The 133,771-nt window shown below is 40.2% G+C and overlaps 3 protein-coding genes across 3 annotated transcripts; 1 reads left to right on the top strand and 2 right to left on the bottom strand.

The window, feature by feature from the left end:
• Positions 1-15,919: 15,919 nt before the first annotated feature.
• Positions 15,920-17,190, bottom strand: DPH3 (diphthamide biosynthesis 3; the record flags this gene model as incomplete). The annotated part of the gene is made up of 3 exons (XM_079538547.1): positions 15,920-15,985; positions 16,921-16,995; positions 17,083-17,190. 3 exons carry the CDS (start codon positions 17,188-17,190, stop codon positions 15,920-15,922), a joined length of 249 nt encoding a protein of 82 aa, XP_079394673.1.
• A 4,761-nt stretch (positions 17,191-21,951) lies between these two features.
• Positions 21,952-35,668, top strand: OXNAD1 (oxidoreductase NAD binding domain containing 1; the record flags this gene model as incomplete). The annotated part of the gene is made up of 7 exons (XM_079538100.1): positions 21,952-22,082; positions 22,348-22,411; positions 25,240-25,346; positions 29,412-29,553; positions 32,004-32,246; positions 34,664-34,772; positions 35,436-35,668. 7 exons carry the CDS (start codon positions 21,952-21,954, stop codon positions 35,588-35,590), a joined length of 951 nt encoding a protein of 316 aa, XP_079394226.1. The 3' UTR covers positions 35,591-35,668.
• Positions 35,669-42,036: 6,368 nt separating this feature from the next.
• On the bottom strand, positions 42,037-125,801 carry RFTN1 (raftlin, lipid raft linker 1; the record flags this gene model as incomplete). The annotated part of the gene is made up of 9 exons (XM_079537945.1): positions 42,037-42,480; positions 45,568-45,649; positions 46,978-47,081; positions 57,717-57,832; positions 66,502-66,705; positions 69,968-70,385; positions 83,738-83,846; positions 97,276-97,462; positions 125,657-125,801. The coding sequence occupies 9 exons, from the start codon at positions 125,799-125,801 to the stop codon at positions 42,037-42,039; spliced, it is 1,809 nt and encodes a 602-aa protein (XP_079394071.1).
• Between the last annotated feature and the right edge of the window lie 7,970 nt (positions 125,802-133,771).

Here is a 133,771-nt window from a genome sequence, read left to right as displayed (position 1 = left end):
TTCTTATAAAATGTGCAGCATATTGTGTGAGCTTCAGACAAAGGAAGGAACAATACTCAGCTCAGAGTATTCCAGTCCCCGGCTCTTGGTTAACCATAACACATTTGTTTCAAGCGTACAAAACTGACTACAACAGAAGACATGAGCAGCATCCTGTGTTACGTTGTCCAAAAAATTCCCCACTGAGGTCCCTCCTTGGTTTGAATACTGCAGTTGCCACATCATGTTCAGGCACCACTCCAACCACTCTAATTACCACTCATGCTTTCTTTGCTAGCATCAGAACCCAATGCCATTTGCTGCTATGTCATTTAAAATTCCCCGTGACACTCTTGAAGATGCTTCAGATTTTAACTGAAAGGATGGTAACAGAACAAGCGACATATGATCACTGCCAGATCTACAGTGAGAAAAGACACTCTCTAAAATCACAGAAAAGTTGAGTGAAATGCTGTTTTAATGAAATGTGATTCCTTTTTTTTTTTTAATTATGACAGATTTTTTAATTATGTATTATTTATTCTATTTTGGACTCTACACTGGGAATGCCATTCCTTCAGCATTTTGTTTTGTGTTTCAAAAGTGTACAAATATAACTGATCACAAGTGGAATTTATCATCATGAGAATGAAAATACTTTTGTTTAGAGAGGAAAAGTTTGGCATAAAATTTAAAAGCTGTGGAGATCCTCATCTAATACTACTTTTTAACAGAATTATAAAAGCCTAGAAAATAACGTTTGCTGTAGATATGTGTACAATAGAAAAATGTCACATCATATCTCTTCCAACAATAAAATTAAAACATATTGTGCCAAATGATTTAATGAATAATTACTACTGTACTTTCTGTGTTCAGTAACATAGTACATGTATGTTTGGTTTCCAAGGAGACTGCACTTCAGAGCACATGACAGAAAGGAGCTACTGCATGGTCCAAGAGGTCTCTGTATGGAGACAGCAAAGGGAGAAGGCTTGTGGGCCATATAACACAGAACACTTCCCTCTAATATAAACATAACCTGTTATGACACACCCACACACACAAACCAACAAAACAAAGAGAAAACACCTATCTCCTGTTTTGCCTTGTTTCCTTCCTGTATGCTTTTTAGATTGGTTGGTTGGTTGTACCAACACCATTTTCCCATGGTGGCAATTTACTTTGCCTCTTTTGTCACATCGATGAACTAGATCCTTCTCCTCAAGTAGGTTTCACAGAGAGTTCAATAAAAGGTCTCTGTTCTGGGTGCCAGTTTATTTTCTTCACTACTGCACATTTTTCATACCACACAGACAGAAAGAGATGCTTTGAGCATCACAAAACACGGAATTACTTTTAGCTCTTTATTTAGACAGGGACAACATTTCGGGTTCCTCTAATTCCCACTGACAGGAGAGAAATGTAATAACAAAATGTTTCAGGCAAAATGGCATAGAAGCGTTAACTCCCAAGACCTCTGCAGCAGAGCCTCAGGCAAGAGCAAAGGAATTCCAGCACAACAGGAACAAACGCCTTGTATTCTAACTATTCTAACCCCATCTTTTCTTTGAATTTGGCAGCCCAGGAATAATGAATGCTTTGAGCCAAACCCACCCATGAAGATGAGTTAAAAGGTCAGATTAAAGAACAGGTCACCTGCCTGGTGATGCTTACTAAGTAGCCAGGTTTATGCCTCTTCCAGCTAATTGGAAATAGAATACAAAGGTCTGAAGTATTACTTCACTTACTTTAAAATGTAGACCCAGTGATGCAGTCAGTACCAGCAGGTGCCTGGGGTTCATCCTGGTAGCTGAGGTGTCACCACTAGCATGGAGAAATGGAACCGCAGCATTTTAATACACACATTAACCTCAAGTTTGAACAAGGGGATGAACAGAGCAGCCTCCACACCAAATCCATTAGTACAGAACTGATCAGGGCATCTCTCAGTCCATGTGCAAGTGCCTCCAGGTCCTTTGTGACTACAGATTTCTCCAGGATGGAACAGGGCTATGCTGAGGCAATCAAGGCAGCAGCCCAGATTTCTTTTCATGACATCTGGACAGCGAAGTGAGTGAGAGCTTTCAGTTTCCTTTTTTGCACCTTGTATCTCTTTTTATCTCCAGCAGTTTGATTCAGATTATAAAGATATCGGAGACTCTTACACAAGAGAGTCAAAAAAGAGCATGTGCAAATATTCTCAACTTCTCAGCTTACACTTTTAATCTATGCAAACTGCATTGTTTCTGCCCTCAATAGAGCATACCAGTCACAGTGAAATGTTTTGTTTCTATTCCTTTTCATTATGATATAATTGATGAATGCCTCTTTTTCCTTCTGCAGCACAGTGGCTGGTCTGCAGACAAGCCTCGAGTGACAATGCTTTCAGTTAGGCACCACTTAATGGTCTTAAAGAACCCTACCAACACCTTAGAGGGGGCCGATTTTATAGTCCTTTGCCTCATTTCTGTCAGTTGCAGGGGAAGAATTGGAATAGGACTACAGGGAAGTAGAATCTCTGCAAAGCGCAATCTCTGGCACACCATCCGCACAGCTTACAGGTGCTTTGTCACCAGGTGCTTTGGAATGGAGTACTGCTGAAACAACCTGCTTATGTGATAGGAGGCACAGTACTTTTGCTACCTTTCTAGCTACAAATGGTGGATTTTGTAAAACAGCAGCTCGCTTGCAGATTATTATGCACAAGACACAGCAGAATTCTGACGACAGAGAACAGACACAGGTGTCAGGATTGTTAGTGAAGTTCTCTCTTTTGACTTGAACCTAAATGATGCACAGATCAACCTAAAAGCTGAATGCATCATTCAGTTTCTAAGGAGCTACACTGTGAACTTTGTTGACGTCTGTGACATTTGATAATACCATCATGATGCTTATTTTCACTGAAGCTAAGTTTGTGTTACAAATTCAGATGATGAAAATAATCATTCTTTTAAAATGTGTATTATATAAAACTACTGTAACCTAATTTGTATACTTTTTCATAAGATTGTTAACATAATCTCCATTCTTTGCCATTTATTTACGACTTTCTCAGTCTTACAGACTGATAAGAATTAATCTAATAATGTCCTTTATGTTGCTATAGGCACAAATGAGTTTTAAGGGATTCTACCCTTTGGTTTTGAGTTTTTCAAAGCATTTATTTCTCAGCTTCTTAATATCCAATCCTATTAAGGTTTAAACTGTTTTTTAGAGCCTTTTTCTCATCATTTTGATTTGACATTGACATGAAAAATTTCACCATGGATATGAAAGAAAATCAAACAGTAATTTGATGCATCAGTTCAGTTCTAAAGATTCCGAACATCAGATATAAAAACCTATGTACCAACCACTGGGAAGCTGCTTCAAGCACAATCTATCTTGTCAATCACTCTTTGCACATATGATTTGGAATTACTGAACAAACCAAAAGCTGTAGATAAATCAAAATGTTTAACGTGATATATTGCATTAATGCCTTCCTCTTTTTCTGTCCTTTTTATTAGCCTACGTTGCATGGAAATCAAAAGCCAAGCAGCACACAGAGAGCCATTTTCATAATCAGAGTATTTCAAGTGGGCAGATGCATCACGTCGATTAAAAATAAGGCTCACAGAAAAAGCCTCATTGACCAAGTTGTCTATCTCATACACAAGCTTTTTGTCTCCTTCTCTCATTGGCATGTGTGTCATACCCCTGGAAAACTTCTCATCTGGGGAGCTGAGAGCTCCTTTAATCTACAAATCAGTCAACAGAATCTGAAACATCACTTATCTGACTGAGCAATGAGTGCTTGTGCTTACGGAGCCTACAGAGCTTCGCTCATCACATGCTGCCTCAACAAGCCCACAGACTGTAGCAAAAGTCCCTCTTCAAGGCAGTTTTCCATTGATTCCTTTCCACACAGAAGCAAAGCAAGCACCAATTTCTTAGTGGAACAAGCCTTGATCAGTCAGTAATGCCTGTGTAGATAGGCACACACACAGCCTTAAGAACAGAGGCTGGTGCTGATGCTATGGAAATAACTTCTGAGTTTCACTTAAACAATGGAGTGCCTGAGCGCCAGCTCCTGCTCCTGGAACTGCCTCGTGCGTGCGGCCAGAACTGTACTCTGAAGGTTCCTGGTGCCAAGAACAACTCTCATATTGGTGATGAGAGGGAAGGGTGAAATAAAATAGGTCTTGAACCTGAAAAATAACTTGATAAGCAAAATGAGTACAACGAGAGCATAACTTGCTAATTACAAGAAAATAGCATCTTTATGAAAGACATTTTCAACATTTTCATCCAACATGAGACATCGTAACACAATGCTGAGGCTTGGCAGAGGATGGCAGTTCCTTTTGCAGAGCTTCCAATGTCTCTGAGTTCAGTTTGGTTTCAGTACAAGGAACAAGAACCAGCTTCCTTTGCAAAGAGGAGCAGAGCTGGGATTCTAATTGGAGGTGCAATGAGAGGTGGCCACATTGCCTACAGCCTGCTGTCAGGCTCTGTCTCCTCCTCGGCCCATCACAGTGAAGAACATTTGCCTCTGGGATGTTTTACTTTCAACAAGCAGGCAAATCTTGATAAAACTTGGTTTGCTTGAGTTTTCTTAGCTATCCCAATTGAAATTGTTAGTAACAATTGCGTGCCAGCAAAGACTGCAGGCTCAGCAGAAAGAGGAAAATCAATATTCATTTTATAAGAGGGAGAAATAACTGAGGGAAATAGAAAATGAGAAAAGCTGAATTCAATTTCAGCTTCCAAGTACATCCATCTATTGATTTTACAGCACTGGAGGACAGCAGAAGAGCCTAACAAGGCCTCAACTATAAGAGCAACCCTAGGTTTGTGTTGCAAATGCTGGCTCCTGCTGCAGCATCTGGCAGGGAAAGCTTTTCTCTACGTTTTCATGTGTTCAGGCCATATGTACTCTCCTTTGTTCTCCCTGGCACCTGGAGTGATTTTCATTCTCCCTGTTTGCAAAAGCAAGCTCTGGAAGGGAAAGGACAAAGAAGGAGGTGGGGGATTAAGGACCCAGAACCAAGTCCTCAAAGCTGTTTCAGCTGATGGCAGCAGCCCAGCTGTTTTAATACCTTGGCATCTGACTCCCTCCCTGTTTTCCATATCACTTCACTGATCAGGAAAACTTGGGTAGCCCCAGAGCCTGCCTCTGCAGCTCCTACACGGAGTGTTATGTCATGCATACGGGCGGCACTACAAATTGTCAGTGCTCTGCTGAGATGCGAGAAGAGCCCACCTCACCTCCTCTGGATGTGGCAGGAAGGCATGAAAACTACTCACTGGAAGCTGAGATGATCCTGCACCCCACAGGCTGGGTGCTGCTCCTCCAGTCTGCCCTGTGCTACTCTATGACTCACTGCAGGTTTGGAGAGCTGGCACGCGGGGTCACTTTGTGAGAACACTCTAGTGTCAAATACGTGTGTGTTGTGCCTGTCATCATTATTTTCAGGACCTCTAGTGGCAGAAATAACTGTTTGTAGAAAAAATCATATTGGAAAGCTCTTTACATGAGAACAAGACATGAAATATCAGGATGGCTGTGAACTCCATCCAGCCAAGAATGAATGTCAAAATGCCATTTCTTTAATTAACATTCTGGGTTTTCTCCAGGAAATTATCTCATCTTCCCCTTTCTTATGCAGAGTACTGCAAAATAACAAACCCATTTATGGAAGGATGCTTTTCGGTTAGCCAAGGAAAACTATTGTCACTGATTTAGAAAAGGCTTCCTTCCTCCCCTGTGCCACCCCAAAAACATCCTACTGTTCTTCTGGGCACAAGTCCTCCGAATTCAGGGCTGCTACTGCATAATTCAAAGAAAGACTAAAGTCTGACAGGAAAACGTCCAAGACCTAAAACACATTTATAGCTATCAGCAATCATTATTTCATACCTGACAGTAATCCCTTTAGCAAACAGCTATCCTCAATTATTGATCTTTCAATACGGGCTTTGAAGGTGAGTTGTAGATGACAGCTTTGAATTTTCTGTTTTCCAACAGGAATACTCTTGGCATGATTATGCTGGAAGTGCAGTGCAGATCACAAAACCTTTCCCCTCCAGACAGCCCTTGACAACACAGCCTGTGCTCCCCTGCCTGCAGCCCTTGGCCAGATCACTCCAACTGGGCCAGTGCCAAAAAAGCCCCCTGCATGCAGACCATTCTGCCAGGCCTGCACCTATATTAGGTCTCATCAGTGCAATTATGTTATTAAAGATGTTTAAAACACACCTGCAAAATAAATGGTAAAAAGAATGAAAGAAAAGATGCAAAGACTACATCCAGCAAGAACACAGGAGAGCCATATCCCTTTTTACTAATTTATTTTTGGCAGTAGAGAGATGAACCTAATGGAGAACACAGGATTGGGAGGAGAAGCAGAAGGGGCGAGATGGAAGGGGCTATTTCTCAGGATGAGAGTGTGCAGGTGGCCATTTGTTCTGAGACAAGAACTCTCTTTTTCTGTACTCCAGGAAATGACTGGACGTTTAAAAAATATGCAAAAATCCCTCTTCAAGGTTTCCATCCCTCATCAAGGTTCCCTCCCTACCCTATTTGAGAAGCTCGTCTCTCACAGCTCTCTGGTTGCTTTCCACTGAACTCACCATAATGAAAAAACAACACAATTTCCACCAGCAAAATATCTATTCCGTGAACTGCGGACGCTCTTGGAATTGTCATTTTCTGGCAGTCACAAGCAACGGACTGCAATACACTACATCTGGGGGAAATGACAGAAAGAGTCTGCGCCATAAAGATCTGGATAGTGCAAGAATGTGCAAAAGTAAACAGAATTTCACAGAGATAAAACACACTTGACAGGTTTAAAGTACGGTAGTCAGCTCAGTAAGAAAAGAGAATATTAAAACGGAGTGGTTTCAGACGTTCTGAGCAGGACGTCTCTTAGCAGCCGCTGTGCCTCTGGGCATGGCTGCAGCTCCAGCACATCTTGGGAAGGCATCCTGCTGCCAGTTGGTGGTGTGCAGCTGGTCGGAAGCTCCAGGCATGCTTAACACAGCAGCGGTGTGCTGGGGGCACCGAATGGCAGTGCCAAAATCCTGACCTAGTGAAGGCTGACTCCAGACAAATATCCTATGTCTTGCATTTACTGTAATAGTGACTCAGTACTTACTGAATAAAGCCTACTAAAAAATTAGGTTTAGGAGGAACTGGAACTATGCAGATTGATATCAAGTGCCAGCCTGCACTGAAGGATGACACAGAATGAGAAATATTTTATACTGACATCTTGAGAATGAAATTATTCACTTTACGCTGAAGTGGCTCAGCTGACACTTCTGCACCAAAATGAGTTTCATGAATTCAATGTTCCTTCCCTTCTCTCCTCGCTATTTTTCAGTTCAGCAAGAGACAAACAATAAATGAAACGGACGCATCTCATTACGAGCAGCACTTCCAACAGGGCACCGCTCAGGACAGCAGCACTCACAGATCAGAGCTCTGTCTGTGCTTTTGCCCACCCTGAGCCCACACGTGAATGACGCTGCAATGCACTTGCCCAGCCTCAGCTTTCGGCTGACCGAGTAAAGCAGCAATCTGATGCAGGCTAAAATATTAACGATATAGCTGGGAAGGGCAGAAAACCCAGAAAACTATTTACTGTACATGGCCTTTATCCCCTGTTCATTGTGTAATTCATCTAAATCCTGCCCTTTCACTCACTGAAGTCAACGCCAACCAAAGCAGACCGAGTTACTCCACACTTACACTGCTGTGCAGGATCTGCCCTGTTCTTCAGAAAGCATTTTACATGAGCTGCATCTCTCAGGGCTCCGTGTGCCTGCAGCTCCCAATACCCCCAGCCACTCTGATCCTCAAAAGCTGCTCTTGCAAGGCAATCCACATTATGGTTACAGATCTACTACAATAATTTCTCATCTGCCAAGTTAATTAACGTGTCAGAAATGGATCTCTATCTTCAGAACTTTATTTTTGCAAGTGTTTTTAGTATAAATACCTTTACTGTACAAAAATGAACTAGACAAAATGTGCAGACGCTTTATTCGACGTGGAAAGAAACCAAGGACATGGCCTGGCCCCGTTATGGTTGCAAAAATAAAAGGAGTATGGGGAACTTGGCCTTCCTAAGTGGAAACTCTCCATTTGGGTGGCCTTGCTGCAATCTGTGTGGGACTGGCAGTCATTGTCTTTGAATGAAGAGGCTGGCTTAACCTGGAATGCTATCAAATCCTCCCTTCCTAAGATCTTTCATTTGGCAGAGGTACTGACAGAAATTCTCTGGCTGAGAAAGCACAATCAAATCCTGTTATGTATAATATCTTGAGAAGGGGTCCATTAGTCTAAAACACTGTGTAAGTTTGACTGTGGTTGTTTAATGTTTTCTCCAGTTGCTGATTTATTTGAATTCTCCATCAGACGAAAATCCCAGACTTGAAATATCTATCAAGGAGGAAAGAAAAAAAAAGAAAGAAAAAAAGGATTTGCAAGGATCAGAGAGTTTTGAAAGGGCCAGATTAAATTATTCCATTAGGGCATAATACATTGCCCTCCATTTGCTCAACGCAGCAGGGATAACCACAGCTCAAACCATGAGGTTACTGGTTGGTTTACTGGGCAAGGAACAAGTTCAGAGACTGGTGCCTAGTACAAACAGCTGGAGTGGGGAGAAGAACCCTTCTGCTGTAAGAAGGGATGGGCCCTGTATCAGCATATCCCTCCAGACCGCCATGTGCCCAGTGTGTGCACAGCAATGAGTTACATACCAGCAGACTCCCACACTCACCCTTTCTTCCACAACAAAACCCGCCCTTCGGATGGCAAGGCAGCCCGCAGTGCAGGTGCAGAAGCAAAGCCACAGAAACATACTCTGATGCCCAAGGCAGGATGCCAGTTCTGTGTGCCGTCATCTGCTTTCCCTTGTGCCTTATGTCAAGGGGCATTAAAAACACAGTTTTGCTTCCAGTTAACAGCAGGGCTTGAACTTCATGAACCCCCTCTGGCAGGGAGCGTGCTCTCCTCCTTCCCACATGCTTTCCACCATCCTACAATGAAGGCTTGCATTTGCTTGCACACATCCCGCTGAGCACCATCCCAGCTTTGGGAATTTTGCTGTTTGTCTCACCAGCAATGGATTGAGTTCCTGACTGCAGCTTTTACTTGCCCAAGGAAAGCCTGCAGGCTCTGACTCCTGGCTGCTTGCAAAGCCTGTCAAAAACTATCTGTGTATAGAGACTGCAATAGCGAATACCACATTTAAGGCTAAAAGGCAATTCTATGCCAAGCTCATTGTAGGTCACTAACTTCCTAAGGGCATTCTTCCAAGAAATAGTTTTATCTTGAGTAGTTCTGCCAGCCGAGAGAGACTGTGAGTTGCAATTAACCCCTTCTTCAAAAGAAAGAGCAAGAATTATCCACTCCTTGACATTCACCATTCGTTAATCATTCATGAATAAGACAATTCCTTTCCAGAACGGTATTAAAACATAAAGTTACAAGGTAATAGTGCCTTCAAATGGAAAAAAAAAATCTTCATCCTTTCAAAAACAATGGTTTTATATGTGCATCTTGGGCAGTACCCACATTCCTTCTATAAAAGTGTGAGATTAAAAGTAAAGTCACATCAAAACCCACCATCAACTCCATTCAAAAGCTTTACTGTACGGAAAATTCAGATACTCATCAGCAGAGTCATTGCAAGAAAAACAGGGAAATCTAAAAGGTACACAGACGGGGCTTTGAAGAAAGAGCAGAAACCACATACAAAATGCAATGTGACTATTTAAATGTTTGGAGGAGAACAGCATTAACCAGCCTGAAACAGTCCTACCAAAACACATGGAGTTTGCACACCTTCTTCAGCCACTACCAGGAAACTGCTGCAGAAAGACACCTCAGGTCTGAGCTGCTGACACTTGAAGGCAGGGCACCCCGCCTTCTTCTGAAACAAGCTTGAAACATCAACAAGAGTGCACAGGAGAAAATCATGGTTTCTCTGAGCTTATATTCTAAAAGGCTTTTGCTTTAGTTAAACGTTAATTTTAAGACACCAGTCTAGTGCTCAGGAAGCATCCAAAAAGCAATTCTAACATTAAGTATTTTTGGAAAGTGGAGAACAGAGCAGAGAACAAACAGCACCACGCCAATGTACACACGATTCACTGACCTCCCTTCCTCTCAAAAACAATGTGGGAGAGGTGGGCAATGTTCTGAGAAGGGCAAGAGAGCACAGACTAGCTCCTGTGTGGAGAGTGGCTGAGTAGACAAAGACCTTACAGGCTCAATGCAGAAATGATTATGGGGAAATAAATGTCTTCATATTAACCAGTGAGCAATGGGTTAAAAAGAAATGAAAAGAAATGGTCCTCCTCACAAAGTGTCCCTAAACTGTGTAATTCCTTTTCATTAGATGCAGTGGATAATTAATTGTGACACAGATTCAAGAAGTGATGAAGATAACTTATGGAAATATATATTTATTTATGCTATTATCTATTAGTGTATTGATCTCAAGAAGTCCACAACTTAAAACAAGCATGGTAGGGTATTCTGGAAAACGCCATCAAATGGGGGAGAGCAGTGCTGGGGATGGGATACTGGGCTAAGCAGACCCTTCCTCTGACTTGGGACAGCAAGTTCTCCTGCTGATGTCACCACTCATTTCAGCCCTCAGGACAAACATTCTTTATTGCCTCAGATACAGTAAACCAATGGGTGATTTGTCTGTGCCTGTGTCTCCAGACATTTTCTAAATTCTAAACGAAGAGTCAGATTCTCTTTTCCAGGCCTATGCAAACCAGCATCCATCATTGTGATGACACCAGAGCAAGACTCTGGAGCTTACAGAAGCCTCTCTATGATTCAAAAGCAAACTCAACTGTATGTTACCATTATGATAAAAGAGGAAAAGGTTCATAGCTCAATACTATCTAAAGGATTCAATTAATACCAGAAGATGTTTGAAACAGCTTTGCACAGTTATAGAATTTCCCCAGGCTTATGGTAAGAGATCTGCAAAATTGAGACCTGTTAAGTGGTAACTATTCCAATGTGCTGGTTTGGTTTTTGTTTTTAAATCCTCCCTTGAAAAATGTGTTTTTTTTTCCTAGGGAATGTGAAATAGTTATTATTCCTCAGATTACACCAGAAAACCTGCACTCTGTGTAAACACCACAGGACAAAAAAGATACACACAAAAGATAATGCTCGAAAATGCTGCAGCTATTTAGACATCTAGCCGGCTGGAGTCACTCTGACTTGAAATAAGGAACGTGTCAACTTGTTGTTTTCTTATTTTCCAGGACTACAACAGAGGCCAAAGTAAAAACATTTGCCAGTGGAACAGAAAGAGCCTAAAAAGGGCACCCCAGGAGTGACGTGTGGATCAGCATCCTGCCAGCTCCTGCTGCTTTTACCCCAAGCCTTGTGATGGCTGGATCTTTCCCTAAAGCAGCAGTTTCAGCATTCAAACAACCTGGTAAGAATCTTAACTTTGATTTAGAATTGAAAAATCATCACCACACAATAAAAAGAGAAATCTTGGTAGCAAAATGAAAATACGATCCCTAAAAGCTTCAATATCAGAGAATGAGCTTAAAAACATTTTTTAAAATTCTAAGTCTAACTTAAGATCACCAGGGACCTTACTCATCAATTTTGAAAGCTTGGTTTCAGCAGCATCCATGACCTGACTGAAAATCTGTTATGGAATTGAGTCAGAGAAGACTGAAAGTTACACTGTATTAATGACACAACTGAAAATACAGAAGAAAGTAGAAAGATGCTGAGTTAACTATATATATGTAGTGTAAACACGAATGAATTAGTGCTCTGGGAATCCAAATTAAACTACTAGGGAAGGAAGAAAGAGGACACATGATCATTTTAGCCAGCCCGGCTGTTTTACAAAAACATTTCACATAAGTGACCTTTATCAGTCTTGGAGAGTCCCAAAATTTTACTTCAGTTACACAGCTGCCAACACCAAGACTGCCATCTATTTAGAATTATTCCCTTGGATCACCATGTGTTAGCAGGATTTTAAAGAGAGACGATTCTTAACAGTGGTTACAGTCACTCCTGCCAGGCTGCATAATGGCAGTGGTGGATGGGCAGCTGACCTTCACAGTGTCCAGCACCTTCAGGGCAATCCCCTCAGCTGACTGCCCAGTGGCAGCGTTAATGGCATGGCAGTGATTTTCCATGACACAGGAGGAAGCTCACACTGGGCTGGGGAGCTGCCAAGAATTTTGAAGAGGTGACCTGATAGGCAAACAGGTGGAAACAGGGATGACGAGGGGTAGGAAGACGTGATGACAGGTCACTTCAGTTTTTATCCTCCTGGTGAGTCCCTTTTGACCCACTTCCTGCATGACAGCAGGTGACACTGTGAAAGCAGCTGTCCAGCTGGTCACAGCTTCTCTCAGTTGTTGCCTTTGTCATTCAAAAGGTTTGAGCAGTTCCAGGGCTGACAAGTCAGCATCCTCAGGGTTACACAGGACCCTATGGATCTTCCCTGCCCTCCATGGCTCCTCTAAGCCATAGCTACCACAGAGAGACATGAAGAAAGCAGCATTTTAAGTTACCACAAAGTAGAATCAAAGCTACTAGTCTAACAAAGCATAAGGAGAGCAACCCACAAGGAACTGCGTGCAGAGGAAATAATGGCATACATTTGTTTTACTGTACTGTAACTATCATCATAAATCTGATTTGCAGTAACATTTCATTAAGCTTTCAGGGTAGCAAATACTCAACCCTGCAGTCAATGTTGGTCTGAACTTTAAACTAAAACTAAGGATAGATGGAAATGGGATTCATGTAAGCTATTTTTCTCAGTGACGATACAGAGTTGTCACTTTACATTCTTCAATTTGTATGTTGAAGGTTCACCTAAAACAGACCAGCGTCTGCTTCTTGGTAGACAGACCAGACAGTCTGCACACGCACTGTCATTAACACGATGTTCTGCAAATGAGGTCAGTTTTTGAATGGTGCTGAGAATCCAAATTAAAAATTTATGATGGAAGAAAGAAGCGACAAGGCATTTGTACATTGACCTTTAGGTCATTACAACTTCCCTAGCATACAGGCAAATGGAGCAAGTGCAAGAGCTGAAGTTGGTGACCTACAGACCTCAACTCTTGGAGGTCCAGGGTCTCTGTCACAGACTTCCAAAGCACCTATTCAAAACAAATCATGTATGCCTGATAAACAGGCACAATGATTCAGAATTACATGACCTTTTAGCTAATCAATCCATCTGCTTGTCAGATACAAGCAAAAGACTTCTTTGTGTCCTATATAACCGTCTTCTCAGAAGACAAGTGAACCATTGGTTCCGAGAATATGTAATTACACGAGTAACAAACAAGGGCCTACACAGTGTGCAAGTGCCTGTGGTGGTACGAAGAAACCCTGTGACTGAATTCCTAGAAAGGAACATTTCTGATGGGTTACTCACACTGCCCTGCCTCGTGTTCTGGAATTATGCAGCACAGAAGAATTTTAAAAAGCTGTGCACCATCACTGGAGTCCAAAGCTACTCACCAGCTCAGAAAGAACAAAAATGGGCAGCCCTTTAGCATCACTAAGCTTTCAGAAGGATGAACTCCTTTGCTGTAGAACTCCATCCCTCTCTGTGTAACAGAAGATGGAAAAGCAAACAACAGCTCAACACTTTTTAAACATCTATCTCAGGCCACTAAAGAGACACATATCATCCATCCTTGGTTTTGTGTCGTGTGTTTTCTTTCCCTTTGTCTCTCCTTTTTATTATACAGGGACAGTGATTATTCCCCCACAAACCGTAACGCAGTGCAATAGCACCAAGCTGAGTGCAATTTCTGTGGGCAAATGTGGACGCATCCTTTCCTAACAAAGTCAGCCACATTTTACTATTTTGTCATGCTACTAAAAAGCTCTGAAAAAGGAAATAAAATGAAAACCTCAATAAAGCATGGATACTACGTAAAATAACAGTAATGCATACAGACACGGCATCATACAACTTGTGCATGATTTACTCATCACAAAACCTTAAGCACTGACAGTCCTGAACTGATGTAATAATTTTCCTATAATTACTGTTCAAAAAGCTCTTATCTGTATTTAAGAACAATGGTGAACACTACAGAAAATCATTTCAGAATTTGTATTAGCACTCGCCAAATAAAATACAGCTGATACTTCTGAGCACAGAATCCCCAGTGTTCCTTTTTAAGCTTAACTCTACACAGTTTTATCTGGAAGACTTCTGGAAAACAAACCCTGGTATTTATACAGCTGTAGTTTGAATGGGAGCTTAACTGGAGTTCCTGCATTTATTGACAGACTACAAACCACTTATTTTCAGCCAGCTTGGAGAAACTTCAGTATTACAATCACAGCAGCTACTCAACACCTTCAGAAGTCACCATGGTGACTGGTGCACAAGCAGAATAAGCAACGGCCCATTATAAACACTGGTGCAGTTTTAAACATCTTTATTTAAGCATAAGTCAAAATAAATATTTTCAGCTAGCCAGATTCCCACAGCATTCTCTGAAGCACGGACATGTAAGTGGCAGGAGTGCCACCTGGTGGTTAAGCACAAAAACAATTCGAGTTGCGCATATTGCCTTCAAAACTTCTGGCTGACGGGTGTCAGCTTCTGCCTTTTGTGTTAAAAAGTAATTAGAAGGTTCATTTCCAACATTCACAGAATGTTGTAAGTACAAAAATACTTAAATCCGAGACATCAGTGAGACTTGCTTATCTCTTGTGCCTGGAGTGAAATCATGATACAAGTGCTGCACAAATACTTTTCCCAAGGCTTCACAGATGTCACAACCTACTAAAACATACAAATTATCACCATTTTAAGTAAATTCTTAAGAGCAGTGGCCTGTAAATCAAGAAGTAGTCTTGGAACCATGGTACTTTGGAGCATATTCTTGCAACTTTCTTCTGTCCTGAAAACATTTTATTTTTGAATAAAGTGAACTGTGTGCATCTCTTATCTAGGAAATGACAGAACCCAACAAAACAAGACTTAATATTCAGAAATTGTGGTATTACAAACAGAACAGACAACCACAGCCTATTTTATGTTTGCTGCAAGAGTCAAACCACAGCATGAGAGAGAACATACAGGTAAATAAGAATCCACTTTGAATTCAAGTTCATTCACACATTACTAACTGTACAGGGGTAAAAAAAAAAATGTTGTTTTCTTCTGTTTAATTTCACACAATGCACACCAATGTAAATCATTATGTCAGATACCCATTTGATACACCTACCAAAGCTGTCTGCTCGCGTGTTGCACCCACAAGTTATGAATACAACGGCATTTTCCTTACACTCACAGGAGTAAAAACAATTTACCAGCAGAACTGGTTCTGGACCTCATTATTTTCCCCATACTCAGTATATGCTGGGAATATGAGGGCACAAAACCAAGAAGATAGATAGCAAGTTCCATCAAAACTTCAATTCTGTACAGCACCATACAGAACCATGGAGTCCTACTGATTTCTAAATTCATCTCTCAACATTGAAATGCTCTGCCATTTCATGCTGGTATACACACACTAAACATACTGAACTTCTCTGCATAGTGTCTAAGAAATTACTGCTAGATAACTGTTCTAATTTCAGAGTAAAACTCTGTACACATCCTCTGCATATTGATTTGAAGTCAATTACGATCATAGTGCAGGTCTTCTAGAGTATGTATCCCAAATAATACTAATAAAATGCTTAACCCTATTGAAAAAAAACAAAACAAAACAAAACTTATGTTGATGTCCCAGAAAATTCTTTTACAAGTTATTAAGACAGACAATTATTGCACGTGTTTCCCACAGCAGCAAGAACTTCCAGGCGGAGCAAAATGTCTCTTCCCAAAATTGTCATTCCCATAATTTCCTTATGTTAAAGCAGCAACAGTTCATGATGGATTCATCAGCACTTTACCAGTTCCTTGTTTGTCAAAGGTTCTGCAATGACTTCATCACGCATGAACTGTTCCTAGAGACAGCAAGTAAAGTTTTAGTTTGTTTGGGTTTTGTTTTTCTCTTGGATCTCCTCTTCCTCAGAAAAGCATCAAATAACCGTTTTGTTTTCTAGTCTGGGTATAACTGGCACAAAATTCTCTCCCCAAAGATCAAAGAATGGCTTCAGTTGGAAAGGACCCTAAAAGCCCTCCTACTTCCAACCCTTTGCCTTAGGCAGGGTTGCCAACCACCAGATCAGGCCTCCCAGGGCCCCACCCAACCTGGCCATGCCACCTTCACAGACGGGGCATCCACAGCCTCTCTGGGCACTCTGCACCACTGCCTCACCATCCCATGAATAACAAATTTCTCCTTGACATCTAACCCTCTTTTATTTTAAAGCCATTCCCCCTCATCCTATCGCTATCAGACTGTAAACAGGAATTATTTTTTTTTAAATAAGGTTCCTTTAGGTACTTGATGACCACAATAAGGCCTCCCCACAGCTTTCTCTTCTCCAGGCTGAGCAGGCCCAGCTCCCTCAGCCCATCATCATAGTGAGATGCTCCAGCCTTCTGAGCATCCTCAAGACCCTCTTTCAGACTCACTCCAACAGCTCCGCGCCCTTTGCATGCTGGGACCCCCAGGCCTGGATGGAGTACTGCAGATGGAAGCTGCACCATGCCTCATAACTAACAAAAGCTGTTTGGCCAGGTGACCGCTGCTGGAGTCGCGGAGGCTGTTTTGCCTGCATTTCATCCCACAGTGACTCAAAGCCAGCACGTTCTAAAGCTCAGGAACAGCAGGAGATGCGGGGGACCAGAAAAACAATTGGGACAGGAGACGGCGCCACGAAAGAAAAGGCCACCGGCTGCCTACCAGCCACGTCTCATCTTTACGAGAGGCTTTTAGAAGCCACCATCGCACCTTTCTCAGGAAATGAGAAGCCCACCCTCGACCCGCACCCACCTGGTCATAGATGACGCGCAGGATGAGGGAGCAGCTCGGGCAGGTGGCCACGTCCTCTCCGTTCTCCAGATCCTCCTGCAAGAGCCCGCCAGACACGGTCACGCACCGGTCCGCACACCCGACGCCTAACGCCGCCTCCCCCTCATCGCCCCCCGCCATTACCCGCGTGATGAGGAAGCGGTCCCCGCAGGGGCACGGGTAGCTGTACGTCTCCGTCTCCTCATCGTACTCGAAGTCTTCGATCTCCACCTCATCGTGGAACACCGCCATGGCGCTGTCGTACGGCGGGGAACGCGCCGGAAGAGGCGGGGAGGCGCACGCGTGACGGCTTCGCGCGCGCCCCGCCTGCCACGTGACAGAGGCGCTTTCCGTCACGTGACGCGGTGCCGGTAGGGGTCGCGGCGTGAGGGGGGGAGGGGGCGCTGCGCCCTCTGACCCATTGCCCGCGTGCGACCCCGGGCGGCTGAGGGGACGGGACCGCGTGGTTCGTGCGCTCCTTCGCTCTGGGTCGGAGGGGAAGCGCTTCGTGGTGACGATCTGCGGGATATGGGCGGGGAGTATCTCTCACCTGGTTTGTAAAAAGGGCTCTGCGCCGCTCCGTTAAGCGTCCCAGCTTCCCCCTCGTTCCGGTCTGCAGCAGTTTGCTCTCCAGTGCGGTGCGGCTAAAGGTCCGTCTCTCCCTTCAGATGCACCGGTAGGACTGAGGAACGGAGAGGCCGCGGCGGTAGATGTCACGGTGCGTTAACGCGGGGCTTCTGGCTCTCGGGGTAAGGAGAAGGAGCTCCTCTGCAGGGGAGAGGAGCAAAAGAAGCGCGCATTTCTCTGTGCAGAGCGATGGAAGAAAGGGAGGGTTTGGGGTGGATGTTGGAGTGGGTATTTCTGTAAGGTGGGGTAGGAAGAGGATAGGAAATAAAAGAGCGTCCCATCGGAAGGGGAGCCTGAAGTGCTTGCGCTCAGAGGACGGGAGAGCAGGGAGGTGGGCAGATGGCGTGGGGGGGAAAGGCTGTTCCCACTGCAAAGCCGGGACTCAGGGCTGCGTGTGGCGGAGCGGAACCTGGGCTCCTTAAAGAGATTCTGGAATGCTTTAGTTGCAGCGTACTGATTGCAGGACTGGAAAGTGATTGATGGTGCTGTAATCCAGGCCCAGCAGGTGCCCGCACTGGGAGCACTGCTGTGCAAGAATTAATGATTTAGGGCAGTGTCTCTTTGAATGCGTAGGACAGCAGTATTTGTTTCTTGACATGACAGCCATCAAACTGTGATTACCTTTAAAGGACTGTCAACCTGAGGAGCACAATTAAGTTAAACCAAGTACATAAAACAAACAGTCAAGTATCTTTGTATTAGATTTCAAAGTTGGGCCACGTATTTCCCAGCAGATGTCACTGTGGTTGGTAGCAGTTAATTGCAGACAGGGTTTTGAAGCATGCAAAATGCTTTAAAAAAGGAAAAATCTTTGCTGTCAGTGCTTGGCTTCTGAAGTGAGGCATTGTACTTTATGTGATTCATTTTGTTGTTGCGATAGCTTTAGTTATAGTCGCAGCTAATAGAACAAGCTGCTTGCATAAAACCATCCCCTTCCACACTTTTTAATTTTTTTTTTTTTTTTTCCTTTTAATTGGTTTAGACTTGGAAGTGTAAACCAGGAGATATAGGTGGATGTAACCAAGATACATTGTCTGAAAGACTCTGGATTATGAAGTGTTCTGATAAATCTGAGTAACTCAACGATTTTTGAGCATGCAGGCTTTTCAGACTGACTGTGCTGATATTGTTGAACGTGATTGCTTCATTACATTTTCTTCATTACAGTTTGTCTTGCTAACATACTGCAAGAACAGTAATAATGTTATTGTGCCTTCTATACATTCACATGAAGGAAGTACTAAGGTATTTTGTTTGAATAGAGAATAGTCTTTGTGTGCTGTAGCAAAAACTCTTTGAAGTAATTTTGCCCTCCATTAGCAGAGGAGTTGTGAATAATTCCATTTTGAAAAGTTGCAAGCTGCTGTGTAATTAAATGCTAAAGAGCTATTGCAAATTATGGACAGCAAATATTTCTTGTGCTTTAAAGTGGGCACTTTCAGTACTTACCGTAAATGTATTCCATTTCTGAGCAGCCTAATTTATGAAAGCTCTGCTTCCCATTTATAAAGATTACAAATGGAACAAAACACGGAGTGACCAGCCAGTGCAGCTGTTGTGAAAGCCTCGACAGTATAGACCTGATTAGTGAAGCAAGCTGGATCATTGCCATTTAAAAGGGTTCAAAATGAATGAAAAACAAAAACAATTTGAAAATAAATTATGTGCTCTAAGAGAATGCAGGAAAAGGGATTTAAATGAAAGTAAATGATTAAGACTGCTTTGGAGAAGCAAGGGACTGCTTTTTAGAACTCATATAATAGTGTGAGATAGGTGAGGATAGTGTGACAGACAGTTATGCTGATCCATTATAGGAAAAACAAAGGCAGTAAGAAATACCTTTTGGTTTACTATAAACAGTTTCCCAAATTTGATAAATTAAGAATACTTTTGACTTGCTTTGAAAATTGTTGGTAGGTTGCTCTGAAAGTAATGCCTCAGTACAAGCTGGGGCTGTAAGGATAGAGTAGAGTAGAGTCCTGCCAAAAAGGACCTGGGGGTATTGGTGGATGGTAAGCTGGACGTGAGCCAGCAATGTGCCCTCACAGCTCAGAAAGCCAGCCATATCCTGGCTGCATCAAAAGCAGCGTGGTCAGCAGGGTGAGGGAGGTGATCCTGCCTCTCTGCTCTGCATCAGTGAGGCCTCACCTGGAGTACTGTGTCCAGATGTGGAGTTTTCAGTACAGAAGAGATGTGGACTTGTTGGAGCCTGTCCAGAGGAGGACCTCAGAAATGATCCATGAACACCTCTCCTATGAGGACAGACTGATAGAGCTGGGGCTGTTCAGCCTGGAGAAGAGAGGACTGGGGAAATCTGAGAGCAGCCTTTTGCTATCTGAAGGGGACAATAAGAAGTGGACAGACTCTTTAGCAGGGTCTTTAGCAGGACAAGGGGAAATTGTTTCAAAATAAAAGAGAGGAGATTTAGGTTGGATGTAAGGAAGAAATTTTTTACAATAAGGGTGGTGGAGCACTGGAACAGGTTGCCCAGAGAGGTGTTAGCAGTCCCATTTCTGCAGACATTGAAAGTTAGGCTGGATGGGGCTCTGAGCAACCTCATCTAGCTGTAGGTGTTGCTGTTCATGGCAGGGAGTGGGTCTGGATAATCCAGATCATGAATCACCAATGTTGGAAAAGACCTCTGAGATTACAGTCCGACTGTACACCAACCACCAATATTTCCCCACTAAACCATGTCCCTTAGTACATCTAAATACTTATTGAACACCTCCAGAAATGGTGACTCAACCACATCGCTGGGCAGCATTTTCCAGTGCCTAATCACTCCGAGAAGAATTTTTTCCTAATGTCCAACCAGAATCTCCCCTGGTGCAACTTGAGGCCGTTCCCTCTACTCCTTGTCAATAGATAACGTGGGAGAAGCTGATCCCCACCTCACCACAACCTCTTTTCCTGCAGTTGTAGGGAGCAATGAGGTCTCCCATGAGCCTCCTCCAGACTGAACAATCCCAGTTCCCTTAGCCACTCTCCATAAGACTTGTGCTCCAGACCCCTCACAGCTTTACTGCCCTTCTCTGAATACGCTCCAGGGCCTCCCTGTCTTTCTTGTAGTGAGGGGCCCAAAACTGAACACAAAAGTTCAGTTTTGGGCCCCTCACTGATGAGGTGTGGCCTCATCAGCACTGAGTACAGAGGGATGATCACCTCCCTGTTCCTGCTGGCAACTACTTCTGATTCAAGCCAGGATGCCATTGGCCTTCTTTGCCACCTGGGTACACTGCTGACTCATATTCAGCTGAGCAATCAGCCAGCAGCTCTAGGTCTGTTTCTTCCACATAGTCTTCCCGCTGCTCTGCCCCAAGCCTGTAGCATTGCCTGAAGTTGTTGTGGCTGAACTTCTCCCACTGGCCTGTGCAGATCCCTCTGTAAGGCCTTCCTATCCCCAGGCAGATCGACGCTTCCTTCCAGCTTGGCGTCATCTGTAAATTTACTGAGGGTGCACTCAATACCCTAGTCCAGGTCATCAATAAAGATATTAAACAGGGTAGGTCCCAGTATCAATCCCCAGGGAACACTGTTCATGACTGGTTGCCAGCTGGATTTAACTCCATTCACCAGCATTCTCTGCCTGGCCCTCTGGTCACTTCTTTACCCAGCCAGGAGTGTACCTGTCCAAGCCACGGGCTGCCAGCTTCTCCAGAAGAACGCTGCATGAAAAGCTGTGCTGAAATCTGAGTAGCCTTTCCCTCATCCACCAGGTGGATCACTTGATCATAGAAGGTCAGGTTGGTCAGGCAGGAGCTGCTTTTCATGACCCCATGTTGTCTGGGGATCCCCCAGTTGTCTCACACATGCCATGTGATCTCCCTCGAGATTTGTTCCATAACCTTCCCTGGCACCGAGGTCAGGCTGACAGGCCTGTAGTTCCCCAGATCCCCCTTACAATCCTTCTTGTAGGTGGGAGTCACGCTGGCAAGCCTCCAATCCTCTGGGACCTCCAGTTGACCAGGAACACTGATAGATGGCGGAAAGCAGCTTGGAGTCACCTTCACCAGCTCCCTCAGCACCCTTGGGTGAATCTCATCTGGTCCCATGGACTTGTGACAGTCCAACTGAAACAATTCTATGATTCTATTAATTTCCATGCAAACGATAACAGATTCAAAGAGCACAATGCACTACCTGATAGAGCTAAGTATCATAGTTTTGCTCATGGTACATTCTGTCACAATCATCCAAGCTATCGGTAAGGTTAATGAACAATACCAGCCTCAGTATCAAACTCAGGGTAGTCTTGGTTACTAGCCAGCAGTCTTGCCTAGTTGTATATAAGAACAAACCATGTCGAACAGTGGGTATTTTATTTAATAAATATTAATGTGGGTTTTTCCAGGAGCTGGTGATTCTAAAGACAGCCTGCTTATCATGGCTCATGTTACCACTTACATGGGCTTTACATTTCCTCACCTACTGAGAAGTGCCTGCAGACTTTGTCCTGCTCATTCTGCGCTGGTGGTGTTGAGGCACTCTGCTTCTTGTTACTGTACAGTGAATGGGTAAGTTATCCATCTACAAACACTTCTATTTTTTGAAGAGAATGTCATGATAACACTTTGAAATAACAAATGACCAGTTATTACATACCTGTAAATACTTTGTGATCTCCCATTTATATTGCTGCATATAATTCTGATTCAGAACTGTGCTGCCTGGAATGTCTGCTGGATTACACGGACAAATAATTGGATTAATAGAAATTCATATCAGTAAGACACAGTAGTACAGATGTCAAAAAGACAATTTGTTTGCTTCTTGTTGCAGCACGGCACAATCAAAAAGGAAAATGGATCACCTTGAGAGAACAGCAAATAATTTTCGCCAGGAGGTTAGTGGTCTGTTCTTTAGGATGTTACTAAGTTTTCTTTTTGGTGAAGAAATTGGGTAATTGTATTTGATTCACAGGCTTCCGTTTCTCTTCACATGGAATCTCTTTCACTTTTTTCCCCCTCATTTTTTGTATTTGATACTGTTGTAAAGTGGTGGATTTTGTGGTCAATAGAGGGAAAGTAGTGAGGTATAAAAATTATTGTGATTCTGTTTACTTCAAGTTAGACAAGAAATTGAATAGAATTCTGGTCATGTGGACTTTGATAAACAAACAGGCTTTTTCAGAGAATTAGAGCACTTTTTGATTGATAAACCCCATCTTTAATTCCCAGAACTTTGGGCAGCGGTGCCCAGTTTTTCTTCATTCTTTATATAGCTTTTCTCAGTGTTAAGAAGTTGATGACGACAGGCCAGTCCTGCCTTTGCCACAGAGTAGAACAAGCAGTATGTGCCTCACACTATGCAGCATTAATGGTTGTGTATATTATAACACATTATATATAGAAGAGATTTAGCACCTGTGGCATAGTCTGTGGGTGGATGAGACAAATATAGGCTCATTGTACCTGTTAGCAAAGCTACTGTGGAAACCATTTGTCTCAGAGCTGTGCTTCAGTAACTCCTGTCCAGCATTAGCACTTCCTTGGGTAGGGGCCAGCAGCCTTTCACATGGGTCTGACTGATGCTAAATTAACTCAGTACATGGACACAGTGCCTGTAGCAACAGGTGTAGATGCCCATTTTTGCTTCTGACATGGACAAAAGTCTTGCAGTTTTGCAACCATGTTTTCATCTTTGATACTTCTGACAGCTTGGTTTGCTAACTTTTTCTGCCCAGAACAAACGGGGGGCAGCTTGAAAATAAAAAGAAAGGTGTTGAGAGCTCTGAGCTGGTACAGACAGCTACATAAGGTCTGAGATCTGAAGGAAGCCGTATGAATGAGGTGGAAGAACTGGGCTGAGTGGATGTCAGCAGGAAGTTCTTCATAGAGAGAGCGGTGAGGTGCTGGAACAGACAGCCCAGAGAAGCTGTGGATGTGGTGTTCAAGACCAGGTTGGATGGAGCCCTGGTCTGGTACCAGATCTGGAGGCTGGAGTCTCTGCCTGTGGCAGGGGGGTTGGAACTTGATGATCTTTGGGATCCCTTCCACCCCAAGCCGTTCAGTGATTCAGTTCTGTGAGAAATTCTCCACATGTCAGAGGGTTGTTTCTTTTTTTAAGTGCTTGATTTATTCTTTGTTACTTTTTCCCCAACCACTTTAAAATCAGTTTATTTTAAATCCTTTGCTTGGTTTTAAATTCCACATAATCAGCAGTTGGCTTCTCCTAGTCTATATTGCCTTATTTGGCCACTGAAGTCCTTTAGAAAGATGAAAGAATCATAGGTCTGTGTTGCATTAGTGTGCATGCCAAACTGTATCTCCTGTTGAAGACTGGTAACGTGAAGGACAAGAACAAGTGCCTGATGCTTTGAAATAAAATGGCAAGGTCCCAAATAGTGTCCTCCGGTCTCACTGCAGTTTTGCTGTGTTTTGGCCCTCACACTTGTGATTTTCCAAAAATACTGTCTGAAGGTCTTTGATCACCCTGACAAATCTAACTTTTGTAGTATACTGATTAAGGATTACATTTCCAGCTCTCTCAGATGTATTGGCCAAACAACAAACTGGGGAGTGCTCAGAAGAGTAAAGAAGGGAAGGAAAAAGATCCAAGCTTAACGTCAATTTCCTGCACTTTAAGTTTCTCCATTAAACCAACCATTTAAGTAATTAATTTGACATTTGTCTTGTTAACAGAGAAAGACTGCTTTTCCCTTTTAATAGTATCTGCTAAAGTGGAAAGGAAATGTTTGCTACTTTATTTTAAATTGGCAAACGTCCTGCTGTTTTGTGGGACAGTAGATGTGTTCAGATGCTGCTTTATGAAGAAATTAATTTCCTGCCATGTGTTTTAAATTAGAGCCTAGCTTCTTAAGCTGTTTTCTTTTTTAATTTATTTGATCTTACACAAATGAGAAGTGGTGAAGTTGTGGCAAGTTACTCGTATTTCCTAATGTAGTAAGTGGCATTTGCATTTTTAAGAGTATGTGTATTGGCCTGTTTAGAAAATACATACAGCATTATTTGTAGAAGTAAAAATATAATAATTATCACCCCCTCTCCCATCATCTCCCATCATCAGGCATTTTTATCTTACCATCCATGTTGTACTGATGAGCATCAAAGTGTTTAAATTGTGTGTAATAAAGTGGGAAACTCCTCCCCATGTGATCCTCTAGCTAGATTGGCTTTTTATTTCCTTCCTGCTTTCCTCCCACCCTTCCTTCCTTCCTCCCACCCTTCCAGTACAGTTTTCCCATCCCCTCCCATCTGGTTCCCAAACAAAACTCTTGTATTAACTAGAAATGAATGCTTGTGTCACAGTTTCCTGTGTTCAGAGATCATAGAAATGGTCAAATGGGTACGTGTGTAAATCAGTACCACAAGGCGTTCAATGACGTGAAACTAGATACAAATCCAGAGTTCTCCCAGTGACTTTTGCATGTTTCCTTTGTCAGTTTTCACATCAGAGATTTGTTATTGTTGCTGGGAAGATAAAGGAGCGTTTGCTTTGTGCAAACGTGGTGGTCTGTAAGTACAAAACCATTTCTGCATTCACTAACTGGATCTATTCTTCTTTCTCTACCACAGTGAAAAAACGTTGGTGCTTTAGGTAGTGAAATGGTGCAGGTAATGTGAAGTGCCAGGTATCTCTCTTACAGATTCTGGAGTACTTTTGCTGCAAATACTGTTCACATCATGCAGGTATTTATTTTTCTTTTGTTAGGTAATTTCACAAGCCAAAGTGTGTGGAATCACCAGTGAATCAGAGACAGTTAAGAGACTACGTTTGGCCATCACAAATAAAGATTTTACTTTCAAAGCAGGACAGTGGTAAGACCTTATGATATATAAGAGAAAAATCATTAGCCACAGTGCACTGTAAAAAAAGTGTTAATGGCTTCTGATAACTGGGTACTGAAAAATGGTAGTAATTTATATAATAGGATGTTGTTACAGGACAACGGGAAATGGCTTCAAACTAAAAGAGGACGGAGTTAGATTGGATATGAGGAAGAAGTTTTTTGCAGTGAGGGTGAGACACTGGAACAGGTTGCCCAGAGAGGTGGTGGGAGCCCTGTGTACCTGAAAACATCCAAGGCCAGGCTAGACAGAGCTCTGAGCCCCCAATCTAGCTGTAGGTGTCCCAGTTCATGGCAGTAGACTTGGACTAGATGACCTCTAAGGGTACCTTCCAACTGAAACAGATCTATGACTATAAGATATTTTATTATTCATGGCTCAGAGGAGGTGCTGTTATATGGCTAATTTTATTAAATATTCTAATACTTATTTCTAAAGAGCAAAAGTATTTTTCTTTGGTTACTGTGTGCTACAAGACTTCTTCAATAGTATTTTAGGATGGAATACAATAGAATATTTCAGTTGGAAGGGGCCTATAAAGATCATCAAGTCCAGCTGCCTTTGAAGTACAGTGCACTTTATTCTGCAAGTTCTCTACAGTTTTTATTTACCAGTTGTTGGTTTTTTTCTTTTTACAACAGAGCAGGAACTGCTGATGATGAAGTTTTTAATATTTTCAGTTTAATTTTGTACTTAAAGCAGAATTGCCTGTTGTTTTTTTTTTTCCCCCTTGGAAGTTTCCTCTCTGAAAGAAAGGGGGCTGGTAAGCAAGCTTCATATAGAAATACAATCTGCAAACTTGAAAATAAAGTCTAATTGCTGAGCCTCTGAAGGAATTAGTAATTGTTTAAGCAAATGCACAGCTCTATCCCCCCCTCCACCCCTCGTAGGAACACAGTGGATTTTCATGTTTGTCTTCTTTTCTTATTAAGAAATGCTTCCACTCCATCCCTTCCCCCTCCCCCCTCAAAGATTAATTTAAAAATGTGAGTAGTTGCTTTTGCATTGGTCATTTAAAAGATTCTTAAACTTTTTCTTGGCTTAGGCCATCTGGAAGCGGTTTTACTGGAATCAAACTATAGCTGCGAGGGTATTAACAGCATACATGACTCTTACAGTGTTAACATGCTGGCTTTTAAATTTAGAACCAGAACACAAGATGTTGATTGCAATAATTTGTGTTTGTGGAGTAATTTGCTGCAGTTTTTGCACATGTGCTGTGACTCATATTAAAATTCTTGCTTGCCCATACTCAGAAAGTTCATTTACCCTCCAAAAATGCTCTAGCAATTATCATACTGAAAGCGTTAATTATAATTACTCTTTTTCATTTTCTTTTTCTTCTGAAGTGTTCTAATGCTATTGTAAGGGATACAACAACTTTTCTATATTTGCAGCTATAAACCGTGGTCATATTTTTTGATGAGTGGTACAAAATACCAGGCCACAGTTTCCTGAGTAGAAAAGGCTCATTTGTTAGAATTTGCTGCAGCAGGATGTTACAGCCAAAGATTGTCACTCATATGCATGTGTATGCGTATGAAAGTGTTTTGTTTAGCCAGGTTTTCCAGAATCAAAAGTGAATTTGTTTCGCAGGCATGCTGGTAGACGTTGGCCCTTATCTGACTTTAAGTAATAATGAAGACTTGTTGCTGTTATCTAATTTCTTAAAACAAGCACTGAGGTATATGTATCTCATAAATAACTTAGAAGTAGCTTTAAAGTTTTGTTTCTTATCTTCAGCAACTGCTGATAGTTATTCTTTTCTTAAATACTTGGCTTAGGTAGCCCTAAAAAGAGGAAAATGAGAAGCAACCCTAACATCTTCACTGTTCTGCCTCTTTTTGTGCCTTTACTTTTTGTGAAGTTTTACAATGTGCTTATTTTTTCCCCTGCAGTTCTTTTTACTTTCATCTGAGGCCTTACCCTCCTTGCACACAGCTGAGACGTGCCATCAGAAATACAAACTAGTCCACAAGTTACAGTATACTATGTTCTGAAATCTCTCATCATGATGTCATTGGGAAAAAAGTGCTGACATAAATAGAGAAGTACACTAGGCATGAAGAATTTCACTCGTATGTCAGGGAAAACATAACTTGAATGTAAAGTGGTGTTTTACAGCATAAATCTCATTTCTTGTTCTTTTCATTGGTCTGGAGCATAGGGTAATTTTCCACCAGAGGGAGGTAAAGAGCTGCAGTAGCTTCTTGAGTCTTTGATACACTGACTGCTGCAGCCCAAGAATTGTCCTGTCACGTCTTTGATTCCAACCGTTAGAGATGCTGAGCTTTATTGTCAGAGGGGCTGCAGAAACTGAGGATAGCAAAAATACAAAGTGAAATGCCAGGTTTTTTGGATCTGTTGGTCTTCTCAGGTCTTTGCACTTGCAGTGAACTGACAATTGCACTTCTACAAGCCGTCAAGTTTATTAGCCTAGACACTCGTATCACCATAGCACTGTGCACTACTCACTTCAAGGGAAAGAGAGGATAGTTTTCTTTGAAGGGTGAAGCTTTGTAGGAAGTGAGCAGGAAAGATTTGTTTTCTTCAAGTAGTAAGCCAGTCAAAATGCTGATTTTTTTTTTTTTTTTTTTTTTTTTTTTTTTTTAAGATGGTCTCTGTGCAGAATACAGCCTTCATGCTTAAAGAAAATATTCATGCAGTGGAGGCCAGCTGCTTCATGTTACATCTCAATTAACTAATACTGAGCTGGCTTAACTACAGTTTGCATTGAGAAATCGTTACAAAGTGCCTGGCATTGCTTACCAGTGCAGTTGTTCCTTAAGTGGAGCAGCACAATTAATTTTAAGCATTAGATTTACTTTGAAGTACATCAATTTTGTTATCTGCTATGCTTTTAAGTGTTTTGGCAACGCTGAGGAATTTAAGTGTTAGATTATATACTAACATCAAACTTCTCCTACTACTTGGAGTGTCAAAGCCTTATTTCATGAATATACATTGCAGTTCATGCATAGTAATGACTCGCCTTCCATACTCTCCAGTTGCTGGTGTTGCAGGAAGTTAGCTGTGTGTCTAACTGCTCATTGCCAGAAACTGAGGAATTATTTTCTTTAGCTTAAAACAGATTGTAGTAATTTATTCCCCTTTACTGCCAACTGGAAAAAGACATCTGCCACCAGAGGGCAATGCAGTTCAATAAGTAAAACAGTTCTACTTATTCTAGTAACTTTTCACTAAGGAATTTTTTTACTCTTTTTACTTCAGATATTTCATCTTCCCAAGAAAATAAAGTGTTAATTCAAAAATATATTCCGCAATGTTAGTTTTCCAATCTTTCTTTGTTTGAGAAAAAAGGGAAATAACAAAGCGTAACACAATGGAAAGCACAGCAATGACAGCAGAGTAGCAAGACCCCAGGCTGCAGCAAGTGAGCACTTGCTCAAACACAACAGCCACGAGCTCAGGAATAAAGGAAGGAAGCTGCTTACCTTTGGAAGGCCCCAGAAAGGCAGGGATCTCAAGAGAGGTGCCCTTGCCTCCACTGCCAACCCTTCAGTGAGGTCTGGGAAGAGATGAATCCTGGCTCCAGCCCTTCCAGTCACTCAGGTACATTGCTTGCAGCTGAGCTCCCCTGGATTGGCCCTGCCTGCCTTCCAGGTGCTCAGTCACTGACTGAAGCTGGGACTCAACATTTCCACTCCACAAAGGCACTGAAAAGAGTGGGATTTAAACCACTTTGTTAGGCCTTATGATGTTTTATGCTGTGTTTTTACTAAGTAAATTATTTACTCAAACAGTTATAACTAATCTGCTGCAAGATGTTGCACCTAATGCTGAAGGCCAAAGAGATTAAAATCCTGACAGTATAGTAATGGTGATGATGTTTCTAGATGACTGTAAGTCAATGATGTTACTCAAGATTAGGTCAATTTTTTGGAAAAGTTGTGTTCTGGAAATGAAAATGTTTTTATACAGAACATGTAACTGAAATAAAGCCAGCAGTTTTGTTTTAGTCTTCAAGTAGTACTGTATTCCATGTTTCAGTTTTTGTTTCTCACCAATTTTTAGGGTTGATTTCTTTATTCCTGGAGTATCTGTGATTGGGGGATTCTCCATGTGTTCAAGCCCCGGTCTGTTGGAGCGAGAAGGAGTGTTAGAGCTTGCAGTGAAGTACACTGATCATCCTCCTGCTCGCTGGATTCACACTGAGGTAAATGAGATAAACTACCGATTGTGCATTTAGCACGTTTTTTCATTTTTGGAGTAGTGGTGTCAGTCTACTTTTTGTATTGACTACGAAGCTCCTCTTGACTTGTTCCATCATTTTTAAATGTTAAAACCTTGAAATAGAATACTGGTATGGTAATTTAGTTATTCTGATCTTTAGTCTCAACTTGTGTATGGTGGGCCTAGTGATATTGCAGTCTCTAAGGGTTCTCACACATTTCAAACTGAATGCATTGAAATCCAGAATTTCTGTAGTATTCTTTTAAGTTTCCAGTATTTTTGTAATACTGATAAAACCTAAGATTTGATTTTTTGCTACGTTAAAAGTAAGGTCTGGCAATTTGGCCTCTTGCAGTGTTCATTTGGTTAGCACGCCTCATTAGTCAGAAGAGTACTATCCACTGCTGATCATACTTCACCCACGATCTTTCCTGTCAACTTTTGTTCCTGTCACATCCTGTTCTATGATCTGTGCACTTACTCCTTCCTGTCTGGCATTCATGCGCGTCTGCAGAATTTAAATTGATAGATTCTTTCAGGTTTACAGTAATTGACAATATCTGAAGTATCTAGCACTTGAGGCCATCCACAGTATTTCAGGATGATATGGACTTACCTCCACTGGGACTTAAACCTTTTTGAGATGTACAGAAAGTGTAGCAGGCGTGCGAGCAGAAACACACAATACTTAAAATGCAATGCCCTGCCTTTTGGTGATGCTCTTCAGAGAGAATGAGGGCCTAACTTCATAATTCCCAGTCTCTGGAGGCTGTCTTAGGAATTCTAATGTCACATTCATTTTGCCATTGATGAATTTTCTGGTTGAATTTACAGGAACATCTTTAGTTATGAGCTGAGCTAGTTCAAACATGATGCTGTAGAAAGATCTGTCAGGTGTGTATTGACTATTCTATCTAATCAAAAGTGCATCCTTCTAACTGAGAAAAGAACTAAAACCTGGCAACCTAGAATTTAAGCATGTTGTTTGTACGGTGAAACAAAATCTCAGTTGTTTAAAGGTTACTTATAAAGGAAGGTGGTATCTCAGAGTAAAAGATGCCATGGGAACAGTACAGATTGACTTAGTGTAACTTATTTTCAGAGGTATTCGTATTTAATGTGTGGACTGTATGCTTCATTTATCTAAGGCATTTCAGATTAGACGAGATTGTTTTGGTCTAAAGCTGCTTATTTTCACTAAAGATACCACATCCTATGTCCTCCCTCTGCAGCATGAATCTGGAACACTTCTGGATTCATGCTTATTTCTAACAGTGAAATTTAGTGAGAAAGCCTGCACTTTACATTGATAATGGAGAGAGAAATTAGTTTCAGGTTATAAATGCTGATTGCCTTACACTACAGCTGAGTGGTCGTACTTCTATGCAATAATCAGGAAATACAAGAAACCCTGTTCTCAGAGGTTGTGCTTGCTATTTTAGGAACCCCTTGATTCTGCTCAGTACCTGCTGAGGGCCTCTTTCCTTCTAGAATTGTCACATGTTCAGGCCTTTGCTTACTATACAGTCAGTGATGGAAATCCTTTTGTTTCAGTTACTGTTTTACTTCATTTTTTCCCCTCCTCCTTTTCTTTACCCGCCCTGGATATGGTCTGAATTGAGCTGTGTTTTCTGCTCCTGTTGATTTTAACTTCCAGTGATGTGGGAGAACTCACCCGACTCCTCTGTATTACATTTTCAGCCTCCAACAAGCAGTACTTGGTTACCAAGAGGATAGTGACCCAGATGTTTTACTTACTGTAGTTTAGTTTTCCATATGTCCTTCCCCCTCAAAAAAAAAAAAAAAAAAAAAAACCTCTAAACCCACCACACTTTGTCAAGTTTCTCCTAAGAATAATTTTTTTCTGTCCCAGGAGAGAGGGAGGTTTTCACTCTATTTTTCTTCTGCAATTCTCAAGCTGCAAATGCAGAAGTGGCTCTGCAAGAAATACTCATGTGGATACTTGCTTCACTTCTGGGTGGTTTCTTATTATTTTGGAATGGGACAGAAAAATCTTGTCTGTGCAACTCATTCTGACTTCTGTGTCCTCACAGCAGGGCCTTTTCTGACATGAGTCTGTTCTTGGGTAAAACTGTGATCTTGCATGTTAACCTTGGAGTTTCACATCAAATACTGCTGTTGGAAAACATGAGTCATTCTGCTTTCAGCTCTTTTGGAGGTGGAAAGGGGGACACGCTGTCCTGCCTTATCAGAAGACTGAAACTTCTGAAAGTAGCAACAGATCTCTAGAGAACACTGTAACAGATGACTTCAGATAACTGCATTTATTTTACAATCCCTTTGTTTTCCCTCATTGGTCAGTAAGAATGAAAACTCACAGTTCAGCACATCTTGTGACTCTATGATGCAAGAAGAAGACTATTTCAGACTTGTTTTGAGTTTTGAAATTAAATATCTTCTTTTCCATCCTAGTGTACTCTTGACTCAGAAGTGGCTCTGCGAGTGGGAGGTGATTTCTTCTTTGATCCTCAGCCTGGTGACACCCCTGTAAAGCTAGTGCTAATAGCAGGGGGTGTTGGAATTAACCCCTTGTTTTCTATACTGCTGCATGTAGCAGATCTTCATGGATACCAAGAGAGTAAAGGAAACGGATACAAAATGGGAACAGTGAAGTTGTACTACAGTGCAAAAAATACAAATGAACTCTTATTTAAGGTAAACAATAACTGAAAAAAAAATGAACTCTAATATTCAGCAATCAGTACATGTATCATTTTGTTGCCAGGTCACAGAGAACCCTTCTGTGTAAGATATTGTTCAGACAGGCAAAAGTTACTTTCTGCCTCAAATCCCATCTGTGTTTTCTTATTTACTTATGCACAAATAATGTGCATATGTCAAATTTCAGATGTTGTTGGATACCTGCTTGCACTGATTTCACTGTAGGCTGACTAGCCCTGCATGGCAGCATTTTCCTATAATCTCATAAGAGCATCATGGTATATCAGACATCATATACACTGTAACACATTTGTCTGTATACACAGTAGTAGTATGCTAATGCTGTTTACTGTAGTAGGATAACCACATAACTTCAGTACAGATTATGCTGAATTTAAAGACTAGTAAGAGCAATTATATCCGAAGGAAAAACTTTCCAAACTTATATGGAAGCTTTGCTGATAATACATTATTGGGCACCAGGGTATGAAGGAAGGAGTTTATCAGCAGTTCTTACAAGTCACTTGAAACAGGACTTTGTAAACATTTACTCAGAAGTTTAAGATCAGTTATCACACATTCAGCCATTAAGGGCTACTGATGATGTTTTAGGGTCACATTAGCACAGCTTCTGTAAAGAAGCATCCTTAATGATACAGGTTTCTCTGAAGAATTGAGAATTTCTAAGATCAAGGTGCAAGTTGATGATTATTCCAGAAACAGTATAAAGGATCCATTACCCAGAGTTCTGCCCAGAGGATTGAGCAAACAGGATTGCTGGGCTTTGTGTTGTTGGGAGACTGACACACCAATATCTCCATGAGGAACTCCTAGGTTTTTCTGATGTTCTGGAGGACTTATTCCCTGAAGCAGCAGCCTATGTGTAGTGCTGTCCTTCGGCTTGTCAGCCTGCTGTACTCAGCGTGGTACTCATTTGGCACGTGCTCTGGTTTCACAGGTATATGCACTGCTTTGAAAATCTTGTTCTCTGAAATAGGAGAAGTACGCAATCTTAAGATTACAAAGTCTACCATATTAACTTGACTACTTCAAGATGCCATTTAGCTCATTTCATGTGGACTGAATGTTGTCCTTTATTGTGGCTGGGGTGGTGGGATAGATGTTTTCCCTTACGTCTGTACTGCTCAGCCATTTGCTTTAGTTTGTACAGCAGCTTACTAGGCTGCAGAGATCCTGCTGAGCTGTTCACATTCTTCTTCGTCCTTCCTCCTGTCTGTAGCTCTAGGATACTAGAAGACATTACATGGTAGTTTATGTCCCATGAATCATACCTGCCACTTTCTGTCCTTGTCTCTGAGTCAGAGAGAGGTAGGTTATAATAGGTGCTGAGAATGACTGTAGCATTATGTAAGCATGTTAAGGCCTGCCTTAACCCACTTTGGTACACTTTCCAGGTAAGTCTTGGGACATGGGTTGTTTGGAAAGTGCTATGAAATTGTACGTGGTTCCACATGTAGGAGAAAGGAGTTTACAGTTCTATGTGGACCAGTGAAAGTGGGCTGATAGTAGAGGTACTTACTAGTGGAACAGTGTACAGCAGTGCCTTATCTGCTGTTCTTTATTCCCCATCTTCTTAGGGAGTCAGAAATAGGTCTGTCTATTGAATAAAATCCATTCAACTTTTCTTTTTTTGCTAAGTAATCCATAGCAGTCTGTTCAATGCAGTAACTAGTCTGTAAGCAACATAGTGAAATGAGCTAATTTACCTGTTCACAGAACAGAAATTATTTCCACAGTACCCATGCCAGCAGTGAAAATCCCAATGAGTACAGAATCCAATCAGTAAACAAGTCCTCATTTCAGAGTACCTACAGCATCTGACTGACAGGGCTTTTGTTTGGTTGTTTTCTTTTCTTTTTAATTATGATGTGAACTGATGCTACTGGGTTTGTGGTGGTAACTATCACAGTTGTGAATTACACCATAGTTGGTTTTACTTGGAGAAGGAGGGAAAGGATCTGATATTCTCACAAGGTAAAGGAACTTGAACTCAAAAAGTTTGTAAGAAATGGTAAACATATATTGCACGTTTTCCAAATGGAAAACAAATATGGAAATGAAAGGAAAAAGAACACAAAGTTAATGGGGAAAAAAAAAAAAACAAACAGGAAAGGACATACGTAACTCATTCTTAGATCCAAATCTTACAAATTGCAATCTATTGTAAAACAGGAGGAAAGCACTAACAGAGCTAGTAGCATATTCAGATTCCAGGTATAGAAATTCAGCTTACTTGTGCAGATCGGCCCTTTGAAGTCAAACCCACAGAGTACTCAGTGCTGAAATGCAAAAGCTGTGGTACTCATGATCACTGGTGTTCTGGGACAGTATGCAAACATCTGCTTTGATTTAATGGCTTGTGGTATAAGAAAGTATGTTTAACATTACAGAAAAATATTCTTGGTTTGATGAGTGCACTTCCTGGAAAGATCTCATGTCGTTTCCATGTTACCCAGCAGAATTCACCCATCTGTGAAGAACTTCAGCCCCACGTCACAGGTACGCGCAATGGCACTGTGCTCACTTCTCAAGTGCTACGTCTGATTACCACGTTGCAGAGGAAGTTGAATACAATTAGTGCTAGTGTACACTTACCTACATAAGTTAGTGTTCTTAAAGATTCAAAACGAGATGTGAGCTAAACATAAATAATTTCAGTGTGTTTATTATGCTTTGGAGAAAAGTTATACTTGTGTGGTTTTTTGCCCTTCTACTGAAGTGCTTCTGCTAAACTTCATACTGGTATTCCCCACTGAAATCTTATTCCAGCAACTGGTATTTACTTTGCGTAAGACTGATGAAGGATGAGATGACTGCAAGAGGCGCTTCATCACATTTCCATTTCTGTTGTATTTGTCTTTGAGATAATTATCTGTTTTTTTCGTCTGAATATGGGATTTTTAGTTGTATGTTAGCCATGGTCAGTGACTAATACCCTATGCATTCCAGCTGGAAATGGGGCTCTAAATCCCAGGAAAACAAATTGTTCTGTAAGCCTCAAAACTTACCTGTTATCCTTAACTAGGTCTGACGCTTGTAGGAAATGAGCACTTGCAACACCCCTAACTGCTCGCTCTTTTTGAAATTACATGAGTAAGTATTTCTGTTCTCATTTCCTACTTTTTTTTCCTCTATCTTTTTTTTTTCTATTTTTTTTGTCAGAGGGAAGAATATCTGAAAAGGATCTAGAAAAACATGTATCCAAGGATACTTTGTGGTACATTTGTGGTCCACCTCCAATGATAGAATCCATTTCCCAACTGCTGTACAACGCCGGTGTTGATAGGAACTGTGTTTTCTTTGAGAAATGGTGGTAATGAACAGAAAATAAACTGATCTTGGTGAATTCTGATGAGATAAAATGTACAGAAGATGGACTTGAATTACTTCGAAGATTTTATTAAACTGTCCTCAATCATGACAATGTTTCTTTAATTTAACAGTAATACAACTGTAACACAGTGCTGCTGCTTTTGAAAAGAAAAGAGATTTTTATATTGAAGCTGTCAACTGTTCTGGTTTGTGGATGGTTTGCCTACTTCTGGGTAGCAGCATATTTTCTTTCAAAGTGTTTGGAAAAAAAAGGCTCTCAAAACCTCACTCTTTGAAGGTGTGACTGGACTTCGGAGTACAAAGCCAACATTTTATTGCCCCACTTTGAAGAAGAACTCATCATAAAAATGTTCAAAATAATTAGAAAGAAAAGCATGGTGAGAAAATTAGTTAATCATCAAAATAGTTCAGGTCCTTAAGTGGGTAGATTCCCACTTTATACCTGAAGACTTCAAAAAAGGAATGCCTAAATTAATGAAAACACTAAATAATATTATTTTTGAATGTTAGATATAGTCTCTTCTTCGGTGGCTTTTTTCCTTGAGTTAAATGATGGCCCTCCAGCAGGTAACATGGCAACTTTTCTCCCTTCAGCATCCCTCCACTTTGCTTTTAGCTCGTGCTGAACCTTGCCACTCCAAACCTTTTCTATCAGTTTCAGAGATTGTAGGATACACAGCCTGTAGGTTTCTGATGCCACATCTGCATTCACCTGTGCCTACAAGCACAGTGAGACAAACTAGGCACCTCCTGGCCCCAGCTTTGAGTGCAGCATAAGAAGAGGATCGGAATGCCTGGCAGTTGGTGCAGAAGTTGCAGATGACTGGCTGAAATAGTCCTGGAGGTTTTCAGCAGACTGAGTGTCAGAGGGGGAACTCTGTTCTTCCTGCAGCTCAGAACAAACAGAACTTAAGAAAACAAGGCTCTATGTTCCATCCCAAAGAGGTAAGTGGTGAATTATGGATCTTAAAGATTTGTTTCAGGCTTTCAGGGGACGGCACCACATTGAGGGTCTGCCTGTAAGTCTTTATCTCCTGGCGATGGCAGCCCTGTACAGTGGGTCTGGTGCTTCTGTACTATACAACACTGCCCACATGGTGCAACTGCTTATCCCCCATCAGTCACTGCAGGCCCAGAGGGAACGTCGCATCACATTCTCTCTGACTGAAATGAGAGGAAAGTGCCTGAATACCCTACTGCAAGGAACAGTTCCTTGTTCATTCACTCCAGAATGTAAATAGGACAGTGTGCTTGTCATGAACAATAAAACCAGGGGGTTTTGTCTTCATGAAGATCGTGACTGACAGGTCAGAGCTTGATGTTTGAAGGAAGCAGGGTTCTTTTCTTGGAAAAGCGCAACAAATTGGGCTATGGGTAAGTGCTGGTGCCCTAAAATAAAAACCAGACTGTGTTCCTCTGTTTTACAATGTAATGGTAAGAAAATTGTGGTAAGCCTTTGCATGTTGTTTTCCTTATGATTTTTAAACTACTAAGTGTATTATAAAGTGGTTTGCCATTTATTTTCCTTAATGCACATGCTTTCTTTAGCACAAATTGCATCTCTTTCACAAACCGCTCCTCAGAGTTATACCAAAATATAGATGTAACAAAAGGCATTTCTAAACCCTTTGCTTCTGTAATCATCTTCGTTGCCTCTAACCTCTTTCTGTCATCCCTTGTTACACTCAGACTGAGAGCTGTGGGGCAAGGACACATCTCTTTAACTGTACAGTTTCACCCACTTGTACAAGGATATTACGAACTCCCCTGTCCACCCACACCCATGCTCACCACAGCAGCAAAAGATGGAAAAATGAAAAATAAGTCACCCCACACCATTCACCTCGGTTGCTGTTAATGAGTTCTTTCTTACCTTGAGTGGTTATGCTGCCACAAGGCACAGAATACCTGAATTCCATAATGCAGAGTGGCTGTAAATATGAACTTCCCCTAACTGCACAGCCTTTTCTTGTTGATACACAAGAATACTTTGGAAGCATCTTCTTTCTAGAATTTAATGGTCTTGTAGTGAAACTTCAGTTTCACCTTCAAGTCTCTCCTTGGATCTCACTCCACTGTAACTGAAGGCAAAAAAGCAGGAAAGTAAATTAACCTATATAAACATAGGCTGTACAAATAATTAACTGACTGGGATGCTGTTGAAGGAAACAGAAACCAACCCCTGCTGCTCAGAAGCTGCTGAGCTGGAGAAACATTCTCTTCACACTGTCAAAGCATAGTATTTAATTTTAGGAAATATTTATTCATCTTATATGCTTGGCACCAACTAAGGAAAGATGAAAAAGTAGACCAATATTTACTTATTTTCCAAGAAACACTGGCCTGGGAGTCACCTGTGCTACAGCCTCACTAGACTGAATGTTTTTCCTCCTCCTGTGATGTTTTATCAGTTTACTGTTTGCTCATCGGGTACAACGGATATGAAGTATTCCTGTAGGATCTGCATTCATTAACTGGAAAATAGTGACTATTCAGTTATTACAGTGCTTTAGGTCGTAGAGTGCTTTTAGAGCAAATGAAAGAAAGTGCTTTGAGGGAAAAGTCTTTTCTGCAGCCCTCCAGCGTTTGGTGAGGGAGTGATGAGCAGCAGCCAGCACCCACAGCTCTGCAGCCCCGTTCTGCTGAGTCCTGTGTCAGGACAGCCTTTAACTCCAGAAGCACATCCCTGCTGCCAGTGTGGGACACGGCTCAGCTCCACAGGCGAACTGTAGTGGTGACCAGCACTCCTCGTACCTTTGTGGAATGTTTTTCAGCAAGAAATTAGCACCTGGCTCTTTTTATGCTTTTCAGTTACAGGATAATGAAAATTCTGCATGAAAATGTGATAATGCTTTATTTCTGCCCTATAATTGGCTCCCTGAGGCAAATGTACAGAGTCACGGGAACTACAAAGAGAAAGCACAGTACCAACTGCTCACTGCAGAAACTGAGGCTGATACAGGGGCCAAATTAGGAAAAAAAGAATTCATGACAGTGTTACTTTCTACACAGCTTCATTTCCATGCATATGTTAAAGCAACTCTGCGCTATTATTTCAGTGGTTTTGTTTTGCAGTGCACAGCACAAATTAAAGAAGCTCTGCAAGATGAAGTGCCAGGCACATCTTTGGTGCATTTAGCCTGTGTTACAAGTTCACAATCTACGAGGATGCCCGAACATTTTGGACTTTCATCCCACCTTGGTTCAACCTCCCTGTCACCACCTCCTGCTGATGGTTTCAATATGAAATCTCTTTTCCATCGTTCCATTCTCTTCTTCATCCACATTCAACCTTTGTATTCCCTAGTTGGCTGAGCTGGTTCCTTTCTTCAAACTCATACCAACTAATGATTGCCTCCTTCAGATGACCCCTTGCTCTCAGCAGCAGGCTGCATAACTCTTGTCAGTAACACACGTGCTCATCCTTCAGAGGCAGCTCTTGTGCCTGGCTGACACCATGAGTGGTGACACTGCTCTGAGAAGGGCAGCGCTTATGGTAAGCTCAGTGGAGTGCTGTCTGCCTGTGCTGCAGTGCTTCAGTCACCAGTCAACACCTGCAACACCCCTTAACACAGCTCCTCACTGAGGTGTGCAGCAATGCATGCTGCTGCCCCCTTCCAAGAGAGGCAGAGCAAGAGCAGTTTGCATTCCCACTGGGAGATTCTGCCAGGTTCAGCTTAACACAGCAGCTCTCCACAGAGAGGAAAGAACCTGGCCTCATTCTCTTCCTTCACCTGGGGGTGACAAACTGTTGCAGAGCTGTGGCTGCTCTGAGTTCCTTCAGTTTCTCCCCGCTGCTGGGATACTGCCCCTCACTGCTCAGGGAGTTAAGCCTCGGCCTGGCCATCCTCCTCTATTCAGGCTTCAAATACAGTGACGACTGATTACTTTCATTTCCTTGACCACTGTGGTCTTGCTTTTTCAAGCCTGAAGTGGCTGGTAAGATGAGGTAGAAAACACATGCAGCAGATGCAAAGCCTTCCTGCTGTGGCCACAGGCTGCCTTTGCCAGCACTCCTCACATCTGTGTCGTGTCTGCACAGTGATGGAAGCTCACACTTCTCAAGACAGGGGCGTGGGGATGGTGAGCACACAGCTCCAGACTGCTGAACTGACTGAGAACAAGTCAGAGTCCCAGGCTGGAAGTAATTACATGACCATCTGAACCGTCTGCCCTTTTTAAACTGAAAAACATGTATTTCTTGTCAAGTCTTCCCAACCTTAAGCCGCTCCAGCAGCTACAGGAATGAATTTCTGTACCAGGCTTTCACTTAGAGCAGAGAGCTTCCTCACGCTCTGCCAGACTGCTGACAGACAACCAAGCAGCCCGCTCTGCAGCACTCAGCAACACGTGCTAAGGCAGTCATCAGCAGCTTCATTTCTTTACCGCGTAGAGACCCTGAGTTCCTCCTTTTGGGGACAAATAATTAGCAGCTGTGCAATTACCACAAATAGGAAACCTCCTCATGAACTTTATTTATCTTGTTTTGTAAGCAGTTGGGATGCAAACAAGGTCAAATTGCAATCCGATAGACACTTTCTATTCAAAAGTATTTGGCAAGTTCAATCTATTGCAACATTTTTACTAGTAAAATGTTCATTAAATACCATACATTTTTAAACAAGATTAATATAAAGCTAGTCCTTAAGACAGAAACCATCAGTAGAAATATCTTATGCTAATAAAAGTTGCAAACAGCTACTTAGAACTGTCCAGAGCAGAGACCTTGTCTGTATGTGGAACAACTGAAATAACACATTTTTGAGGTTATTGGAACTTCAGCCTTCTATGGAGAAACAGAGTGAAATAATTGAAAAATATCACCAGTTACTTACAGTCCTGTGGTTAACCCACCAAATTCAAAATGAATACTCTTCAGTCAGCGAAAAAAAATCCTCCCGTGCCTTGTGTCTATGAAATGGAATGGTTTCAACTTGAGTGCCATTGTCCGATAAATGAATTCTCCAAATGCTATGATTTTTCCCTTCTCTGCAATGGTCTGCAAGCTGTGTGATTTTCAGGCACAGAAGACGCTTTTAACCATGCCAGGTGTTCATTTAATGCAGGACACAGTTCTTTCACTCTACAGCATTTTGGTTTAAAGACAGGAAAATTATTGGGCACAAACTAGTTGAGGGACAAAGCTCACAAATGGCCAACTGAGCTCTTGTTAAAAAACAAAAAACAAAACAAAACAAAACAAAAAAAAAAAACAGAACAAAAAAACCCAGGGAAGTTCAAAACGTATTTCTCACCCTTCTGCCAGCTTACTTGACCACTTCTAAACAGGGACCAAGGTGGTAAAGAAGAGAGTAACAACTACTTCCTACCTTTTAGGAACACTGAAGTTCTTGAAGAATATATTACACATGTACATTCACTTGTAAATATTTTAACGTAGCTCCCCCAAACAAAAAATGTTGGTAGCGTAACAGAATTCTGAGAGGTATCAATCCCAAAATACCACTACTTCTTTTAAAAAGCTCTCTATTAAGGTATTTGTACTCTGTAATATCATTTAGTGACATGCGAAGGCCGCTACCCTGCTATTTGCATCAGTTCTTTCCCACAGCATATTTTACAACAATGAGGAAGTGGTGCAAAACAACGTGAGCAGGTCAGATGGTGACATCAAATTCCAATCTTAGCGAAGAGAGCAACCGAAAGAAGCACATCTTACCTGCCTTAATTTGTCCTCTGTTTTCCCTATCTTCTGAAACCCCAGTGAACCATCAGTTGGCAAAGAGAACATAAGCTTAACAGAATAGGAAATGTCATTTTATATTGAGATCATCTGCCTTACACAAATTTACCATGAGTTTTTGTTTACTCAGTATGCCTAAAGCAGGTTTATGATTTGCTTATTGCTTGAAGATCTGCAAGAGTTAATAAAATTCAGGAGAAAATGTCATCGGTAACTCTGCTGTTGGAGACAAATATAGATAGGGCCGTCTTACCTAAGCTTTCAGATTTCGGCCTGCTTAAGCTCAAAAACCATTTTCATGACACTACAAGCTTAATGACAAACTAGCATATGGCACGAGAACTTCTCCAGCAAAGATACATGGACAAGAAAACAAGACAATAAATTCTGATCACGTGGAATGTTTGCCCCGCACTAGATACAAACCTACTGTGCCATGTCAGTCACAGAAAAGCTCAAGCCTGTTTTCTGTCCCTATTTTTAATTTCAATTGTACCTCTAGAAGATGTCCTTTCCTACTCTGCAGAGTGAACGGAATTTTGCCATTAGAAAGCCTAGGCCCTGTACTTACCTAAAACATCAAGATACTGGCATGCTAAGGAGCAAAGTAAGTGCAATACCAAAGAAACGCTGAACTGAGCAATGGAGTTAGTGAAGATGATGAGCGAGATCTGCTCTTTTCTCTTGGCTAATACAACGACTCACAGAACCCCTGAGCCGTTGGCCTTACTCACAAGAAGGCTCCGGGTCCGCTGCTGCACCACCAATCCCCTGGCAGCCATCAGGCCCGGGTGTGCAGTCCTGCCCCGCTGCCTCCTGCTCCTCGCAGCAGTTGGGTGTGCTCTGGTCGGGACAGGTCTGCGCCTTGCTGCCACCGGTGTCACCAGCCTCAGCACTGGCAGGACACGTGCCCTCTGACACCCCGTCACGGAGGGTGCCTCTGCTGTCAGCCCCAGCCGTTTCATTCCCCAAGTCTATGACGCCGTCCAGCTGCTGCTCAGGGCCAGGCCCTGATGCGGCCGACAGCTGTGCTGCTAAGTTTCTCGTGTTCTCTGTGACTTCAAATTCCGGCTTCTCTGCCGTCTGCTTCTCCCCAGAACCTAATTTAGTCTTCCTTGATTTCTTCATTGGTTTGTTGTGCACGTCTTCTTTGGAGAACCTCCAGTGAAACTACAAATAAAAGACCCAGACATTAAAGCCCACCTGTAACAGTCTCAAGCCAACATCTGCTTTCCTGAGAAGAAATACTTTTTACTTAGTTTTTATTCAAAGCTATTTTTGGGCAAAAAGACATGAGATGAAGAAACTGCATGACTAAATCAGATGGCTTCAAGATCACTGGAGCCTGCACAGGTGTATCTGTGAGACACAGACAGGAGAGAGTGACGCGCTCTGCTTCTGCTGCGTAACGTGCCTGCTGGGCTCCCTTCAAGAAGACATTTCCCCACTGAGGCACACAGCAGCCTGGCAGACAGCATGCCCTGTGTGGAAAGCACAACCAGAGAGCTGCACAAGCGCTGACAGAGGAAGCAATCATGTGGCACTACCAATTTTTTTTCCACCAGGCTAGCAGCAGAACTAACACCATACTCCAAACCTTAAATTGTAGAACAGTATGAAGGCTTTGTGATGAGAGCACATGAAGCTGCCTCAATACAGCTCTCGCCACAAGACTTGCCACAGCTACCATTTCAAAAGAACTGCTTTGACCACTATTAAAAAAAAAAAGAGAGAGAGAGAGAGAGAGAGAGAGAGAGAGAGAGAGAGAACTGGCAATATCTTGAAATACTGACTGGACAGGTCTAACATACACAGGGTCTGACAACTATACCATTAATATACGTCTTCATTCATCAAAAATAAGCTGAGTGTCCCAAGGAACGTCAGATCTGGTCCCACAGCAGTGCTGAGTCAACCCACAGCAGCTCCCTGAGTGCATGGATGTACCACAGAAGGATCCAGGATGGTGCAGACTTGGGGACGGGCTAGCAGGCAGTGCTCACTACTTCTCGTGTGCCATAAATACAAAAGCCATTTTTTCCACTGTGACCATGGCTGTGTCAAAGTCGGTTAAGACACAGAGTCACATTCATAAATTTTTGATTTAGCTATTTATTCCTTAAGCAAAAAGTGATTCAAAACTTACTGTTTTTTTGCAGGGGAGGCTTTCCTTCCCTTCTCTAAACTGTAATGGTATTTAAATGAAAGATAACATTTCAGTTTTAGAGCTCAACTGTTCACAATTCTCACAGGCACCTGATTTTCTCTTTGATTTGCAGCAGGGCTGCACACTCACAGCTCCTTTCTAACCTGGCGCTCTCTTGGACAGAAGCAAGATCGGGGCCCTGAACACAATATAGTTTATCCTGAATTTGCAGGAGACTCTGCATACCTGCACAGGCACAGGTGCATATGTATGCATATCTACTCAGGTATATATATATTATATTTCAGAAAAAGGTACACAGCCAGTTTCTGCTGAAATGAGCACCACTTTTGTACGAAGTGAATGAACTTGATCGTCACTGACTCAATTTTGCACTGTCTTACTGAAGAGAAGTTCGACCACTTCTTGCCTGCTTCCTTTTCTGTTCAAGTTAAACTGAGCAGCACCCAGCTGGTGAGCACAGATGGGACGGACCAGCTTCCAGCACTGCAGTGTCCTTCTACCTAATCAGCAGATATCCTTCCAAGTAGTGGCCACCTACAAACACTTCAGACATGCCATATCCTAAGTTAAAAATCCCCAGCAAGTCTGTGATGTTGGATGGCAGAATGTTCAGCAGCTTCACCAAATGCTAGGTTCGGCAGCTTCGAAGTGGCTCCCAACAGCTGTTCAGAGAGGCTGAGCAAGTCTTGCAGATGTCTATATGATCATAACCAATGCACCCCATTTTTCTTGGCCTTTGGTCTGAAAATGCATTAGTAATTTTTGCCCCTGAGTATGTCTGTATATTTAACATTGCCAACAAGTAAACCCTTTGTTTTGTCAACCAGACATTGTTAAATAAGTTTTTATATCCCCAGATGAAAAAAATGTAAACAAATCATTGAGTCATCCGGATGGTATGCATTTGTTATTACAGTACAAGGAATCAGTATCATACTGCTTCTCTGTTTGAAGACATACAATTGCTTACAGTCACCCACCAAAAAAATAACTGCATGTGGGCACATCACCCCAACTTTAATCACTTGAAAACAAAGAGAAGGAATAAGAAAAAAAGGCTTCGTAGCACCATCACAGAATAACTAGGCTCTGGTTTCACTAATAAGAAAGGGTAAATCCTAAACAACAGACATGCTCCCAGCAGCTTTCTCCTGCTTTGGTCAGCTCAAACTCCTTCCTGTTCTCTGCTGTATTTAAAAGGTGACTCTCACAAAGCCGGTTCCAATCCAGTGAGGGCTTTCTAGATCTGCAGTTCCCTAAACACTAGCTACAATGTTCTCAGTGCTCAGCTCTACTTAGCATTTCCCATATCCTACTGTAGCTCAGCTGTGAGCACAGCAGTCCTGCTGATGACATTAGGCCAGCCAGCACCCAGCAATCGCAAAGAGTAAAACAGAATAAAAATGAGGCTGTATGAGCAACTTTCTCATCACGTGGTCTCAGGGAGATTTTCAGTACTTCACTCATCACCCTTGCTGATGCTTCCCTTACACACAGAAAGGGCAAGGCAAACTCCTACACAAGAGGAAGGTCAGCCACTTGCCCAGTGCCAGTATTTCCCCTTCAGCAGTACAGCATGACACAGCTGGGTGGGGGTTTCCACTGTTATGCTTTTAAAAAGGGAAATGGGAATATGTATCCACATACGTACATTATTAGCTGTCAGCTGTGTTCTCAGATAATATAGCTGGATTCAGGGGGCTTTATGCTTAAATTCTAGCAGAATTTATCAACATTACAGCACTAGATAGAAACAAGGTAAGAGACAACAATGAGTACCAGTTTCTCTTCGCAGACAGTGAATGTGGGCAGAGATTTTTAGGTCACATGTGCAGGTTTATGGCAAAGCTGTAAAGAGAATTCTACACTTCTGCTGCTGCCATGAATCCAGCAGAAGAGCTCTGACATCGTCTGAGCATCTCCTTTCATTCAAACAGTTCAATTCCTTGTGTCTTGTTTCATTTACCAGGCCACTTTATGACAGAGACATTCAATAAGCCACGTTTACTTCTTTGGGAAATCAATTGCAATATTAAAATTTTGCCAACAAAAAAAAACGAAGAAACCAGGAACCTGGGTTTATTTACCTTAGATTCTTTTTTCTTTGCTTTCTGGGGCAAAGAAGGTCTCTGAAGAAATACAATTTGCTTTGTAGATAAATTCCCTTCCCTGAAAAGAAACAAATGCACACTCTTGAGAATGAATTAAGTTCACATGCAGCATCACTCAAAGCAAAAATCCATCTCGGTCATTTATTTCTGCAGGTCAAAGAAGAACAAAATGAAGAATGACCTAAACATTGCTTGACCCCAGTGTCTCTAAGCATCCTGGCATTTTGGGGGAAAAATGATCAACTGATTACCCTGATAGAGACTGTTACTGTGACATGCTTTAGCTGAATGTTTTAGAATTAGAGTGTAAAAAGAAATTGTTTTGAAGAAAAAGCAAGAAATCTATGGTGCATGTGCATAGCCCTGATGGGGCTGTGTGCGCCCCACAGGTATGTAGTGAGGCAGGAAGTACAAGCAAATGCCAGTAGCAGTTGGATTGGGTGCCTTTCTGCACTGCCATCCTGGCCTGTGTTACTGGAGTTATAAAAGGAATACAGAAAACCAGAAGAGAAAACAATATCTATATACACACCCTTAAAGAACAAGGCTTACATATCATAATTATGATTTTCCATTTGTTCCTATATTTAAATGCACATGAAAGGCTTTAATATACCGGCACAGATGGCCTTTACTTTTTAGGCTTTTATGTGTAGGAACAGTCTTCATCTAGCTCTCTAAAGGAGCTGGGCATATTTTCCCTTTCTTCAGCTAAAAAAAAAATTCATGACTAATTACACTGCTTTATATATAAATATATTCCTGACAAGCATAAATCCAGAATGCTCCATCTTCATGATAAGCAAGTGGGGTGACTGTTTTTTCACCACCATTAGAAAGAGCATTTTTAAGTGACACGCATTTATGTCTAAAATCTCTGAACATTAATAATAGCAAAGCAGACCCCACACAATGACTACATATGCAAACAAGGCTACCAGAGTAATGACACAATAATTGGATATGGTTCTGCTCAGCTAGACTGTGTGTACCATCAGCATCAGACAGACAGTAATTAAGAATGAAATTAATTTGCTTCAAATGGGCAACATCTCACTCCAAATATTATCATGGGTTTTGCTTTTGCTCCAAGTGGAGCTATTAAGTGAGAGAACCAGAGTAGGCATTTATTTATTTATTTTTAACACAAAGACAGAGATGATAATCAGAAAATACATGCAGAAACCACAGAGCCATTTCGCATTCTTTTGCCCACCAGACACATGCTTCCTGTCTAACGTGGCTTGTGGTACTCAGAAAGCCCAGAGAACAGCTGCAGGAGGGTTTGCAAACGCACTGAACATGGGCAAGAAAATCTATGCTAACTGCAGAGAATTGCTTGTGGTGCACAGACAGTGGCTGAAAAGCAGTGCTCACCCTCCCTACCTGTTTGTCTTCACAATCGGAGTAGGAAGGACGCACGTCAGCTGCCAGCCGTACATGGCAAGGGAATTCAGCAGTGGAACATAATCTGTCTGCACTTCCACTCCCTAGGAGAGAAAAATCAGCAGTCAGCATCAGCTCTTGCAGCGTGACATTCATTTTGACTTACAGCTTTTCTGGAAGGAGGAGAGGGTTTTTGTGGTGAAGTGAATCGTTCTGTGTGTCCAGCTGGCCAAGGAAAACATGAGGTGCAGGAATGACCACCAGTTCATCCTAACCTGTTAAATGACTTTGCTTAGAATGATAAACACCTGTGATTTTGTAGTTGTTGATTTTTTTATACTGCCTAAACTACCCATGCTTCAAACGATTCCAGATCTGAACAGGACAAACTCATTGCATTTTATCAAGTATCCTCTTCCAAACAAACACTGACAACATGACAACAATGCTTTGCCCAGATTCTGCACTTATTTAGGCTGCACCAAATCAACTGAGCAGCTCTACAGCGATGGATCAAGAGCAAAATGGGCAACAACAGAAAAAAACCCTAAGTACAAGTCTGTTCCTTGTATTACAGAATCACAGAGTTACTCATGAATACACACTGCCTCCTTGTTTTGAATCAGAAGATCTGTGGGCCAGACCAAAAATGCCGCCTTTCAGATATACACAAGATAGCCTTGCTAATGCTCTTTCCAATAGATGGCAAAACCTGTAATTCACACATAAAGAACTACTGGTGATTTCAACAAAGACTGCTCCAGTGTCCCATTGCCAAGACTTCCACTAACTTAAGAATAGATGGTAGAGCATATTTACCTGTTTCTCATCTTAATAAATACAAAACACAGAAATGATAACTACTAGCCTCTACAAATATAGCTGTATTCCATTGGAATAACAATCAGATCTGCCAGAAAACTCAGACACTTAGATTGGTTTAATGTGCACACTAGTAGTTTTAATCACCAATTCTCAGCAAAATAATTTTCTCTATTTTCCTCAGGCCTGCTCCAAAAAGTCCATTTATTCTGTAATAATAGTCATCTGGTCAGAACTAATCCAAATCCTCCTGTAGTACTTCAAATTACCTTAGTGATTTCCAACTTCAACTATTCCTTTCTTCTAATGACTGTAATAAAGGTCACTTGATATCTTCATAACTGAATGACTGCCTGACTCTGCCTATTCAAATCTCATCTTGACTGCAAATAGCCCAAGAAGCTCTATCACTCCTGCTTAAAAAAGAGAGTATTTGAAAATTCTGCACTAGAAAGTAGCTGTAAGAGAACACTTGGCTCATGCTGCTCTGATTTCTGTACAGAGACTTCCAGGGCCTTTTTACACACACAGCTGCTTTGCAGCACCAGCATGTATCTGGAATACACACAGAATTGCTAATTACTGATTTCCCCCAAAGCAATCAGGACTGATCCCCAGCTGGGACTGAGGGCAGTTTGGTGCCTCCCTACACTCTCTTTCTCCTCCTTGCCCTTCCCACTCTCTGTCCCCACTGTAAGATGGGCATCTCCTGCCGCTTCCAAGTTTTCAAAATAGTGTTTGCAAGAGTAATACAGCAAGGATGACATGTCCAGATGCCTTTAACATCTAACCTCTCAAGGAAAGAGATCAATCACACACTGAGCTTCATCAGGCAGGTCAACAATGTTTTCCAAAAATGATGAAAACACAAGCACCAGGAACGAGGTCAGCACATCACCACTGCCAGCCCTCCTCCAGACACCAGGAGGGACACAAGATCTGATCAAAACATTCCCTCTCTCAAGGCATTTGTAGATGACAAACCAGAGGGAGATCACTCATGTGGAAAGCATTAGACCAGTGGGTCAGGAAACACCGGTGCAGCAGACCTTGTTTGAGTCCCAAGCAACCTCCCATGCTACAAACAGCATTCCTATTTTGAATTCATTGCCTAAGGTCAGAGAACACTGAGGAGACCTTTCTCCTTGCATAAGGACACACACATAGACATGTCAAAAATCAACAGGATGACAGCAATGAGGAGGGACATTGGTAACACACAGAGCACAGCTTGCCTGGCTGCTGCAGAACCTGGAGTGTGAGGCTGCACTGCCCCCACTGTCACAGTCCTGTCCCCACAAGGCAAAAGGAGGCTGGGACCCATCTGACCTGTCAGAGTTAAGCACCACCTGCAGAGATGATGCTGTGCTTCTTAATCCCCAAGCAGCAGAAGCAGAAAGAGAGGATAAATCACACTCAAAAGTGTAAAGTTACCGGAAATTAGATTTAAGATTAACGTCAGTTAAACTTCAAGAAAAGAAAAAGAAAGTCTGGAAAACATAAAAGATCTGTTGAAAGAGTATTGTGTCATTATTAGAAGGTATCTATTCATTCTTGCACAGGCTGGTGCTGACAGCAGAACCTGCATGTCATAGATCACAGAATCATCAAACTATTAGGGTTGGAAAACACCACCAAGACCATCGAGTCCAACCACCAACCCAGCCCCTCCATGCCCACTAACTTTGTCCCTCAGTGCCACATCCCCACGGTTCTTGAACACCTCCAAGGACAGTGACTCCACCACCTCCCTGGGCAGCCTGTGCCAATGCACCACTCTTTCTGAGAAGAAATTCTTCCTAATATCCAACCTGAACCTTCTCTGGTACAACTTAAGGCCATCATCTCTCATCCTACCACTGGTTATCCAGGAGAAGAGGCTGACCCCCACCTTGCTACAATCTCCTTTCAGGTAACTGTCAAGAGCAATAAGGTCTTCCCTGAGCCTCCTCTTCTCCAGACTAAACAATCCCAGAAGTCAGACTGGGCTTCTTCAGTTCCTTCTTCAGACCAGGAAGGGAACATACCTTAAGGCACACCTCTCCCAGCTCCAACTGCTCTGAGCAAGACCTTGGTACCATTGGGCACCACACAGCTCCTCAGGGGAATAAATGCCAACAACTGGTTGTTGTAAGGCAACGGACAAGAGAAAGGACACTCTCCTGAACCAACATGCAGAATTCACATGGGCTGCTAGCTCCCCATTTGCAAATACAGATAATAGCAGCCTTAACACCACATAAACGAAATATCCTCCCTCTCCTGAATCATCATCTGCAGTCCTATCCCAGGACTGGAAACTGGCCACAAGCAGAAGCCACAGTCGTACAGGTCTTCAGGAGAGAGCACAAAGAATCAGTGTCACCTAAAATGCTTCCGTAGGCAAAAACGCATCCAAATAAACAATACACTGGGGGCTGGGTACAGAGAAAAAGCAGAATTTCATATTTATTTTATATTTTATAAGCAATAACGTTATTTTAAGATTTACTTTTATTTGCAACAATGGAAATATAATTTCAATTTCTTAAGAGAAGATTTCAATGCTCTTTCTAGCTAACAGATCTGAATTTGAGAACCAATAGGAAGAGAAAGTACATGCCAGAGCTCTGGTGAACAAGAGTGTTCACATAATGTGTCTCAAACTGGGAGATGTTTCATTCAGTGTGAAGGTGGAAAATTTTAATTAACTTGTTTCCCACCCTGCTATGGATGGTAAGTCATCTCTGATCACACCTGGAGTGTCAAGAAGCCAGAGCACAGTGAGTGAGGCTTTTCCCTTGACTTACACCACATGAAAAGAATTCATTTTTTCTGTAGTTGTATTGTTTGTTTTCAGTCTTTTCTTGCTTTCACAGCAGCTTCTTCTCATTAGAAAGGAATAAAAAGTATGATTAAAAAATGATAAAGATAATATCTAGGGCAAGCCACGCAAACAACTGCATTAACTGTTTTTCTTTTCTTTTCCCCCTTTACTGTGGCAATTTTAACCACAGCAAGAGAATAAACACAGCAGCTACTAAGCTCTTGTGAGACAGAAAGAAATCATTCTTTCCTGGGTTAAGTGAATGTGATTTACTTACAGGGCAGCTATGGATTGTCACTGTTTAATATTTTTTTCCAATGTGGATTGAAGAGTGGAAGACTGAAAATCCCATTAAATAAATCTTAATAAAACCTTTACAAGCAAATCCTAACAGACCACATGCTAAGGCCTATGGACAGATGGCAAAGAGGATGGAAAGTAAAAAACACAGCAGCTTTTAAGTATGCTCAAGCTATTGTTTATGGGAGAAAACATGCAGTGTGCTCCTGCCCAGCTCCCTACACAAACACTGGAGAGAGCCCATAGAAAAGGCAGCATGCACCCTGGGCAGCAGACTACCAGCCTCCACCACTGCCAAAGTTGCAGCTTTTCCTATTTCACTGGAGGGAGAAAGAGGACGTGGTGAAGGCAACACTGGCACCTTGTGAAAAAGAGAGAAAATAAAATGAGAGAAATCAAATATACGGGCTGTCTGAGAATGACCTGATACAAGAATGCTGCAAATGTTTGATGGCTGCAGTAATACAGAAGAAAAAGAGACCAAGCCCATGCTCTAAAGTTTGAAATGATTTGTCCATTCCTGTTTTAAACTTATTCCATAAAACACTTTCTCTTAATAATGTAACACTATCGATCCATTAAAACTGTCTACTGTAAGCAAAAGAGAAGTTTCACACAAGTGCTGCAGCAAAAAAATTGCACCACGCTCCTTCAGCATTGAGCTTCTCCTAAATCTCAGCCTGTAATACAATACAGAGCCTTGTCAGCAGACATGCATGAGAAGCTTTACAGCAGAGCAGTGTGGGCAAACAGAAAAACAGAACAAGACAGCCTTTTGCTCATTATATCAGATAAATATAACTTATATTTCTTAATAAAATTTCTTATTATATGTGAATTAATGGACTGTGAAGTATTTTTGAGAATATACAAATCTGCAGCACTAAACTGGGGGAATCCTGTGAAGACAGTTTTTCCTGAGATTCAAATGTATCCATTCTCAATGTCCATACACATATATGCTGCTGAGTAGCATTCACATCCATGTCCACATACAGTGTAAAGCAAAATAATCAACAACTAAAAAGCTTCCTCTGTCTGTTAAGTCCACTTCTCTCAGTGACTTCAGTGAGGCAAACCCTACTTTCTGGTGCAAGCATAAACTGTTAAAATGTTTGAGTACTTCCAGTAATGCCTGCACCTGTAAGACAGAAGCACAGTTGAATAGCAACAGAATTTTGCGTTTATAGAAGCAGAGGACAGGTAGCAAAAGCTCCTCAAGATGAATGTATTACATTAGAATGGAAAGGGTTCTCCTCATAGGAAGCGTGGAAACATCTTAGGAAATCTGCTGAACTTAATACAGCATAGGGGACATGCACATGACAGCACAATTCCACATTGGCCACGGAGCAGAAGAAATAACTATGATCTAGCAATCCATCAGTACATTGTCTTACATAACTCTGGCATTTTTAGTCTCATAATTCCTGCAACATTTCCATGCTGTACCTTCAGGTGAGTGCCAATTTAACCATCTATCTACAAACTGTTCTTGGAACAACAGTAACAGCTAAACACTGTCTGAGAACTGGTATAACCCAGGGTGCCTTACCACACACAGCTGAAGCTTTTGCACACAGCTTCCCCAGTGTAACGTCCTTCAGTTCTAAGTTACTCTCAGCCTGTTCCAAATAAGCTCTGTGCACTACTTTACCATTCTGAAATGAAAAATCTACTTCCAAACAAGAAGCACATCTGAAAAACAGATGCTCTATGGCAACAGGCTCAAGTCAACAAGAAAGGAGACCTCCAAAACATGCAGGGTTTCACTAACATGCAGGGTAGCACGCGCAATTGATGGCGTCCCAGCTGCTGTCTCCTGTGATACTCAAAATGCCAGGGCATCGTCCTGTGGCCACCCAGCAGCCGCTCAGGGTCAAAGAGGTACATAAGCCAAGTCCTTATTGCCTGGCCAAAGGTGACCTGCTGTGAAAAAGACTTGTGCCCTTTGTGATTCTTTGTAAAGTGTTTAAAAAAAAAAAAAAAAAAAAAAAAAAGAAACATAACAACAAAAAAAAAAACCAATAAAAAAAACACATCTGAAATGCTTCTTTTCAGTTTGTTCTTGAAAGTTCAGATCTGGTATTCTTTTTTTTTTTTTTTTTTTTTTTTCTATGTTTGTTTCTATGAGTGAATAGAGAACTAATTATGATCCTGCCACAAACCGAAGCAGACCATGCCAGACAGTATGTGACTTTTTTAATATTGAGATCGTTATAAATCCTGTGCTTTTCTGCCTGCTTACTTCAAGTGTCCTTTACTCACTGGGAAGAAATGTTGGCTTTGCCAAACTTCAGTACTTCCAGCACTCCAACAAAGTATTGCTAAATTTATCAACAAAACCAAAGAAAGATTTGCCTGTGTTTTTTAATCCTATATAGGGTACATCTATTGAGTTCAGTAGACAAATACAGAGATATTTATGCTGCCTTTGTATCTTAGATAAAAGAAACAACAGCTACAAAAACCTGTTAAAGTTAACAGGCTCCTGAAGGTTTTGTTTAGCTTTGCTTATACAGCAACGAGGGGCAAAATCCTGAAATCTTCTATCCAGGCAAAAATATTTGGATGGTAAAGAGTCACTCTCAGAACTGCATTTCATACCAATCGCCATCAGCTTTTTTTCTGACCCAGCCATGCCTTTCTCCTATGGCTAAAGACAATAAAATGTAGCTTAACTGACATGACCTAAATCAAATCTACAGTCAAATCAAATCTTCATTTCCAGAGAATTTTTCCAAAGGCTTACATTAAGGCAACTTGCAACACAGGCTTAACAGAGATCATTCTTAAATCTTTTGATATGTCACACTGTAAACGGTTTATCATGTCTACAGCAGACACTGACCCCATTCAGTTTTGCCAGGGAAATGGCAACACGGTAATAGCACAAAAGAAGAAAGCGATGAATCACTAGCTGAGGATTTTCAATGAGAAAATATTGTAAATTAAGGACAGTGTTTTCAGAATGAACAAGATTTCCAAAGAGGAACAATATAGAAATCTAAAATAAACATTGTGGCACTCAACTTGAAAGACACTACTAGCTGTTTTGTCTTGGCTAATGGCTAAGAGAAGGAGACAGATTAGAGGTGGGGAGGGCGAAATCACACAGGCTGTGATTAATCAGAGCTGCCTACCCACATTTGCCTAGGCAAGCAGAATTAAAACCATCATGTAAGTTGCAGCGCCAGATCTCAGAGACTGCTGTGGAAATAACGTGTTCTGACATTTTTAGAGTTAAAATGATAGGAATGAGAGGAGCATTTTGTCATTAGAACTCCTCCGGTCATTCACAGAGGATGCGACAGCTCTACTTTGCTCGAGGAGAAAGAGTTAAATCACTCAGAGCTATTACATCCTGTCTGCTGCTTGGCGGGACCACATACTGTGACAGCTGCAAGCTTTACATCCTCTACAGACTGACATTTTACACACATAACCAGTGCATCACATTGTTCAGCTTGTTTTCTCTTTTAGCCTTAGCAATTAAAAAGGCAGCACATTCCTCACTAAGAGGTGTGCTAGCCCCTCTCTTTTGCCTTTATGACTAAACAGCAAAACTTTATCTTTTCATTGAGAAAGGTTCTCTAGATTTCATTTTATTACTGAGAGCATCAGTACATGCTGTATGTCTTTTTATGTTGAACAGCTTTCTTTTGTTGCGGCTGGGATTCTTTTCATTTCTTTGTTTCTTATTCCTAATTGGGACACAGCACAATACATTTGCACAGTTCAGACCACACCTGAACAAGTCTATAGCTCTTCCAGACATCCTATCTGATACAAACTTTAAGTAAGGATCCATTTATGACACATTTATGTCACGCTGCCCATCAGTGCTTCCATTGCTGCCTTGGTATAAACGAAAAAGACAAATGGAAAAGGTTAGTCTAGGCCGCAGTAAAATCTGTATCAAAAAATTTGAAATTCTACATTAATGAGGCATTCCATTGCTCCAAAACTATCTCTGCGGTAACATTTTGATCTACCAATAATATTTAAAAAGCATCAGGGCATCTCCTGTCAGTACTGGACAGTCTTTCCCATTTTCTGTATCTCCCATTTTACAGTCCCATCCTCTGCCCCTTTCTTATTCCATGCTCACTGTAAATAAAGGTGGATTTCAAGGGAGTTTAACTGAGGGACAACCTGATTTTCTGGTTAGGACACTGGACAAGCACCTACAGATTCCCTTGGCTTCCAGTATTTCTTCATCATTTCATGACCTTACTTACCAATTCCTATTATCTCTCAGAAAGCATGGGGCAGGAAACAGCCAGCCAGTTACTTAAATCTCAGGGGAACAAAAAAGTGGCCAGCACTGCTCTATCTCTATCTGGGTTCCAAACTGTCCAAGAGTTCTACAACACCTCATTATCCTTCAGCATGCTTTTTTCTCTACTCTATTTCTCCATTTACACATTGGTAAGTAATACATTCATTGTGTCACTAAACGAGGCTACTGACCTCAGGAGGAAAGAATTGCCAGGGAATAGCCAGCACCCACATTTCAGATTACAGCAGAGAACAATCTCATCACACCAACAAGTTGTGTACACGTTATCAGCTAGTTTCTGAAGTTGCACATAGACCTACCAAATCTTACACCTGGAACTAGAGACTCTTCATGTTAGCCCTCACACAGACACGGTATGCAGCATTACAGCATCTCCTGACTCACCAGATGGCTTTCACTGGTTGATGCCTTAATCTATTGGCCAGCTGTACCTCCAGCTTGAGGGAGAAAGGCATCACTGCTAGAATTCAGGCAAACGATGTACCACCTTCCAGGGCTCTAACACTTCCAAGTGGCCATGCTAGAAGACACTCCTCTGCTGTGTCACACTGTTCACTTATTGCCATCACTGGTTCTCATTACCAGATGCTGTCCTCATCATAGTTTGAGGCAAACTTGTGTCCACCAAGAGCAAACTAAGAGGTGCAGAGGGCATTATGCATGACTGCATTACAATATCCTTGAGTCACAGAGAGCTTCTCGCTGGCTGTCTGAGCCAAACTGATTCAGATCAAGAGTCTACTTAATCTCAGAAAGCTATCCCCAGTGTGGCTATATGGGACAGCTCAAGCACAGTAATATCAGGGCAAGCATGCAGGATACTTGCCCTAGATATTTTATGTATTTCCTCAGCACATCATCAGGTTTAGTTTCTACTGAAAGCAATGTGTGATGCAAAGTAAGATATAGTATGTGGGAAGGATCATAGGGCTCACTTTAGAAACACATGGCTAATCTGAATAAAATGCTTCTATAGTTGCATAGATACAGAAAAGATAGAGAAAATCACAGTATCTTTTCCAGTTTCTCCTTGAACCCATCTAGCCTTTTTGAAACCACGGCATTCTTCAGAAATGTATTCTACCAATTTCCTTCCTGCTGTGTGACGTATGACCTGAATTACTTTTTTTTTTTTTTTTTTTCCATTTTGTACCTGGCCCTTGAGCAGTCACATTTGAAGCCTCTCAAATCTTATACTGCCAAAGAAGGCAAAAAGTTAACCCCTATTCAAGTATCTCCTATGATTTAGGAGACCTCTACCTATTCTGTTACCTGCAACTTTTCTTTTTCCCAGGCTGAAATACACACCACATAAAGTCTTCCTAATATGGAAGTTGTCTGTATGGCTGATCATCCCCATTACTATTCTCTGGACATTTTCAGTGTTAACATAACCCTATGAAAAAAGATGCTGCCAAATCATGACTTATATAGTAGTATAAAGCAGTGTATGCTTGCTGTATCACACTCTATTCCTCTCCAAGCAGTTTTTAACATTCGGTTAACATTAATGCCTCTTGACATTTGCCTTCTTACTCAGCACTAACCTAAATGCTTTCATGAAACCTTCTGTCATTACCCCAAAACCTTGCTCCTGATTGGCAATACCACAACTTGACCCTAAAAATAAACTGTGGCTGTAAGTTTTTGTTTTTTGTTTTTTTTTTAAAGTCTGTAATAACTGGAATAATATCAAATGCAATACAGGCATCATTTTTATAGATGCATATGAGCACAAGAAAAGCTGCTGTTAACAACTACGTTGTTCTTCAAGAAGTCTCTTATATGCTCATTTCTTGCTACACTTTAAAGTCATCAACTAATGATCAAACTCCTAATCCTAGTCTCCTGGAATTTTAGACATTTAGTTTAGTATCAGTCTCATTTTTCCTTAATCCATGCTTCTGGCAGATGCTGTGCCCTGCTTAAGTCTTTCCTAGGATTTTCACACCCAGTTTGCAATACATTGTAAATGAAGATGAGGTATGGCTTTTTATAGATTGTAGAATGGCTCAGGTCAGGACTGACCTCAAGGATCGTTAAGCTCCAACCCCCCTGCCAGTGGCAGGTGCCAATCTCTGTATCCAATACAATACCAGGCTGCCCAGGGTCCCATCCAACCTTTAATAGATATGTAACATCTATTTCTGGCAGACTAGAGCAATCAAATTATAAGAAAAGAAAAATATTCTGAACATTAAGCAATGTTTTTTTTCCCCTTGTGATCTTTTTCCTTCTTATTGCAAAGATTTTAATCCCAGGTTTTTAAATACCTATTTGTGTACCACACCCACGCTGCTCTTCCTCCCATCTTCTCCCCCACTGAAGTAAGGAATGATTCAAAACCAAAAAAGCACTGTTCAAACACAGAGCATGGTTAACCTGGCATTACTGCTAACACCGGCCTCTCTACCTCCATTACTTGTATGCACTGCTGAAGTAAGTACAGGAGTATGCCTGCAGTCTCGGTGTGTTTTGATTTATTAAATAAATAAAGGAAAAACATACCTTCAGTACAGTCCACTGCTCTACAACAATAGCATCATAGCCCTGCATGATTTTATTGTCTTCCACAGCAACATCTTCAAAGAGAAATACTCCATCCATTGTTCCATGCAAGGAATCTGTGGAAACACAGTGTTATGCGTAAGCTCTGTGAGAAACACCCCATGTGTAGCGAGGCATTTTAATTTAGTAATAGCCAGTTCTTTCAAGCATATTAATACCATGTGCTTGGAAACACATTTTCCTCCGAAAGTCCAACTGCAACAAATGTCTGAGACAAACATATGCAGCAGTTTCTAAAAGCAACCTTCTCCATCCACCATTATGCCAGAGTTTATCCTCAAAAAACACAGCTCTTGCCTTTTGAGGTGTCAGAATAAGTTCAGTCCTTTTCACCAACCTGAAGTTGTACACATGCTTTATGGGCTGAAGACCACATATCATGTTGCATCAACTTTTGAAGGGTTTCTGTAAGTACAATGAATGTGTACCTATGCATTCACCTATTCAAGTCAGAACCCTATTTATGGAACAGGTATTGCAGATACGATGGTCTATGTGGGCTAAGGACGCTCTGGCATATCTAAATGCTGTAAAAGAAAAGATACATTCATAACTATTTCATTAACTTATGAAGGCTTTCTGACCATCTGGTTTAGTAACTGTTCTCATTTATATTCCCAGCATGTTCAGCCTTTTTTCAGATTAAACACGCTATTAAAGTTACTTCAGCAGCACCTTCCCCTTGAACTTAGCTGTATATTTTACTATCAGCAGTCTCCCCCAGAGGCAAGCATTCAGTTTTGTCAGCTCCACGACACAAGAGTGCAACTAATTGAAAAAATACCCTTCCTTGCTAAAATAAATTATGAAATAGCTGTCCATAAAATATACTACATAACAGTTCTGTACTCTTTATGAACACCAAGAACTCTCACACTGTCACAAGCATGCTTCTCATCCTACCCCTCAGATTTAAAGAATACACTGGCACTGTACAACCAACTATGAAAACCTTGCTCCTCCACCTGCCTAAATGCAACAGTATTTTATACAACAGTTTATTTGTATTTTTAGGGAAATTTTGCTCCTTGCACCACATAGGCCGAACCAACAGATCCCTGCACTGACTTTGTAGGCAAGCCTGCTCAGCGATTTCAGCAGGTCTTCCTACCCTCCACAGTGGATGTTGGGAGGCCAAGAAATGCTAGCAGGAAGGCATCACTGCCTCCACAGGAAAACAATCGATTTTCACAAAGACAGAGTAAAGATTAAGGTTTCTTACCTCTTGTATGCACAATACCAAACACACTTGATAAGATCTAAACTCTGTTTATTGCTCAGAAATGCAAAGCTCACAACAGACTAAGCTACTACAGTTGAAGGCTCCTGTCTACAAATATATACAGCAAGACTGATATTTCCAGAGTATATGCACATTCCTTTGTTACCTGCATAGTCCACTACTCTCTTCTGCTGAAGTTTCTACTAAGTCATAAATAAGCAGATGCAAAAAACTCACTGCTAATATAAAACTGGATATTTTTTTTTCAGTTCAGTTGAGTAGCAAACCACTTAATAGCAACTTTGAGATTCTTTTAGGAGTCTCAAATAAGTAGAAAAACTCTGTCTACCTACTGACAGTCTCCACAGATTACTTTCCTGCCATTTAGACTGAAAAGAAGGAAGGAGATTACTCATCACTACAGTGAGCCATTATTATACATTGCTCCAAGGAGGAAAAACTAGACTACAAAGCAGTAGTTCCTGTCTTCTAGATAGAGGCCTCATCTGAGTGATGTGAACACGCATTTTTGTTATGAAATAATAGAGAAAATCACTAATGTAGCTGGTTACAAGTTAGAAAACATAGAGAGAACATGCTTGTCTCATACAGATAGGTACAAGATTTCATTATTATATTTTATTCATAAGTGGTACTTGTTAGGTCCTACATTTCAAAGTGGGAACCAATTCAACTTCTGTACAGTACATCATATTCCAACACACAAACCTCCACCCAAATCCATTTTAGGATACACAGCATATAAATAGCCCTTTACTTTTCTCATGCAGGTTTCATAGAACAGCACTGAGGGCTGAAAGCAGAATCCCATGCATCACAACTATACAGAGGCATCTTAAATTTCCAAGGCAAGCTTTATACATAATCAGATTCCTGCTAGTGCATCGTGAATTCTGCTGATGAATTTCACTGTCACACTGTTGGCACAACTGCAGCTTGAGCTCTGCCCACACATTTGCCAGCAAATTAGTAAGTGATCAAAACACAATCAGCATGCGTGTGTTTACACTCTCTCATAAATCATCCTTTATGTTTCATTCTGCTGCGCATTCCACTTGCACAGTTCAGAGCTTACACATATGTGAACATTATGGCACATATGTAATGTTTTAGAAACGAATAGATGAGCTTGTGAGACCCTACAGGGAGCAGATAAACTTAACCGCACCTCCTTGTTGAATGTACAATGATTAAACAATGATTAAACAATGATTATTGTCGAAGGTTACATCTAGTCCATCCTAAAACCTGTTAATTTTTTGGCAAGGAAAGAACCTGAAAGAAAATGAGAAAAGCAGAAGGAGAAAACTTATGAGAGAAAGACAGTTGCTGCATACTGGTGTCTGTTCAACACAGTGATAATAGTGGAAAACTCCATAAGATAAACTGCTTGATGGTACTCATTAAGATCACCCCTTAAACATAACTGAGCCTCCGCTCTACCAGCTCTTCAACTTTCATGCCATAACTATGTCTGCCAATTCGTACACCTTTGCAGCACATTTTTCCTTTTACAGGCTGAAAAGGGAGGTAAAGGAAAGAAATAACTGGAAAAAATAGTAAAGAATAATCAGATCATGAATTTAATCCCATGTGAAGCACCTGGTATGCTAAGAATAAACAGGAGACAGAATATCAGAAAGGGAGCTAAAGGCATCTTAATTTGGAGAGAAGGAACATACAACCCATGCTACAGTGTCAGGATTAGCAGGAATTTTAGGGGAACTCTCACACAGGTGTGGAAGGGCAAAGAGTTGGACAGACAAACTGAGTCTACCTGCAACGCCTTTGTCCCTCAGATGTTGTAAAGTCTGCAGCAACTTAGGCAATAGTCATGTAGGATTCACGTCATCTTACAATACAGATTTATGATAGAGATGCCTACAGCTGAATTTGTTATCCAAGGCTCTCTTTTACAACTGATGGGAAAAAAAAATAAAAGCATTACTTCGTACAGGACCCAATTTCATAGAATCATGGAATAAGCTGCATGGATCTGCAGTTTGGTTTCCTGCTCAAATCAGTTTCAGTGCAAAGTAGAGCAGATTGCTCAGGACTTTATCCAGTTGTGTCTTGAAAATTTCCAAGCATGAAGACTGCACAACTTCACAGGCAACCTCTTACAAAGCTTGTCTATTTCTATGTTGAAAACATTTTCCCTTATATCCAACCTCTCATTTCAGTTTATACACATTCTTTCTCATCCTCCTGCCCAGAGCTCAGCCAAGGGGTGATATCCGTATTATTCGTAAGCTCCTTCAGTCCCAGCTGTCCCATAGGACAAGGGCTCCAGCTCCTGACAGTGATGGTCTGCTAAACCAACCTCAGTTTGTAAGCATGTTCCTTGCTCCTTGTGGGGAAGTGTCCAAAACTGGACACAGTATGTCGTGTAGAGGCAGCCTTAATGAGTGTCAAATAAGGGACGATAATCGCTTTATTTTAATTACTGGCAATACCCTCGTCAATTCAGCCTCATAGGCTGTTTTCCTTCTCTATGGCTATGGCATATTGTTGATTCATGGTCAGCTTCACACCCACCAACACTGCCAAGGCTTTTTCAACAGAGCTGCTAACCAGACAGGCAGTCTCTATCCTGCATGTGTGCAAGGATCACCACCTTCACAGAGGCAGGACATTTGTCCTCAATGAATTTCAAAAGCCTCCTGCTGGCCTGTTATTCCAGCCTGTCCACACAGCAGCCCAACCCTGATGCACATTAACTGCACCTTGAATATGATATAATCTTCAAACTTAATAATAGCCCTCTCTCCACCTCTTCTGCATCACCAATAAAGATGTTAAAACACAACACAGCCCAGGACAGAAGTCTGTGGTATTCTTTTTGTTAGTCCAGGTAAAGTGTGACCTACTAACTACCATTCTCTAAGTAAGCAGCCATGTAACCAGTTTTTTTACTTGTCTAGACACCCTTCATTATAGGCTGAAAAATATTGTGGGATACAGTGTCTAACTTCCTTCCTGAAGACACCCAGCATGACATCCAATGCTTTCCCTTCATCCACAAATCTCATCATTTTATCACAGAAGGTAATATGTTTGGTGAAGTATGATTTACTTGTTAAATCCACGCTGACTGTTCACAACAAGTTTCCTCCATGTGTCCAGAAACACGTTTCAATAGGATTCACTCAGTGAATTTCCGAGGGGCTGAGGTGTGGCTGACCACCCTGTTGTTTCCTGGATTGTCCCTTTGATCTTGTAGAAGATGGATGCAACCTTTGTCTTTCTCTGATATTGGAGAACTCCTCCAATCTCCATGACCTTTCAAAGATGATTAACAGCAGCCTCATTACCACATCAGCCAGCTCTCCCAGCACCCCTGGATGCAGACCATCTAGTCTCAGAAACTAAAGCAATCCCTGTCTTGATCTTCATCCACTCCTGCTGGTCCTCTGCCTTCTTGAATCTTAACTCTGAACTCAGATATCTGGGAGAACACGCTAATGAAGACTGAGTCAAAGGAGTCACTAAGTATTTCTGCCCTTCCGAGGTCTGCTACCACATACTCCATTGCACCTACCTCTTTTATATGTCTGAAGTGAGACAAGGTGGATGACAACACAAACAATATTGGTCTAGATCTAGGCCTCCACCAATTATAATGGCAGTTTTTGGTAACAACATATGCAGACACACCTGCAAGGCAGATTCCTCTGTTTATCTGGCTGAATCTTAACTAACCTACCTACAAAGATCAGCCATCCAAAGCTTAGATGGTGAACCGGCCTTTCCATTTTTCACTGCTTCTCACATAAAGTATTCTTCTCTGATTCTAATGCAGTTGTATTCCTTTTTGGCAATCTCTTGTCTAACAAGATTCATCTCCCGGAACTTAGCTTAGCCTATTAAACGGTCTTTAATAATTCCAAATATTAGTTAACCTGCAAGAAAGCAGTAGTTAAAGCAGTAAAACAAGCCATTCTGACTTAGCAGTCTTTACTCTTGAAATAACATAACTTCACTCTTTAAAAAAAAAAATAAAAAAAAAAGCCTCCAAACAAAGGTTACAATCATTGTCCCTCCTCTGAAAATGTTCTATTACCACTGCATTTTTTATTAAGGTATCCCACTGTGCACAAAAAAGCTATTTTCACTGGTTGTATAAATATTTGATGTAGCTCTGTTGACAAAAAGCTATTTTGATGTTCTTCCTTCTGATTTACAAGAAGTATACGGGAAAAGATTTCTTCCCTTACCATGACAGCTCTTCTAGTGCGCAACTACTTTCACTGTGTTGTCTGAACTACAAATTCCCCTCATCTAGAAAAGTAACCTTTACGCTGCTGTTGCTCTCAAAAAGAAAACAAGATATCTGAGGCTTTATGTCACGTGATCTGAATGCTGGCCTTTGCTTCACATTTATATTCCTCTCTCCCTCTGAACCTTTTCACCTTGAGTACACACAGAGAAAATAATTCCATATGGATGATAAAAATACCAGCCATCTCTGTGGATAAGGTGAATAAAATTGGCCAAATGCATCACTGGTTCATTTCTGTCAGCAGCAGTGCAAATATAACTGAGGTAATCCATTTGGCCCTTCAAAAACCCAACTAATTTCCTCTTACAAGCAACTCATCTTTTGTTTCATTTGCTTGCTTTGTCTTGAAGTCTTGTCAATGTTTTATAGATGGTTAGCTGGCTTTATGCAAGTTTGAAAGCCCAGCAATTCACAGTCAGTAGAAAAACAAATATCAAATGTTTAAAGAACTGTAGTTCAAAATGATTGAAGACAACCAAACTTATAATTGCTCTGTTAAGGCATGGAAGTACAACCTTAGCTTTCAGTCTTTCTCCCTTCCCATCCGCAACCACTCTCATATTACTGACTGAAGACTTGTTGTAAGAAAGAAGCTGATCTCATCTGTCAGATCTTTTCCATTTTCACTGTTACTAACCTGTACCTTGCTCTACTTCTCACTGGAAGAGGGAATGGGTGAAGTCCTACGATCACTTCAGATCATTAGACAGCATCAGTTACACCTGGGTTTACAAGGAGTATTAGTAATGACAAGATACTTGGTGTATCTCTCAACAGCTTATGAAGTGTAATTTGCAATTACATTTCTGCTTGTTATTTTCTGGTATGATGAGCAAAAAGAAACAGCTGCTATCAGTGAATTTTAAAATTCTTTTACATACAAATTATTAAACTGTTGGCAGAAGAAAGAAAAATTCATATATGCTAACAATCTGGAAATTTTCACTTGATTGGGCATTCCAAGGACAAGGGAGAGAAGAAGATAATAACCCTGCTTTTAAGTCTAATAAGCAAAGTAATGAATTCATACTTTAAGGCAAAGAGAAAAATCAGTTCCCAGTGCAAAGAAATTTAATATAACCAATTAAAGAAAATATGCTAATATTACCTTGATTTGGAAAAGGATTAATCAGTGAATACAGACATCAGCTACAAAGGGCTGGACAGGCTGCATTAAAAGACTATAACAACAAGAAGCCCTGAGCCTCTTCTTTCTTCCCACCTTCCTGGGTTGTTTCATATGGGCTGGTATAAGACTGAAAAATATCCATCGCTTTGCAGCGTAAGAAAAATTTAGGATTTAAATCATAAATATGTAATTACAACTGGGATCACCTTATGGATGCTCTTATTAAATATTTTTCTAACAGTGTGGTTTCAGTCATGACAGTTTACCTTAACTGTACTGATGCCCTTTTAAAAACTTTAATTTAGAGCTTTTCTGACTACCAAAATTTCCTGTAACAGCAAAATGATAACAAAAATGATTATCAACTGCTCATCTTCAAGCTCTAATTTAACTTAATCCTGAATCTGTACACTTTCATATAAAACTGCCCTGTTTGTGTAGAAACTTTATTGCCATCCCCCATGCGAATTTTATCTGTGTCTGTAGGCAGTTATCTGGTACTCCTCATTGTGGTATCCAAGTACATGAACTTCCCTCAGTCCTGTTATATACATGAACTTTGGAAGTTTAAATAACAGAAAAATGCTGTGTTTAAAACATTTTAGAGTACACTGATAAGCAGTTTTTATTAAAGAAAACACTAAGCCTTATATAGCCAATTAGATTTGGCTCTACGAGTTGCAATTTATACACATAAAGTAATTGACTATGTTTTTAAATAAGTTAACTAGCTATTACAAGGCTTTCCAGGAAGCTGTATTATGAAAGCATTCAATCAACTGAACTTTAGACCTTCAATTTTTGCTACTTGATGCAAAATGAAAAATCAGAATTGTTATCCCAATTGACTTTCACCACAACCAACTGTGTTTTATCACAGGCCACGGAACTCTGATTGACAGCAAAATGGGAAGATGATGCTCTGGAAGCAGTTTTACAGTTCTGTGGCACAAACCCATGAAATTTAGTAGCAGATCCCAGCCTACGGATTACCACATCCTTTTGGAAAAACAAACCAAAATTAGGTGAAAGACTCATAGCACTCACAGGATTTGGGAATAAGAATTTTGATGCATACTAGTGTAGCACTGTAACGCAATGGAAAGCACAGCAATGAAAGCCCTGTGCTGCAGCAAGTAAGGATATGCTCAAACGCAGCAGCCACGGACACAGAAACATGGGAAAGAATCTACGTACCCTTGGAAGGCCTCAGGTACACATGGATCTCCAGTGAGATACCCTCACCCCCACTGCCAACTCTTAAACGAGGTGTGAAGAGGTGGATCCTGGCTCCAGCCCTTCCACTCACTCAGGTGCACTGCTTGCCCCTGAGCTTCCCTGAGTTGGCCCTGCCTTCCCACCAGGTTTTCAGTCTCTCTTTCAGGCTGCTGAAAAAGCAACTAGTCACCTAATTTTCCAATAAAATTAATATGGTTATAACTTCAATATTTTTATGTTTAAGCATTTCCCTTGGTTTGTTCTCATGGTCCCTTGGTTATGTCTCTGAAATCCCTATTATGCACCATAATTCTTTTTGTGCAACAAGCTTCACTTCAGAGTCACCAAGGGAGCGAGCAGTGCAGTACAGATTGGCTACAGTATTAAGCTGAATTCAGTGCTATTCACAACATGCAAAAAGAGAAGGCAATTTGATAAAAATACTGTGCCATCAAGATGGAAATGTCCTCTGGGGGTAGGCACTAGTCAGATAAAACTGGCGCACTGTCATACCTTTAATTTAAGTATCCTGCTTTACTATCTTAATAATTCAATTCAGCTCACTTGGTACTGTTTATTAAGTCTATGTATTTCTGCAGTTACAGATATGTCTCTATTATGTTTATAAAATACAACTCACGATCTCAGCTTGCCTTATACAAATGCCAAAATATTTTCTGTATACTTTCATTCCACTTCACAGAAAAAGGCTGATCTAAAACAAATATTTCCCAAGATCATATTAAAGCTTGTTTAATGTCTTCTCCCAAATGTCTTCTCTTGAAAGATAATGACCTCTATTAGCGGAGAAAGGAAAATAATCACAACATAATGCTCTCTGTAATTTCCATACCATTTACCATTCCAAGGCTGAAGATGGCGTTCACCAATGAGCCTCCTTTCCTGAAGTGATCTGTCATATGCTCCAGCCAATTTGCTTCCAAGCTGTTAACAGTCTGCCCATTCCTGGAGATCCTCATAGGGATAGTCACCGTATAGTACTGGCTGCATCTCTGTGGAGTTTTGGGCTTGTTGAAGAGAGTGAAGATCTCTGTCTCTACCAAAAAGTAAAAATGAAGTAATGCAACAACCATATTATGATACTTCAGCTAAAACAATACTGTTTGCCCACAGCCTTTCACACTACACAAATGCAATACTTGGGACATGCTTTTCTTTTTATGACATTTCTGTGCTGCACGATAGAGTAAGGTCTTGAAATCCATCACAGTATTTTGATTGTTGTTTCAGTATTTGTTACTAATAATGGATTCACTGTTGACGATAAAAAAATTACAGATATTCATACTTGAGTACTAATGGACAACCCTTCTACAAGTAACAAAAGCAATTAAACTCCACAAACTGCATTAAGTACTGCAGAAGTCACTAACCATTAACACACAGAACACTTTTATTTTTTCTACTGAATGCATTTTAAAAGAGGTATGACTGAGGACAGTTCAAATGCTGTTGCAAATTTAGAAGAAGCAGCATTCAATAGATCATGACCATTAAACAAAAGTATTAAATAACTTGGTTTGATAACGCAGTGGCATGGAACCAGCAAGCAGCAGATGCATCTAAAGAACGCAATGAATCATAAATACAGAGACAATGCTAGCTGGTTAGTTGATTTACTCTGGGTCTGAGCCAAGGTGAGACACAGACACAAGAGTAAAAGAATAACGAAAGCAGCACTGTTCATGGTCTCAAAAATGAGACTAGAATCTGTTCTGTATCTCCTCTTGTCATTACAAAAAGTCACTGCTGACAGCAAAGCTGGGGTTTCACAGCTCTGAAGCTGGAAGTAAATTTAAGTGCAGATTGACTATTGACTTCCAAGAGCCAAAAAAATTCTCTTCAAATAAACATAAAAAGCAAAAACCTTTGATTAAATCTATTCACCCAACAAGCTCCTCATGTTTCCAAGTTATTATATTGTAACCTCAAGTATTAAAGAAAGTAATGTCACGGGAAATGTTAAGACTGCTCTCTAACAGAAATGTCCCTGAGCACAAAGTGTGTAAAATGAAAAAGATGTTAGAAAGCAGATCAGGAGCAGGCTGGCAGCACTTGAAGAAGAGACCAGGAAGCTTGCTATATAACCAAACATTCGAAAGAGACTTAATGATCTCAGATGTGAACAATGGTTAAAACAGACCAAAAGGGAGTAATTACCACAAATCTTCTAGCAGTTTACCACTTAACTAGAAAAAACAAAATGATAATTATCCTAACTTAAAAGAGGATACACAGAAAAATTCTACGTCCATTTTGATCCTGACTCCCAAAACAGACTCATGTTGGAGATCTTTCTGGTGTGTATGAAGACATCACATTAAAAACAGCACACCATGGAACTGGAAATCCAGAGGGGGAAGATGATTTGGATTTGACATTGGGCTGCTAAAAATGTTCATTTAAATATGTGTGGGAATCTTTCAGTGTCTGACTTGGTTTTGTAATCGTCATTACACCGGTCCTAACCACTGCTCCAATTATTACAGCCAACAGCTTTCACCAGGCAGCCTATCTGCTCAAGCTTGGACAAAGACACCTTCAGTTTACTTCTAAATAATAGTGCAGTACGTGTGCCTTGTTTACAGGCAAAGCATTTTTAACAGTGTTTTGAGAGCCCTTTAATAAAGGGCGAAGTAGATGAGCATTACAAAATACTGAACAACAACAAAATATCACAAAAATAACACCTAAAAAGCGTTAAACCTAAATTGAACAAAATTAAAGATTCCACAAATGGAAAAAAAGTTTAATGCAGGGAAGAAAGAGTTTAAGAAAGATCACTTCCTATGGAACAAGTAGTGTAACATGAAAAAAAGAAACAAAAACACCTGGTACTTTCTACCTTCATGCTCTCAAGGAAGGATGCAGAATGATGCCAAAGACTGAAATACATTTTCCACGAGAGGAAAAGGGAGTGCTCTAATAATAAAAAGCCATACAAGAGTAATACAGAAATCAGCAATGTTGTACAGGCAATAGATATGGGAAATCCTACTGTAAGTGAGCTACTTCATTTTCTGTCACAAAAAATGCCATCTCAGAAAGTATCTGCTTCATTCACCAAGAAAGAAAAATGCACTAGAAGTAAATAGAGCAGAAAAACACTCAGAGAAATAAAAGATAAATATGGAAACTAAACACACTTTTTAAAATAAAACCCCTTATCTGGCAAAACTGCAGCTGTAATAAAATCCTGTGCTGTTTTAGATAAATATTAAGGAAGATTTCAGGTGATCAGCCTTATATTATGCAGAAATACTAAGAACATAGTTACTTGCAACAGAAGATTTCCATCATCCAAAAGATAATAGCTATGTTAACTCTCTCAAGGACAGCACACATGAAAACAGAAAGTACTGGTCTGGTTTGAGACAGAGATATCTAATTTAGAACTATAAAAGTTAGAGGGCTTCTATAATGTATGAGATTCTAGAATAACATGGAAGAAATGATTCAGCTAATAGAAATGCTTTGACCTAATCCAGATGCCTCCTTGCCCGACAAAAACTGAAAAAGCATAATGAAAAGTTATTTGAGAACGATACAAATCTGATGACAAAAACCTAATTACACAGAAATGCAATGGAAACCAAGACAATAGTCCAAGTCCAAATAGTCCAAGAATGCAAAGTCATTCTCAGTCTTACATTACAAAATCCCCAAAGGGCCAAGAGTGTGTGACTGAATCTACGTAAAATATAAAGAATGGTGATAAATTAAAGTCAAGGACGGCACCAGCTCAAAGGAATGTGGATGGAATTTCCTTACATAGATTTATAACTTGTAAGGAAAGTAAGCAAAGCAGTGAGAGAAATAAGTGTACACAGTATCATCTAGGGTGTAGGCAAGCAGAGGAAATAAAGGTATTTGGAGATTTAAAACTGAAAATGGGGCAAGAATCTTTTTTTCTGATGACTTTTGATTTTCTAAGCTACTCTGGCCTATGTCCTATTTTAAACAACAATTTCTGGATATACTTGATATAAATATCAAGTATTACAACAAATACAGAAATGAACGATTTCAGCAGAACAGCAGGGAAAATAAGTCTTTACACTCAGGCACAGGAACAGGCCATAACACAGCTGTACCTAGTTATATCAGCCCTTCAGTTGCCACCTGACTTACACTCAGTCGCTGTAAACTGTGTAACTATGCTGAAATTGGGTTACGTGATGCATTTGCTGCACCCATTCTTTGCTATCACAGAGGTAAGTTCCTCTCCTTGCCTGTACCCCTGAAGGAGCAGGAAACATAATTGGCTTTTATGTATTAGAGGTCACAGCAATACTTACTGTCAGTAAGTGGTTTTGAGCATCGTGCTGGCGTTTCATTCTCTGCAATTCCATTCTGTGTGTCTGGCGCTTCTCTCCCACCTGGGTGCTCATGTTGTTCTTCACTGCCCTTTGCAGATTTGCAATTGGGCTCCTCAGCAGCTTGTCCTTCACCCTTCCTCCCTTCCCTGGATGTGGCACATTGGTCAGCATTCCCCTCACCTGGTGCTGGAGTACTGCATCCATTAATGCCATCTATTTTCTCGCCATCCAGTGAAGCGTGATCCTCAGGGCAATTTGAAACGTTTTTATTATCTCTGGATTGCACAGAGTTGTTACTGGCAGGTGTCAGAGAGGAGCTGACAAGGCAGTTCTTTTGGGAATGGTACTGAGGTATAATTCCAACAAATTTCAAGCCTTGACTTGCTGCATCTTGAATCTACAAGTCAAAGAAGATTACATTTTAACCTTCAAGCTGTCTCAGCTAAATAGAAATACAGGAAATAACACCCTTCAAGGGAGCTATAGTATGTCATTTTGCTACATTTGTCCACTACCAGAGGAAATTGCCATGCTACATTTACATAAAAAGTTAAATTCTAGTGAAGCAGGATGAAAGTCCCTTAAATTGTCTGCAGTAATGTGAAATTGCATGCACATGTGCGCACACACACACAGAGGAAAGAAAATGCCCACGTATTTCTTCATAAAGCCTTTGTCTGAACCTTTTAGTCTGAATTACCAGAGGTGGTATTACTCACATGAAGTTTTAGTTTCAATCTTCTGCAGTCACTCAATATTACACCTTCTGCTGCATTAGGCACGTGATTATGACATTTATGCAAGGAAAAGGTTATTAATTCTCTCTGTAATATGCACCATCATAACAACAGTTGTTGTTTTTCCTATTTTGGATTCAGACACAAATGGCAGGCTTTCACATAATGAGTACATAAAAGCAAAGTTATTTTAATACACTGCACTTGGGGAGACACAGAACTCCAAAGAATTGTTATGAGAAGAGCAAAGAAGAATGAAAACAAAGGGACTGCATTATTAATCCTTTATGTTTTAGGTGGAGGAAGAACATGAAGGAATCAGATCACAAAAGATTCAGAGAAAAAAAAAAACCATAAGGTGAGTTGTAGTGATAAACAGATAAAGCAGGAATTAACTAAGGAAAGCTTGAGAGGAAGCAGAAAGAGAAATCTAATGCAAAGACTCAGCACTATGGAGCCCTTTCCAAGAGATTTTAGTATCACACTCCTGGAACAGAGTGGCCAGACCTGTGTGAAAATGTGTGAGGATTCATTTATCAAAATCTTTACCAGAAAAGGAAAGGTTTCCATGTACTGTGTACACTTTGTATAATACAAAGTCTAAACATGCATAAATATTTCAAAAATAAATGGGTTAGGAATGGAGAAATAATTTAAATTTCTGTGCATACCGTGTCATTCCAGGGTGTTAAATTATCTTAAGTGCTCTCTGAGGTTCAATGTATATGAACTTACATGAAGCAGTTAAGGCTTTTTTTTCCAGTAGCAAATGAAATACTGCATGTTACATGCACCTCCAGTTTGAAAGCACAAGAGGTGGAACAGAATAAACAAGAATTTTTTTTTAAGAGGAAGTTTGTTTCTGCATCTTCCCTACCCAGAATTAGTTCTAAACAGAATTGTTCTAAACATACAAATGTACAGATGATACCTGATCAACAACAAGAACTTCCTCTTTCAAACCAAAGTTGTACTTTCCATGTTAAATTAACTCTTAATTTTGTGATGGCAGGAACTTAACAGAGCTGTTCAGGAAGCAAAGGCAACATCCTTCACAGGTGCTGGACCTGACTAATGTGAGCTGCTGCCTTAACAAAAGCTCATAGCTAAAACCGGAACAGGAGCCTCCATATAAGACTACTGCCAGCAGTATCCTGATCACATGGATGTGTGGCTACAAAGAAAGCTGGAATGTAATGGCTTTGCTCAGAAAGGTTCCTGTGAATGTCAGCAATAGATGCATTCATCATATGCTTAAAGTTCCCTAATCCCTATTGCAATTTCACAAATATTTTTCATATGGCCATTGAAAGAATTACAGATTCAGTTCATCTGTTACCACAAATCTAAACACACATCACTACATTTGTTTGGTAGGTTGCAGGGCAGCTAATTATAGAAATTTATCTTGCACGCAACTCTTAAGAGTGTGAGGATAGCACATATGTAGTAACATTACTGGTCCTGGAACACTGCTTGTCAACCCACAGCAGGTTCTCCCACGCAGTGATTTGGATGAGAACAGTTTTCACAGCTATTGGAGCAACGTTACACAGTCTTTGAACACGTAAAGAAAACGTGTGTGTTCTAAGGAATACCTGAAACTGAGGTTTTCCTTTGGAGGCTCTTGTTCTCCAAAGAGAGAGGATGAGAATTGAAAAGGGTCCAGAGGAGGGCCACAAAGATGGTCAGGGGGCTGAAGCACCTCTCCTACAAAGACAGCCTGAGGGAGCTCGGCTCGTTCAGCCTGGAGTAGAGAAAGTTGAGGGGTGACCTCATTGCAACCTCCAGCCTACAAACAGGAGGCAAGCCAATTCTTTACAAGGGTAGATAACAGCAGTACTAGGGGAAATGGTTTTAAGCTGAGAGAGGGACGATTTAGGTTGGGTATTAGGGAGAAGTTCTTTACCAAGAGAGTAGCGAGGAGCTGGAACAGGCTGCCCAGAGAGGCTGTGAATGCCCTGTCCCTGGAGGTGTTCAAGGCCTGGTTGGATGGCGTCTAATATTAGATATGGAGGTTGGAGGCCCTGCATGTGGCAGGGGGGTTGGAGTTTGATGATCCTTGAAGTCCCTTCCAACCTAAGCTATTCTATGATTCTATGATATTCTAAGATTTATTAATCTAATAGTTTAGCAGAAAGATTACAAAAAGAGAATGTGTCTGCACTATATAGAATACACCATCTTACTTAAACCCATGTTTCAGATTCTCCTCATTACATAAGGGAGAACCAACCACTGTTTTCCGTAAAGCCAATTTAACAGGAAATGTTACATCAGCAGTACAATGTGAGCTGCAAAGTGATGCATCAGCAGACGCAAACAGTCTTTCTTACCAACTTCCCACAAGACCATGAAGAAGCAAGCTCTCATCATAAATTATGAAGCCCTAACATTTTCAAACTGCAAACAAAACTATTTTTTGCATCCTACTTAAGAGTTCATTAGCAGAGAATTTTAGTTGTCTTCAGATCCAGAATGATTTACACCACTCACTATACATTCCTATCTCCTGTTACCTGTATTAGAAATATTCTAACTAGGAAAACCAAATCCCCAGACGCAGAGAAGAAGCCCAGATTTCGTACCCTGACTGGCTGTGCCCAAGAATGATGATTACTGGTGCAGTGGGGCTGTTTCTGTCAGCCACCTGCAAAGCTCTTTGCAGCTCTGCAGGCTTTCAGCCTTATCAAGTATCCCATGCTGGTACATAGAGACAACAATGTCTGCTCACGCACACCAGCCATGTGGGGAAAATACCCAGCAAAGGCTGTGTTGGCAATCAGAAAGAGGGCAAAGTGCAGGAGAAAGGAGGAGTAAAGTTGAAGTGGATGGAAACAACACAGTGCTGCTCTGACAGGCTCATCCAGAACACCCTCCAAGACCAGATAAATACTACAATTAGTTGTTTTTATGTGCCACCTTGGAGAACAAATGGGGAAAAGTGTTCACCATTCTGCAGTATATTAATAAATAGGAGGAAAAAGCAGAAGAAATGCATCTCCACCACATGCCACATAAAAAAAAGAGAATGATAAAAATGCCCTTACACTCAAGGGATCCATACTAATTTCAATTATTTTACTGACAGTTTTTTCCATGTTTTGTAGATGCTACATACTTGTTCTTTATATTTAGGGAAATCCCTAAAAGGGAAATTCCAACAAAACAAAACAAAACAAATTTAAAAATTCTTTTGTTCTTTCCCCAGATAGGAACAGAAACATTTTTAGCGTCTCATAACGTATGGCTTGAATGGTATTAACCACAAAAACAGGTCTCCAACACAGAAGATGTTGTTTAACCGCAGAAGCAGAACTTCACTCATTTATTTTAATTTGGGCAAAACCCCAAGAGGGTACATCTAAATCAGCCTGTAACTGGCTTCTATCAATTTGCTCTTATGCCAGTTTAAAAATAGAACCTGTTTAAAGAAGAGGTGAAATTTCATGTGTACTGAAGGCCAATGCAGCTAAAGAATTTAATATCAACCCTATAATTTGCTTGATTAGAAACCTGGCATTTTCCTTAATGGGAAAAAAAAGGCAGATTTATCCTTTTGCTATCTGTGAAATAAATATCAAATCTCCCACTAACTCCTCCAAGGATAAAAACAAGCAGTGTCAAATCCTGATGTCACTACCTTAATTGAATTTTTGCTGGGGCACTTGTGTTTATGTTTCTTAAAGTTTGCAAAGCATTACTGCTTATTTTATAACTGTCTGACCACTGATTTTATACTGCACTCGGAGAAAAGGAACCATCAGTAGCATGAAGAATGTTATGTTGAAGCAGGAAATTTATGTCCCACTTTTCCAAATATTTCTGGTTCTTTTGAAGGCTTCCTACCTAGTTAGAAAACAGCTGATGGTCTAATGCAGAGGTCTGTAACACATTTCAGATGTTGTCTGTGTTACTTGTAGCATTATCAGCTCCAAAATAATCTATTCATAGAGAGACAGATGATGTTACTTATAAATACAGAAGCTCAAGGATGCAGATATCAGGCTGATGAGAATCATACACATTTGTCAGCTTCTGTAATTGCACACAGTGAGATTCTGTACATTTGTCCCACGGGATGGCACACAGCAAATCATATGCTTCCAGAAATCTCAGTCTAGTATTCCATCTACAGTAATACCCATATGGAATAATGCCACACCATTTAACAATGAGAATCTCTCTCTTTGATAAGGATTTTCAAATTGTTGATTTAATATGACAAATGCCAGGAACTTCTCTAAATTCTTGTATGCCAGGAACTGAAAGTTGTCAGCATGCATTCAGAGTAAAAGTAGTTTTACTAATGTAATCAGGACAATTCAGTTGGTAACAGTCCTAAAGGGTCCCAAGACTTACATCTCCTGACGATCTGGATGAAAGCTATCTTTAAAACGCTGTCATCTGAAGAAAACGGTTCATTAATAGATTTGCTACACATTTCATGATTAGCAAAGTACTGAAAAAAAATTACAGCTAAAAGGGGACTGCTGCTGCTACAAAAATAACAGAAATAAACTCCATTTGGAGAAAGGACAACATTCAGCAGTGGCAATGAACTGATTTTCTGATGGGCAGATGCGTGTAGCTGGCTCTGCAGTGAGCTAAGAGAAAGACTGCTAATTAGTCCCACTGATGGGAAAACATATGGCCTTTGAAACAATAGTTCTGAAACAATTTAGCTCAAAGCTATCTAAAACTTTTTAAAATCAAACACGAGCCATCTTAGCTAATAAAATAAATTCTTGCCTGCCTGTTTGCTTGTTGTTTTTAAAAGAATAACGTTAGAGGCATCAGATTTTGTAATGCACACCAGAAACAAGATCACCATGTTCTTCTACCTTCTTTTTAAGATTCAAACAAAGCCCTTTGACAACTGACACCACACCAGGGATCTTCAAGCAAAAATTATTTTGTTGTTTGAGAAGAGTACTACATACTATATAACAGGAGCTGGAACTGGAAAAGGGTGTTTGAGACTGCAGTTCTCCAACGGTGTCCTCCTTCATTACTATTTAGTAGTACATGTTTCATTACAAATACTAGTTTGTTCATTTCTGAAAACAGATGTTTAAACTTAAGACAGGCTTTTAGCTTATCTCTGACACTTACTGTGGATCTCACAAGCTCTTTCCTGAGAAGGCAGCAACACCCATCAAGTGTTCACTGCTTATTTTAAAATCAACTAGGCTTAACTAATGTTCTGAAAGAGTTTTATTTATTACTGAACAAGTCAAAACTTCTATGACTTTTTGGAGATGCACTTTGCAGTTACAAAAAAAGGGTAACTCTGCTAATCAAATAGCAAAGCAGCAACTGGCAATCATTTCTCTATTCTTTTGCTCCGAAATTCTGCTTCAGTATTTGCAAGTTTCCAAACCACATAACCTTTCTGATGGGGACACTCTGTCACTTAAGCCTGTACTTCCTATGCGTTTTTATCCTTTCCCAGTTAACCTCACCTGCTCAATTCTGAATTTGATAAAGGCAGTTCCTGTTCATGTAAGTATAAGTAAATATAAATGCAGCTTATAGAAAGAAAGTGTATCTGTATTCAGGCCTTCAAATTACCAATTATTTTCACTATCAATTACATCAAAATAGGTCATCAAGAACAAGACACTGGGGGGATGCTTTGAAAAGAGTAACCATAATCCCACATCACTGGGTCTTCCTTCAAACAGTGTTGCTGACACTATTTATATTAATAATTCCAATGAAAACCTTGACGAAAATTTTACCACTTAGGACCTTTAGTTAAGACTATTAGAAATAATTTCGTAGATCCAAGAGAAAATTAAGACTTCAAGAGCAAAACCCAAAGGCAATAACTGTTTTTGCAGTAAACAGTCCCTTCAACAGAAGCACTGATTTGACCCTGAGCTCTCACTGCTCAGTCTCTCATTTGTTGTAGAGCGGAACAAAGCACTGAACAGGGAAAAGAAAGCAAGCTTTGCAGTTTTACAACAACCTCATTGGGAGTAGACTCTGCAAATGAGAACTGAAAGCTACAAACAGAACAGGGAAAAACGTAATTAAGCAAGAATCTACTGCAACCTACTGTTACATTGAATAAAACAGAATCTACATTCTTAAGACAGCACTGCCAAGAGATATTAAGTTACAGCAAGCTGTATGCCTCCTGCTACCAGAGCCAAAAAAGAAACTAGAGGAACCAGTTACAATTCCTCTTCAGCTTCTGTCAGTTATATGTTCCTTTCTGAGAACAACACAACTGTACTAAATGTACAGTGTAGGGAAGTGCAAGCACAATTGTTCCTTTCAGTGGGCATACCATCTCAGGAGATGACAACTCCTGAAACATACTATCAGTTCTGTGGCCTTGTGTGCAGTGTCTCCTCTCAAATTATTGTCTTATTTTAGCATCTGCTCCTTCACTGAGCTGGCAAAGGACATTGTTGGACACAGGCTACAAAGATTCAGTGACTACAGTACCTGCCTAAAAGCCACTGTACCATACTCACTGTCCCTTTCTTACCCTAGAACTCCGGAAGGAAATTATGAATTTATTCACAGTATTTAAAATGTGGAAACATAAAGAACTCTGGGATCCCTAAAAACTGTGAGATAAGAACTGTGGTATCCCAAAAACCTGGGATAGGCTGCTACAGAACAGCCATCTAAATTCATTCAGCCCAAACGCTTGATATACTACCAAAAAAAGTGCCTGTAAATACAGTGTCTCAAAACCTTAATCTAGACAACTGCCATTTTCCAAATACAGTTTCAAAATGGAGACCACAACTTGCACCTGAATCTTTCAAGAGAAACTCAAAAACTAGTGTTTGAACATAAGCAAGGGAAAAAATAAAGATCTACAGTGATGGATGGTTGGACTTTGCATCTATCAATCATTTTAGCCAGATGAATGCTTGTAGAACACCAGAAGACATTCCTTTCACTTAACTGTAACCAACTTGCAGCAATGCTGGTTTAGTGCATCTCTTCCCTAAGCAATAAAAAAATCAAAAGGTTCAAGACTTTAAACATCCAGGTTTTAAATATGAAGAATTCACTCTGAAACTTATGGACTTCACATCTAATGCGCAGGGAACGCCTTCTTTTATCTTTTAAAGTGTTTCTTTTAAACCACATAGTTTCATCAAACCATCTGTTACTTGTAGCCAAAATTACCATTTGAACAATTTGCCCATATTTTATTTTAGCACAGTATAAAATATTATCGTGTTTATTATTTTAAAGTTATTTTCCCACCAGACAGAAGTGGGATCATTAAAAACATTAACTATATACATACTTTACAACATCTATTTCTGTCTTGGTCAAGAGGACAGCTCTAAAATCTGCTGGGGGCAAGGGATTATGAAAGCACAACCACGCTCCTGGGAGAGTCCTGAAAATAGTTTTGCAATGTTCATGGAAGATACATATCAACAACACTCTTACATGGCTTCGTCAAAAGAACAGAAGTTGAAAGAAGCTTAACCAGGAACAGATGTTTCCCTTCACACCAGGCTGTTTAAAATACTGAACGTGCTATTTTTTACCATCTCTTTTTATATATACACTTACAAAATGCTAACAAAATGCACTTTAATAAATATTATCACAGCAGATCACAAATAACTGAACTACGAATGTTAGCTGCTTCATAGCTGTATTTAAGATCCAAATACTTAAAAATTAAATGGGGGCTCCGTTTGTACTAAAAAAAAAAAAAAAAAAAAAAAAAAAAAGTAGAAAGTGCTCCAAGATGGTTCTCATTACACAGTACCAAAGAAATAACTGCTGTATTGCTCTTTTTTTGACAATGAAGGTTTTGGGGAGGGATTTTTTGGTTTGTTTTAAGGATGGAACTGATTTTAAAAGAGGTTGAGATCACATGTAGGTAAGTAATCCTAGGTAATAAACAGCACTCCAGAGGAGCTATTCTCTAGCCATAGAAGTATATTTGAACTGCTTGTTCATGTGAAGAACTATCCTATGAGCAATATTAAAGATTCAATATTTTTCCCCTTCTATCTTCTACTGCCACCTGTTCTGCCTGTATCTCCCGCAGGAAATTTCTGAACAGGTCAGCTAATATATATTTACAGTAACGAGTAATGCTGAGGAGTACAACAGCCATCTAACAAACCTTGGACTTAACAAAGCAATTGGAGACTTCAGAGAAGAGATCCTTTAAGATTGCAGCAACACAGACAAGAAGTCTGCTAACAGTCCAGTGTTCTTCAGAACACACCAGCTTTGTTCATTCTCAGAATGCAGAGATTAAGAGATGAAGAATCAGAAATAAAGAGACAAAAATGTGAGAAACACTGGAACCAGTATTCTTCTTCATAATTATAAAGATAAGTCCAAAAAATTCTAAGGTTTGTAATTTCTGTATTCTCATTTTGCTTGCCATACTGTTACAAGCACACAAATATCTGTAAATATATAAATATGTAATATTCTGGACAATTTTGTTCTATGACACTTCCCATTTTCCATACCTCAATCTAGTTAGACGATCAAGATATTTTTCAAACTCCAAAGTTAAGAGTTCAAAATAATTTACCACCACTTACACACACTATATGGATACGTGCCCTGTTTCGACTACATATGACAAATGTTCATTCTGATGTGAGTAAACACAGGAAATAAGTGGACAGTCAAATCTGGGTTCAATCACTCCCATGACTGGGAATATCTACTGAAAACATTTTAAAAGCTCTTGAGAATTCACAGGCATCTTGGTATTGTATTATAGGAAAAACAGCTGTCTTTTAAATAACCAAAAACTGTTTCTATCTAGCAACTTAAAAGATGCTGAAGAACGAACCCCCCCTTTGACCAGCAGTATGTATATAGATATGTGCGTGTACATATATATAAATACAGGTATTTGTGTGTTCGTAACAGTATGGCAAGAAAAATGAGAGTACAAAGGTCTGCAATTTCCTATGAAAATTTGTAAAGTGGAAGATCCTTTCAATGCAATCCAACCTTCTACTCACCATTATTTGGAAGCAACCTGCTTTTGTACAAGGAGGACCGGTGACGACTGTTTCAGATGTCAAATTTCAGAAAAATTAAATGGGTGGCATCTTCTTTGCAATGCATTTTGTTGGGATATTCCTTCCTAGAGTCCCACTTAACAACTGAAGTACCATCAGATTCCTTGGCCCAGCTACTACTGGAAAATACATGTCTCTAGAAAATACATGTCAACAAACTTAATGGAAAAGCCATTACAGCTGCAGGGTAACCAATAATTTCCAGGGTACTTTGAAGTATGGAAGATGCTCAGAGGACCGCTTAGGCAACTGGTGTTAGTGGCAGCTCCGTGCTACTAAATGAGACTGAATGCAGTGAACAGCAGTGATCAGATCTGAAAAATACAGTTTCTCATACAATACACTCAGAAGATTAGCATTACATGGGAGTTTCAATGACCCAAAGCTAAATTGTGTTACCACTATGTAGAGACACAAAACCAACTACTCATCCGTGCGGTCTTAGGTTTGTTGGAAGAAATAGGCCTTGTTTCTAAGTTGTGTCAAGTAAGGACAGATCAGCACAGAAAGGTTGTTCTCTAGTCAAAAACACATAGGGAAGATGCCTGCATTTGAATTTCAATTGAGATACAGCATTCTTAAACCATGCTTCTCCATGCTCATCACACTTCCCTAAGAAAGGATTCCGAGTCTACAGGGAAAAGAAATGTGAACTCTCCAATGAGATCAAACTAAAATAGTTTAACAAACAACACTTCCTTTTCACAGAACATAATTAACCAGGCAGCCGAGGATACAAAGATGTGCTTCCGAAAATTTAAGAAGTCAAAACCAAGAAGAAATGGTAGAGAAACTCTTCCATTTCCTAACCTTTCTTCAACACTGCAAGGATGTGGCAGTATGAGCAGAAGTCCTCTGCGTGTCAAAGCTCTTCTAACTCAAAACTGATGTGAAAAACAAAGGTCATGAGAAACATATTTCGCATTCAGATGTGACCACATACCCAAAATAACTCTTTCCTTAGGATGGCAACCCGACTTCTTTGTCCTTGACTTGTCTCAGCAGATGCAGGAGAAACATCATCAGATTTTAAAAAATTGTAACAGAATACACAGAAATAAAGAGCAACTAAGGAGGCAATTGAAGACTACTTCTATTTCACGAGACAAGTCAAAGTTACAAAATATGGTATCTCAGTACCATTTCCGACTTGCAACAGCTTCTGAATGATCTGAGCCACAGAGACCTGAAGTTCAGAAGTTTAGCTTTGCTCATTAAAACGCAGATGAGCGTTTTAATCTCTCGTTTTCCTGAGAGCAAAAGACGAGAGCTGATATCAGTGCAGCAGTACAGCAATTTCTTCATTGTCCAGAATTACATAACAAACACACCATGAGATTTTTTGAGCTCTTCAGGATACAGTGAGGTGCATGGCACTTCCTAACCTAGATTCCACATTGGTAAGAAGGAATAAATAAGACGTAGTGTTAGAAACATGTTTTTAAGACACAGGAAGAGTGCATCCCATGCTACTTTATGTCCTCACTACTTAACTGCGTTCTCTCTTTCATGGCTCTTAGCACAGTCAGAAGCCATAGCGCTGGCAGAAATTCATGGAAAGGAGTAGAGAATTTGGAGACAAAGCGCAGAAAGTTCTCAGCAGCAGCACACAGACTTGACTGGAGAGTCTTTGCCATTTCTGAAATGTAACAGTACTGAGGCATATGGTTTCAATGAGCTAAAAGCATTCTCCAGGTTAAATAACTTCATTGTTTCTTCTTTTTTATAGTAACTTTATTATTCTTCTACATTTATAAGAGTTACAGAAGAAAAAAAAAGTTATTACTTATGCTGTATTCCACTGCAAAATCATTTTGTGTTTGCTAGGAACAAGCAGGTACTATTCAATACAGCATTTTCAATGCAACAAAAGGTGAGTTGAGAGAAGTTGTTATTAAAATTGTATCCCTGTCCATATTACCATGTAAATGATACATGCTCAGTAGTGCATAATAAAATTATTTTTCTCAAAGTAACTTTTTTCTAGTAAATTCATAGTTGGAGAAATTTTAGAAGATATGGGTATTATACTTGGTATCTTTTAAAAAATATAGTAATTTGCAATGCTGCACATGATTGCAAACCTGTGCTAAAAGCTCCTCTTACAAAAGGTCTGTGATCAAGGTTTGACTACTCAATTATAACACACTATTAACTTCAACTCTATTCCATAGTTTGAGAAGAATTATAGAATTGTTCTTTTTTGAAAGCAAGCAATTGCTCTAATAGCTTTTTGCTCCTACTTTCTTTGAAGAACTTCCTTTATTTTTCACTTATTTTGTTTGTAAACATCTGTTTTACTTACCCTTAAGAGCGAGGGATGTTTTTGTTGCTCAGACAAATTAGTTAATAAGACAATTAATTCCTACTCCCAAACAAGTCCTGTTTCCCGAGTCATATTTACAAAAAAGCGTTGAGACCTTCATAATGTGTTTAATCAGATATAGACACGGACACAGCACACATCTGACAGCAACAACTTCAAAGAACTTCAAATTCCTCTACATCAAATAACATCTGAGGATGAGCGACATGCTCAGCCTACAGAGAAACAGTAAGTATACATTCCAGCTATTAAAATTTAAATGATTATATCTCAAAAAGGCATCCTTATAACCCCATAATCAAATGACTTCTACCAACAGAAACATCTCCATGTCTAGAAAAGCATTTTAAAGTCTCAGAACTGAATATTTATGGAAATAAGCCGACTCCTGGGTTGTCATCTTGTTTTGACATTAGCCAAGCTCTTTCTGAAGACTCAAATGCAAAGACTTTTCAATTGGAACGACAAAAAATTTAACTACCTGCTGCGATAGATACTTTGACTTAAAGAACTGAAGAGTAAAATCAAACATTTTGAAACCAATACATACAAATTACACCAGTTTGACCTAAGCATAGATGCAATAACGTAATAAACTCTGAAAATAAGATTTGGAATCAAACTTTTGAAAAGCAGAAAGTGTTCAGAAAACTTCAGTTTGCTCCGACATCAAAATCTGTAAGTATGATGATGATCAGATAGTCATACAAGCATTATTTTAAAACCAGTTTTTACTATTCACAGTAAAAAGGAGAGACTGAACATGACTGTAGTCTGTCAAGCTGAGCCCCTTTCTGAACTCACACAGCCTGTGCAGAAGTCTATTTTACAAAACCTTCACTATTATCACTGCAAAACGGATTAAAGCTAAGAGGGAGGATGCCTACTCACTCTATTCTTATACCAGGTGGCTATGTCAACATAGTACTTACTGCTAGTTTTTATAACATGTAATAGGACACAACAGATGCTGCAAAATCTGAACCACACACAGCAAATCTGTCTTCATGAAAATGGACAAAGCCTGCTAATTTCCAGTCTAGTAGAATATTTAATCATCAAAAGTAATTTTAAAAGAAGGAAACAAATTAGGAATTTAAGGATTATTTTCAATTTCCCAGTATATGGAAATTCATTGAAAGCAGTACAATTGAGAGTGACAAAGGGCTTTAGTTTACAAGTACCATCTCTAGCTGCAAACATTATGATACTAAAAAAACCTTAAGTAATCTGGGGGATTCTAGCAGTTAATAGGACTTCTAGCTATAGTACTACCAAATATTTTAACACTAAAATGAAAATGATGATACTGTTTCAATTTAAAATGTTTATGCCATCACAGGACTGTTTTCTACAATGTAACTTAGTTGGTATCATCTGTGACAGGTCACATTTCTGCGATACTACAAACCATTTTTTAATAATAGTGTGATCAATAATACATTCCTTAAGCATAACTGCCCTTCAAGTACTTAAAATTACAAAACACCACCAAATTCTGTTGAAGTGCTTCAACTGCACAAAATGTAAGTACACTCCTATTGTCAGACTGACACAATGAGTAGCAGTAACTATAGCACAAGGCATATTGTGTTTTGGTTTTTAAGGTTTTTTTTGTTTGTTTGTTTTTTTTACTCACTTTCTTAATAAAATCAGGTATCTCCTTCTTGTCTGAAAGTTGGTTTACAGAGGAGCAGCACTCTACCTCCAAAATATATCCTTCACTATGGATGCCACCTTTTGGAGACCTAAAGAGACAAGAAGAAAAGCAGAATTAATTTCTCTTGTTAACACTGGATACTCAGATACCTTCTTTATAAATGTTTCTCCCAAGGAGCTAACACAAAAACATCAGTTTCAGCACATTCACTCCACAGCGTTCAGCACAGTGCTGACACCTTGCAACTACAGCATCTTGCTGCTTCCTAGGGAAGAAAATCACACCAGTGACTGAGCACTGTGGAATGCCTCCTAGACTTCCGAATTTCTTAACTTATCCGGGAAACACTTTGTCAGTTTGGCATTTAAAGCCAACAGCAAGGGTGCTACACCTGGTGGCTATGTCAACATAGTATTTACTGCTAGTTTTTATAACATGTAATAGGACACAACAGATGCATAGGCAGCGCAGCTCTCAGATCTTCAGAAAGCAGGTTCCAGCACTAGGGACTGACTGACTCTCTGGGACCATCAGGGCAGCCTGAAAGATTAATGGCATCTGCATGGAAAGTGAGTTGTTTATTCCATTTTAAGTGAGAAGAGTGGCAAAGAAATCTAAAAGATGTAGAAAGTGTTCTACAAACAGTAATTAAAGGACTCTCTATCTACAATCACTCTAAGTCAACATTTAAAAACTAGGGGTAATCAAAGCAGTCTACCCTTCAGTCTTACCTAATACTTTGTAGATGAGAAATGTAACGCTATATCTGAAATTTCTTCTCTTTCAGAAGAGGCTAACCCATAAAACAGTTCAAACCACATGGCATCTGACAGTTATACTGATGAAAAATGAGTGCTGTGGAAACATGATATTGGTTGGAAGTCATCCTGAATGATATTGAGAAACAGTCAGTAGGCTTGCACTGCACAGCAGCACTACCAAAGGTCATTTCCATCTGTAGACTCCTTTACAAGGAAACTGATATGTCTGATCAATATAGAAATCTAGAGAACCAATTGTTGCATCTGCTCTTCAAGAAAACACACATAGGTATAACCATGAAAGTCAGCCTGTAATTCTTGGGATTAGTAACAAAGTAGTTATCTTAACATCCCACACTGAGCATCGACAGATGCAATCTGAAGCAAAACCCTAATTCTGGTCAGCATCCACTTGGTGTAATCGGCACAGAGGAAACAGGAAGAGAGGTTCAGAAGCCTAAATTCGACTGCTGAGGAAGCAGCACAACATCAAAACAAGGATGTCACAGGCCTGCCGTGCTTAAGAAAGCATTTCTGCGTAAGCCTTCTTCTGAGGACTGAGACTGTTCGACACATCAAACACGCGGTCCAGCTCTGAAAGGTCCCTGGGGATTTCTCTGTGATGCAAAGTTACTGGGAGCAGTGAGACGTGTGGGCTGCTGACTGTAACTTTGTGTTTCCTAGGCAATGCTGCAGAAATTTCCTAGAGTGTCAGAAGACATTGTAGTTTCCACTTGATCCTCCCAGCTTCAACTGTATACACTCACCTCTCTTTTCCTATCTTACCAATACATGCACAGTACAACACTATTTCATAGACTGAATTGTTCTGGTACACTGAAGCCCTTTCTCTACTTGTTCTTCCTCTGCTTTTAAGGTTCTTCTTGTAACTTGTGGTCCTGTTTGTTACTCAACCATGTATAATAGTATAGTATAAAAGTATACTGCAAACTACTGCAGAAGCTGGTTTAGCAGAGGGTCCCTTCCAACCCCTACAGTTCTGCGATTCTGTGTAAACACTGCTATACATGGAAGTTCTCCAAACATCTTTACATGTTTTACATAAATATTTACTGGGGAACCCAAAGGATCCCACTACTACCCCTCTTTAACAGGCGTAAAGAAATTCATTCAAGCAGAAAAGATCATTTTGATATAGAGCAAAAAGATCATTTTGTGAGGGACAGTACACAAACTACAGCAACTGTGTCTAATCTTCTAGATAAAGTCCTAGATAAACTAATCCAGTCTGTGCAGATTTTCTTTCACAGATTAATGGCTTCTCAGTAACACAAACTTTTAAGAAAACCTCCCTGCTAGACTACATAGTGGTATACTTACATTTTTTTTCCAAAAATCTCAATATGACTAATTGGAAATGTAGCCCTGATATTATCTAATCATCACTTCCAGATAGAAATCGAGTTTTCAAACATAAGTGTGTACAAACTAAGGCTCTCTAATGTTCAAGTGTTAATGAGCTACCAAAATGCAACTTGGTATCACAATGCAAAGTACGTACAACATCAAATGGAGCAAATGCAGTTTACCAGTGTTTCAGTTTTTCTATTTTCACAAACTAGAAATGGGTTACTAGGAATGGTTAGCAAGGAACCAAGCCCTTTTCATACAAGCAATCTCATTTTTATTTGGGACTACCACCAGACCTTTACAATTGAGAGGACCAAATGTCAGCTGGGGAAACCCACGTCACTGACAGCCCCACTCCAGTTTGGTGAGAAAGCAATACCCTTAGCTCAGAGACTTTGAAACAACACAGCTCAAGTTCAAAGTTAACACAGCAAATCCTGAATGTATGTGCCGCACTATTAATGATTATTTAAAGTGAAGCCCGGGAGCAGGAAAGAATGAAACAGATCCAAAGGCACAGTCCCTCCCATTTCCACTCTTTGCCAAAATCTTTACCAAGCAACAGTTCACAGTGCTGCAAACACTGATTGAAACAAACAAAAGCTTACTATTCTAATCATTCCAAAAGTACCAGAAGCATCGCATTTTCATGTTTAAATCCACTGTCTATCTATAAAAATAAGCTCTTCTCAACTTTTAATGATGAGGTTTATACATGTGTAAGGTTGAGAGTAGTTCATTCTTGAAACACTCTATCTTAATTCCTCTCCTTCACCTCAGCAACTTTCTGGCCTCTCATTTCATGCAGTTTTTGGAGGACATACTTGCAAAACTACTTGAGATGCAGATGATATCGATAAAAACATGGTGATTCTTACCATAATAGCTTAAAATGACCTGTTTATTTTTCCCCCTTTAACAAGCACTTACTGTGAAACGCACTTGCTGCTTGTAAATATTTAAGAGAACAAAAAGACAATGAATTCCTCTGCTCTAGGGCTCCTGAAAATAACTGCATGAAATATCACTGCAGTTTGCTAGGAACATTATTTTACAGAATACATGTAGCAGATCCCGCTAAAGGCCATAAAGACTTTAGGTAGCCTCACAGACATACTGTATATTACCAACAATTTTTCCATATTTTTCCATGCATCCAAGTAAAATACATTCGTATATGCTAAAGGGAGGTCTTCGTCCATACTGGTAGCTTATAGCTTTTTAGGAAAAAAAGTAAAAGCCTTTTATTCAGTTAAAAACAAACAAACAAACCTAGAGCTATAGCTTTTTATTCAAAGGTAATAAACGGCACTGGATTGCACAGACTGCAAAAAATTATCTCCTGAGCAAAGCCAGGTGGACAAGAACGTATTTGCAGCCTCTATATAATAAACAGTGCTTTTCATACATGAGTCACAAAGCATTTCATCAATATCATAAAAGTCTCCCATTACGCTCTTTGAATATTGTTAGCATAGCCAGACGTAAGTAGCTAAATATAGGTATGAGTAAATTCTAAGCTGATCAGAAGTTATATTTTCTCTTTCCTTTTTTAATTTAACGGGACTACTTTTTGGATCACTTTCCTCACAGAATATGAAGTAGGATCCCCAAAGTAAAAATCGCCAGAATAAGCCAAACTGTTTGTATCCTGAGCTGCATTAAAAGAGGGGCAGCCAGCAGGCAGAGGGGTGCGATCGTCCCCCTTTACTTTGCCCTCATGAGGCTGCATTTGGAGTACCACATCCAGGCCTGGGGCCCTCAGAACAAGAAGGATGTGAAGCTGTTGGAGCAGGTCCAGAGGAGGATATCAGATATCAAAGATATCAGAGGGCTGAAGCATCTCCCCTACGAAGAAAGGCTCTGGAGAAAGCTCACTGTAGCCTTCCAGGACTTAAAGGGAGCTTATAAGCAGGAGGGGGATTAACTTTTTACATGATGTGCTAGTGATGGGAAAAGGGGTAACGGCTTTAAACTAAAAGAAGAGAGGAAATTTATGTTACATGTTAGGAAGATATTCTTTAGTCAGAGTGTGATGAGGCACTGGCACAGCTGCCCAGAGAAGCTGTGGATGCCCCATCCCTGAAGGCACACAGGGCCAGGATGGAGGGGGCCCTGGGCAGCCTGAGCTGCTGGCTGGCAGCTCTGCCCATAGCAGGGTGTTTGAACTGGGTGGGCTTTAAGGTCACTTCCAAGCCAAGCCATTCTATGATTCTACAATTCAAAATAGGAATATCTATCAAGATCACATAAGTCAGAAGATAAATCAAAAGTGAAGTCCAGATCTCCTGACTTCATTCTCAACCCTGCACTCATATCCCCTTCTTCTGAAGGAGGAATGATGTCAGTCACCTGAAAATTAACCCAGTCATCCATAACCTGGAATCTCTTCTTAATTTTGTATCACAAGAACTTAATAGGAGGTCAATATATAAAATATTTTTAAATGAAAGAAATGGTTTTACATAAAGTTCATTTCCACCTTCTCATCATAAAATATTTCTCAACAAAAAGAGAAATTCTGAAACTAGTTTAGTTTAAAAAAAAAAAAAAAAAAAAAAAAAAAAAGTATAAGCTTCAGCAATTTGAAAGATTACTTTTCTTCATTTATACTTAGCAATGTCTTCCTCCTCTTTCTTTGCATCCTTCTAGGATGGAAAACTGAATCTTCCCACTATTCACTGTCTCCAAATGAACATTCAAGTTTTATTACCTTTGCTCTTCTAATTAAAAGCTTCTCAAACCAGAAAGAGACACACTGTAATACAGTGATGCTGTACCTTGGAAGCTAGGACTAACAGGAAAAGCTGGTACACAATGACCAAGGCTTGTACTTGTAATATATTTTGTGAAACTTGCAAGGGAACAGAAGCGGCAGTGTGAAGGACATGGTTCCTCTGCATGCAGAAGGGAACTGTCCTGTCCACAACGAGAGAGGGAAACTACAAGTTAGTAACCATGGGGACAGATGGGGCTTTCCACTGCATTTTATACACCCTGGGCTTTTAATTGTTTTTCTTCCTTTGTAATGTATCTCATGCTTCACCTTTATTGATTTTCCAGGTTAAGGATTTTCTATCCCTGTGGATGTCCTCATTGACTGCCAAAAATCTTAACCACAGGGTGGCAAATAGCTGAGAGGAATTACAGTCTACCTGGCACTATTCAGAGGGACAGTGCTTGCCAGCATGTTGGGGCTGGGGGTAGAGGGGCACCCTGAAGTGTCACTGATTAGGAGCAAAATGAGGACCACAGACTTAAAAGAGTTGGGTACTGAATCCTGAACAGGACCTCTACTGCCAGTAAAGAAAATAGATAAAATATCTAAGATTTTCACTTATAGTTGGAAGCTCACGGCCAAAAAATATTTTATGATGGTTGTTTCAGTAGGCTGTCATTTCCTATACACCTGTTTGCAGTTAAGCACCACTTCATGGTAGATAAACCATTACCAGCTGTAGAGTACCAGTAACTTACACAGTAACTATTAAAGCTGACAATTCAGTGTCTGTTACGTACTGGATTTCCAGCCCTCTTCAGACACAATAGGAAAGTAAGGGATAGAATACCACTATGTCCTAATCTTCATGAAGTTCTTCATACCTATGAATTCAAAAACATGAAAACAGACTTGAAGCTGCACAGATACTCTGAAGTGATTGTTTCTTTAACACGACGTGAGAAAAGCAAGCGATGTTTCAAGATTTCCCACTACACAGAAATAATTCCACACCGAAACAGCTTACATTTCAAAATGTAACTGCACATGTATAACAATTTGATCTACATTATGAGAAAACAGAAACACATTTAGAGGATTAACATTAGTGGCTGATATGGGTCTAATCAAGGAACGTTTGGACATTGTGTTGAGGGATATGGTTTAGTGAGAACTATTGGTGATAGGTGGATGGTTGGACTGGATAATCCTGTAGGTCTTTTCCAACCTTAGTGATTCTGTGATTCTGTGTAATTCCAGGTTATAGAACTGTCAAAATTCAATTATCTGAAAGCCAAAAAGTCAATACTTAAAAATTCACAAAAACGTATGTTGCCCACCTAAAGAAACATATTATTCTTGTTTTTACAAAAAATATGTGTAGGTATATTGCATCATAACAAGCTCAACTCCAAACAGGAATTAAAACCTCCGTCTGAACTTTATCAAGTAGGTATTTTCTTACTTACATAAGAAGTCTTATAACTGGAATACGCATTATTTGATAGTAATTTAAAAAAAAAAATAACAGAAGCATATAGAGTTTCTGGAGAAAAGTTCAGGCATGCATGGATACAGTCTTTCTTAACACGTCCTCAACACTTAACAAGTGTTTCTAATTTTGAGAATGCTTTTGAAAGAACATTTATTTTGGGTCAACGTTAGGAGTTGTTGTAAGGAAATTTCTTTGAACTTGAAACAAATAACTGGCTTTAAAAACTCAAGCCATTGTCCCTTGAGCTAAAGGAAGATATCTGTTGACTCTTGGGTAAGAAATAAATATTGTTCCTCCAGCAAGCTGAAATCAGCCTGCTGAGAACAACACACACTGCATTAGCACACAAAATGCGTTTGATCCTAATGTTCTTGAAAGTAAGGTCAGAAGTTTGCCACAATTAGGCCTATGTCCTACCTACGAATCAAATCAATATACATACAGACACACACAGATGCACTTACATTTAAACTAATAGCTTACTGTACCAGAGCGAAGTATGTACATTTGCCAGCTCTAGAAAGCACAAGAGTGCTGGAGAAGATCAGTGTTATTTTTCTTCAGGCTGTATTCTTTCGAAACACCTTAGAATGGAGATCCTGTATTTCTGCAGAAACTTTGTAGCCCATGAAGAAGATGAAGTTAACAGGCAAGGGTTTAGCAAGGGCAAAACAATAATGACCAACCTGACTTGTTTTGATAACAAAATGACTGGTCATTTACAGCAGTCTAGGAAAGATGTTTGGTGTTCACACTCATAATATTCACAGAATCACAGCATGGTTTTGATTGGCACTGACCTTAAAGCCCATGTGATTTTAACTTCCCCTGCCATAGGCAGGGCTGCCATCCACCAGATCAGCTGCCCAAGGTCCCATCCAACTTGGCCTTGAAAGCCTCTGGGGATTACGCACCCACAGCTTCTCCAGGCAGCTTGTGCCAGTGCCTCACCACCCTCTGAGTAACAGATTTCTGCCTAATATATAATAGAAACCTGTTTTTTTTTTGTTTTTTTTTTTGTTTTTTTTTTTTGTTTTTTGTTTTGTTTTGTTTTTGTTTTTTTTCTTCAGTTTAAAGCCGTTATCCCTTTTCCAGTCACTACATTTGCTGACAGAGCTGCTCTCCAGCTTTCCTGCAGGCCCCCTGTAGTTACTGGAAGACTGCAACGAGGTCTCCCCTGAACTTGCCCTTCTCCAGTCTGAACAAGCCCAGCTCCTCCAGCCTTTCTTTGCAGGAGAGATGCTCCAGCCTCTGATAGTATTTGTGGCTTCCTCTGGAACCACTCTATCAGCTCTGTGTCCTTGTGTTGGGGGCCCTAGAGCTGAAGGCAGAACTCTAGGTAGGTTCTCATAAGAGCATTCTGGTATTTAAGTTAGGATATTACAGTCTGGAAAAAAAGATGTGGACAAACCAATTGGTTAATGGTGATGCCCTGTCCACCAGAAACAGGTGGAGTACCACAGGGGTCTGCTGCTGGGGACCTGTCGTGTTTAACAACTTTATCAGTGACAGAAGAGGGGATGAAGAATGCTTTTGACACACCTGCAGACAACAAAGGAATGGAGATGCAGCTGGCAGGGCGCACTGCGCACTCCAAGAAAGGCTCCAAATCATCATGCATGTTTGTGATGAGTGATATGCGCCACTGAGCATCAAACATGGCATGAAAATTTTCCACATGGAAATTGAGAAAATATCCAAGGCAATACAAAGAGGGCTTGCCAAGGAGATGCAACAGTGATGGCTCAAGGCCCAATCAAAGAAATTCTGCACAAAGTCAGAGCAAGAACTCTCTGTTTTGAGTAACAAAAATGCATGCGGAAATAAAAAATCATTTTCAGCCTAGAAGGTGTTTCTGAAACATCTAAGAATCACAAGTTTCATAGATTGTCTGAATATTTTCCAAAATATTTTCCTTGCCTCTGGAAAGCAAACGTGTAAACCCAAATGCCAGAGGACCAACCCATGTTTTGTGAAGCATCGAGCTTCAAGAGGCTGCTGCCTCTTCCTAACGTGATTATGTATTGTCACACTTCATCAGTTCTTCAGTACAACAGTTTTCCTGCCTTCATGGAAACAGAAGCTGTTCACTACAACTGCAAGGGGAGTTCAGCATTACTGGAAAAAGACAGAGAAACAGCTGGTCTTTTGGATGCAAAAAATCAGGGTTTCCCCTTGCTCAGCTGCCCAAAACATTCAGTCAACATAATTAAGCAAACACCAAGTGCGCAGTGACTGCTGGAAATGCAAACACAGCACTGAAGAAACACCACAATTACCAACATTTTGTTTCATTCATTTGCATGTTGAAGCCATTTCAATACTCCGTATTCACATTTAAATAATTCTACCTTTATATAACTTGTTGTTTGCAGAACCCAGATTTTAAGCAACGCAAAGGACACAAAAATTTAGCAACTTCTCAGAAAGCAGCACAAACAGAAATCACTTGGAATTAAATTGTGTAACAGTAGAAAAACCCTGAAAAAGTCCTGCTTTACCATTAAACTTTTGAACTCAAGTCTGTCAAATTCCTTTGCTGATAAATACAATTATTTTTGGCCCAGTGATAAAAGTTTGCATTTCATCGGGATTAATGAACATGGAGAAATTATAAAAATAGAATCATCAAGCGCATCAATGGAGCACCTGACACCTCATTATTTTACAGTAAAGGAGAACAGCTGCAAAGTTGTTTGAGGTAAACATAGAAGTCTGCAAAAGAATTATATTATTTAGTCTAATTCTGCATTGCAACATTTCCTTGATCACTGCTTTAGTCACTGGAGGGAAGATGTGTAAAAGAATGTGTGTTAAGAGATACATGAACCATGGAAACGAGGACTTCTCTAGAATCCACATTTTTTCCCGCTTCACTCTGCTGCTGTAAAATAAAGCATCTGCAAACACACAAGAATTACTCTAAGTAGACAGCTGGTGAGTCTGGAACATCAGTAGTTCTTAGCAGAAGATAATGTTGTGCATAGTACTTAGGAAGAGAAGTGCAAACGTTTTAATTAACATTGATTTTTAAACTTCACGACATCAGACAGAGGTGTCACTACAGTGAAGGGAATAATTAAAGCAGCTTTGTGCTATGGCTTTCTTGTTTAGAGGCTGATTCAGGGATTTCTTCGCAAGAAACAGGCACGCTGTCAGCAATATTGATGTGCACAAGACATTTAAACTCAAGATTCCAGTGTTTAGAACTAGTGGGTTTGGGAAATAAAATGGAAAAAGGAGAAGTGTTATCTCACACCTGAAGAACTGATGATCTTCTGTTCCTGTTCTGTTCCTCCATGACACATAAACGACACGCATGCTGTTCACCTCATTTTTGTTAGACAGGACCTTACAAATGAGCTGACCTTCCTCATTCCCTTCGCCAAGAGAAACACGCTATCACAGCTTCTCATAATACTACCATATATCCTTTTTGCTGAAATGCTTGTCTTCAAGTGTAAATCAGCGTGAATCAACTTTTCTCAAGTGTGAATCAACGTGAATCAGCAATGGGCTGCACTTCACATCTGGAGCCTTCCTTGCATTTATTTGGAAAAAAAAAAAAAAAAAAAAGTAAAAATGAGGGCTTGAAGATTCCTCTCTGCATATTTTCTTATCAAACAACAACTCTGAGAAAACTGAGCACGTCAGAAATTAGTACAGTAAGTAAAATAGTCAATTGCTTTTTGTTTTTAATAGTTCACTGAAATTGAGAGAGAAGAAGAAAGAAATCACATTCAAATATTCCATTACTCTCTTTGACTTCCAAACTATCTCTGACCAACTGACCTGCGTGCATAATGCAATTAGATGCTATAGAAATAAATAAAATAGATTTAAATCTATTATATTAAATAAATATGAGAGCTATGGCATACAAGAGCTATGGTAGAGTCCTTCAGCTACTCAGCAGACTATCTTTGAGCTCAGTACCTCTAAGGAATTGAATACTTCTACATTTACTTGATCTATTTAATTGAACTTTTTGCAGTGTAGATAGTTTTGCTGTCTTGAAAAAGAAAAATCTATCCTTCCGTGGTTATTTTTTTAACATTTCCAAGGGACAAACCTTGCTTTTCAACATTTGTGTCTTCCACAGATGTCAGAAATGTATTTCCTTAAATGTCCTCAAGCGTGAATGACTCTTATTTCCGTATTTACCATTAATGAATAGATAGCTAAAACAATGTAGTGACAAAGATACTAGTACAGACTGAACATGGAACTACTCTAGTGGCTTGCAAAGAAAGCAGCAAATGTGCAACCACATTGCAAATCTACATCGAGTGTTTTAAAACTCCAGGACAATGGCAAAATAGGAGGATCAACACTATTAGATACTTTTTTTCAGCGAATTTTAATGCATAGCATGTCCAAGCTCCTTTCTACATTTTAGTCTCTAACAAATGAAGGCACTGCAAATCTCACAATAGCAGCAGCTTGTAGGTCCTGCTGCACATCATCTGCTGCAGCTAATATAGCCTCTTAATATTAGGTGTTAATATAGCAACTCAAAATGCGAGGTGACAGTATTCATTTTAAACCATAAAACAGGCATAGAAAGTTGTAACACTGATTAAAGCAGACAGACTAGTTCAACTATTCAGTTCTACCTCTGTATACACAGAACTGATATTACTGAATCAAAAAGTACTAATGTAACAACTCCATTTACATTCCATTCAGGCAACAATAACAACTAGGTGAAAAAAACACACCTGGTGCCTGCTGGACAACCTGCAAGATAAGCGTATGGTGTTGGAACCATCTGTGAAGAAATACCTGTAGTAAGACAGAAGCTACAGCCCTGAAGTTTTGCAGATGGATACGGAATTCTGAGGATGGCCCCACACCCCAGCAAAGAGCTTGTTCTCACTCCTTGGCTCCCTGTGCATGCCTGACACCACACCAGAGAGAACAGCAAGAGACCACTTTTAACTTGACATGTGAGTGTTGAATCTGTGACTGTAGTTGGATTACTTACACTTCAAAATCTCACAAAAAGAATTTATCACTAATCTCACCAACAAATGTCATAAGCAGACCTTCACAACTACCCAGGAGTTCAGCTGTTTTATACAAAGATAGCCTACAGATGCCTGAGACCTGACATTCTTCAGGGGCAAAAGTATCATTTATTTTTTACCAGCAATGTAACAAGAAAGATCTTTTTTAAAAATTTTCCTATTGCCATACATTTTCCACACTCACAATTCTTGCTGGAACTGGATAAATTCATGGTTCCAGTACAATACGTCTCTACACAGTTCATGGTCATGTGAAATCCACGGAATATCCTTCTCTCTTCATTGTGCTTGACAATTGAAAGATTCATTACATTCACACACTATGGAAGCAGTTTTTCTCATACCCTTAGCCAAACTCAGGAGTATTTAAACTACAAGTAATACCAAACTGATGTCACTTCCCCTTCTGATACTTCTCTGTTTTTTCCCACTGCACCAACTCTCTACCACTTTTCTCAGGCAGCTAGAAATGACAGATAAGAGAATGCAAAGAAATGAAGCATGAACGTAAGAGGAAATCTAATTGGTTCAAGACTCTCTACTGTTTTTAATTTTGTACAGTCGTTTACAGCTGTCTAAAGAGTGTGAAACACTGGCACCCAAGCAAGTGAGTAGGCAATTAAGATCTTGTATTCCACATTCATTCTGTGCAGATGTAAACCACTGGATATGGTACAACAGCAAGATGCTGAGCTCCCTAGCTTTAAGGCAATACATTCTTACATTCTGACTGCCAAGGACAACGCTGTTTTTCCCTGATATGTCTCAGTCCTGAAAGATGCTGAGTCCTATGACCCCATTGCAAAGTCAGGCATGCACATACTTTCATTATCTGCATCAGAGAAGGACAGGGCAAGCGAGGCCTAATGAACAGGTAAGCCAATCTCAATATTACTCAAGAAGTCCACTGCTCAGCCAAACATTTTATGTTTTGACCATACAACTGGAAACCCTTTAAACAACAGGATCAGGAAGACAGCTCAAAGTTCTGCATTAATAAAACTAAAAGCAAGTTGAGGCAATTAAAAGTTAGTTCAGAAGCTAATGTTGCCTGAAATACCTAACGCCTGCAAATCTGGTAATGAAACACAGAACTTCTTACTTCGCAGACTGAAGTTTGACCCTCTTCATACTTCCTACCAACTGATCGCCACGCTGTAATGAACTGAATGGTGGTTTTGCTTTAAAGAGGAGCCGAAATATTTTCATTCACACAGCAGCAGAAAGACAGAGACTGGAATCAGCAAGTGGACACTGAGTTATCCCCTGGATTTCAGTAAAGGTCAATGTAAAAGGGGGGAATGGAGAATGCAATTAATGTGCAAAAACAACATAACTGCAATAACACAGCTTTTATGAATGCCCAAATAACATTAAACTGTATTTGAAATAGCGAAGTAAAAATCCTAAATCTGTGTTTAAAATATTCCCATTTTAATTTGCTTTTGAACTAGTTAGCAGTACATTCTATTGATGTTTTTAAGAATGAGATTAAAACATAAAAGAACAGAACTCCTGTTTGTTTATTCATCCTCAAACCGTGATTATGAAGAGCATTAATGCATCTTAGGACTTTGAACAAAACAAGAAAGTATCTTTTTATTCAAGCAGCTTGTGTCGATTAAAAAATTAAAGGAACTTGTATTGTTTAGAGGAAAGAAAAGCCCAAAGTCTACAGATAAAATAATGCAGTAGTACTGTGGCTCTCAAATTAATTGCATTAACTGTAACCCTCTAAACACAAAAACACGAAAAAGTCTTTTTTTGAGCAAATATTTCTTCTGTCTTAATTATTAAAAGAAAGGGTACCGACTAGACCATCCTCACAAACTGTCAGGCATAGGGTTTGTTTGTTTGCCTTTGACAACAACACATCCCAAAATATACAGCATATTTCAATTTGTTATGCCCCGAGTCTTCTGCCAAGCTGGATATGAACTGTAAACACGAAGAACATGTTAAGCCTATTCAAGCCCACAGACACTCACACACACACACAAAAAAAAAAAAAATAAAAAAATAAAAAAATAAAAAAAAATCAAGTTTTGCACAGTAAACTGCTATAATTTCCTGATGTAGGTCAAAACTCAGCAGGAAATCACATTGTCTATTTTTATCTCAGTTCACTGGAAGTGCTTTACCTTTCTGTTTTCTTGATAAGCACAGCCCTGAAGATTTGTTCCTGGGGAGTTTTCTCTTTTTCATCAGTTGGCTGCACGAAGGGGTGGACAGCAGCCAAGACGAAGCCCTGCTGGTATAATTCTTGCAGCTGAGCTGGAAGATCACGCAAAGAGGAAAGCTTGATTGCAGATGATCCTGGTAGCTCAGCTGGAAACAAAAAGAAATTGGTCAATAATCTTACACCAGACTATCATGTTTTTTAAAATCCAGGCTCTTCAGAGTTAAGCAAGCTTCACAATAATCTACAATATGAACACAGAACCTTTTCCTGAAGTCCATTTTGTATTTCATATTTTAAGCACACTGTTCTGGTGAAGAACTTCTATTGCTTAAGAGACTGGTGTGATTAAAAAACCAAATTCCCTACATGGTCTGGGAGGGAAAGGGGATAATCAATGAGGGCTGTCCATGTCAAATTGAAAAGCAACGAACTAAAGTAGACATCTCCACAAAAGTTGTATTGTTTTACTTGTAGATCACTGACAAAACACTGCTGAGACTGAATATCTACCAATACATCCAAAGAGTATTTTGTAGGTATACTGATAACAATACTAAGAGCAATTAATACCCATAGTGATAAGAAATCTTTTCAGAACAGACAGTAAACACAGAATCTCAGGATTTAAACCAGTATATATTAGAGATGATAATGAGTCCTATGCATGAAAATAATCCATGCCCAATGTGTTTGATGTGGAGTGTTATGCCTTCCTATGAAGCAACAGATAATGCTGACTGCTGTCAGAGATTCAATGTATTCAAAAACAGGCAGCCAGTACAGCAATTCCCTGCATCTCCTTGGAGTCTTGTGGGTTTCCAGAGAAAATCCCATAAATCACTTAAATCAGCCTTTCACTGTCTTTTTCTCTAAATTAGTAAAACTTCACATACTCTGAAATCTTCTCTGAAAAGCTATCTTTCCTTCCTGGCCTTTGCCTTTCCGTTTCCATCTCTGTTGGGAGCTACTTATTATTTCATTTCTAACTATGCTGGAGCACAGTGTATGGTGAGGTGCTGAACAGCTTCCCCTCCCACTGGGATGGATGTCACAAGAAGCACAACAGAGGTTCCCAGCACCTTGCAAGCTTGGGCCTTCCCTTAAAAAAATTTACCAGAGAATGGTTTGTATGAAAGACATCAGTGATGTAAAATAAGGTTTCATTGTTCCGCTTTTTTCATCACATTCTGTAGCTACCCATTATGAATAATGAAAGAGGTTATAAAAGACTAATAAATATTCAAAACTTATAATACAGGGAAATAATTCAAAGTATAACAGAATGGCTGTGCTTTGTACGCCTTTTCTTTATATAAGACCACGTTCCAAAGGAGGACAACAGAACGCTTTCACCAAGGACTGTGCAGGAACTGGACTGGAAGATGCAGAACTTCAATTTCTGCAAAACAAGAAATGGAGGCAATGTGTGTGCTGACAGACAATATGGTTCTACCTTCTATAACAGCATAAAAATCACAAGAGAAACATAAAAAGGGATACCACATAAGAAATAATTCAACTGACTGCTACTTACCGGACCCTAGTGGAGATCAATACAGGGAAAGAAACCCCAATGCCAGAAATACCTTTTCCCTCGTGATACAGAGACTCCAAAAACTCCCAAATATGTTGCAAACAATTTAATTAATCAAAAGAACATGAAGGCCAGTACAGTTCTCTAAATGAGAGTTTTCCTTGGATACAAGTAAATGCTTAAACACTAATCAGTAATGCTAATTCTGGTAACGGTACTCCAATTTTTAACAATCATCTATGACAACTCATGTTTACCTTGCACATAAACCCAGCATCTCGACTCTTCTAAGTACGCCTTAAAACTCACGTTACGTTACGCTACGTAACGTTACGTTAAAACTCACAGGAAGTCCACTCATTAGCATAGGAGTGTGACTACTGATCCCTGAAAGCTAACCTGAAGGGAAAGTGTGAAAACACATGTAATTGGAGCCTTGGGACACTTGATGATTACAAAAAGAATGTAACAGATAACAGCTGTAAGGGATCATCCAGCTTGCCCATTTTATTACCCAGAGTCAGGACTGGTCCTGGTTTAGCTATTTCTCACAGACTGTTTCCTCTGTTGTTAAAATCCTTTAGAAATGGAGCTCCATTCCACAAGCCCCAAACACAATCTTTCAGTACATCACTCCCCTTACTGTTCAATGGGTTTTCTGAGCACTCGGTCTAAATTCCCTGCTCTGAAGTTCAGAGTTGCATTTCCTCAGTAGAACACCACTTTTTCTATCAATATTTTACAATCTCCAGTACATATTACACCCTAATCTTGTCTTCTTCAGAGTGCATAGACCCAGATCTTTCAGTGCTTTCTGTTCCCTTATATTTTCTAAATAATTTTTATGGGTCTTCTCCTGATTATCTTCAACTACACCTGTCTTCAAATACCCGAAGCTCATGACAGTGATCCAGCACAAGCCTCATCACTGTTTTGGAGACTGGAAGAGGTTCGAATTTATTATTCAAAGCATGCCAGTTTATACCACATGAGAAAAAAATATGAGATGCCTTTCTCAACAACTAACAGTTGCCAAATGTCCCTGTCCTTAGTGAATTTCAGTTATTTTTTCCTTTCAGCTCTCAACAGCCATTCTCAGCTGTGACCCTCACAGTACATAGTGCACATCTAAGCTGCACTAACAATTATGTTGTTTGAAAAAGGACATCACACATTCCTGGAAAGCCACATTTATCCTCCAACCGTGTTCAAACTTGAATGGTAAGATTTCAGCGATTTCTTCAGCTAATTCTTCTAAGGTTCAACCTACTTGAAAACATCTCATTTATAAAGGCAGTCATTGATACAGTCTTTCCTTACTTTAGCTTAAATACAGAACACTAACATTTTCATGAAGTCACCTAAAACTTCATATAAAACCTGGCCAACTTTTTGGTTTAGTTGTTAAAGAGAATTCTAATCATGTCCCTGTCAAAAGATAAACGAAAATCAAAGTTGTGCTGAATAGGGAATTGTGTAAAGTAGCAGAGCAAATAAATGACCGAATAAAAACTTCCATAATTCCAGTACTTATAATAGATGTGAAAAGCCTCTACTTTGCCAAAAAGTAAAGCTGAACTCTTTTAGCAGCATCCATGTAGGTCTTGAAACAAAATGAACTCTAAGTTTTACATTTTGTTTCATGTTTCCTTATTTCATAGAATCATAGAAAGGTTTGGGTTGCAAGGGACCTTTAATATCATCTAGTTCCAACCTCCCTGCTATAGGCAGGCACATCTCCCTCTAGACCAGGTTGCTCGAAGCCTCATCCAGCCTGGCCTTGAAGGCCTTCAGGGTGGGAGCATCCACAGCCTCTCTGGGCAACCTGTTCCAGTGTCTCACCACCCTCACAGTAAAGAATTTCTTCCTGATATCTAGTCTAAATCTACCCTCTTCCAGTTTAAAACCATTGCCCCTCCTCCTGTCACTACATGCCCATACAAACAGTCCATCCCCAGCTTTCCTTTAGGCCCCCTCCAAGTATCGGAAGGCTGCTGTGAAGTCTCCTTGGAGCCTTCTTTTCTCCAGGCTGAAGTGCTGCAGCTCTCACAGCCTGTCCTTACAGGGGAGGTGCTCCAGACCTCCGGTCATCTCTGTGGATGATTATTTATTGTTGCACTTTGCAAACTGACCTCAAAGACTCTACTGCTTATTCTGTCTGAATCTAAAAGTGTGTGTAAGAAACATTTAAATGACAAATGCTGTGTTGTTGTGTTTCGGGTTTTTTGGTTGGTTTTTTTTTTTTTTTTTTTTTTTTTTTTTTTTTTTTTTTTTTTTTTTTTTTTTTAAGTTCAAAGAGGAAATAGAAGTACTGGCTGCTTTTGGAACTGATTATCAGACAGATTAACTTTGTTTCCTGATCAGTAACTGAAAATACTTCTGGCAATGCTCAGATATGGACAGAAAACTACAGCTTTTTTCAATAAGAAAAGCAAGTCTGCATTACACAGTTTGCATCTATATGGTCCAAATGACTTTTCCAGGCTTTAGGACCTGCACGTTCTTTGCCAATAATGGGGAAAATTTGCCCACCCCACTCACTATCCTCATCTTCCAGAGAAAACAGAAAAATCAATAAAAAGTTAGATTTGACATAAAAGTCTACAGGTTCAATCATGTATATATGTGGAGTGTTGTCTCTGCAGTTCCAAAAGGCAGAGAAAGATAATACAATCTGACACACAGGTCATGAGGGACAAAAGTAGGCTGAGAAATATGGCTGGAGAGACATGTATGGAGGAGAACTGGTTCCTCCTCCTTGTTTTAATGAGCTCCTCTTTCCATCCAGCTCTACTTGCACTGCATTACTGCAGCAACTATAAGAAACTCTCCCAAATTATCTGTGGGAATGGGTGAGCAGCAGGAAGCACCAGTGTCACCTCCCTGAGTTCCAAGAAATCATCATGGACTGCTGCAAGAGAGATCAGACATACACCAGAGCCCAATTAATCCTGCAGACAAAGAGGCCTTTGCTGTCAGGAGATGCCACACAGGTCCTCAGCCACCTTCTCTTGAAACATGCTCCCAATTCATGGTACTATGACAAAAGACTTGGGTTATTTTGTGTTATTTTCTTTTTGGGACAAAAAGCTTTGGCAAAGCTACCACAAGAGTAATATTCATCCCAGGAATGATCACTTTTTTTTTTTGCAGAAAGTTGCTGTGGCAACATACAAAGCTCCTCAGTATGCAGCCAACTGGACTACTGAAGGTCTTTAGACCAAAGGATCACTCATTCTGAAAGACAGAGTTAACAAACACTGCTCTTCCCTTTAATTAAACTAAAGCATAACTCCTAAGATCTCTGACAACTGTGTGATGGTCCATCCTACAGAAAGTAGTTGCATCCTCATCAAATATGAAGAGAAAAAAACAGCTGCAACAAGCAGGCTAAATCTTCTCTATTAAAACCATTTGGGAGATGCTATAAATCCAACATCCTCAAATAAAAAAGATATTTATGAAACGTTACAAAATAAAGCATGGTTTCATCTATTACCTCATGCTTAATACAAAAAAAATCAACTTTATTATTTATGTACTATCTACAGTTCCTCTTTTTGAAATAGATATCCTGAGCAGAATTAGATTATTTTAGGCTGTTGTATTTGATAACCAGCAAATTTCGCTTCCTGCTATGTACCTTAATGCCACAGCTAAAAGAAATTCTATTACTTTTTGATTTCTTTATCCTGTTTAGCAAATAGTTGAACCATAGCTATGCTATCTTAAGTGCCAAACGGCACTTTGGCATGAAGTGCCAAACTATGTCACAAAGTGCCAAAATTAGATTTACTTAATTTCTCTTCACTGAAATGGTCAAATACAGGTCTGAGTTTCTTAGTGCTTAACCTTAATATTCTAAAGCACCCAAATCTTTCTCTTGCACTGCCTTCAAGAACTCAACAGGGGCCAGGCACTAGCATCAATGGTCCTAACCAGATGAGCACGAAAGATGAAAAGACACATGCAGAATTGCACTTGTATGGTAATAGAGCCATTACCCAACAACATCCACTGATTTCCTGCAGGGTTTATAATAGATCTGGCTATTTACCTTCTGCCTTTAGTGACCGCCTCATAGAAAACAGCATTAGCTTGCTCTGTTGTGCTTCATGAATCACACCGAGGTGGCTGTAATTGCGTGTCTGCTGGCAGGAAGCTAAATAGCAACAACGAATGGAGACAATAACATGGGAAGGGAGCATATCACTGACTGTGTGTACGAGTGAATGCATAAATCTGGTTTAAGACCACAAAATTTCCTGCATTTCATTCTTGCTGGAAGGTACAAGCACAGAGATAGAAAGCCCATGCTCATGACACGTAGGATGCACAAACAAACGACTGCTGCTCTGAGCTCCTCAGGGAGAGGTGGGTGGGTGACAGCACACACTTGAAGGAGGGGGTACTGTAAAACCTTTTGGGAGGGGCTGGCTTTTGTCTAACAGACGCGAAAAGATCCTCTCTGTACTATAATAAGAACATTTCTAAAGCACTTTTCACTGCCATATTTTGCAGTTGGTTTATGTATAATCAAAGAATTTTAGGATGTTATAATCACAAAATAAACAAGAGAGTTAGACAAAGCAGACTACGATAACAAAAGAGAGCAAATAGAAAGCTTACCCCTATGCTGGGCTCGCTCACAAAACACCAGTAAAGGCAATCTCCAGAAGAGATCCTTCCCTACTGGTAGCCAGCTCTTAAATAGGTCTAGGAGGGGTGAAGCCTGGCTCCACCCCTTCCAGCAGCACAGGAGAATTGCCTTCACCTGTGCTCCTCTGGCTGACTCATGGCTCACCTCAGGTCATCAATCAGAGGTTCAGGCCGTAACTCAGCAGCTCCCATACAGTTTGAAAGAGCAGAAGGAATCCAAACTACCACCATTTCCACTATTAAAGCACGGTAAGGCCAATTTGTTACTTCGGAAAGCAGAAAGCAAACTGTTACTTGAATATTATCAAAATACTTACTGCCTGGTCCTGGGAGAACATGGCTATTTTCATTCCATTTCCATTTGTTTGAAGTGTCAACTTCAAACAAAAAAATACAAAGATATCTAATTCCGTGTTAAAAACACTAAGGAGCTTTCTTTGACACTGCACAAATTGCATGGGACACAATGCAGTTGTGACTCTCATTGAACCCTAACAATTCTTTCCTCCTTGAATCCACAAGTAGATTCTTAAGAACAACAAAGATGTACCAAAGAGTCAAAGCACTCCCAATGAAAGTAAAAGCAAAACCACTAATAATAAAACTCAAATAACACAGAGCGGTAAGCAGATTTCTAGTGAGTTTTGCAAAGAGTTCCAAATAATTATTTCTAGGCTAAAGCTTATCAGACTAAAAGCCTCAAGCAGTACAACTGACATAGAAGGGAATATACGATGCTTCTTACAGAGTTACACGGCTTTGATTAACTGAAACATGCTCATGCTAGAATTTAATGAGTTAAAAGCTCCGCCTTATGTAGTGAAAATACTACATGCTGTATTATCATCTTTTTTCTTTTCTAATAGAGCTCCCGTGAGGAGTACAGAGGCTCCTAAACTTTGAAGAAGCATGAAACAGTCTCAATGTATTCTCATTCAGGCTGTCAAGAGATGTAAGGCACTGGCTGTTAATATTTCAGATTGCTCTTTGGTTTGCTAAATGACATTCTTTCAATTTTCAAGGCAAATACAATAAATGTCCCCACCAAAGAAAGTAACAGTGAATATGCCAGAGAAATCAGGAATTTAAATGAAGGAGGACCATTCAATAAGCTCCTGCTGTTTACTTTTAGCGAAAATGTAATAATGGAACTTAAAAATATTCAAAGGCACAAGCACTGTATCTCAAGAAGGGAGAGAGAAGAAAAAGGAGAAAGACTGAAACTGCGTACACACCCTGTGAAGGTATGTATATAAATACCTTTATGTAGGCATGCAAGTGCATGGATACATACATATGTATGTGACTATACGCGTAAGTACACACACAGACATACACGGACATCCTCTCCTTTAGGTACATGCATTAGTCAAAGCAAGAAGTACTGAAACAGCTCAAAGATGGAATGAGATGAGACGACTTCCTCTCATCAGTTCTGTTGTCTAATCTCATAGCATCTTTGGGTTATCTTTCATCCAATCAAAGCTCCATTTCTGTATCCTGAAAGCATAACTATCTTAAGAACTGGCTACATCTGATGCACATGATGGGATTATACATGGAATAGTTCTATTTTTGGTGTTTAAAAAAAAAAAAAAACCACCACGCCCAGGCTATCACATCCACCACACAGTGTGAAAAACCACCCACGAAACAGAATCTAGTTACCTAAATAAATCAGCAGGCACTTCTTAAATGACTCACCACTTACATGTATTAGCTTGTGGGCAGACTTATGCAAAATGGGCAAAACGAAGACCACTACCCAGGTGCAAGGTTTAACAACCATGCAACATACAAAATGCAAGAAGATGAAGAAGGGGAGGTACTACTCATTTAGATTGTGTACAGAAAAAATAACCAAATTCTATCCTCTCTTGAACTCTTTCAAGTAAATGTTAGCTATTTGTCCCTCCATCCTGTTCTGCAAAAGGGAAGGAACTGGTTCTGCTTTCTAAAGTGATACAGAGCAAACACAGAGACAGCAAAGACAGATAATTTACCTTTCACAAATCCAAGAAAATGCCAGTTACATCTAACCAAATGGAGAAAGCATTCGAAGTTATAACATTTTAATCACACATCTATATAAGCTTCCAAAGGCAAACATTACACTGAAATACAAAGGGTTAATTCTGAACTGCAGTAAGTGCCAGAACATTTATTCACATCTCTATTTCCAAGAAGCGCTGGTTCTTGCACTGAAGTCTTCAGAAACCAAGCTTATCTACTGATAGCGATACTTCAGCTGCCCAAGTCCAACACCGAACACCCACTGTTCCTTTTAACAGCTTAAAACATAAAATAGGACTTCCCACCACTCACACAGTGGTGCAGCAAGTTATATGCTCTCACAGCAAGCAGTCAGAAATCAAACATTTTAAAACGTAGCGAAGGAAGAGCCACCCAACAACCATGTAGTGGTTAAAAAACTTCATTGAGATCTTCTGACATCCCACAGCCAGTGGCAGCGTAACACTTGAGATCTTAAAAGATACATCTTTTTTTGTTTGAGCCTTCTCTAGCTGACTTGCTTACTATTTTTCTTTCAGCAGCAACAGCAATGAACACCAGGGAGCTTCACAGATTCGTTGCAGCCTACAAAACTTCCAATTCCCTCCCTGCTATATTTCTCTTTCCATCTATTTCTCCTTTCCTGGCATAACTCCCATCTTTTCCCCTTCCTTCTCCTCTATTTTATTAAGAACACTTTGATGTTCTTTCCACATTTCTGGCGAATTTTCATTACAGATTTAACAGGATATAACAGAATTAACACCCAACTCTGCAAATTTTAAAATCAGCAAACACGAACCATAGCAAAGGAGCTGCAAAAAGCACAAATAATATCCTCGGAATAGTACAAAAGGCATGCCTTAGTAAATTCTAAATTACCTACATCTTGCTAGACAAAAAAAAGTAGAATTAGCGTTTCAAAGCTTTCCAGTTTGCTGGAAATATCCTGCTGTCAATAAAACCCTGCACGTGCTGGCTCTTCAAGGAGTTAAAAAGCAGAAAGGTTATTACATCAATCTACATATTTCCATCCAAACCAACTGAGAGCAGACTTGAAATTATTGGGGTTTTTCTTAATCAAGCACAGATGAACAAAGTAGGCTGCATGCATTATATTAGGAATTTTTTCCATATTCACTAGATAATTAGTAACTATAAATCTGATTGAAGTCTAGTTTTCAAGCTGAAAAATGACAAGAGGATTTCAAAACATTTGGAGAAGAGGGTGGAGAAAGAAGTCAACAGCAGTAATTGACACTGAATATGTGCACTATGATTTGATGTACATTTTGCACAACACACTGAAAATTATAATTAAAATCAGAGATTTTAACATAGACAATAAGAGAAAACTGCCATCGAAGTGTTACATAAAGGAGGTTTTTCCCCAATTCACAAGATAGTTACTGCAAATTTCAGGTACATGTTGAATAACCGGACATTACAGAGGACACTGAGACATCTGCACTTATAAATTCAACCTTCAACACAGAGGTCCGAATGCAATGACATACTAGTAACCTTGGGGAGAACGGTTTGGATTTATCAAGATAGCTCTCACTCACCAAGCCAACCTGTGCAACAGAGAACTGATAGTCTCCAGGGAAACCAAAATCCTCCTGGCAGGTCATGGCTATATGTATTTCATACATAGCACTTCACTGCATATACACAAAAAAGTATAGATAGCTTCAAAACGCTTGAAGGCTTTATTCAAAAGTAACCTGGTGATTTCGGTTCCTTTTCACATTAAATCTCCAGTATTTCACATGCATTTTCCCCTTCTGTTGTAACAGCTATTTTCAGTCTATCCTGTAAAACCCTATTCAGAATGATGCTGTGTGCCAAGTTTGTTTGATTTTTTTTTAAAAGCTTGAAATGGATTTTTTCCAATCCTGTGACTAAAGACCATATATTAACCTGTTTCAGATGCTCTCAATTCTTGCTTGCATCAACTAATAACATTCTTTTGCTTCAAAAGCAACAGTACATACTAAGCACTTAATACTTTAAATTAGCATAAGTAAAGTATAGTAGTGACTTTGATCTTTTTATCTTTTTCTTGGCTTAGAATATTTGATTTTTTTTAGATAAAGAGATGACATTTCCTATTTATGTACTTTTTCGTTTGGAACAGAACATCAAGTTTAACTTTTCAGGGCTCCTTTGGTGCTTTTTTAAATCAAATCTCTTCATTTTGGTAATCTTGTAGTTTTTCTACAGAAGTCGGTTAAATTGTTTTCAGCTTTCCTGGCAAAACTAAATCAATGTCACAGCAGCTAAAGCATGCGACACGCATTGTTTAACTAAGAAAGCCGTGGTACTTGAAGGTATATTCTCAATTAGATTTTTGCCCCAGATTTGGTTATGTTGGGTAAGAAACTGCAACATGATGAAATTCAATACAAACAGGAGATAGGTGAGACATAGAAACTGAATGCAAAGAAAAAGAAGATGCCAAGTGTTTGGATTTCTTTTTTAAATACCATTCCTTAATGATGTTAAGATAAACACTTCTGTGGGCACCTCCACTCAGAAAACACAAGACATGTTAGACTATAAACAGAAAAAAAATGGCCCTATCTAACCCCATCCTGACACACATAACCCATAGAGTTTCCCAGGAAAACCCTCAGGTTTTAAAAATGAATAAAAAGTAATTTAGGTCTGTCTTCTTTTCCAATTGTTATGCATGTTTGGGAACTCCAATGCAAAACATTCTCCAGAAAATATTTACCATTCCTCTCAGCATTCCATCCCCACACTCCTATTTTTTTCATCTAACTCTACTGAAGTTGGGAATATTCTCCCATCAGTGAAAATGTTAATACTTCTGTTAGGAACAACAGAACTTCATGGTAAGAAGCTGCTTCTGCAGCTGAGCAGGATTTAAATTTCACTGTAGATCTCATATCGCCGTCACAGCAGCTGCTCCCAAGACCAACATGTAGCTGCACATGGACACCTCCGTCTCTGAGCAGCACCAACAGGACCAATCCCATAGGATCTTAAGCTGTCCAGGTACCTGCAGGAGAACGGGTCTCAAGAGGAAGATCCTATGATCCAATCCTCGCTGTTTACAAATGTCCCAGGAAATGCTCTCTGCTAAAGCACACTTTATGTGCAAAGATTTGAGCGGGAATGTACAGAATTGAAGGATGGCAGTGATTCACACAAAGCAACCTCCCCATGAGCTCCTGATTAACTTGGCATGGGGAAGAGGCACATGTTACCTCATCTGTGATCCTCAGAAAAACCACACAAACTAATTCCAGAAGATATACAGCTAAAAGAAACAAGTGGATTAATGATTTTGCAACGTGTTAGACGATCATGTCCTTTAGAAATGGGATCGGGAGGGTTACACCTGCACCAAAGACAACCTGTTTTAGAGGCCGTGCGTAATGGGAGTGACCAGCTCCACCAGTACACACAGCTGGTTATACATCAGATGAAAATCAGTTCAGAAAATAACACTTTTTGTTGAAACAAGTTTTTGCTCCCCGAATCAGTGCTATTATACGAATTCCTACATAAGCCATTCCCAATGAGAAGCACAACGAATGAAAAGCGATTCCCACTGGTGAGTCTTTTGTTCTCCAACTCCTCTACTGCTGTAGCCTCAAATATACCTTCTTTGCCAAGCATTCAGCTCACCCCACAGATTCTCTGAGCTGGAGAGAAGGCAGCACTGTTGTGGATATGAAGCCACAAGCACTGGATCCCTGGCAAGCGAGCTGTTGCTGAGGTGAATGGATGGGGCTGAGTGCTCCTCACCTTTTTTTGTCTAATGAAGATTTCTGTCCTGTACCATTTGGGAGCTGGAAGTAACAGAATTGTCTTTTAAAAGTCCTAGCAAGCTGGTTTTAAACTGACCTAGGAAAAACATTCAGAAACAAAGCAGAAAAACCAACCACACTACCACCTCCAAACCCTTTGAATTAAAAATAACAATAATAATAAAACCCTTCAAAAGTAAGGACCTGAAAGCAAAATCTTGCAGAAAGCACTATGGGACACTGCCTAGAACCAGCAGTGTATTTAGAAGTGATAAGGCTTTCACAGAGTAATGCAAACGACTTGCAAGCAATAGCTCACCACTGGCACCTAAACGAAGCATGTCACTGCCAAACACACCACATCACTTCAACTTGGCAAGAAGGCTTGAGAGAAAGCCAAAGAGTAGTGGAAAAGGCTGTTAAAAGTTAACAAAGCACTTCCCAAAAGTACTATTTTGTTTTTTTAAGCAAGTCTGCTAGGGCATGGGTGATGGATTTACTACAGGAAAAAGTTTTTCTTGGCAAAAACGCCTTGCTTTTTTTGCTTAGAGCAAATTTTCCTGTCACTCTCTAGAATCTGAACTCCTACTCCCTTGCTTCAGAAAAATGTGGCCTGTTTCTGTTTTATGTGAAGAATTCCCACACAGTGATACTGATAGCATGCGAATCTATTGTTTAATATGGGTCATGGGAAAATGGACACAAAATCAACTATCACTGGAATGGAACAACTAAAGTAGGATTATAGTAATTTATTTTTTATCTTGCAATAAGATAATTGTTGCAATTCTTTTGAAAAATATCAAAGCATTTCCCCCAGTGCTTATGAGAAAGCGTTTTTATCTTTATTTCAGTAAAAGCACATTTAAAGCACTTGCTTTAACTTCAAAGCCACCAAAGAATGAGTTAATGAAGTTACTACAGCCTAACCTCAAAGTAGTAAGTGCATGCAATGGTGATGTAAAAGATGCCCTATCCAACACAGACAGGATTCTTTGGCGGTAGAAAGATGGCAATTATAAGGCATTATGAAGACAACCTAGAGATCTAAACCTTTCTTTGCACCCTGGACAGGTTCCCTTTCAGGTGGTCAGTGACACCAAAAGAAATAGTTTCACAAATCTCACCCATACCATAATAAATACAGAAGTAAATAAACAGGTCAAATCCTCAGTTCCTGATGTAAGGAAGATAAAATATATTCCAAGAGTGGCACGGTAGTGGATGAAAATCCGTATTTATTTGCCAACACAGAACACCAGAACTGCTCGCTATTGTTCTTGCTTGCCGCTGCTAGCACAGACAGCACCTCAGGAACATTCCTGTGACTGTGCAGAGCGCAGTGTCTGTGCCATGGCCAATACCGTTTTCTCACTGTTCCTAACCCAAGGAGAGGTCATAAGTGGCCTCAAGGGGGGTCTAACTTCTAATTGTGTGCCAGCTGATACACAAGGTGCTGTTGCCTCCATGCATTACAAGGTGTATTCTGCAAAATAGAGAATCAGTCACTTCTAGAACCTGTCAGGTCAAGAAGAGCCAGACCTGTTACTTTCTTAATAACAAAATGCCACTGGTAAAAATGGTCTCCTCACACGGCTAGGATCCTTAAATAATGACTAAGACTGATTTAAAAAAAATGCAAAGAGGGGTCTGAGTTTCCAACAGCAGTTCTGGAAGGGTTCAGTGGAAATATCTGCTGAGGAGCGGACCAATCTTTCCCCAGAATTTACCGTAACAAAAAAACAAACAAACAACAAAGCCCACAAGGAGTGCAAAAATACAGCTTGACAACAAAGTCTCAGAATTATAAAGTATTTCATTCTTTCTCTTTATTCAAGAGTGAACACATGGTGAAGAACAATGAAAATAATCCCACAGAATACGTACAATTTTATCTATTTGATCATTTGAAAGGCTTCATCAAGGCATTCAACCCAGCTGGAAGAACTGGGTAGAAGAAGGACTGCAGAGAAAGGCAGATGCTCCATCGGAACTGAGCGTCCCTCGGTAAATAAACAACATAAACAAAAAAAACAAAACAAAACAAAAAAAATCCCCCACAATTCTGACACAGTTCCAAACTCTACGAGACAATAACATAACAAAAGAACATTTATTCTGTCACTCTTTTCGTTCTTTTGTTCTGTGAATTCAGATAAAAGTAGATGCTTTTTTTTTTTTCCCTTTGGCTTACTAATAATCTGTGCAATAATTGCCAGTGAATTAACCCATGCAATTTAGCACTATTTGTCAATTCTTCTATCAGTTATAATTAAGAAGTTTAGGAAAAAAATGTTCAAATAAAAGAACACCAATAAAGGGCTTAGCAACCAAGGAACTACAGCACAAGACTGATGTTTATTTATATTTCCCCAGTAACCATGTCTTGGCTTATCTCTAACTTTATCAAAATTCCATCTATTCATTTGTAAACCTCATATCACATTCTCTTTTAGATTTAAGGCCTTTTATCAATTCATTTGGAAACATATGGCATCTTTAGGACTTCTCACATCCTTGACGTCTTTAATATTTTATGTACCATGTAGCATGCGGAAGCTTCTGTATTCTCAGAAAGAGATGAACTCTTTCAACTGATGACTGAGACAGGTAATATTACTGAGATAGGTAATATTTTTGCAGTTCTTAACTCATCTGATGACTGTCAAGCCTGTCTTTAGAGCATTGATCAAGAGCCACAGCTCACAGCAAAGGCTTAATGAGATTCTCCTCTTCTTGAAAAGGACTGTTTTTCAGCAAGTCTGCAGCTAATCAGTGCAAGTCTCAAGTTGAGAGCATGATTATTGGGGGGGAAGGGGCAGGGAGAAGGAAAGGAAGGAAGCTGAGAGTCCTTTACAATTTTAACTATACAATGCTCCATTTATATGAAAAAGCAGGCTTTGGGGGAAAAAAAAAAAAAAAAAAAAAAAAAAAAAACCGAAGGAAAGAAAAAGAAAACAATTGGCTGGGAAGCCTTAAACTTGCAGGTTTTGTACAAGACCTTACTACAGTGCCAGGGTTACCATTCACCACTAAGAGCCATGTCAGTTACATATATTGACTGAGTAAGCAGTGGACTCAGCTGAAAACTCCTGCATGCCATCTTGCATCTGGGAAACCCCCAGTACATTGCTGCTGATCTTAAGTTTATCACAGTACAGAGTGTCACAAATACCAAGTCATTTGCAAAAGCATGACTGTAGACATTAGCCAAGAGTTTACTGGGCATACACTTATGTCACAGGAAGTAAGTTGCAATTTTATGCAGTAATTATGATACCTGGACTCTTCTCAAGTGCAGGATATCCCCATTTTGTATGACAACAGTAAGACAAAACTAAATCACTAAGACTTGTGTTAATGCTCATGCTACACGGCAAAAAAATGTAACACGTGCTAGGGTTTTGCCATACCTCAACTATTACCAGAGAAGCTTGTTTGAGAAGTAAAAACAAGACTAGCACAGTGCTCAGTAAATGCCAGTACATTCGTGTCCTCCACACAAACAATGGAAATTTTTCCAGACTGCCTCATCACTTAAACAGAAAAATGCAGAGGAGTTGGACTCGACAATCTCTTGAGGTCCATTCCAAACCCTGCAATTCTGTGATTCTATGAATGCAATCTGGAGGCTGAATCAATCTTTATCAGCTTTGTAATATTAAGAGTGTAAGACAGCAATTTTCAAACAGGACTTCACCAAGATATTACACTGGATAGATCTGACATTGCTGCAGACTGACCATGAACTGGTAAACAAAGGTTGCATGTACCTGGAACTCACTCAACAATAAACTGATGTTTACTAATGGAACTAATGTTAACTAATGGAAAAAGGTGCGTTATGGCAGGCCCAGATGAGATGTTTACTTGGCAGTACATTTGCATATTATACAGACGGAATACTTATTAGGCTACATAATACACATACATGTAGGCACTGAAAAGCAAAAGAGAAATGATGGTCTTATGCAGATAATAATTACCATGGATATTTTCTCTATACAAAGTCAAGGTAAAGAAAATGCGGGTCAGGCATTCACACAAAATCCATGGAAATGCCTAAGAAGACTAGCTTCGAGTACAATTAACACTTGAAACGCAATTATTCAAGTCTGCAAGCTACATTATTTTGCTGAGTGCAATATTCATAACCTTAATTTAAATTGTAGTCACAATTACGCTTGTTGCTAAAGCAACAATTCTACCTATTTACAGAACTCGACAAAGAAGATGAGAAATTCTGCCACTTCCATGCACAACCGAGGCAACAGATTTAAACCATTAAATGTTTTCAGGTTATCCTACAGACAGAATACAAATCGAATGCTGAACTTCCCTAAAATTGATGCCATTTTTAGGTTTTAAAGTAACCTTTCACTGTTCAGTAATAAAACAAGTCTAATACACTCACAAGTTGTTTTTCATTACATTTTCAGATTTAAGAACAAAACAAGTTATTGTGAAAGATCCAAAAGGGGTCTGAACCCAGAAACACAGGTCGCCTTCTTCAGTACAAGACCGTGTGCATGCATACAATTCTATGGGTCTTATTCATGCAGGATCAACAGCAAGATGACAGCCACACTCTGGGTTTCACTTGTATTAACTCAACATGAAGCATACCTCCAGCAACAGAAGACTCTCAAAAGTGAAAACCCATGCAACATCACATCTTCTCTTGTTACTTAATCAAATGATATCTGTCCCTCCATTTTTACCATCACCCATCACCCTCAAGGTTTTGCAGTTCATCTGTTCAACTTCACCTGTCTTTTAATATTCTTTCTATATTTTATCTGCTCTACTTCCCCTTGATGCCCCCTCCTCCCCCCCCTTCCTGAACACCTTGGCACCTTTTTCACCACCCTCCATTTTACAACACAACCTTTCCTCCTGCTGTCCTTTCTTCAGAATGACACCTGTCACTCAGAAGATCCAGCCAGTCCCACACAGGGCATTAAGGAAACAACACAACTTGTCAGCCTGTACCAAGGGAAGCCAAAGCTTCTCAGGGATGAGCTAACTCAGTGACATTATCTGGAGCTGCACACGTGATGAATGCCTCTAGGCACAAGAGGACTAACTGTCACGTAAAGTCCTCTTAAACTTCCTGACAGAGATTGATGCTGCTGTGAGGCCCATGTTCACGGAAGGATGTTGGGTACTGACTTGCTTTTACTCCCCATTTCAGCATGCAGCACAATGTACGATGTTATCCCATCATGCCTAAATTGGGCTCTGCCAATGGGTATTCACTCCAGCTAATCTTCTGAACATGCCAGCCCACTTAAGAAAGTTCTTGTTGTAGGCTTTGGCAACACCTCATCATTCTTCTTCTCGCCTTTGTCCAGAAGCCCCAGATCCCACTTTCCCTCCTTTGATTATTAATTATAATTATAGCACTTATTAATTATAGTATTAATTATAACTTTTGAGCCCTGCTGCCCTTCTCCAACATTACTGTCAGCTGGTGGTTTTGCTCAAACTCTTTGGCTGATACATTCTTACGTAGCTGCAGGTGTACCTTCCGCTCACCTCTTTCAGTGGAGGAGCCTAAGGCTATAGACTTCCCAAACTCCTGCATGTTCTATGGTGCAGCAAAAGGAAAACTATGGCAGGGAGCCTGGGCTAGGGAAGTAGAAGACCATCACAAGGCTGATACAGTTTTTGGTTGCTGTATTTTCCTGAGAAAGAGGACAGAGGCAGTTTCTAGGATTGAAGGATTCTGGCTATAAAGATGTTCTGGAGCAGGTACATGAGATAACGTGAGCTGAGTGCAGGCAGTCTGCCAGCCAGATGACAGGACACAGCCCTGCTCTGAACAGCCAGAAGTCTAAGAGGACTGACAGTCTGCAAAGCATAGCAGGGAAGGGACAGACTCTTCCAGGGAGGGAGACATGCTACTGAGAATAGGGGAGCACTGCTCTCTTATTCTGCAGGACTTGATCTGCTTGCACTGCTTCCCACACCCTTAATTGTGTCTCCTCTCCAAGTCAGGGAAATAGGACAGATTTTTTCACTCTTCCCTTCATCTGTTCTCGTCATTTTTCAGAAGAGCAAGGCAAAAGCATATGCTACCTCACTCATTCTTTCTCCTGCATAGTGTACTGCAGATACTTTTCAGCTATGCTTTTCCCTCATTCCCAATCAATAAACTGTGAGGTTTCCTGAGGGCCACTGAGATAGCAGTCAAAGGCATCTTTAAACAGTGAGTCAGTCTCCTCCAGACACTCAGCTCTGCTGTGCATCCATGCAAAGAGAGAATCTGGAAAATGGCACGGAAAGCTTGATCTTGACTTTACCCACTACAGATGTGCCTCCCTCCTCAAACCAGTTAGCCACAGATCAATAGGTACAATAATCATGAGACTACATAGTGACAGCCATACCTTTGATACCTTTGGCAGCAGGTTTGGACTCTAAAAGTTCCATCCAGAGTGGCAAAGTCATGGCAGCAGCTTTGAACAACAGCAAGTTCATGCCAATAAACCAGCCTCAGCACAGAGAACCAACAACTAGCCTCATCAGTGCAACCTTGTGTCCCATACCCATGCCCTCCAGTGGATCAAGGGCAGAGCACACACAAGAATGAAAACCTCAAGAAAGTAAAGAACAACCCATATCTTCCTTCTGAGACAACAGACGTAAAGGATAGCGTCAGCTCATCTGGTGCATGCTGACAAAGCTGCAGGAGGATGCCCACTGTTCCATTATCAACACCATCTTTGGCCAGTGGGAAAAAACGTCTGGTAGCACGCGTGAAAAAGCAGGAAGAGAAATGAACACAGAATAGAAGTAAGAAATAAAATTAAACTGGCTTCTGCATGTGAAATCTCTATACAAGCATCACTGGCAGAGACAATGACAAGGTGTTGTCATTTGCATGAAGAAGAGGTGGGACAAAAGGGCACCTGTCTCAGAAGAAGGGCCTTGCGGACATTTCCTTGCTTTAAGGCACATCAGTGGGATGTTCCATTTACAGGAGCAAACCATCTCTTGTCCAAAGAAAAATCCTCAAAATGCCATTAAGCATTTTAAGAAGCAACTGCCCCAGTCTGGCAGAAAACTCCTTTTGCACTACAGCTATATTAAGATATACTCAGTCGGATAATGACCAGTACTGAGCCATGCAGACACACCAAGAAACTGCCAATGTGAAATAGCTGAACGTCCACAGTCTCTGTGACAACAGAGATTCTTTACTCTTCAGATAGGAAGATTAGAAAAATGAATGCAAACAGAAACAATCCCTCACAATCAAAATACATCTGCTCAGCACTTTCTTTTCAGTACAATTAAGAAAGGTAAAGAATAGCTGACACCAGCAATTCTTGTTTTCTCTCAAAGAGGTATCCTTCACTCAGGGTAAACAATTCCAAATCTTTCATCCGTGTGAGTTTTTAGAAAAACAGCAACACTTATTTACAAAGTAAATCACAAAGAACTCTATTAAAATTAAAATATTACACAGATTTTGTATACCATGTTATATCTTGCTGACATCAAGGAATTTGCAGTAACCAAGTCATAGAGAGACTGAACAAATTACTACAGAGATCATGCCTAATCACTTCTTTCCCATAGTAAAGCCATGAGACATTTACTATTTAAAGTTACAAGTCATTATGTGATCTCCTGTTCTAGTTAAACACAGGGGAAGTTTTGTTTCTGGGAAAAAAAGGATTAGGCCTGACTTAAAGAATTTCGTCACTTGTACAGAAACGCCTGTCTACCAGCATTGAAGACTGCCAAATCTGGCTCCTTGGCTCTTGAGCAGCATCAGGAGATGAAAAACACATGAAGACTGGAAAAATGTGCAAAGCCAGAGGCAAAAGAAAAGACAAGGCCACTCAGAACAATCATGTGCAATTCCATAGCTGCTGCTAGGATGGAAAAGCTTTTTGGAAGTTCAGAGCTCTTTTTAAATAGATCTGCAACTATTTTTCCATTATGTGAGTAAATTACAATTAACATTCATTTACGTATGACGTATGGTATGTATCTATTGTAAGAATTCAGTAATTACATCCAGCTAGCAGAGTAGATACAATCAACAACTGCACTGTAAGAATGGAGTACTGTAGCTACCCATTTTCACATCTAAGAATGGATAAAGACTAGGAAAGTTAACACAAACATGGCTATTTCAGCACCCATATTTTTTCCACAGTGGAACACACATGAATAGAAAACATCTTGCAGATATTCCTTCCCTCCCTCCCATTCTGCATTTGCCCACACCAACTGTCCAGCCAGATGTACAGAATCAAAGTGGAGAAAATGACCATTCCATAGCTTGGTGGAGCGGTAAGGTGATGGGATGAGATTCTATGGACGCATCTAAAGTAAATCTTCTTTTTTCTAATCACAATCTGAAAGTACTGGTCCAAAATACATAATATGCACATTCTTCAACATATCTGAGATTTCTAATGCAATTACTATATTGTATCTAACTTCCCAGCTCACATATTTTAATGCAAAATAGCAGTACCCCAGTTCAGCTGAGACTTCGAAAGATAAAGCCATACCCACAACTCTTTTTTCTATTCAAAACTAGGTGAAAGGTACAGATTTTTTGCGGGTATGTAGCTACTGAAAATAGGGGCTCAGACAATTAATTCATAAGCAAAAAGTCACTGGCATCATTTATCTGGACTTCAGTAAGGCCTTTGACATGGTCCCCCATAACTTCCTTCTCTCCAGATTGGAAATGTACAGATTTGACAAGTAGACTGTTCAATGGATGAGGAACTGGTTACAAGACTGCACCCAGAGAGTGGTGGTCAATGGCTCAACATCCACATGGATATGAGTGACAAGTGGTGTGCCTCAGAAGTCAGTACTGGGACCAGTGCCCTTTAACATCTTCATCAATTACATCAGTGGTGAGGTTGAGTGGCCAGCAAGGCAAAGGAGGTGATCCTGCCCCTCTGCTCTCCACTGGTGAGGCCCCACCTGGAAAACTGTGTCCAGATAGGGAGTCCACAGCACAGGAGAGACATGGACCTGTTGGAGTCCCACAGAAGGACCACAGAAATGACCTAAGGGATGGAACACATCCCCCTCAAGGGCAGGCTGAGAGAGCTGGCGCTGTTCAGCCTGGAGAAGAGAAGGCTCAGGGGAACATGGGATCAGCCTTTCAGTATCTAAAGAGGGGCTAAAAGAAGGGGACAGTCTTCAGCAGAGTCTCCTGTGATACGACAAGGGGAAATGTTTTCAAACTAAAGGAGGGGAGATTTAGACTGGATATAAGGAAGACAATTTTTACAGCAAGGGTGGTGTTGCACTGGAACAGGCTGCCCAGAGAGGTGGTCAATGTCCTGCCCCTGGAAACATTCAACATCAGACTGGATGGGGCTCTAAGCACCCGATCTGGCTGTTGATGTCCCTGTTCGCTGCAGGGAGGTTGGACTAGATGACCTCTAAGTGTTCCTGTAAAACTCAAGTGTTTCTGTGATTCCATAATATTGACCAGCTTCCTGCTCTAGATTCCATGAGAAGACTGGTTTTAAGGCTAGAGGGCTGGATTGAACACTATCTATTCCCTGTTCTGTCACAGTCATCAAACAGGGACACGGTTTAGTGGGCATGGTTGTGACAGGTCGACAGTTGGACCAGATGATCTTAGTGGTCTTTTCCAACATTAATGACTCTGTGATTCTGTGTTCTATATGCCTTTTGATAAAGCTCTTCCTACTTTGTGTTGTGGGGCAGAACAGAATTAAGTACAGTCATAAAGCAAAACCTAGTAAGACTGCACAATTATATCCATATGTATTACCCATCATGATAAATGTGTACACAACACAAACAGGTGCATATGTTTTACATACACATAACATATCTGTATCTGTACATCAGTAATCCTATACAGTCTACCATAAAGCTGAAAGTTCAATATAAATTACTGAAAGCAAACCTTTACTTAGAAACTGGAACACATCTAACGTATTTTACTTAAGGTATGGATCTTCAGTTAAAAGCAAACAATAGTAAAGAAGTTCAAGTTATTTCTAACAATTCTGTATGCAATTCCATTTATGGTGTAATTTATTACATTTATTTAACTCCTAACATATGGAATGCTCTCTTTATGTCAAATTGCAAGTTTCCCAAGACATACCAGTAAGTTTTATAAACTGCTACCAGCACAAACGTTTCATTTTGCTGCAACTTACAGTGGCAGATCCTAAAAGGTTACATACTACAGACTGCAATTCACTTGGAATAAAATACCTGCACACTTTTAGAGAAGCCAAAAAAAAAAATTTCTTCAAGTTTGCATTAATGGAGGGCACTGAAGACCAGAGCAAGCAAAGTCCTTGTGCTGATTCTTTTTATCATGTTCATATTTTCAAGTACATGCAATCTGAGTTTAATGGAACCTGCACATGGACCAAGCTGAAATGAAAGGGAAGCACTAGCAGAATCTGAACTACACAGAAGTAGTTCATTGGCCTTTTCTGCTCATCATCTTACTGCTCTGAACATGCGATTCATTTCTCAAACAATGTTTTCGTCTGTGGTACACGATCTATGTGCAGTCTGGTTCAAGCTATCACATCATATTAAAAACCTAGCAACATTTTGCCTTGCTAATTTTATTTCATCACTCCTGAGGACAAAATGATGGTAACCAACCCAGGCAACTGGAAATACAAAACTGGAATGCTAATTTCATTTATGTTCCTTTGCTTACAAAATTGAAAACAGGAAATTAAATAAATTTGCCAATGGGGAAACAATTGCTTTTACTAGTCTTAAATCAAATCCAAACACCTGCAAACAGTGGGTCTTTTTTCAGAGATAGAGCTGCTTGCTCAAAGAAGGGTTTCAGGTTGTTTTTTTTCTTTTTCTCCTGCTCTCAAATGAATGGTGAAGAGAAACAGAAAGCAGAAACAAGGCACAAATAGCTACTTAATTCAATATAAAAATTACCAATAGGAAGAGATGGTAAGCACTGATGTAAATAACAAACATTATGTTCTATAACAGATGGAAGTGCCTGCATACGAATGTAGGAAAACATACAAATTCTGTGGGAAAAATGCCTTCCCTATCCCCAATTTGTATCTTCCACTGTGTGACTCATTTTAAGATATAATTACATATTTCCCCTTAGTTGTGTTTTTTTTTTAATTATTAACTATGCAAGCTACACACAACTAAAATGTACCGTTAAATTAAGAGTACGCCCACACTTGAATGCCTCTTTAACTTCTGATTCTAATACAATTACGTATTTTTACGAATGTTCACTAACACAATGAATGCACCTTTATTAGAGAAAAAACAAAAACGAATCAAATAGAAGCCCAGCCATACCAATCATAGTTAGACCCTAACAGGTTTGGTTTTTTTTTAGTAGCAAAACTGTCCCTAAACATTACTATATAATAACCAAAAGCTTGCCAGAATGGGAAAGTTAGATACACTTTCAAATTCATATATATAAATACTATATATATGCATAAGTATATGCATGCATATAAGAATATGTACACATATGTATAAAAATGCCTCAAGTCATAACTTTTTGGCTTGACAATACAGCCCTTGGGCAACAACACTTAAGCAAAAAGAATAGAGTGGAAATGTTGAAATATAACTAATAACCTTACTTTTTTTCAGTAATTGTCACTTTGATTTCCCCCCCCCCCACTTGAGAAATAAATTATCAACAATAAGGATCAAAACCATATGCCCTTGTATTCACATTATGTCTTCAGAACTTCTCTGGGACATGTGAAGTACTGTTATTATTCATTCCATCAGTCAAAACATCTGGATTTTAGTGGTTTTATAGCACAAATGGCTTGTTCAGAGTATAGCTTTTCCCTGTTTAAAAAAGAATTTATATCCCCATTTCATTCTCATTGTATGGCTTGTGTATGTTTCATGCCAACTTTCTTCAAAGCCAAAGACTGCCATAACTCATCAGGCCAATGAATTGCTATAGGAACCTGAAGCAAAACAAATAAATAAATAACTAAAAAATAAAAAAGATCCAATCAGGTCAGTTAAAACAGACAAGCAAAGAAAAAACCTCTACAGTAATCTGAGGAGAAGGGAAGAGATAAATGCCTCAGATTCCTCGTTTCTCTTGGAAGGTCATCATAACTGAAAAGAGGTAGGAGAAAGGAAACAAAAGACAAAGAAGAGGCAGAGGCCAGTTTCTGTACCATCTGTCAGTCCAAATGAATTTCTCTAAACTAGGTAGGTTAGGTCAGAACAGGGCAGGAGCACAGATTATTTAAACATTCCTCTTTCGAATCGAATAACAAACCAAACAATCAATGTTATCCCATTTGTTAGCATTTGCCCCCTGCACCATTTACCTCCTACTTCCAGTAAAACAGAAATGCATGGCACCTTGGAGATGTAAGGTATAAGATGATCACTAGTCACTTCTTGTTCTTTTACAGAGAGAAATGCAAAAAAACAAATTTTTGTTGCTGTTGTTTGTTTGAATTACAGGAGTGACACAATTTTTTTGTATTTTTTCCAGTAAAAGTCTGTGGAATACACACACAGATACTAATTTGTCACTTCTGGCTTTGTGGCAAAAGGTTTTACTGGAACATTAACCAAATGTTACCATCTTCTACTTCCATCAAATTCTTTGTTGTTACAAAATTCAGTTATTGTCGCTTAGCGTTTCTATCATCTCAACACATGAGAGAAGGCATCCAGTTGAGCCACTCTAAAGCAAGATTTGGCCAGTGGGGAGCTTGAGAACATTCAACCTGTGGACAGAGCCAAGCAGAGCAGGTTGTGAACAAAGCACACAGCCTCTGGGAGGGCTTGTCTGCAGCAGTGACATGCCACCATCAGGGCAGCAGGTCCTGCAACATGACCCGGGGAACAACAGAAAAGGGAATACTGGTTAGCAGACACTGCAAAGCAAACATGAGAAAAGCAGCACAGCCTCCTCGCAGCTGTAAGACACCTTCACCAAGTGCTCCTCGCTCCTCCAGCACTCACTTGCACTGGGTGGAAACCCTAAAAGAATCCCACTTGATCAAGTAATTTGTCACATCTAAGGGTTTTATTCTGACGAACCATAAAAATTATCAGTATTGTGGCACATGGTGGAGACTGATGAGTTCTTCACAGCCTGCTTTCCTTAAAAACTTGGGAAATCTTTCTCTGGACACTCTACTTTTTAGTATATCAATCCCTTAACACTGAGAGACATCAGACTTGCAACCTTAGTTCAGACTTGCAACCAACTTCATTTTGCATGCGTGTATTATTTATACAGTACTTAAATGAGATATCAAACAGTATTTTCCATTGGACATCTGTTACAGAGTACAAGGCTTGAGTCTGGAAGTGAATAAAAACATCTGATGTATTATAAAGGAGCATCCCTCCTCAAATTCCTTCAGCTGTGTGTCAGAAGGTAACACATAACCAAAGACAGCAAGAGAGTTTCTGGCTAACAGCAGAGAAATGACCAGCAGGATGGTACTTCATTCCTGCTTTCAGCAGAGTGATGCTAATTAAATGAGCATGTGACAGTACCAGCTGATTTAAAGGTCCCATCTCTTCCTGGCTGTACACACCCCACTCCAGAATTTGTCAGCCCCTTTCATAGAACACTGATCTAAGAGAGGATAATCAAACACATCTGTACAGTCTTCTGCCAGATTCATAAAGGAGTACACAGAGATTACAGAAGGTGAGAGAGGAGTAGCATCTCCTCACTTACAGGAACAGAAAACTCACATCCACTTCACCGCTTACTGAATTGCAGTTAAAACAGACCTAAAATTCTAGAAATGATCTCTGATTTTCTGGTTACTGGATTTGAGAATGCATGCAGTTCCAAATTGTGATCAGCATCCACACCTATGTCTGGAGTCAATTAGAGCTGTTTTTAGAATATGCAAAGACACACTACGACTTGGAAAAGTTCAGCTGTGTATTAGCTTCCATTTGCAAAGTGGAGATCATCACAACTTCTCCCCATTCAGATTGAATTATTGAAAGAGATACATGTATCAGAGCAGCAAACATAAAAGTCTCAGATAAATGAGTAACTCCCTTCAGAGCCAGATCCACTACTATGCTAAGTAAGGTTCAGAGCAACGATGCAGTAAAATATTACACAGCCAATCATAATTCAGCATGGCTTATTCTAAAAACCAACGAAGCAGAAAACTTATGGAAAAGATGATGTCAGGACATATATGCACTGAGAGAGCTAAGGTGGATTCACAGAAGACAGTCTTCACAATCCAGATTTTTATTTTTTTTTTTTACCCAGCTGAGAGCAATTTGTTTTTAGAAACACCTGAATGCATGCAGGCACAGGTGAAACATTCATCATTATCTTTGGTTATTTCTGAGCAAAAATATAAAGGAACCAGCCATTTTCTCACTACTGAGAAAAACATTCTAACCCTGTGCAGTAGGACATGAGCCTTTGTACAGCTGACATGAACAGGGGAAGCTGCACAGCTGTGGGCGGTCACGCTGCCCATCCCCAGAACACACAGCCATGGGTGATACTGAGGAAACAGTGCAGAACCACAGCTCTATCTCCTCTTCTGCCCACCTGCTGGCATCTTCAGAGACCAGGGCAACGGAGATACAACATGCCAAAAAGCAAATACTCTCTAGAATGCCACAGAATTTGATAGAAGTACTTCCAGTCACAGTTTCTCTAAAACCACGTCTCCTAAAAATCTAGGGTGAGCGAGAAAAACCTACAGATGTGCTTTACAACAGACTTATCCACTTAACTGGACTTACAAAGTCTGGGTTTAATTCTTTGCTTTGTGCCTCGGGGAAGACACATGGCTGCTGCATGTGCTGGTTCCTCAGCACCCAACGACACAGACACACACCTCATGAGGAGAATGTGCACATGAAACCTCGTGAGGCATTCACACAGTTGTGATGAACATCACCAAAAAGCCCATACAAAATCCCCAGTATTAATTTTCACTGATTCCATCTCAGTAAAAAATGTCAAACTATCATACAACAGAAACTCAAACTGCTCAGACTCTGAAATAAAAACGAATAAATGCAGAAACAATTGAAACACAAATATGAAAAAAATATATTAAACACTAATTCCTCTACAATTTGCTTCGTGCCCTCAGTAACAGCAGTGCATTCCAGTTAGTGTAGCAGCAAATGGAATAATCAGAAAGAATGAGAGACAGGCACAAAGAAAAGCCTGCAAAAACAAATTTCTCTGTTCTCACACTGCCTACAAAATCATACTCCCGTCCAACCACCTACTCCACACCTCCAGCTTTCCCAGTCACAAGCCCACTTGCAACAAGTTTTGGAAAAGAACAAACGCTACCCTGGGTTGAACGTGCTGACCCACACAGTGCGAGGTGGCACACAAAACAATGTGCTAGCAACTCTTTGTCTCACACAGACAGACCTACCGTCACCTCTTCCCTGGACCTGACTTGCAAAACATGAAGTAGCAGCACAGTGCAGGGGAGCACAGAGCACAGAGGCTCTACATGGCATCCAGCCAGCTGGCTGTAACAGATTTTGGTACTGTGTTGGTTTATATATAGCAAGAAGCAGGTCCCAGCCTTCTGCTCAAGCTTCAGATTTCCAAATGGTGTGAGGAGTAATCGCTTGCAGAACAGGCTAATTTTGAAGTGAAAGAGGGCACAGGCGATAGTGTGAGCAATACTGGCAGAGATGCTTGATGTCAATCAGCAAGGAAAGAAATGAAATATCAGCAGATTGTCATATGAATTACAGCAAACTACTTCAGATCTCAAAAAAGGTAAAAAATGGCATGAGACCGGACCATTATGCCTTTCATGTTCTAGATCTTCAGTGCCCCTCGTCACTCTGTTTCCACCCATGTGAGCGTACATACAGGTGTTCGTAACCACATAAGAGTTATTTAAGGTAAGTTTGCAAAACTGAAAACACTAATTTCAACCTCTCAAAATACTCCTGAGAGAGCACAGGGAGCAGGGAAAAAAAAAGAGCAATAAAATATGTAACATACCAGACTTGAATCACTTTACCATATGAAACTTGGATAAGATGCAAATTGAGAAAATGAAAAATACATCCTTAGAGTAACAAAGGAAAAAAAACAACCAACAAAACATGGGTAAAAAGAATCTAAAATCTGAGAACCTACAAATAAATTTACGGTCAAAAAATTCACAGAAAATTCTCAGGAAGATTTCTGCATGCAAACATGACTGGAGAGAAGGCACTGACTTAAACTAAAAGACATCTTAAAAACTTAACTATCAGACATACTGTTCTCAACCCGTTATCGAGCAGTTAACTTGCCAGTTTGAATAGCAAAAAAAAAAATCTACAGGAAAGTACAGCATCCTTACCATCATTTAGTGTCGTGAAGTCCAAGAATCGATACTCATAACTGACATCTATCTTAGTTTCTACCTGGGGCCTCTTCAATGTTGAATAGATGTTACCAGGCCGTTTTTCATCATGCTTCTCTAGTTTGTTCAATCCACAACCCATTTCAGCAGCTCCTGATACAAACAGACAAGAAAAGGGAAAAAGGAAAATGACAAAATATTCATTTGGGTTTTTAATCTTTCTGGTTTTATTCACTGCAATATAATACATTGGTGATTTCTGTTTTTAAATGCAAGCTATCTATAAAATATATGAAATAGTATAATAAATGTTCAGATAATAATTAAAATATATACCACTTATATCAAGCCCTGGGCATAATATTATTTTAATGTAGAACCGATGGCTCAATGCATGTATTTTCCATCTTCCAAATGCATGCAATCGTATACTTTGGTAGATACATTGTCTGTTACAGAAAGTGGCTAAAAAAGCAAAATTATTTGCTAGCATACAGACTAACAGCAGTTTTTATATAAGCAGTTACCATGCAAGCATATACTATTGTCTTTCACACAAACCTTTGCAATATCGAAACGATCACTGAGATTTGTAATTCAAAAGAAAAAGCAGGTTTGCAGAGAAACCAGCACTGAGGAAACTACCTCATTTCCTTCCACCCTGTTTGTTCAGGTTAGGCACAGGAAATAATGGCTTTAGAGAAGCCTTCTTTAAAACAGAAGAGGTCCATGACGACTGAACCAAATAAGATAAATCTGGTTTTCTTTAATAGGCAGTCAGTCCAGAACGCTGTACAGGACGACTCTTGACAATCATTTTGGCTACACCTTGAAGGTTTCTCAATATCCTGCTTTACTGTGGCTCATCTGAGTGTGAACAAATGGAAGAACAGCTTGGTAAAAATGTGCAGGTGATTGTAGGAAACAAATCACAACCCATGCTACAGGAAGAAGCTAAATACTCTTATTCCTCTTCAACAACACTGTTGTGACCAAGGCAAAGGTCCTGAAGCAGTTGGTAGTATCAGGAGATAAGACATACCAGTCAAGCACCTGGGCTTTCATCACAACCCACTGAACATCCTGTCCCCGCCTACGGAGAACTGCTGCTTCAGGGAAGGGAACAACCACCATCTCAAAAGCCTCTGTCACAAACCAGGGCTGCCTTTACCTTGGCAAACAATTCATAAACCTGAAGCGGAGAAAGAAAAACCAGCTCAGGCTCCCCATCTCCAGAAGTGTACTTCTACGCACAGGTTACAGCTTCATCCCCCTAGCAGATAGCAATTTTCATCAAATTTCCAGCATAAATGCATCCAGCAATCTATGTGAGTCTCTCCATTCCCTTCACCATCCCACCAGCTCATCTACATCATTCCTCATGCCTCTATTTGAATGCAGGTGACCATATGTTCAAAGTGAGAGCCTAACGATGCCCCTTAAAGCACCATTAATGCTTCCCTCTCTTTAATCACATCAGCATTTCTCACGGCTGAATCCCAAGCACAGTTCACTGTCATCTTCCTATTAGCCAAGGAACCCATTTATTCTCATTTGTATCCAACACAGCTAAGTGAAGAGCACCCAGCTCTAACAGATCTCTGCTCATTCCCCATTACTCTCTGCTCCCACCACTTGGCCATCATTTTGTCCAACTCCTCCCACACCCAGAGCTGGGATTCCTTTTGCTATTGGCAAAGCTGCCTGGCTTCGCACCATGGGCAGATTCCATACACGGCCTGCATAACAAAGTCACCAATAAAGATGTCAAAATCAGCCCGACCAATGCATCAACCCTTAAAAAATACCACAGAAAACAAGCACTCAATCAAGAGGAAGCACGAAGAACATTTGCTAGCATGACCTCTAGCATCAAGAAAAATGGATATGTCTTATCTGTTCCCAAACCTTAAATATTTTGGGATTCATCCAAAAGAAAACAACATTCCCTCGTTATTTTGGCAGAAATACTGTATCTGAAACTTGGAAACTTGGTTTGTAAATTTAACATCAGAAAACCTCAGGACCTTCCACTGCTTCCCATATCATACTTGACTCTATTATTTTTGACTGCTACTATTTTTTTTTTTTTTTTTTTTGCAATAACAATTTATGTTAGAAAATGGTTTTTTTCCATACACACAGCAGCTTCTTTCTTTTGCTTATGCAATACAACCAGCACAAGTCTAAAACATTATTTTCACATATAAATGTATATTGTACATTAATGTGCCTAGCAGGATACTACGAGTATCTTAATAGGCTGTAACGGACCACAGCTTTGTACCTCTTCATAAAGATGACTTCACAAGAAGTATGAGCAAGGGAAAAAAATTATAAAAGCCAAAGCACAATATGTATGAGTATAAATAAATAATTATTTAGTCTTTTGCAGAGTGCAGAACTAAGCTAGCAGTAAGCATCAGCAACTCTATCAGTACAAGCAGGGGGATGTAAGGCTAGAGCACAGCCCTGCTGGGAAGGACCTGGGGGTATTGGAGGATGGTCTCTCCCAACTCAAAAGACTCTGCGATACTGTGATTTCAAAGATCAGTGATGGCCCTGTAGCTCTTCCACACAGTAAGCAGACAGTACAGAATTTCGTAAGGAACAAATTCTGTTTCAGAGGTCACTAAGCAGCAGAGCCTGCAAACACCAGTTGCACAAACCCACAGGATTCCTCAGACAGCAACCGCTGCAAAAGGAGACCTTGGGGATGCAGTGTTTTGTATCAGAAAGAGTTTTGCATTCTTTCCTAAACTGAGGTTAAAGTGCTAGGAAATACAAGGCTGCTTGGCTGGTGCCAGCTGCAGGCACTCTGCTGCACTTCTCCACCAAATCTGTTTCAGAATACGGCCGCTTAGAAAAGCTGCCCACCTGCACGGTCCCTTGGAGGGGCTCACCAGCAGCGGCAACTGCCGCCCTCCCCCCGCCCAGCTAAAACATCAATTAACGTCCCTGAGGATAAATACTTCCCCACTGTTCTTTAAGTACAAAATTATATTTATGTTACTAAATCAAACAAAATATGAGGGAGGATGTTTTCATTCAAATCAAAATGGTATTTCAGTAGAAAAAATAAGTTTCACAGCATCATCATCTTTTCCACAGTAATTATGATTCAAGTGATGTAGCAGTAGAAAATAAATCTTAAGAAATAAAGTTCATACTTTGATACAGGAGTCTATAAAAAATAATAATGCAGAGACGTATAAATACGTGAAATCTTCCAAAAGACACTGATGGTCCACGTAGGACACGCAATCCCTGAATCACCGAATTCCACTCAGTGTTATCCCACTGGGGATTCCTACTGGGACAGTTTGTGTTGTCACCTTCCAGCTCTTTCCCTTCCTCTGCAGCAATGTCATTCCTGCTCAGAGTTGTTTCATCCTGAAGTCTGAAAACATCTCTGTGGGTTTTAGGTAGAAATCTTGCTGTCAGCAAGACATCATTCCTTAATTTTCTATATTTATGTAATTGAGAAGTGCAGTACAAAACGTTTTATTATTGATGCTTTCAAAGTAATCTCAACCCACTTCAGTTCTTTTTCAACAGCTCTCTTGTTTTGCAGTCAGAGATGCTCAAAGATGCTATATCACATATATTTATCCTGGCTTTCTCTACCTGCATGTGAATTCTGCATCTTTTATTCGGTATTAAAGCAAAATATGATCACTGAATAATATTCACTTTCCAGTACAGTAAATCTGAAAATGATTCTTCAGGAACACTGCAAAGCTGTCAGATATTTCTGTTCTCCAGAAGGTTAGAACCTTAGAAGACAAATTTTCTTATCATCGTTTATTTAAAAACTCATTTATCAGCCCACTAGTTCCATACTTGAAAGAAGAACCCTAAGCAATAGTAAATGTAATATCCAATGAAGAATGTTAACCGCTAAAATGGAGATTAGTTACGGGCTCTTGCAGGTACAAGCGCTGGAAAAACCAATTCCATCTGCAGACTCTTTTTTCTCCCCATGAATTAACCTTACTGTCCTGACAGTCTCTTAAACTATTCTGTGTTCAGGCACACGATAGAACTAGAACCGAAACCCAGATCAAGAAACAGATTTTTTTTAGTGTGTATCTCCTTTCCATTTTTTGCAAAATAGCATAAGTAGAAGCTGTGATGAGTTGCAGAAACACAGCAAAGCCTATGGTCAACTAATGCTGTTTGTCTCCTGAACGGCAGCAAATGCACCCCCCTGTGGAGTCAGGGAAAGAGTGCCTTTCTTCTGCAAACCGAGGTCAGAAATCAACCTGTAGCTTGTGCATGTTAGGAGAATTCCCAGTTGGAAGCCAGGGGATGAGCTTCCTGCCGCCACCTCCTCTTGGTCACTATCCTTCACCGTGTGTTTTAGGGGTAGAGTTGCTCTGGAGACTGGGAGAATAGTAAAGAAATGCCTCCAACATTGCAAATACCGACCTACCTCTGAATACTGCTTCCCAATTCAAGTTTTATTGAAATTGATAGCACTTTTTGTCATGAAAAACAGTTGTCAGTTACAATAATTTTTAGTCAGAAGGAAAAAAAACAATTTCCATTTTTAAGCACCTACATGATCCATGACAATGAGCATATCCTGAATAAAACGTAGGCATTTTTATAGCTCTTCTGGAGATCTGCCAAGTTTTCAGCTCCTCACCTCAGCACCAAATCAAAGAATCACAGAATGGCCCAGGTTGGAAGTGTCCTCAAGAATCATCAAGCTCTAACCTCCCCATTTAATACTAGACCAGGCTGCCCAGGGCCCCATCCAACCAGGCCTTGCACACCTCCAGGGACGGGGCATCCACAATCTCTCTGGGCAGCCTGTTCCAGCACCTCACCATTCTCTTGGTGAAGAACTTCCGTTGACATCCACCTAAATCTTCCCTCCCTCAACTTAAAACCATTTCCCCTTGTCCTGCCATTATCTACCCTTTCAGAGTTGGTTCCCATCCTGTTTATAGGCTCCCTTTAAGTACTGAAAGGCTTCAATGAGGTCACCCTGCAACTTTCTTTTCTCCAAACTGAACAAGCCCAGCTCCCTCAGCCTGTCTTCATAGGGGAGGTGCTCCAGCCCCCTGATCATCTCTGTGGCCCTCCTCTGGACCCTCTCCAACAGCTCCTCGTCTTTGTTGAAGTAATTTCAGCTGCCTGGCTTTGCCTTTCCAGCTCCCCAGCCTTGTTCCAAGCAGATGAAACACACACACAGCAAGTTCAGAACCACCAGAGCACAAGAAGAAATACAGAACAGTGCCATGCAGCTAACAATTCATTTTCTTGCTAAGGGCTCAAGATTCCTTTTCAGGCACAAAGAGAAGAGAAAGCAACTTTCTACATGAATTTTTGACTCTCTTTGTTTTGGGGGTAGGGAACAACTAGAGCTAATTTCTTGATTTATCGTCCCCTCCTCCATACAACTCCGTAACAATTTATCTCCGAAGAATAATAATGAAAATTACACTGAGATGTAACAGAACCACATGGCTAATGGAAGCTTGAATAGATTACAAGGCTCATTAAGGGATGCTTATCAGCTAAGTATATATTGGCTAAATAGTTTATTTCAACTGTATCAACATTACGGAGTGACTGCTTATAGGGGGGATTTTGAAAGACTTCCTAAACAATTCTTTTAAATGCATGCAGCATTGCACACAGCTCTTGTGCAGTGCCTTAGAGTGCACATTCAAGTACTGTCTAATAAAAGTACAACACAGCCACCTGAAACTTAAGGTAATTTTAATATTTACATGACATAGGGATCTGAAAGAAGCACGCTGTACAGGTTACGCCACCATCAGCTTGGTTTTAAACACAATTAGTGGGAATAAGCTCGCTTGCATTACCACATCTTCAATGTTTATCGTCCAGAACTTGTGACCTCCTTTTGTAAGCCTCACCATAAATTATTAATCACTTTTTAAATACAGATCATAAGTTACTGAAATTCTTTCCACAGATTATGAAGTGCAGTGTTCTTACCGGTGAGTTCAGCAGCTGGGAAACCAGACAGCTGCAGTGTATTAATAGGCTTTCTCTCCCGATTTTGGTTAAGCCCTTTCATCCTAATTCTTCCTTCCATGGGTAACACTCAGCTACCTCAAAGGGATGCTAGAAGGCTTTTATAAATAATGACAGGACTTCACATTTGTTGTGCAGTAATGAGATGCACTTATTTCCTTAAACCCTCACTCCTGCAATCCTGACTTTTCCACGTTCTAAACAATAAGCACTCCAAGCTCAGCACAGTTCTCTTGCTGGCATGTGGTCATTTAATTCTCACATCTTCTGCAGCCTGCAAAACACCAGTGTGTTCCATCCTCCTTCAGCCCCAAACAAACCCTGGGAGAGCCTGCAAATTATGGGTGAACCCCTTTCCTAGAAAAATTAAAGGAACGAAACAAACGACAAATAAGAGGGTAAAAATAATCAGGCAGAGAAGCATCAATGAAGCAGAGGATTAGAAACACCACACCTGGCAAACAGGGTGTGCAGATAAACAAAGAGAGAACAGTGCATTCAGGCAGTGCTTTGCAGATACCCAGAACATAACCACGCTCCTGTGTTTTCCCTCTCATTCAGCATGGCATAGGCTTTGTGTGCGACATCATGAAAAGGGGAATTTCTTACCTACACATACCCCAGTTGGTCGTTTTTCATGAGCATTACCGTACAGTAATGCTGTAAGCACACATTCAATACATGCCACGTAAATTTTTATCTGTAGGAGGGGAACAGCTGTTTAAGTAGCCAACGTTTTCTGAGAAATTTGGAAGATTCTGAAAGACTTTATTTTGAAAATACAAAGATCAAATAGTATACACCAGTCCTATCCATGTCTGGATGTCGCAGCTGACCAACTTTTTGCCATGTACTTACCAGCAATATCAGGATTTACACTTGCAGTTGGTAAGTAAATCTCTGCTTACAGAAAGGTTGGTGAATGAATAATCCCAGATTTGTTCTTTATGATTGATTTCATTTAAATTGAATGGCAAAGCAGCCCAAGTAAATCTGCAATTAAGGTTTTCAATTTCAAAAGGCAGATCCCAAAAACGAAGGCAACTAGTTAGGGAGATGAACAGGAACGAGAGGCTGGAGGACTTGAGCACACGGGAGGTCTGGAACATGTTTAAACTACAATGTGGGTATCTGCTGAACGTGTAACCCTAGCAAGTGGCGAGAGAATTCATACAAAGGTTTCCAGACCCAGCGAGATGAATTACCTAATAAAGAAGGAAAGGTGGAATAAGCAGAGGGCTTTCAAGGGACAGAAAGAAAGCTCAGCAAACGAAACTACAGCCTCAGAAGAAACAGCAGCATGAAGCAAGTAGTGACAGGAGTTGAGCCCAGTTAGTCCAAAGGCACCAGAACTGAATGGAGGCAGAATTCAAACCCAAAGGAGGCACTGGTTCTGAAACCCAGTGCTCTCAAAGAGCTGTCACAATGCAATGTGGATTCAATTGCTAGAGTTAAACAAACGAGTGCATCGACCTCAGTACCACTTCCCTGAGAAAGAGACTATGTGAAAGCAGCAGGAAAGCAAAAATTGGTCAGTATGGCCAATTGCTTGGTGTAGCCTTGAGTCTGCTAAGCTTTAGGAAACTTAACGACAAAAACAAAACAAACTACAGATAAATACAGCACAGATTCTACAAAGTCAGAGCTGACCACCCGGACAAGTGAGGGTAGGAAAGAAAGCACATTCCTGGCACGCAGCATGTCAAGTAACACACCACAGCAGTAACAGATTTTCCCAAAGTATTATTAGGTGCGATCGCTTTTTATGATGTTGTTCACAATGCAGCTCTGCATGCACTCCTTCCTCCGCTCTGGCCCTGGGCCTGCAGGCACTGCTCACACACAGGGGGTGCCGCCCACCAGGACACCTTCTGAGGGAAGCACACTGCTTCATGTGTGCACGTGGGCAGGAGCAAATAGAAGTGTGAGGCAACACTGTGCTGGCTTCAGGGAGAAGCCTGAGAGCAGCAGGTTAAGGGGAGAACCACAGGCGTTCCCAAACCTATGTGCATCATCCCGTGATTTTACCCAGGGGATTTAATATACAGTGCCGTCTTTTTCAATGCAGCAGGAGATTAAAGGGCAGCACCCACTTCA

This window comes from Tetrao urogallus (assembly GCF_951394365.1).
Source record: "Tetrao urogallus genome assembly, chromosome: 7".
Taxonomy (NCBI): domain Eukaryota; kingdom Metazoa; phylum Chordata; class Aves; order Galliformes; family Phasianidae; genus Tetrao; species Tetrao urogallus.
Note: the sequence above shows the minus strand (reverse complement) of the source record. Positions and strands in the feature narration are given on the sequence as shown.